This window comes from Artemia franciscana, chromosome 3, assembly GCF_032884065.1.
Source record: "Artemia franciscana chromosome 3, ASM3288406v1, whole genome shotgun sequence".
Taxonomy (NCBI): Eukaryota; Metazoa; Arthropoda; class Branchiopoda; order Anostraca; family Artemiidae; genus Artemia; species Artemia franciscana.
The window spans coordinates 32392353-32536531 of record NC_088865.1 but is presented as its reverse complement, the minus strand read 5'-3'; the positions used below and the strand labels follow the sequence as shown (position 1 = coordinate 32536531).

General features: G+C 35.6%; 3 protein-coding genes across 4 annotated transcripts; 1 reads left to right on the top strand and 2 right to left on the bottom strand.

The window, feature by feature from the left end:
• Positions 1-23041: 23041 nt before the first annotated feature.
• LOC136025176 (connectin-like) lies at positions 23042-60873 on the bottom strand. Its single transcript, XM_065700947.1, has 4 exons — positions 60798-60873; positions 44842-45697; positions 33708-33827; positions 23042-26550 (listed from the first exon to the last, which is right to left on the bottom strand). The coding sequence occupies exons 1-4, from the start codon at positions 60804-60806 to the stop codon at positions 26405-26407; spliced, it is 1131 nt and encodes a 376-aa protein (XP_065557019.1). The 5' UTR covers positions 60807-60873; the 3' UTR covers positions 23042-26404.
• An 11439-nt stretch (positions 60874-72312) lies between these two features.
• On the bottom strand, positions 72313-117394 carry LOC136025175 (uncharacterized). 2 transcript variants are annotated; one of them, XM_065700945.1, is made up of 4 exons: positions 117335-117394; positions 91164-91480; positions 81617-81995; positions 72313-74799 (listed from the first exon to the last, which is right to left on the bottom strand). In XM_065700945.1, the coding sequence occupies exons 2-4, from the start codon at positions 91464-91466 to the stop codon at positions 73574-73576; spliced, it is 1908 nt and encodes a 635-aa protein (XP_065557017.1). In that variant the 5' UTR covers positions 91467-91480; positions 117335-117394; the 3' UTR covers positions 72313-73573. The 2 variants fall into 2 exon arrangements, with proteins under 2 accessions (XP_065557017.1, XP_065557018.1); XM_065700946.1 differs by lacking the exon at positions 117335-117394 and adding an exon at positions 105938-106015.
• Positions 117395-124986: 7592 nt separating this feature from the next.
• LOC136025173 (heat shock protein hsp-16.2-like) lies at positions 124987-143751 on the top strand. The gene is made up of 4 exons (XM_065700944.1): positions 124987-125191; positions 133752-134023; positions 138658-138783; positions 143489-143751. The coding sequence occupies exons 1-4, from the start codon at positions 125185-125187 to the stop codon at positions 143627-143629; spliced, it is 546 nt and encodes a 181-aa protein (XP_065557016.1). The 5' UTR covers positions 124987-125184; the 3' UTR covers positions 143630-143751.
• The last annotated feature ends 428 nt before the right edge of the window (positions 143752-144179 follow it).

Sequence of the window (144179 nt, the reverse complement as noted above, 5' to 3'; positions counted from 1 at the left end):
CATTTGCAACATCTGGAATGAGCTACTAGAATTATAGGTAAAAAAATCAGCAAATAGCCACCTTCAGACATTTTAAATGTTATTCATTGTGCTTCAGAGCTATTCGGTTCTCCAGGGTTGCCAACGGAGGACCTTGTCACCGTTCGACAATGAGAACTAAAAAAAGTCTGGTTTTAGCCCCCTACTGTCCGACAAGCTTAAATTTCGGCATCAGTGCCAAACAGGCTGGAAAGGTTAAGAACTATTTAGTATGGACTGTCCCAGATTAGGAGCACATTTGCGACCTAGGCTTGGTCACTAAAAGAATGGCTTTAATAACGAAAAAATATGCATTACCATAGCAACCAGTCTTTCAGATTTATTCTTTCAGATAACATGGCAAAATAGCATTTTTCAACTGTAGTGACTCAAGCAAGTATAGTGGGAGACTTTGACTGCCGGCTCCGCAAATCTTATCATAAGCACCTTTCGAAACTTGAGCAGTTTTGAACTTAAAAGCGGTGTGAAGTGTCCGCTACCCTTTGGCATACTAATAGGTGATGCGCTCAGGGCTTCCACTCTCGAATCTCAAAATTCGGGGACAAGTTTAAAAAATTCGGGGAGTTTTCGGGGACAAGTCTTCAAGATTCGGGGAATTTTCGGGGGCAAGTTCAAAATGTAATTTTGTTACAAAATTTGGGAGCCAAAATTGGTTATAGCTTCGTTTTCAGGCTCAAGTAGGACTGGATCCGCGTACTAAATCAAGTTTTTAACAGTGTAGGTTCTAGAGTACAGGATTAGAACCCATAGCTAAAAACGATTTTTGCTGGTATTGCAGACAAAACCTCAGAACTATTTTAAATAAATTAATAAATAATAGGCTGAATGACACTCTGGAACTTTGTTGCTTTAGGTTCTATATTATCTTTGCTGCTTTATTCCCGTTGCACGAAAACAAGATTTTCATGTCATTTATTTTCAGAAAGACGACGAAAACAAAGTAGCCTATAGAAAGGCAATAATCTCATACAAAGCAATAACATGTGCAATGATTTCTTGAAATTAACGAAAATTCTTCGGCAAGCAAACATGAACTTATACCAGAAATTTAATTTTAAAAAATCACCTGAAAGCAAGGAACAGAATTAAAACTGAAAACGAATAGAAACGATTACATAGTAAGAGGACTGTCCCCTTCTAAACGCCCATTTATTTATACTGAAATTTTTTAGTACTTAAGCTTCTCATTTTTCAATTGTTTTGGAACTTGTTCTTACAGAATCGGGACTAAATCTGAACTTAAGCGTAAAAAAAAGGGGGCTATTCCCTTCATATATATATTATTTTTTGTTGATTTTAATGTTGCTCCTTGGGCGTACTTTCAGACGGAAAAAATCTTTTATTTTATTTCAAACATTTCTTTTTAGAAATCTCCACGGAAAAATTATTCCTCTCCCCGGAAAAATCGTCTAGAGCTCTAGACAACTCAATACCGTTAAAAATTTATCCCGGACAAATACCATAAAGGTCTTCATGCGTAAGATTCGGTTTACAGAGATAAACTTAAATTTGATGCTAAAAGATACATCAAAAGAATCGAATTTTCACGCTGATTCTAAATATATAAGTTTCAATTAATTTAGTCTTTGTCATCAAAAGTTACGAGCCTGAGAAAATTTGCCCTATTTTGGAAAAAAGGGGGAAACATCCCCTAAAAGTCATAGAATCTTAACGAAAATCACACTATCGCATTCGGCATATCAGAGAACTCTATAGAAAAAATTTCAAGCTCCTATCTAAAAAAATGTGGAATTTCATATTTTTTGCCAGAAGATAAATCACGGGTGCGTGTTTGTTTTGTTGTGTTTGTTGTTTTTTTTTTCTTTTCCCCAGGGGTCATCGTATCGACCAAGTGGTCTTAGAGTGTTGCAAGAGGGCTCATTCTTACGGAAATGAAAAGTTCTAGTGCCCTTTTTAAGTGATAAAAAAATTGGAGGGCAAATAGGCCCCCTCCCACGCTAATTTTTTTCCAAATTCAACAGATTAAAATTTTGAGATAGCCATTTTGTTCCGCATAGTCGAAAACCATAATAACTATGTCTTTGGGAATGACTTACTCCCCCACAATCCCTGGGGGAGGGGCTGCAAGTTACAAACTTTGAACAGTGTTTACATATAGTAATGGTTATTGGGAAGTGTACAGACGTTTTCAGGGGGATTTTTTGGTCTGGGGGAAGTGGTTGATGGGAGAGGGCTTTATGGGAGGATCTTTCCTTTGAGGAATATGTCATGGGGGAAGAAAAATTCAATGAAAAGGGCCCAGGATTTTCTAGCATTACTATAAAAAAACAATGAAAAAATAAACATGAAAAAGTTTTTTTCAAATGAAAGTAAGGAATAGCATTGAAATTTAAAACGAAAAGAGATTATTACGCATATGAGGGGTTCTAAAAATACTTTAGCATAAAGAGCGAGGTATTTAGGAGGAGATAAATACCTCGCTCTTTATGCTAAAATATTTTTAGTAATTTCAACTATTTATTCTACGGCCTTTTTGATTCAGGGGTAATTCTTAAAGAATTGGGACAAAACTTACGATTTAGTGCAAAGAGCGAGGTATTAACGAGGGTACAAACCCCCTCGTACACATAATAAAAATATAAGAATATAAAAGTTGGTTACGTAAGTTAATTCTTAAGTTACGTATATTTTTTACTAATAAAAACGTTCGTTGAAAATTAAAAGTTCTAGTAGCCTTTTTAAGCAACTGAAAAATTGGAGGGCAGCTAGGCCTCCTTCCCCACCCCTTATTTCTCAAAATCGTCTGATCAAAACTAAGAGAAAGCCATTTAGCCAAAAAAAAAATTAATATACTTATTACATTTCAATAATTTATGTGCGGAGAGCCAAAATCAAACATGCATTAATTCAAAAACGTTCAGAAATTAAATAAAAAAACTAGTTTAACTGAAAGTAAGGAGCGACATTAAAACTTAAAACGAACAGAAATTACTCCGTATATGAAATGGGTTGTCCCCTCCGAAGTCCCTCGCTCTTTACGCTAAAGTTTGACTCTTTGCCACAATTCTACTTTTTAAAACAATTAAAAACTTTAGCGTAAAGAGCGAGGGACTGCGGAGGGGACAACCCATTTCATATACGGAGTAATTTCTGTTCGTTTTAAGTTTTAATGTCGCTCCTTACTTTCAGTTAAAAAAACTAGTTTTTTTTTAATTAATATTATATATAAAGTTATATATAACTATATAAAAAGTTATATAGTTATATAATGATCTGCTTGCAAGAACGGTTGAACGATAAAATTTTTTATTTTATATTTTATTTTGGCCTCATTCCACTTACTCCACCTGAAATACTCTCATTAAAGATACTGTTTTTTTCTTGTTTTTTATGATATAGTGGTTCATTTTTCGTTTGTTCTGTATCAATTAGGATTGTTAAATTTTTTTTATATGTCTTGCCCAGTACTCGAACTTGTCTCTCCATTTTGGGAAGTTGTAAATTTTGATTAATCTGAATTTTTGAATAAATGAATCTGAATCTGAATATGAAACATTCACAAAACTAACACAGACAAGCGAAACTGCGAAACAACACAGCTAACATCCTCAATCTTGCGTTTAAAACGTTAAACTTCTAAAATGCACTTCAAAACACTAACGGTGCTAAAACAGAAAAGCTAATCCACGAAACAGCAAAACTAAACATCTTAAATCATATGTTTCAAACGAAAAAACTTCCGAGACACACATGGAAATGCCCCCAAAGCTAACACTGGTAAGCTAAAGTACAAAACATAGAAATAAACAACTTCTTCTTAAATACTCTTTGAAACACCAATTCAGCTAATCCAGACAAGCTAAACCACGAAACAGCAACACTAAACGTCCTAGAACGTATGTTTCAAACGAAAAACTTCCATAACTTGAAATACAGAATAGACAACACAGACAAGCAAGACCACAAAACAGCACAAGTAAACATCCTATATTATATCTTTCAAACAAAACTTCCAAAATATTCTCTAATGTATCAACAAGGCTAACACAGGCAAGGTAAACTAAGCAACCACACAAGAAAACCTCTTAAATCTTACGTTTCAAACGAGAAACTTCCAAAATACACATGGAAACACTAACAACGCCAAAACAGACAAGCGCAGCCACAAAACAGCGAAACCAAACATCCTGAATCATATGTTTAAATCGGAAAACCTCCAAAACACATTAGAAAATACCACTAAATCTAACACTAACAAGTTAAAGTCTGAAACCTTAGAACTAAACAACTTCTTCCAAAATACTCTTTGAAACACCAACAAAGCTAACACAGACAAGCTAAACAACGTAAGAGTACAACTAAACATCCTAAAGTATGCTTTTTATTCTGTTTAGGTTATTTTTTGGAAAATAGTTGAACGTCTCTGGTTGAAACAATAGAATGAGAAAAGAAACAAAGGAATTCCAAAGTAAAACATACCAGATTGAAACCAAAAAAAATGGGGAAAACAACGGGGTGAGAAAAAATGTGTAGGAGCTGTTCTAATGGTCTTTGAATTGATACAGAAATTGGTGAAATTGGAAGTGTGGGATGGGAGGGAGGCAAAAGCTGGTGATCTGGAACTGACAGATTCGCAATCAGAATAGGAGCCAGGATCGGAGCGGGCATAGTGGGAAATGCTTGAACCGGGATAGAATCCTGTAGAACTGAGTGCTGTTGAACCACGTGAATTTTCCATTAAATTTACATGATCGATTCTAGCGTATACAGTTGTTTTGTACTAAAATATCTAAGAATGGTTTACGTGTGACAATTCGGACAGAGAATACCACGAGCCAGCCATTGAGTGTTGCAGTCTGGGACTTGCCTTAGAGTATTATGATTTAATAACAAAAAATGCTATATTCTCACTTTTCGAACACAAAATATTTATTTGGATGTTCAAACGTACCAAAACGCTTAAGTGATGATGACGCGTAGAATATTACCCTTTCTTAGCTGTATAATGTTGATTTTACTGCCCTAAGAATAAAAGTTTGTAAATTTTATTTATTGATAAAAGTTTTATGTACACTAAAAGTCTTCATCTTTTAGATTTCTTGTACCAGGATGAATCTTCAATATATTTCCCGGGCAAACTTTATGCATCTTGTTGTCTATGTACATAGGTAAGCCCGCCCAAGATTGCCTCTAATGTAAAGACCGAAAAGATAATATAAAAGATAGAATTTGTTCCGTATATGAAAGTGTATCCTATTCTAGTCATAATGACACTTTTGGATTTATTTCAGCTCTGCTGGCGTATTTAAATTCCAATAGAGTAAAAGACTCTACTACTAAGAAAATATGCTAAGAATAATCCTCCATACTCCATGACAATAGCCTCTAGACCAATACTTAAGAAGCAGGTATGCGTCAAATATAATTTTGCAAAATTGATTTTCACCCCGTGTATGAATTATCCTGGCGATAGGAAACATACAATCCTTAGCAATATCGATCTAGAAACTGTAATGACAATTCTCCAAGTAGGGACACAACTTTTCTCATAGAATTTATTTCTCGGAGCGTAACTTTAGGAATAATCCACTGGTCCAGGTGGTTAACACGTCGTCCCAAAGGGAAAATTTCTAGTTTGACGTTCCATTTCTACAACGGACAAAAATCTTTGATGTCGGATAATAAGGATTCCCCGAGGAAAAAACTCTGGAAGAAAAAGTCTCGAAATAAATATTTTGAAACGAAAAAAATCTTGAAGGAAAAATAAAATAAAATCTTCAAGAAAAAGAAATATCTCAAAGAAAAAAGTATCGAAGAAAAAAGAAATAACGAGGAAAAAGAAAAATCTGGATGATAAGAAAATCAAGAGAAAAAATCGCCTTAAAGGGAACAAAGCTTTGAAGAAAATAAAAATATCTCCTGAAGTATTAAGTAACACCCACGTGTGCGCTTTCATTACGAAGCATTTGCAGGTCCACCGTCCTTGCGTAACACTCACTTGACACTGTCCTCAATTACAACTAATAGTTTCCCACTTGGCTGGTGGGCTCTTAGCTCTTACGAGCCACTTGAGATTATGTAATCCTCTTTTCAAACTGGGGGCTATCCACGGGCCCTGAGCTCTAACAAGCCACGCAAGATTACGACATCCTCAAGAATTTTAAAGAGTGATGCAACTCCTATTGCGCAACAGCCAGGCGTATTTAATCAATACCAATGACCTGAAGGCTCCCCACTGGTGGGCACTGAAGGTTTTTCCGCCTACCCCCTTAGGTTTCTAAGTAATTACATAACAGTCAAGGATATAACATTCTCTTTTACGTACAAACACCAGCATCTTGAGGAAGAAGTTTGCATTTATTGAGCAAGTAAAAAATTACGTAACAAACACCTTCATCTTGAAGAAGTTTTTAAAAAAAGTACCAGGATCGGTATTTAAAGGGTTCAATCCAAAAACAGGATATTACTAGTCACCGACGAGGGACGAATGTCCAAACTCCTCTCTAGGCCCTCCCTCTTGGGGTGTCCTGGTGTGGTGATGTTTCTTTTGCTGACTACCCAGCCTAAGCTCTCTGACTTCCTCTCTCTAAGCTCTCTCTTCTTCCTCTGGTTAGGTTCCTTTCTTTGCCAGGGCTTTTCCTAGCACTCATCGTTCTGATTTTTGATTGGGTTTGCTCCCCGATTCAGGCTTACTCTGTTCTGGTGAGAGCCGCAACTTTTGTTGTCCGCGCTTGTCTCAGCCTCCAGATCCTTTGAGGACTCCCCCATTTCTGGCCCCAGGCTCTGGGAGCCCATGAATGTCAACAAAAATTTACAGTCACTTTTTAGTAACTCCCTCTTGTCCACGCTCATGGCCCCCACAGATGGAGATTCTTCATCCGTGATTTTAGCTTCAAATTTCTTATTTCCCATCATATGTGTATTATTCCTCTTGACTTTGCCTTCTCACCACTAATTCAGGGCCCGTAATCGCAACGAAGCATTTCCAGACTCGCATCAGGGCTTAGTCTCGGGGGAGCCCCTTACACACACCTTCAACCATCCTCACTAGTTTGCCATCCAATGCTTATTGTGTGCACGCAAGTTTGTCCACCGTTTGACGGGGCAGCCTCCCTAGAGAGGAGGTCAAGCCACGCCCTGCAAGCCTGGACCTCTCTCTAAGCAGTGGAATCGGACAAGGAAAATCAAGGTTTGTCCCCTGTACTTTTTACCTTATTCTTCCTCCAGGACTGAATTGTAATTTAGACCCCTTCGTGATATACGTCCACCTCCATCATTCTATTCCTCAGTAGTGTTCCTCACTCATCGCCTCAATGGCCAATAAAGGGCTGAGGAGTACCTAAATTTGGGGGGGGGGTTACTTAACGTAGCTGTATCATGCCCTCAAGGTTATGACGGTGGGACTGGTCCCGTATGATGACGCCGGTCCAAAGATGCACGTGGCCGAGATGCAGGAGTGACTAGCTTTTGTCCAAAACGCATACTATCCCCACATTACTGATATATCCACCCTTTGTTTTCGACTCTCTGTCCCCCTTCACCATTCCAGATTACAGGCTTAGGAGTGTCTCTGTCACACCTCTTCGTCAATAATCCCAGCCCAAGCACACCTCAAAACTCGGATGCCCTCACCCTAGCACCCACTTTTGCTAGGTATATTAAAACTTAAAGAATTAGTTTACACTAATTATTAGAATAACTGTAAGTCACAAATTCAAGCATATTTAGAATGACGATAAAATCCAATTTCCTTGATGCAGATATAGTTATCAAAATTCCTTTTTTTAGAGTTTCGTTTGCTGTTGGTATGAGCCACTCCTTAGTTATTAGTCATTTTCCCGACTTTTTTTTACATCTGACATAGTATTTTTTTTTACTTTTGTGTTCCTTTGTTTTGTTCTGACGAAAATTTTCACTGACACACACCGGTTGGACATTTTGAGGAGTTTGCAACTAACACGTTCAACCAGCAGAGAAGAAATAAAATTGAAGCATTGATTCTAAAACAGCCGCCCAAAAGTTAACCTCAACAGCCGAAGCCGACCAAAGGTTTGTTCATCAATATAAATGTAAATTCTTAATGCTTAGCAGACCAACCCGGCTCAATTATTTTAAGAAATGAAAAATAAATATGAAAAGTGTTTTCAACTGACAGTAAGGAGCAAAATTAAAACTTAACGAACAGAACTTTTTACGCATATGATGGGCTTATCTCCCCCTAATACCTCGCTCTTTACGCTGACGTATTTTTAGTAATTTCAATTATTTAGTCTACTGCTTTTGTGATTCAGGGGTCATTCTTAAGAAATTAGGACAAAATTTAAGCTTTAGTTTAAAGGCTGACTGAGAAGGGGTGAACCCCCTCATATACGTAATAAAAACATGAGAATACAGAAGTTCGTTACGTAAGCTAATTTATAAGTTACGTACATCTTTTATTAATAAAATTAATCGTAAAAAAATTAAAAGTTCTAGTTACCCTTTTAAGTAACCAAAAAATCTTAGGGCAACTAGGCCTCTGCCCTCACTCCTTTTTTTCTCAAAATCATTCGATCAAAACTATGAGAAAGCCATTTAGCCAATGAAATAAAGATGCAAATTTCATTTTAATTATTCATTTGCGGAGAGCCAAAATCAAAACATGCATTGATTCAAAAACATTAAAAAACTAAATAAAAAAAAAATTTTAACGGAAAGAAAGGTGCGTCATTAAAACTGAAAACGAACAGAATTTATTTCGTATGTGAAAGGGGCTGATTCCTCATCAACGCCCCGCTATTTACGCTAAAGTTTTTTTTACTGTTTAAAAAGTAGAGTTAAGAGAAAGAGTCAAATTTTAGCTTAAAGAGCGGGGCGTTGATGAGAAAGCAGCCCCTTTCACATACGAAGTAATTTTTATTCGTTTTCAGTTTTATTGTTGCTCTTTACTTTCCGTTAAAGAAACTTGTTTTTTTATTTAATTAAAATATGCAACGGGTACTTTATTGAAAAGAAAGATAACTTGCGGTCGTAGATTTAGTGAGCAAAAAACCCATTAATCCTAATTATTTGAACGAAAGAGATGAAAGTCCTTCGAAAGTATTTACCAAAAGGTCATCTTATCAAGGGATTTTTCTGGTATTTAATTGTCAGGACAAGAAATTAGATAATGGACATTTTGCAATATGTTTTAAGAGGAAAATAGGATTAATGCCTGCTCAGACAAATTTCACTTTTTTCTAGATAATGTTTTTCAAGATAACTTATTGTGATGACGAATGTTTGGCTAAGGTTGTGTGCCGTGCTTTTCATGAAGTTGGGGTCAATGCTCCTTACTTTCAGTTAAAAAAACTTGCTTTTTAAATTGAATTTCTGATTGTTCTTAAATGATACCAGGAAATACGGCTCTCTCTCCATGAACTATTCTAGTACTTATATATTATACGCCACTGACTCAAGTCAATGCTGTGTAAAACTTGAGAAAAAACGGGTTTCTTGTGCTTTCTCAAGAAAACCCTTCGTTATACACCATGTATGTTCAAGCCATCATGGCAATATGTGGCTGATCCTTAACATCCATATGATACCTATTATCATTCTTAAGACATTCTCAGACATTTTCCTAATAAAAATTATGCTTTAAATCCATCGGTTCATGTTTTATCAAACCACTCCCAACACGAGCCCCCCCATGGTAATTAACGCCATCTTGGCAAACTATAAATTGAAAACGGTACCCTCTGGCACCCTCATCATTTCTAAGACATTTTCAAAATATTTTCATGATAAAAATCATGCTTTAAATCCATCGGTTCTTGTTTTCCCAAGCAATGCCTCGTGGTACACCATGTCAATTCACGCCACCGTGGCACAGTAAATCTAACTTTTGGCATCCCTTTGACACTCAATACATGGCATATGGCACCCTTTGGCGTGCACTATGACATATAAAGTAATTTTCTCACATTTTTCGACAAAAATATCCGTTTAAACGAGAATCGATCTTTAAAACTTGGAAGAAAATTCCCAATAGCGTTTATTTTGATAACTAGAGGCAGTTGACGCAAGAACGACAGATTATGTATGGCACACTGTATCCTCTGGCACTCTCATGGCTCTTAAGGCATTTTTCCGATATTTTCAGGATGAAAATCATGCTGTAAATCCATCGGTTCGTGTTTTCACAGACGCACTATGGCTGGCCCATGGTATCCTTGTGAGACTCAACGCCCTGCATACGGCCCCTTCTGGTGTGCATTATCACACATAAGGAATTTTCAGCCATTTTCTGGCAAAAGTATTCGTTTACACTAGAATCGATCCTTTAAATTTAAATAGAAATTTCCAATGCGTTTCTTGTGATGACTCGTGGCAGTTGAAGCCAGAGTTGCAAAAAAGTTGCACACAAGAGACACACACACGGTAAGAGAGAGAGAGAGAGAGAGAGAGAGACGAAAAACACACACAAACACACAAAGTCATCCACCAAAACACACAAGACAAACATAAAGACGACCAGGCAAACACTCACACATTCAGAGACAGGCAAACACACAGTCAGACACACAGACATGATGAAAGAATGAGAAAAAAACGCACAAAAACACACAGTCAAACACAAAGACACACAAAGACAAATAAAGAGACAGACAAACAAACACTGAGACCCAAACAGAGACACACGAACACACAGTTAGACACAGAGGCCACGGTGAGAGAGAGATAAGAAAATACAAACACAGAGATTCAGAAGCACAGACACACACAGAAAAAACAACAGAAACAGACAAACACACACTCAGACACACACTAAGACAGACAAACACATAGTCAGACACACAGGCACAGTGGGAGAGAGACAGAAAATGCACAAAAAGACAAATACTTAATCATAAAGACACTTATACAGGCAAACACATAGTCAGACGCACAGGCACGGAGCGGGAGAGAGACAAGAATACACACAAACAGCATTAGACAGACAAACACACTAAGAAACACAGAGATGGAGAAATACCCTTGGACACACACAGAGACAGGCAAACACATAGTCACACGCACAAAGACAAACACAAATAAAGGTAAACACACACTCAGACACAAACACCTACACTTGAGGCACGGTGGGAGATACATGAAACACACAAAACACAGAGAGTCAGACCCACAAACACACAAAGACAAACACAGAGATAGATAAACACACACTCGGTCACACATAGATATAGGCAAACACACAGTCAGACACTCAGTTAGGGCAAGAGAGAGACAGCAAAAACACACACTGAGTCAGACACACAAAGATAATCACCCGATAATCATATCCTCATATGGGTGTTTTTATTACAAGCTAGTAGGTTAAATTAACCTAACCTAACCTTTGCTTTGTAGGTTAAGTTACGTTATGTTAGATGGCATGCCGAATATTTTGGCTGCAGGTACCCGGGATGAGACATGTTTGTTGCGCGTGTCTGTCTGCCCGTCTCTGCATTTGTCTTTGAGTATTTTTGTGTCTGAATTTATGTGTTCTTGCCTTTCTTTCACTGTGCCAGTGTATCCGATTTTATGTATGTCCTTGTCTCTGTGTGTCTGAGCGGGTATTTGCCAGACTCTGTGTCTATCTTTGCGTATTTTTCTTCTCTGACTTTGTGTGTTTGTGTGTGTTTTTGCCTGTCTTTCACCGTGCCTGTGTGTCTGATTGTGGATTTTTCCTTGTCTGTTTTTGTCTGATTGTTTACTTTTCATTGTCTGTTTGTTTCTGAGTGTGTGTTTGCCTGTATCTGTATTTATCTTTGTGTGTTTGCCTGTATCTGTATTTATCTTTGTGTGTTTGCCTGTATCTGTATTTATCTTTGTGTATTTTTAGTTTGACTCTGTGAGCTTTTGGCTGTTTCTGTCTCTTTTTCACCATGTCCGTGTGTCTGACTATGTCTTTGTGTATCTCTGTGTGTCTCTGAATGTTTGGTTGCCTGTCTCTGGGTTTGTCTTTGTTTTTGTGTGTCTGACTGTGTGAGCTTTTATCTCTCTCTGATCGTGCCCGTGTGTCTGATTATGTGTTTGCCTTTCTCGATGCTTGTCTTTGTGTGTTTTTATGTCTTACTCTGTGTTTGTGCTGCATTTTTGTCTCTTTTTCACCGTACCTGTGTGTCTGACCATTTGTTTGCCTGTCTCTGTGTCTGTCTTAGGGTGTGTTTGCCTATCTCTGTGCTTGTACTTTTCTATCTGACTCTTTGTTTTTGTGTGTGTTTTTTTTTCTTTCTCTCACTGTGGCTTTGGTTCCAAAAATGTGTCCACCAGTCTCTTCGTGTGTCTGAGTGTCGGATTTCCTGTCTATGCGTTTGTTTTTATGTGTCTGACTGTACGTTTGTACTTTTTTGTCTCTCTATCACAGTGTCTGTGTGTCTGAGGGTGTTTGCCTGTCTCTCTGCTTGTCTTTGTGTGTTTACGTGTCTTAATGTGTTTGTTTGTGTCTATTTTCTGTCTCTCTCTCTCTTTCACTGTGCTAGTGTGTCTGACAGTGTGTTTGTCTTTATCTATATGTGTCTGAGTGTGTGTTTACTTGTCTTTCTATGTGTCTGAGTGTGTTTTTGCCTGTCTCTATGTTTGTCTTTGTGTGTCTGACTCTTTGTGTTGGTTTGTGTTTTTTGTCCGTCTCTCATCGTGAGTGATTGTCAGACTGTCTGTTTGCCTGTGTATGTGCGTGTCTGAGTGTGGGTTTGTATGTCTCTGTGCTTGTCATTTTGTGTCTGTGTGTCTGATTCTGTGCTTGCCTGTCTCTGTATGTAAGTCTGAGTGTGTTTGTCTGTCTCTGTGTTTGTCTTTGTGTTTTTGTGCGTCTAACTGTGCGCTTTTTTGTATGTATCTTGTCTCTTTCTGACCGTGCCTGTGCATCTAAATATAAGTTTGCATTTTCTGTGTATATCTGAATTTGGTTTTGAAAATCTCTGTGCTTGTCTTTATGTGTTTGAATCAGTGTGTTTGAGTGTGTTTTTCTTACTCTCACTATGTTTCTGCGTCTGACTGTATGTTTGCCTGTCTTTGTGTTTATCTGTCTATGTTTTTTTATGCTTCTGTGTCTGACTGTGTGTTTTTGTGTGTTTTTTTCTCTCTCTCTCACCATGTTTGTGTGTCTGACTGTCTCTTTGCCTGTCAGTGTTCTTTTGAGAGTGTGTTTGTTGTCTCTTTGTTTGTCTTTTTCTGTTTTGTTTGTCTAACTCAGTGTTTTTAATTGTTTTTTTTGTCTATCTCTCACTGGGACTGCATATGTGAATTTGTGTTTACCTCTCTGTATGCGTGTGTCTGAGTGTGTATTTGGCTGTCCCTGTTCTTATCTTTCTATATTTCTGACTCTGTGTTTGTGTGTGTTTTTACATATAACTATGCTGAAAAATGGCTATATCAAAATTTTTATCGGACGATTTTGAGAAAAAAAAGGGCGTTAAAGGGAGTCTAGCTACCCTCCAATCGTTTTAGTCAGTTTAATAGGCCACAAGAACTTTTAATTTTCGCCTGAGTTAGCCTTATCCCAATATTCTAGGTTGACTGGGTCAATACGATCACACCTGGGGAAGAAATCACAACAAGCAAATATACATCTCTGATCTTTCTCCTTGCAAAAATACAAAATTTCACTTTTTCAGCTTGAAACCCTTTTAGTTTGGTTTTCGGATACGCTTCATCCAGGGGCGTCATTAGGGATTAGGCTAAGAGAACAATCATCAAATAATGAGGAGAAAAACATTATACATACCATGTCCCTTGACTATCTGGATATGAGCCCATCTTCCACCCCCAATAGAAATGTTGGATACACATCTCTGGTTGGAACTGATGGTGTGATTTTCATTAAGATTCTATGACTTTTGGGGGTGTTTCTAATTTTTTTGAACATCAAGCAAATTCTCTCAGGCCGGTAGCCTTTGATGGGTAAGACTAAACGTAATGAAAAATATAATCGAAATAAGCAGGCCTATTCTTTTGTTACATCTGTTGCCACCAAAATTTATTTTTTATAGTTTCGATTACTCTTCGGCCGGATCGTTCTTTACATATAGTTTGCTATCACAAACTGTTTGATCTATCGTTTATCCTTGTGTTTTGTATAGGCTCGCATTTTGGTTGTCTCCATTTTATCAATTATTCTTAGAAAATTATACTATTTATACTTTTTGATTTAATCACAAAGTTTGGTCCAATCTATGGCTCCTGGGTGACGAAACGTGGGTAGGTTGGTCCATTCTTGGCTTAGATTGCTTATCAACCAAACGTTTTTGTGTTCCTTTTGACAAAGACCATACTTGTAACAGCCTCGCATATTAATCAGCCTATTAGTTAACAGATTTTATTTCTATTATTTTCCTAGCAAAAATAAAATTATCCGCCTTTAATCGTTTTCGCGGTAGAGATATAATAGTATTAATAATAGTGTTGGAAATAATATATATATATATATATATATATATATATATATATATATATATATATATATATATATATATATATATATATGTGTACATATATATATATATTTACATATAACGAAAAGAGAAATCACCAATGCAACAGCACAAACACATTAAAAAAAAAGGGAGACAGAAAGAGAAAAGGAAGACTGTTTTTCTAAATTAGTGATTAATATAGACCAGCACTTAAATGAGGCCTTAACCCTACTCATCCATACAATCACATAGGTCAAACAGCTTAGCCATACACAATCAACCATAAAGAATAATCCATGGACAGGTAGTCATGTCGTCAATAAGTATAAGTCGTCATTTAACAAACAATAAAAACATTAAATACAAATAATTCAGAGGCAACAACCCAACACAAGGGCTCATCAGGAGAATACACTTGCCTATAAGGTTTGGGCACTTTAAATTCTCTACCCAGTCAAGTGTTATGCATACCACAGAATACATATGGTCTCCCCGTGTCAGGTATCATCCCAAAAATACATGCCTATAAAAAAAACTAGCAAATGTAAAACAATCAAGTAACACCAAACAAGGATACATACAGAACTAATCAATTATTCTCAGTGCCGTGTGGCGATTTTTGAAAAATCTGCTCAATTAGATGTACAATTCGCAAGATAGATGGAGCTGCATCAACTTTTCGTGAACCTAACTAAAAATCTCCTTAAGTATTTCCAGATAATTCTTTTGGTATTTATTTAGAAGTTCGTTATAATGAAAACTACATTTTTTAAATTGCCAAGTAAATTTATTTGCAGAAAAACCTCTTAATGTCAATTTTTGGCTTAAGATTTTACATCTATTTTTAAAATCAATATAATTACTACAAATCCTTGCATATCGAAGTAACTGTGAGAAAAATGCCGAATATGTGATATTTGATGGAATGGGAATTTAATCACTTCAAAATCAAAATCATCCGTTTTATTATACATTTTGAAACTTAATTTATTATTATCAGAAATATTAATATTTAAATCTAAGAAATGATCTTCAAGACCAGTGCCATGACTAGGTTCAAGAGTAAGCTCTGATGGATATATATTTTCAAAAATATCAATGAAATCCTTACAATTTAAGACCAAAATATCATCTAAATATCTTTTATTATTTGACAAAACATGTTTTAAATTATTGGGATTATTCTTATCCATCATATAATTATATTCTAGTTAACTTAAGAATAAGTCAGTTATAAAAGGGCTGGCATTCCCCCCCCCCATGGGAATTCCCACGATTTGCTTGTACAAATTACCATTGAATCTTATATAAGTATTATATAAAACAAATTCTAATAAATCAACAATCATATCCAAGCTGTAACATCTCAAATTAACTGTAGCCTTAAAGCAATTTGTCCATATAGCTTTTTTATTACAAGTGTCTATTTTTAAGAACCTCTTACTAGATTAGAGGAAAGATTTTTTGATAACGGTTTTTGAATTATCTAACACTACATTAAGTGATAAATTAGTATGCATGGTAGAAAAATTGAAAGACTCAATTCTTTTAGCTGAAACCATTGTTAAAGAATCTATCACTTGCAGTGAATTATTAACACTCCAACATGGATTAAAATTCAAAAAATTTTTAATACCAGAACAATAGGTTCTAAGTTTATTTATAATTTCCTTTAAAATTAAAGAGAGGTCAGTAGCAGCAATGCGGGTTAATAATAAAATTTTTAAAATGTTTTTCTTCAGTTTTTTCGATTAAATTCTCATCCTCTATAGTTACCTTTTCGTAAACATTAGTTGTGCATAACTCCCTTTTTAAAATATCACAATACAGCTTCTAACAAATTATGGCAAAATTATTATTAGCTTTATCCACCGGCACAATTGCAAATTCATTCTGTAGATTATCAGTTGCTTGTTTTATCTTAGCATTATAAAATAATTATTTAGTGTTACTATTTTTTAAGTTAGAATATATTTTATTTCGTATTCAACTAATAATTAAATTCTTCCAACTTTGAAAACTCTCTTTATTTTTATTCTCTTTCTTACACCACTTATCAATAAATAAATCAAAATCATTTTCCAAGCTAGCAAGAACACTTCATGGTTTCAGATGATTTGATAGACGGAAATTAGCCCCTTTATTCATTAAAATTTGAAGATCATCTTGTTTTATTATTGCCAAGTCCCCTGTTATAACATGTTTGTAAGTGGGATTTACGAATGGGCCAAGTTGCTTACAGTTACAAACCGGGTTCCAATTTATATAACTATCTAATCTTTTAAGTATTAAATTATAATTAAAAATCATTTGCCCAATAGTTTTTGAAAATTTATAAGTTAAGACGGGACTATCATTATAATTCAAATTACTAGGAAGGGCCTGTTTCATATCCCGCCGATTTAAAATTTCCGGCAAATTAATGTCTTCAATCTGCTTACAAGTAAAATTAATAGGTAAATATAATCTGTTGTCCTTATTACCAATCTTATCAAACTTTTTCTTTTTTGAAATAAATTTCGTTTTAGTTAGAATGCAAATTGTATCACATATTACTTTAAATTATATTAAAGAGCTATATTATTCTTAACAATCCAGAAAAGTTTGATTAAATTCCTCTTGGATAAATAATTTAGACATTTTATTACAGAAATCATATCCCTAAATTCAAGTAGCTGGCATAGATTTATAGAAAGCTTATGTAAATCTAATTCATTTTTTCTATTATTTTTCCTGTGTCCTCTTGATCGTTTTTTACGTTTAGTGGGACAAGTAAAAGAAGGATGGTCCACAAAACCATCAATACATTTAACAACAACATGAGACATGTCACTATATCTTGCTACACGATCAATTTAGCCAAAACGGATACGCTGTACCAAGAGTATGGATCCAGAAATCCTCCTGTTTACGTAGTCTATTATTCTTCTTTTCTTTATTTAAAATTTCTAACTTTAAATTTTCTAAAATTGTGACAGTTATATCTGATATGGAACACGTACCATTATTACAATGTTGAACTAGATAGTTATTAGTTTTTTCTTTATTAACTGTTATATATATATATATATATATATATATATATATATATATATATATATATATATATATATATATATATATATATATATATATATATATATGTATGTATATATATATATTTTAACAAAGTGGAAGAATAAAACCATTAGACAATAATTAAATACGATGAAATGATGTCACTTTCTTCTTTTATACAGAAATATTCTTTCCTTACAAACGATCAGCAGTCACCTTGCTTGTTCGCAATGAATTTGATATAACTTTTTGATTTAAAGTCCACTAAAAATGCTTTTTCTAAAAAATCCATTTTCTAATAGCCTTCAGCAAATTTTCTTAAGTCTTGGTAATGTGAAGTGGAGGAAAAAGAACTTACCACGGTTCAATAAGGGAGTGTAATATTGCTAGTTCTGGACTTAAAAGATGTTTTGTTTGACCATTCTTTTTTTATATACCGATGTTCTGTCGCACGGCTATCGCATAAACAGAAAAATTAACAAAGCCTTTGTAAACCCACTTTGAAGACCCATCCATATGGACATGATCTTTAAATCATCGCAAGATTGCCAATTGATATATATATATATATATATATATATATATATATATATATATATATATATATATATATATATATATATATATATATATATATATATATATATATATATATATATATATATATTATATATTATATATATATATATATATATATATATATATATATATATATATATATATATATATATATATATATATATATATATATATATATATATATATATATATATTTATATATATATATATATATATATATATATATATATATATATATATATATATATATATATATATATATATATATATATAAATAAGTTGTCTGTGGATGTGTCGGTCTGTCTGTCGGGTGACGTCATGTTTGTGTGCTGACTGACGTCATGTTTTCACGGTGTCGACTGACACCGGGCCATAGGGAATATAAATGACGACCGGGACACTCAAAGAGGAAGCGACCGGGACATAAGGAATGTTCGATTAGCAATCATCATCAACAAAGCACCGGGACACAAATGACGACCGGGACACAGGGAGTATAAATGACGACCAGGATATAAGTAAAAAAAAACTAAAAAAACTAAAAAAAAAGGTAAAAATCTATATATATATATAAATAAGTTGTCTGTGTGTGTGTGTGTCTGTCGAGTGACGTCATGTTCGTGTGTCGACTGACGTCATGTTTTCGACTGACGAAATTACAGACCGGGACATCGGGACACAAATGACGACTGGGACACCGGGACATAGGGAATATAAATGACGACCGGGACACTCAAAGAAAAAGCGACCGGGACACAAGGGATGTTCGATAAGCAATCACCATCAACAAAGCACCGGGACACAAATGACGACCGGGACACAGGGAGAATAAATGACGACCAGGACATAAGTAAAAAAAAACTAAAAAAACTAAAAAAAGGTAAAAATCTATTTATATAAAAATAAGTTGTCTGTGTGTGTGTGTGTCTGTCAAGTGACGTCATGTTCGTGTGTCGACTGACGTCATGTTTTCGACTGACGAAATTACAGACCGGGACATAGGGACACAAATGACGACCGGGACACCGGCACATAGGGAATATAAATGACGACCGGGACACTCAAAGAGAAAGCGACCGGGATACAAGGAATGTTCGATTAGCAATCACCATCAACAAAGCACCGGGACACAAATGACGACCGGGACACAGGGAGTATAAATGACGACCAGGACGTAAGTAAAAAAAAATTAAAAAACTAAAAAAAGGTAAAAACTACAAAAAATAAAAAGAAAAAAACTAAAAACTAATAAAAAAGCTAAAAAACTAAAAAAACTAAAAAAGAAAAAAAATTAAAAAAGGAAAAAAACTGAAAAATAAAGGAGAAAACCAAAACTAAAAAAAAACAACTAAAAAGGTAAAAACTACAAAAAAAATAAAAAGAAAAAAGAAAAAAACTAAAAAAACTAAAAAAAGTAAAAACCAAAACAAACTAAAAAGAAAAAAAGGGGAAAAACCCAAAAATTTATTTCATCATATACCAATTCAAAAACGAATGTTTATACAGACCGGGACACCGGGACACAAATGACGACCGGGACACAGGGAATATAAATGACGACCGGGACACAGGGACGCAACTACAATGGGGACGCTGGGGGGCACAGGGGGATATATAAATGACGACTGGGACACAGGGAATGTTCGATTAGCAATCACCATCAACAAAGCTCAAGGGCAATCATTAGAATCATGAGGTATAACTAAAAAAACTAAAAAAAGGTAAAAAACTAAGAACTAAAAAAAGACCAATTCAAAAACGAATGTATAGACCGGGACACCGGGACACAAATGACGACCGGGACACAAGGAATATAAATGACGACCGGGACACTCAAAGAGAAATTACAGACTGGGATACCGGGACACAAATGACGACCGGGACACAGGGAATATAAATGACGACCGGGATACAGGGACACAACTACAACGGGGACGCCGGGGGGCACAGCGGGATATATAAATGACGACGGCGACACAGGGAATGGTCGATTAACAATCACCATCAACAAAGTTTAAGGGCAATCACTAGAATCATGAGGTATAGATCTGAATACGGATTGTTTTCCCATGCACAATTATATATATATATATATATATATATATATATATATATATATATATATATATATATATATATATATATATATATATATATATATATATATATATATATATATATATATATATATATATATATATATATATATATGATTGTGTTTAGAATAGCTGCCAGGATTGAATGAGTTTCTTTCATTAAAGCTGAATAAGCAACTGGTATAAACTGTTTCTTGTTTCCATTATGGAGCAATACAGCCATATTTGGGAGAACCAATGTAAAGACCCCGTTTTTATGGTTCATGCTCGATATAAAAAAAAACACAAACTGAACTTCTGGTTCTATAAAACTCTGAATAAAGCCAATTTAATTTTTCAAAATATGTAACACTTGTTCCACCTGCCAAAATACTCCCCAATTACCTACTAGAACCGAATAGTTCCACCTTTTGTTTCAATAGGCCTATATTCCACATCAAATCATTGAGTTTGGATTGAACAATAAATCAGGGTTTGCTCCAAGTTCTAGGTCTAAAATTAAGATCAAAACTGGTAATCCCAGCTGGATTCGATTTCAGATGAATCTTCAGTGTCACTTACCCCTTCCATGTCAATATTGTTTGAATTCAACGGTGGAGATGGTACCAATGCCCTTATGCAGTGAGGAACAGGTTAGATTGCAGACAGTATATTAGGACGTTCAGTTTCTCAATTTTTGTGCTTGTTAGAAAAAAAGTAACAGTCTTCAAAATATATTGGAGGATCCCACCGCAGTATAAGGACAGTAAAAGCCATAAAGCTTCAGTTGCCTTTCATCCACTGAACAAGAGCTACATTACAAATTTCACAACACACTCGAGGACCCCAACTTTTATCTGGGTCACCAAGTTTGTATCAAAAATCCAATAAGTGAGTTTTATTTGTCACTTCTTTTGAGAATAAGTTAAATAAAAAAAACTAGTTTTTTTAACTGAAAGTAAGGAGCGACATTAAAACTTAAAACGAACAGAAATTACTCCGTATATGAAATGGGTTGTCCCCTCCGCAGTCCCACGCTCTTTAAGCTAAAGTTTGACTCTTTGCCACAATTCTACTTTTTAAAACAACTAAAAACTTCAGCGTAAAGAGCGTGGGACTGCGGAGGGGACAACCCATTTCATATACGGAGTAATTTCTGTTCGTTTTAAGTTTTAATGTCGCTCCTTACTTTCAGTTAAAAAAACTAGTTTTTTTTATTTAATTTCTGAACGTTTTTGAATTAATGCATGTTTGATTTTGGCTCTCCGCACATAAATTATTGAAATGAAATTAGTATATTAATTTTTTTTTTGGCTAAATGGCTTTCTCTTAGTTTTGATCAGACGATTTTGAGAAATAAGGGGTGGGGAAGGAGGCCTAGCTGCCCTCCAATTTTTCGGTTACTTAAAAAGGCTACTAGAACTTTTAATATTCAACGAACGTTTTTATTAGTAAAAAATATACGTAACTTAAGAATTAACTTACGTAACAAACTTTTATATTCTTATATTTTTATTATGTGTACGAGGGGGTTTGTACCCTCGTTAATACCTCGCTCTTTACACTAAATCGTAAGTTTTGTTCCAATTCTTTAAGAATGACCCCTGAATCAAATAGGCCGTAGAATAAATAGTTGAAATCACTAAAAATATTTTAGCATAAAGAGTGAGGTATTTATCTCCTCCTAAATACCTCGCTCGTTATGCTAAAGTATTTTTAGAACCCTTCATATGCGTAATAATCTCTGTTTGTTTTAAATTTCAATGCTATTCCTTACTTTCATTTGAAAAAACGTTTTCATGTTTATTTTTTTATTGTTTTTTTTTTATAGTAATGCTAGAAAATCCTGCGCCCTTTTCATTGAATTTTTTTCCCCCATGGCATATTTCTCCAAGGAAAGATCCTCCCACATAGCCCCCTCCCTCAACACTACCCCCAAAACCAAAAAAATCCCCCTAAAAACGTCTGTACACTTCCCAATAACCATTATTATATGTAAACACTGGTTGAAGTTTGTAACTTGCAACCCCTCCCCCAGGGATTGTGGGGGATTAAGTCATCCTCAAAGACATGGTTATTAGATTCTTCAACTATGCCAAACAAAATGGCTATCTCAAAATTTTAATCCGGTCACTTTGGGAAAAATGAGTATGGGAGGAGGCCTAGTTGCCCTCCAATTTTTTGTTCACTTAAAAAGGGCACTAGAACTTTTCATTTCCGTTAGAATGAGCCCTCTTGCGACATTCTAGGACCACTTGGTCGATACGATGACCCCTGGGGAAAAAAAAAAAAAAAAACAAAAAAAAACAAACAAATAAACACGCACCCGTGATTTGTCTTCTGGCAAAAAATGCAAAATTCCACATTTTTGTAGATAGGAGCTTGAAACTTCTATAGAAGGGTTCTCTGATACGCTGAATCTGATGGTGTCATTTTCGTTAAGATCCTACGACTTTTAGGGGGTGTTTCCCCCTATTTTCCTAAATAAGGCAAATTTTCTCAGGCTCGTAACTTTTGATGGCTAAGACTAAACTTGATGAAACTTATATATTTAAAATCAGCATTAAAATGCGATTCTTTTGATGTAGCTATTTATATCAAAATTCAATTTTTTAGAGTATTGGTTACTATTGAGCCGGATCGCTCCTTACTACAGTTCGTTACCACGAACTGTTTGAAAATGTCTGCCAAGTGATTTCAATATAAAACGTCGACAAATGTAAACAAAATTATCAGGCGTAGTTTTGCAACATTTATGCTGAGGACTTACCACATCCGGCATGAACTATTAAAGCATACAAATAAGTAGAAAAGGCCGGGTTGCAGGGTCACCGGGAGAGGCTGACATGGGTATTTGGCTTAAAAATCATGAAAATTGGACGAATGCATTTGTTGTTATATGAGACTCAGACGTGTTGTGACTTATTTACTTGCATTTTTTTATAAATAACAACATGAATTAATTATAAACAATACAAATTATAAACAATAAACAAAACAATAATTTGGTTGTTGTTAGAAAACCCCTGTAGGACAGTAATTATTTTCCATTAAATATGTTTGTAAGTTAGCGGGTACCTCCGTAAAAAGTAAAGTTGTGCAATCCAATTTGCCTAAAAAGCCGTAAAGAAGACAAGACCTTAAACTTTTTTTTCTAGAGAATCATCTTAAGAAAAGGAACATTATAGGCTATATAAATCTAAAAGAGGAAATAGCTTAAAAATAGGAAAATTTTCGTTTTTCAACCTATTCCGACTAATTTTCAGCATATATTACAATCCAAAAAAGGTTAAAAGCCAATTTCAAAAATTTCATTTGGTAGATAAATGAAGCTGAATCTTAGCTATCCAAATAGCAAAATCGTCATCTTATATTGAAAATATCGAAAAACTGGATTGCACAAAAATAAATATCAACTTCTATAGTTGTCATTTTGTTATCGTCCATTGATAAAAATGCATACTCGGTGAAAATTTTGACCCTAATATAAACTATAGACTATGAGACCTTATTTTAGCAATAGTCCACTTCTACCTATCATTACCTAATTTACACAAACACTTTTTCAATGCTTTTTAAAAAACTAAAAACGGGCAAAGATTAATTTAAAAATTTAAGTTTTTTTAAGGGAAGTCAAGAGAGCAGTTTAAACTTAAAACAAACAAAAATTATTGCTTCACTGCCTATATAATATATATCAACAGAACTAGTAAAAACAGCCAACTGATGATTTTTCCTTATGTGTGTAGAAATATAGAAAATTAGCACTTCACTCAAAATACAGAAACAATATACGAGTTTTGATACTGTAAAAGCAAACCTATTAAAGACACTTTTTACAGTAAAAAAATAAACCGCTTTAGGATTGTTGCTTTGTTGGGTTTTTTTTTTCGGTTTAGTTTAGTAACACTTCAAAATAATGAGCCCAGTCCAGTGATTGTCTCTTGTTTGGGTCAAAAATTACATTTCATGATTATCTTTTACATTAGTCCTAAGTGAAGGCATCTTGATAGTATTTTGACCATAGACTAGCTTTAGAATTTATATCATAACTTGAATTTCTCTGATGTATAGAGAGAAATAACCGGGTTTCCAAATTTCTTATTACGGTTTATTTGTTCTTCATTTCGAGTAATGCTAAAGTGTGTTTTTTTATAGTTCAAAATTGTGTATAATACTATTGTTATTATAGCTGGTTAGAGCAAGATGTTACCTTATAAACAAGTCCAGTATTTTTTTATGCTCTCAAATGAATATGAAGCTATTAAAATAATATTTATTTTTATGCTTAAGTTTCTAAGATAATTCTAATTTTATACTGAAAGATACTGATATCACAGCTGGTATAAAACTATGAAAAGCATTAAATACTAGTTTGTTCTTGTCAGGCTATTCCTAAATCAATATTTAAGTTTTTTTTAATTTTCTTTTGTGTTTTCAGTAAAGCACTAGTTTCCTATAAACCCACAAATATATTGAAATATAATCATTAACCAATTTGTACTAGTCTTATCTTATTTTTTTATCTTGTTCTTTTTAATTTTCAACTTCACTGTTTACTTCCCTCAGAAACACATTGTTTTCTTCTAATTAATTTGTTTCAGTTCCAAATGATTTACTTGTTAAAGATTCTGCCTACTTTTAGTTAACTATTTATCAGTAAGAACAAGATGCCATATCTAAACTCAATTTCAATGTAACTTAAATTTCACCATTTCAGCAAACATTTTGAAATGAAAAAACACTCTTTCAAACAAATTAATGGAAATAATTAGTTTAATATTATATATCTTAACTTTATAGTTAATATCTAAAAACTATTTTTAAATGCTCGATGAGATCAATTCACAAGAACTCTACTAATAAAAATTGAAAATATTCATCAAAACGATTGTTTGCTTGTATAAATAAGTTGCATAAATAATTGAGACAAATAATATTTAAAGTAATTACTTCTTAGAACTCTTATAGTATAACTCGTCCCAGAATTGCCGTATTTTAATATTATTTCAAATTTATGCTCTAAGTTGTTCCTAAGATTTAGCAGATACGCCCTTTTGACAAGCTGCCTGCACATAGTCATTTGATTTAAGTCAACTTCCCTTTCCTTGTTCCCTAAAGTAGTTTTGACCATCTTTATACAAATAGTTTGTTTCGATTTAGCTCCACACTCCCCTCAGTATTGCCTGAAAACTTCAGTTGAATCCAGTTAGCCTTTTTGGAAGCCAAGGATCAAACAATGCCCCTTTCCCAAAAACAAATATTACATAAACAATTAGCAAATTGCATAACTTTTGGTCCTTGCTCTAAGATTAGTGGGTACTACTGCATTCCCAAGGGCATAGTAATTGCCCCTTTCAACTATGCAGGACAAAATTGCTGTCTCAAAATGCTGATAGAATTTTTCCATGTAGAAAATAATGGTATAGGGGGCGCTCTTCTAATAACTTTTAACTCTTAAGATGTGTATTCGAGCATTAAGTTTCATTCGAATGAACCTCCTCTAACACGACAACTTCTTTTATACGATGTGCTTTGGTGAAAAAAGTAATAGAGAGATTCTACTTAGGCAGCTCTTTACTGAGGCAGCGCTGTTGCACTGCCTATTAATATGATGTTATTTGCATCTTCAGAATTACGTTCCTAAAACAAATTAAGATATCTACAAATTCAGTAGTATATAGTTATCATGAAGTTATTCTACATGTAAAACCATTTTAAGAATCAACAATAGAATTTTAAAACACAATTATACACAAAGTGGCAAAAAGAGCTTGCAAAATATCTCTATAAATCTCTAAAATACCTCATATGTGCACTTGTCTGAACTGAATATATTTATTGATTTCTATGAAATTCCGTTTTGGTTCTCTTGGAAATTCAAATAACATAGAATTAGCGTCAAAATGTTTCAGAGTACAACTACTTTGCTGGAAAACTATACAATCTATATTAAAATGCAAATAGTCATTGAAAATTGTTCCCCCTCCATTCAACACCTACACGAATAATGGTAACACGCATCTCAATACTACGGCCAGTCTTTTTGCTATATCAGCAGGACTTTCTTTTTTCAACAAAAGTGAACCAGTTTTACTTTGATAATATAGTGTGACACCAGTAAATCAATTCAATTCTACCGACGGAAGAATTGACTCTACCATGATTTCATTTCCATTGAATATTTTAAAAATTTTCTCCATTTACATAAGGTTCCCTTCAAATAATAAATTTTGATATGGGTTAAGATTTAATTAGTATAAAAATAAAGTTTACTTAAGCAGGACATAAAGGTATAAGGTAATCAGAAGGAAGTTGAGTAATTGCAGCTCCACCAGCACAACTACCTCCAATCAGGGAAGTTTGTAGACTAATATCTGCTACTAGCCAGTTTATATCGCAGCAACAAACAATTTTATTGCCTGTAATACAAAGTAAGATTCATTATTAAGGGTACAAAATAAAGTTGAAAAAAGCTGCATAAATGCTATGGCCATAAATGACCTCTTAGTAAAAATCAAGTTATAATATCTGATTCGATGACTTCATTCATAGCATAAATTTAGCTATTTCTAGGAAAATCTATCAGTCTTTTTTTTAAGCAAGCAGTTATATAAGCAAAAAAAAGAGCCTAGAGGAAAACCCCAAAAGGGAAAATCTATAGTTATTATAAATTATAATTCGCTGGAGTAAGAGGAAATTTTTGGCCAACTACCTGTACCATCAAACTTGATAAGACCAAGGGAACAATCCAAAAACCACAAACTCTTAATGGGTGAAAACCCATTGGCTTCCTACCAATGATTTCTTATATTTTTTTAGAAACAAAAAAAAAAATTTTGGTTGGTAATGCTCAGCCAAGCTTAAGAAAGTACATATTCAATTAGCTTACTAGCGGTGAACATAGCCAAAGTGTTCGAGAAGTATCCGGGAGTTTGAGGGCAACTATTCTTAAAAACTGTTTCAGAGTCAAATATGAAATCGGACTCATCCAAGATGAGTCCGGAGATCATCGGAGATTTCTTCGGAGATGAAATCGACAATGCACAAGAAGACAAGCAACAGTGAGAATCCATACGTAAAAGCCTGCCATGTGTCGTGTGCTAATATATATATATATATATATATATATATATATATATATATATATATATATATATATGTATATATATATATATATATATATTTATATATATATATATATATATATATATATATATATATATATATATATATATATATATGTATATATATATATATATATATATATATATATATATATATATATATATATATATATATATATATAAAGGAATCATAGATAGATAAAAATATAAGAGGGCTCGTCGCCTCCACAATACTTTCTCTTTACGCTAAAGTGTTTTTAGTAATAACAATTATTTATTCTACAGCCTTTGTGATTCAGGGGGTCACTCTTAAAGAAACAGGACAAAATTCAAGCATTAATTTAAAGAGTGAGGTACTGACGAGGGAGAGAACCCCCCTCATATACGTGATAGAACTATACAAACATAGAAGTTCGTTATGTAAGTTAATTTATAGGTTACGTATATTTATTACTATTAAAACTATTCGTAGAAAAAATAAAAGTTCTAGTTGCATTTTTAAGTAACTGAAAATTAGACTATTTACCATCTATTATGAAAAAAAGTAAAAACGCCTAAATAAAAGAAAAAAAAGAAAAATACATAGTAAGAAAAGAATGAAAAAAAGCAAAAAAGTATAAAACAAGAAAAAAAAGAAAAAAATAACAAATAAAAAAAGGAATATATATATATATATATATATATATATATATATATATATATATATATATATATATATATATATATATATATATATATATATATATATATATATATATATATATATATTCGCCGCTGTAAAATTCTCAGATACTTCCTTACTGTTTTGGTTATTTTCACCACTAGTAAGCTAATTGCTTACTGGTTTTGAATTTCAGACTTGTTTGAGCCATTTGCTAAAATTAATTTTATTTTTCAAAAAATATAAGAAGTCATTGGTGAAGTTAAGATTTAGGTTGTTTCACTTAATCTCTATGTTGGAATGTCTAACACTCTGCTAGACAATCAATATGCTGAGAATAAGAGGTTAAAGATTTTAAGTTTGTCTTGAACATATACTAACATTTCATAAGTGGAATTTTCCTTCCATGAATATTAAATTCAATATTGACTTCATCAAAGACAATTTTATTTTTTAGATTGAAATGGCTTAAAATAATAAATTTTATTAACACAGCACATTTTGGCAGAAAGCCAACCGAACTGTTAGTTGACCCTCTTCCTATTAACATGTCTACTCTTCGAAGTTCGATGAAGCTGTTTAGAATAGACCTAAGAAGAAGTTGATTAGTGCAGGTATGGTCGAAATAAGGTCTAGATGATCGAAATAGCCACTAAGACTGAATTAACTTCTGAGAGTTCTTTTTTGTGGCCACGCCGCTTATGCAATTGGAGCCTTCCAGTATTACCCGTTGAACGACACCTTCCTGAAATTCCCTTGAAGGTTTTCTCTATGACCTTCATCCAAGGAGGCAGGTCATGAAACAAATTGACGGAAAATTCACCAACGTGAAAATAGTCCAGTTTTCATTAACTGATAGTTAGCATGAGCTGACAGGAGGAGTCGCCTCAAAACATCCTGTCAAGCACATTATCAAGTAATTTATATGTGTGCTGTTTGGATTATACCAAACAGTTCATGGTAACGAACTGTGTAGTAAGGAGTGACCCGGCTCAATAGTAACCGAAACTCTTAAAAATGGAATTTTTTGGCATTTTGATGCCAATAGTTACATCAAAAGAATTGCATTTTAATTCTGGTTTTAAATATACAAGTTTCATCAAAATTAGTCTTACCCATCAAAAGTTACGAATTCTGGTTTTAAATATATAAGTTTCATCAAGATTAGTCTTACCCATCAAAAGTTACGACCCTGAGAAAATTTGCCTCATTTTCAAAAATAGGGGGTAACACCCCCTAAAGGTAATACAATCTTAACAAAAAATCACACCATCCGATTCAGCGTGTCAGAGAACCTAATTGTATAAGTTTCAAGCACCTATCTATAAAAATGTGAAATTTTGCATTATTTGCCAGAATAAAGATCACGGATTCGTGTTTATTTATTTATTTTTTTTGTTTTTTGTTTTGTGTTGTTTAGTTTTTTTCCCAGGAGTGATCGTACCGACCCATTGGTCCTAGAATGTCGCGAGTGGGCTCATGTTAATGGAAATTAAAAGTTATAGTGCCCTTTTTAAGTGACCAAAAAAACTGGAGGGCACCTAGGCCCCCTACGCTAATTATTTTCCCAAAATCAGCGGATCAAAATTCTGAGATAGCCATTTTATTCACCACAGTTGAAAAACCTTATAACTATGTCTTTGAGGGTGACTTACTCCCCCCACGGTCCCCATGGGAGGGGCTATAAGTTACAAACTTTGACCAGTCAAACAGTTCGTGGTAACAAACTGCTGTAAGGAGCGACCCGGCTCAATAGTAACTGAAACTCTAAAAATGGAATTTTGATACAAATAGTTATCAAAAGAATCGCACTTTAATGCTGATTTTAAATGTATTAGTTTCCTCAAGATCAGTTATACCTATCAAAAGTTACGAACCTATAAACAAATTTGCCTCATTTTAGAAAATGGAAGGCAAAACCCCCTAAAAGTCAAGCAGTCATAACGAAAATCACACCATGAGATTCAGCACATCAGAGAACCATATTGTAGAAGTTCCAAGCGCCTATCTACAAAAATGTGTTATTTCACATTTTTTTTTTTGCCAGAAGACAGATCCCAGGGGTGGTCGTTTTCCCCAGTGGTGGTCGTATCGACTGAGCGGTCCTAGACTGTCGCGGGCTCGTTTTAACGGAAGTTCAAATTTCTAGTCCCCTTTTTAAGTGACCAAAGAAATTGAAGGGCACCTAGGCCACCTCCCAAGCTCATTTTTTCCCAAAAGGCATCAGATCAAAATTCTGACAAAGCCATTTTATTCACCATAGTCGAAAAACCTAATAACTATTTCTTTTGGGACGACTTACTCCCCCGCAGTCCCCGTTGGAGGGGCTGCAAGTTACAAACTTTGACCTGTGTTTACATATAGCAATGGTTACTGGGAAGTGTACAGACGTTTTCAGGGGGATTGTTTTGGATTAGGGGGGCAGCTGAGGGGGTTACGTGGAAGTATATTCCCACGGAGGAACTTCTCATGGGGGAAGATAATTTAAGCGAAGGGGGGTGCAAGATTTTCTAGCATTATTTGAAAAAGCAATGAAAAAATAAATATGAAAAGTTTTTTCTACTGAAAATAAGGAGCAGCATTAAAACTTAAAACGAACAAAAATTATTACGCATATGAGGGGTTTACCTCCTCGTTATACCTCACTCTTTATTCTACGGCCTTTTTGATTCAGGGGTCATTTCTAAGGATTAGGGACATTTAAGCTTTAGTGTAAAGAGCGAGGTATTGACGACGGTTGAACCCCCTTATATAGGCGATAAAAACATACGAATATAGAAATTCGTTACGTAAGTTAATTCGTAAGTTACGTATAATTTTCTTACTTTTTTAAAAATTAGAGTTAAGAGAGAGAGTCAAACTTTAGCGTAAAGAGCGGGGCGTTGAGGAGGTAAAGCCCTTTTCATATACGGAGTTATTTCTGTTCGTTTTAAGTTTTAATGTTGCTCCTTACTTTTATTTTAAAAAATATGTTTTTTTTTATTTAATGCTTACATATAGTAATGGTTATTTGGAAGTGTACGGACGTTTTCAGGGGGATTTTAAGGTGGGGGGGAAGCTGAGAAGAGGGAAATATGTCGGAAGAACTTTCCTTGGAGGAATTTGTCGTGGGGAAGAAAGTATTCATGAAGGGAGTGCAGGATTTTCTAGCATTACTAAAAACACAATGAAAAAAAGTTTTTTCAACTGAAAGTAAGGAAAAGCATTAAAATTTCAAACGAACAGAAATTATTACGCATAGGTGATGGGCTCACTTTCTCCTAACATCCCCGCTCTTTACGCCTTTAAAGTATTTTTAGTAATTTCAACTATTTTTTATACGGCTTTTGTGATTCAGGGGTCATTCTTAAGAAATAGGGACAAAATTTAAGCTTTAGCATAAAGAGTGAGGTACTGACAAGGGGTGAACCCCCCATACACGCAATAAAAACATGAGAATATAGAAGTTTGTTAAGAAAGCTAATTTGTAAGTTAAGTATATCTTTTACTAATAAAAACATTCGTAAAAAATTAAAAGTTCTAGTTGCCTTTTTAAGTAACAAAAAAATTGGAGGGCAACTAGACCTCCGCCCCCGCTCCTTTTTTTCCCAAAATCATTCGCTCAAAACTACGAGAAAGCCATTTACCCAAAAACAATAAATATACAAATTTTGTTTTAATTATTCACCTGCGGAGAGCCAAAATCAAAACATGCATTGATTCTAAAACGTTCAGAAATTAAATGAAAAAAATAAGTTTTAATAACGGAAATTAAGGAGCGGCACTAAAACTTAAAACAAACAGAAATTACTTCGTATATGAAAGTGGCTACTTCCCCATCAACACCCCGCTCTTTATGCTAGAGCTTTTTACTATTTTAAAAAGTAGAGTTAAAAGACAGAGTCAAACTTATTTTATTTATTTTTTTACTATTTTAAAAAGTGGAGTTAAGAAAAAGGTTGAAACTTTAGCGTAAAGAGCAGCTCTTGATGAGGAAGCAGCCCATTTCATATACGAAGCTATTTCTGTTCTTTTAGGTTTTAATGCCACTCCTTACTCCCCGATAAAAAAAAACTTGTTTTTTTATTTAATCTCAACTATAGGATCAGAGAGTTCGTGGTAACAAACTGCAGAAAGGAGTGACCTGGCTCAATAGTAACCAAATCTCTAAAAAAAAGTTTTGATACCCATAGTTACATGAAAATAATCGCTTTTGAATGTGGATTTTAAATTTTCAAGTTTCGTCAAGTTTAGTTTTACCCATCAAAAGTTAAGAGCCTGAGAAAATTTGGCTTGGTTTAGAAAATAGAGGGAAACACCCCCCACAAGTAATAAAATCTTAACGAAAAATAGACCATCATATTCAATATATCAGAGAACCCTACTGTAGAAGTTTAAGATCTTATCTACAAAATGTGGAATTTTGTCTTTTTTCGCCAGAAGACCGATCACGGATGCGTGTTTATTTGTTTGTTTTTTGTTATTTTTTTCCAGGGATGATCGTATCAATCCAGTGGTATTAGAATTTCATGAGAGGGCTTATTCTAATGGAAATTAAAATTTCTAGTGCCCTTTTTAAGTGACCAAAAATTGGAGTGCACCTAAGCCTCCTTCCACCCTCATTTTTTTCCAAAGTCACCGGATCAAGATATTAAGATAGCCGTTTTGTTCATCATATTTGAAAAACCTAATAACTATGTCCTTGGGGACGACTTAATCCCCGAGAGTCTTTCTGGGAGGGGGTGCAAGTTACAAACTTTGACCATTGCTTACATATAGTAATGATTATTGGGAAGTCTACAGACGTTTTCAAGGGAACTTTTTCGCATTGGAGTGGGTCTGGGGGAAGGGATTACGTGGGAGGATCTTTCTTCATGGAGGAATTTATCATGAGGGAAGAGAATCTCCATGAATGGGCGCAGTATTTCCTAGCATTAGTTTTTAGAAAAACAACGAGAAAATAAATAACAAAAAAGTTTTTTCAACTGGAAGTAAGGAGCAGCATTAAAACTTAAAACGTACAGAAAATATTAAATATATAAGGGGGTTTTTCGCCTCCACAATACTTTGCTCTTTACGCTAAAGTATTTTTAGTAATTTCAACTATTTATTCTAAGGCCTTTGTGATTCAGGGGTCACTCTTAAAAAATTGGGACAAAATTCAAGCTTTGATGTAAAGAGTGAGGTATTGACGAAGGGAAGAACACCCTCTTATATGTAATAAGAAATATACAAACATAAAATTTCGATATGTAAGTTAATTCGTAAGTTACGTATATTTATTACTAATAAAACCGTTCGTAAAAGAAACAAAAGTTTTAGTTGCATTTTTAAGTAGCCGAAAAAGGGAGGCCAACTAGGCCTCCTCCCTCACCTCTTTTTTATTCGAAATTGTCCGATGAAAACTTTGAGAAAGCCATTTAGCCAAAAAAAAAAATATGTGCAAATTTCGTTTTAATTATTCATATGCGATAAGCCAAAATAAAAACATGCATTAATTCACAAAAGTTCAGGAATTAAACAAAAAAACAAGTTTTTTTTAACCGCAAGTAAGGAGCGACATTAAAACTTAAAACGAACATAAATTATTCCGTATATGGAAGGGGTTTTCACCTCCTGAACGTCTCGCTCTTTACACTAAAGTTTTTCGTCGTTATAAAAAGTAGAACTGTGGCAAAGAGTCAAACTTAAGCGTAAAGAGTGAGGCGTTGAGGAGGAGACAACCCCTTTCATATATAGAACAATTTCTGTTCGTTTTAAGTTTTAATGTCGCTCCTTACTTGCAACTAAAAAACATTTTTATTTACTTTACCTGTTAGATCCATTTTTCCTGTACCTCCTAACATAGTTTCTAATATGCTTCTGAATGAGTTTTCAGGGAGTGTTGTAAGGGCGTTATTCTGCAATATAACGTTTGTGTCAGAACGAAGACCTGCAAAATGGGAAAAGAAAACTTATATAAAGTGTCAAAGAAAGCCCAAGTAATACATTACAGTGATGGATAAAGTGTGTGTAAATATCTGAAACAAAATCTTAAATTCTTCCAAAGTAAAACTCCTGGAAATTATATGATTACTTTTGGAAATATAACCATCAGCAAAATTATAACAAAAATACGAATAGTGAGGAAATAGGTAGTTAGAATGGACCCAAAGGTGCTACTCTTTTCTTCTTCATCGTTAACCACAAAGAAGCTTAACAGCGATTCCCTCAAGGCAAGACGTAAGTATCATTGATAATTGATCTATTCCACACACCTGGTTGTTATGTAAGAGTTTGGGGGATGTTTTCTCTCTATGATTTCTGTTTCTTTGAGATGTTTTCCCCTCAGGCCTTCTTCAAGACGCTAGTCAAGTGGGGAGCCTAACCGGCAATTCCCTCAAGTCAAGACGTAGGTATCATTGACTTTTGATCTATTTCACACACCTGGTTGTTATGTAAGAGTCTATGGGATGTTTTTTTCTCTATGATTTCTGTTTCTTCGAGATGTTTTCCCCTCAGGGCCGTCTTCAAGACGCTAGTCAAGTGGGGAACCAAACAGATGTAACTGAAGATGACGCATTGCACTCACGTAGGTGTTACGTAATAGTTTAGGGGATAGTATTGTTTACTTATGGAAATTCAATAGCACTTGTTATTGTTATTCTTCAAGATGTGTTTTTTCGAGAGGTTTTTCTTCTTCGAGGTTTTTTCTTCGAGATATTTTTTTCTTCGTGACGTTTTTTTTCTCCGATACGTTTTATTTCAAGACTTTTTTGTCCTTCGTGACTTTTTTCTTCAAGATTTTTTCTTCGATATGTTTTTTCGAGACATTTTTTCTTCGTAACGTTTTTTTTCTTCAAAACAATTTTTTTAAACATTTTTATTTCTTATTTGATACGTGTTATTTTTCTTCGAGACGTTTCCTCGAGATGGTTCCCCAAACCACTTACAGAAAACATGTTCAAACGGGGTGTTAACAGGTGATACTTTCTATAGGTCAGTAAAGGGATAAGGACAATTAAAGTCTATTGTTATTCATGATTTGACTTGAGCTAGACAAGGAAGGACAGGATAGATTAGGTATAGAAGCTAGTGAGGTGTTTTGTAAGCACAATTGCACAAATGATTTCACTAGGCAGTTACTGATTCCATAATTAAAACTGAATGACAATGATTCACCTTATAGTTTCTTTGGAAGGTATTTCTGAAGTACCTGTTTTATTCCCATATTTTTATTTAGTTTTTTTTTCCAAACTTCATTTAAAGCGCAGGAGAGGTTACTTCGGTTTGAAACAGCGAGTTCTACTTCTACTGACAAAAATTACCAAAAACAACTAAACTTCCTTCGCCATTTTTCATCCCCTGTACCTATTGCATGCAAACATGGCCTCATAGTTCTACAAAGGACACTCCATCATAACTTTAAAAACGCAAGAAAACCACCAAATCTGAAAAAAAACCTACAAAAACTCAAACGTAGAAATCGGGCAACAATAAATGATCCGGTTCCTTCGTAATCCTGAAAAGAACAATCCACCAATAACTATAAAAATGCAAGAAACCGCCGTTGAAAGGACAAAACATCAATAACTATAAGAACGCAAGAAAAGCAAACTGAGCAAAAATAAATGACACCCTTTCATCCTAATCCTGGAAAGTGTCCATTATTAAATACAAAAATGCAAAAAAACGAATCCAAAAAAGAACAGCTTCAAAAAACACAAACCTAGTAAAGGAGCAACAATAAATGACCCCCTTTCGTCGTAATCCTAGAAAAGGCAAACCATCAATAACTATAAAAACGTACGAAAACCACAATAAAAAACTCATACCTAGAAACTGAGCAACAATAAATGACCCGCTATCGTCGCAATCCTGGAAAGGACAATCCATCAATAACTATGAAACGCAAAAAAACCTCTTGGAAGGATTATCGATCAATATCTATAAAACCACAAAAAAAAAACAAGTTGAACTTAAAAGTGAACGTGGAACTTTTCATTTATTCTTTAATAGTAATTTCATAATTTCAATAGTAATTTATTCATTCATATTACCACTTGTTGTATGTTTTCGCTATGATTGTTTATTTAATTTTTGTTCGTTTTGGGTTTAATTTATTCTTTAAAAGTAATTTCTTGTAGTCTCTAGTTTGAATTTTACCGTTATTTGTATCTTCTGATCTTAAGTTTAATAAGGCCTTTACTTTTCTATTAAAAACTTCTCTTTCGAAAAGAGTTTTTATATTAATCCTCGAAAAGGACAATCCATAAATAACTATAGAAACGTGCGAAAAGCACCAAATCCAAAAAAAAAACAAAAAAAAAACAAAGACCAAGAAACTGGACAACAATAAATGACCCCCTTTCGTCACAATTCTTGAAAGGAAAATCCATCAGTAACAATAAAAACGCAAGGAAACCACCAAGTCTGACAAAACAACAAACAGTGACCTAGAAACTGAGCAACAATAAAGGATCCCTTTTGTCTTGATCCTGTAAAGGACAATCCATTAATAACTATAAAAACGCAAGAAAGCTGGCAAATCAAAGAAAAAAACTAGGAGGCACACACTTAGAAACTGAACATCAGTAAATGAGCCCCTTTCGTCGTAATCCTGGAGATTTTTGCAATCCAAGACAGTTGACGTTACTGCTGCAATATATGGCTAGTCTCTGGCTCCCTCTGGCACATATTACACTTCTTACTATTTTCGGATATTTTTGATAAGAATTATGCTTCAACTCCAATGATTTGTTTTCATAAGCCGTCCCCATCAGAATAATTCATGGCAATTCCAGGCCAGTGGCTGCCCTGTGGTACCCTAGGCTCTTTTCATGGAGACAACCTTTTTTGCATTAGCTGGGACTAGACCACCCTTATTGCATGGAACATATTTCATAGAGACAGACAGCAGATGGTCAGACACTCAGAAAAAACAAAGAGAAAGAGAAAAAACACATTTATAAACACAGAGATATGCAAACAGACGGTCAGACACTCAGGAACAGAAAGACAGAAACACACCAAAAAATACGGAAACAAGCACTGAGAGAGAGAGAGAGAAAGAGAGAGAAAGAAAGAGAGAGACAGAGAAATAAATACACATAAACACATGGAGACAGATAAAGAGACTGGAAAACATGCGGTCACGCACAAAGACACACATGGAGAGATAGAGAGAGAGAGAGAGAGAGAGAGAGAGAGAGAGAGAGAGAGAGAGAGAGAGAGAGGAGAGAGAGAGAGAGAGAGAGAGATGAGGGAGAGAGAGAGAGAAACACAAATAAGAGGATCCAGAAAAATTATGTCAGGGAGCGAGGGGGGATAGTTGCTCTCCGTCATGTTTGGCTCTTAGAGGGAACAAGAACTCTCCTGTTCAAATCAAATGAGCTTCTAAACTTCACACGACCACACCTCCCATAAAAACCGGATATGGTTTTTGGGCATAGGTTACAACCCTTACTCCCAGACTCTGGGGAATTGGGTCCTTCCCAAAGGCCTTATTAAATTAACTTTCGACGATTTTTGAAGAAATGGCAATCTAAAATTTTATCGGATTCATTTATGGAAAATAAAATCTAGGAGGGGTGACTATCCCCAGATCACTTTGACTCTTAAAAAAGGAACTAGAATATCTAATTTCAAATCCAAAGAGCCCACTCAGGAGTTTATGCGACCATCCTTTCCATAAAATTTTTATATGCCCTCAGGGCAAAACTTATAAGCCTTGCGTTGAGGGCTGTTGGGGAGCCCCACGATGTAATTGAGGATGATGAATTACGCACACGTGGGTGTTACGTAATAGTTTCGGGGATATTATTGTTTACTTACGGAAATTTAAACGCACATGTTATTATTTTCTCTTCGAGACGTTTTTTTCTTCGAGACTCTTTCAGTTTTATGATATATTTTTTCTTAATACGTTTTTTTTTCTTGGCTTTTTTCTTCAAGATTTTTTCTTCGAGAAGTATTTTTGAGACGTTTTTTCTTTGAGAAATTTTTTCTCTTCAACAGTTTTTTCTTCAAGACATTTTTTTCTTCAACACGTTTTTTTTCAAGTTGTGTGTTCCTTGTTGGAGACGTTACCTCAAGTCATTCCCAAAACCACTTACACAAGACATGTTCCTCTGCAATACAGGTGAAGGAATCGAACGTAAGACCAAAGATTTCTAACGGAACGAGGTACTAGTCTATTGAAGCAATAAGGTGTCAGTTTTAATATGTTCTCGTAAATAAATTCTATGCAATGTATTGTTTCCAATATGAATGCAAGCAACCTGGTGTGAAGTGTCACTGTATCGTGACAAGTTCATGTGCAATTGTTAAGCCGTGAGATAAATGTTTCCAGGAATTTCTTGGCCCTACTGCAAGAGTTGGCTTTTCAAATGGACTTAGCGATATACATTAATAAGCAAGTCAGCATGGAAATCCAAGAAGGATGCTAACAGATGATACTTTCCAGTGGTGATTAAAGGGAAAAGAATTTCAAAATTCATTGTTATTAATTCCTTGACAAGAGCTAGACAAGGACAAGTTAGGTTAGATATTGAAGTCAGTGAAGTCGTTACGCAAGCATCAACAAGCGAATGATGTTACTAGGCAGTAACCGATCCCGTGTTTAAAACTGAATGACAATTATTCACCTTATCGTTTCTTTGGAAGGAATTTCTGAGGATTCTGTTTTATTCCCTGTATTTTTCTTTATTTTTTTCTCAAACTCCAATTAAAGCGCAGGAGAGGTTAGTTCAGCTTGAAAGAGTGAGTTCTACTTCTGCTGGCAACAATAATCAAAAGTAACTAAGCCTTTCTCGCCATTTTTCACCACCACTACCTATTACAGGTAAACATGGCTTCGTAATTTTGGAAAGGACACTTCATGAATAATTATAAAAACGCAAGAAAATCACAAAATCCAAGAAAAAAAACTAGAAAATGAACAAAAATAAATGGCCTCCTTTTGCCGTTACCCAGGAAAGAATAATCCACCAATAGCTTTAAAAACACAAGAAAACCACAAAATTCAAAAATAACACGACAAACACAGAACTAGGAGCTGAAAAACAATAAATGACCCCCTTTTGTCGTAATCCTGGAAAGAAAAATTCATAAATAACTATAAAAACGCAAGAAAACACCTGGAAAGGACAATTCATCAATAGCTATAAAAAGCAAGAAAATCAAACTGAGCAACATTAAATAATACTGGAATAATCCTGGAAAGGACGATCCATCAATAACTATAAAAATATAAGAAAACCACCAAAACCCCAAAAAAAGCAACAGAAAAAGTAAATAACAACAGTAAATGACCCACTTTTGTTATAATCATAGGCAGCGTAATAGCGCTACCTACATTAAGAAGGATTTGGGCACAGTGTGGTTTTTTTCTTAGGGCACTTTCTATCAAAGAACTGGTCGTAGAAACTTCCAAAAGGTCTCATTAAATTGGAAATTTACACGGCTAGCCCCCATTTTAGCAGTCAAAAGTGATTGAAGGGCAGCTAACACCCTCCCGCCCCCATCCTTCCCCCAACACATCTAACAAAATTTTTGAGATAGCATTTTGTTATCATAATTGAAAGGTCTGGAAATTATGTCTTTGAGGATTATAGCCCCCTGCACCGGCCCTCAGAGCAAGGGTTGTAAGTTATGCCCTTGGGGTATATACGGTTTACATAGGAATCCTTATTGTATAAACTTTTGAGGGGGCTCACAGGATTGGTAATTAGAAGTCTTAGTGCCTCTTTTACGATTAAAAGTGATCGGAGGGTGGTTACATCCCCCACAAACCTCGTATTTTCTTCAAATTCTTGTGATGGAAATTTTGAGAACATCATTTGTTGTACTAGAAACTTTGAAAAAGGTCCATTCGATTGGAAGTTGAAGTGCCAATTTTAATAGTCGAAAGTGATTGGAGGGCAACAAATCCCTCTTTTGAACTCGCTATTTTCCCAAAGATACTAAATAAAAACTTGGAGATAGCTATATTGTTCAGTGTAGTTAAAATGTCCGGAAATTATGTCACTGAAGACCTCAAGGCAAAGCGTTGTAACTTATACCCTTTGGGCATATAAGGTTTTCTTATAGAAATGATGGTCGCATAAACTTCTGAGGGGGCTTAGTGGGTTGGTAATTAGATTACTCTAAAACCATATTTAAGATCCAAAATGATCGGATACAACCCCCCTCCCGCACACACACATTCAAACACACCGTATTTTTTCAAATTGCACCTTGTGGAAATCTTTAGATGACCGTTTGTTGTCAAAAAAAACTTAAAACAATACTCATTCGTTTGGAAATTGAAAGAACCTTTTAATAGTAAAAAGTGATTAGAGGGCAACAAGCCCCCCCCCCCCACATTTCACAAGCCCATGAATTTCCAATACATATTTAATCAAAATTTTAATATATCCATTTTATTCAGCATAGTTGAACGGTCTGACAGCTATGTCTTTGGATCAATTAAAAAGAGTATAAAATTCTGAGTGATCGTTGTCCAGTTAGGATTGAATAAAACTGGACGATAATATGACGCAACTAATAGGCATAACAATCACCTGCATCTTAAAGAAACTTAATAACACTTGAGTTTTGAGGGAAACGCCGTTAAACGTAATCGTGATCTTAAACCATTAAGGAAAGAAAGAGCAGTTGCTATGGTTGCTTTTGAAACTGGAACCTCATCACTACTGAAAAATCCCCCTTTGGAGAATTTCCCTCGGGAAAAACGAAAAATTGGAAAGTTATGCTTTGTATTTTTTTTTTTTAATTGGCTTTGGTCCAAACTAAAAAATATGAATATAGATTCAGAGGCAGAGGGGAGGATTAACCTTAAAGTTAAAGAAAATCAGTCTACAGAATATGGGTCTATTGAATATTCTTCTTTTGCTAAAATATTTTCTAATGTGATTCGTTGCTAATTGGTAATCTTGAGTTTAGTAAAAGCTATATATCCTGAAACAATGGAAAAGTTAGTTTTATTATCACTAACTAAAATAAGAAAAAAAAAATAGAACCAATAAAGAAACTAAAAAAAGAGTAAGCAAAAAAAAATCAAGATTTGTCATTTTGAGGCCAGTCAAAAAAAAAGTCTACTAAGTCTTAAAAATCCAAAGTTTGATTATTTCGATTGTATTTGGGACCCAAAGAAATTATTTTCGCACGAAAAATAGCCTCTTCAGACACACAGATTAGATATATAACAGTCTTAATCACAGCTATCATTTTTAATTATTTTCTGCTTTAACATTTTTAAAATTAAACAATTTTTGTAAGATGCATCAATTTAATAATCCCTTAAAAGTATTTTAACTGTAAAAGGAAGAAAAAGCTGCTGGGCTAAGGCTGCTTGACATTGAAGTTGGATGTGTCAAAAAAAGCTATTTTGTTTATGAAAAAAATGTCTACTTTCGTGTTTCTTTGCTTAATTTCTCTAACAAAATAAATGTGAACACAATTTGAATTTAGTCGGCTTGTAGAAAAGTTTGTATGGAATATGAATTCTAATTGATGAGATGATGTTTTTGATTCTAATCATGGAGTGCGAATCATGAAATCTGAAGTGCATGAAGTGCAAAATAACCGTTCAAGTAGGAATTAATCTTTTTATTAGACTGTGACAAAATCTCAGGATAGTTCCATTACATACACAGTGATCTTTATCAGCAGATAAATTTTCTGGGGGGGAGGATTTTACACAAGGGTATTTTGTGTAAGGGCAAGGAAGCGTGGTAGAAAGAGTAGACTAAGATGTAGTGAATAAACCTTTATTTTTGAATATCCATGCTGCTAGGGATTTTTTTTTTCAATTCCTTTTGGTCCAAAATTAAATAAATCAAAAATATTTCACTAATTAAGGGCTATCGGTTGGTTTGCCGATTAGACTTTAAGGATTTGGAATTATACGAAAAAGATTATAGCTGGTGTAAACATTATATTTACCCTGATTTCACATACATCATATATAAAAGGTGTAAAGAATAAGTGCATATATGGAAATGTTCAATGTACTTCTAAACTACTTGTCCAAAAGTTATGAATCATTGTAAATATGCTGTAATTAAAACTTTAAGAAACAAGGACTGATTCTTTTTCTAAAAATTTAGAAAGAAAAAATCGTAATTTTTTTTATTAATTGACGTAAACAATTTCTGAGCGTGTACCCCACTCATTCAAGTCCCGAGCTGTACCAAATTGAAGCAAATGCAATTTTTGATGATCAAAGACCCTAGCTCCTCACGATCTCTCCAGAGTAAAACTAGGACAATCAAGGTGGCCATAAAGCGGTTTTTTTACCTAGAAAAAGAGTTCTTAAAACAGGTCTTTTAAAGGTATTTTGAAAGCGAGTTATTTCTCATTTTCCGTTCCAAAGTTAATATAAGGTTTGTGCTATATACGAAAGAAGATTCGATACCATTTCAATGATTAAAATTTAAAACAAATCAATTTATCCGTTAGAATTGATAGTTCCAAGTAATTCTAAGGAAACTTTTCCTAAAACCGACTGAATTAAAATTGTATTTATTTTTATTTTAGAAATTAAGGACAGAAACAATAAGGCAAACATTTTTGTCATGAAGAATATAGCTTTTTTGACACATTCCAGTATTATGCAAAGGAGCTGTACATCAATAGCTTTTCTTCCGTTTATAGTTAAAATATTTTTAGGGGGTTATTAAATTGATAAGTCTTATAAAATTGATTATGTTTAAAAGATGTTAAGACACTAAATAACTATAAAAAAAATTCTGGAGAACTAGCCTGCCATACAGCTAATCTAAATATTCTTAGAAGATATTTTTTCCTGTGAAAATTATTTCTTTTGGTCTCTGATACAAAAGAAATAATCAAACTTTGAATACATTTTGACTTAGTAGCATTATTTGTTTGGCTCACTTTGAAATAATGAATCTCATTTTCCTTTTTTCATATACTCTTTTTCATTTTATTTCAATGTTCTATTTTTACTTTATTTCTTTTTATAGTCATTGGCATTAAATCTTAACTTTTCCGTTGCTACGAGATATACAGTTTTACTAAAGATTTTTCAAGATTACTAATTAGATAAGAAACACATTAGAAAAAAAATTAGAAAAAGGATATTTCCCAATAACGTAGATTCATTTTTTTAACTTTAAACTTCTGTAGGGAAATCCTCTCCTTAGCCCTGGCACCTATATTAATAGTTTTAAGTTTAGACCAAACAAATTTTAAAAAACTGAAAGCATAACTTCCCAAAATGATTTTTTGTTTAAAATTGTAGTGATAGTTCGCAGACTGGTAGTTTTCACTCCAGTTTTTCTATAATTTGCCAAAATGTAATCTTTTCAGAAAGGTTTCGACCAAATATAGGACATGTACTACACAAGTAATGAAAATGGCCATTTCTTATGTTACAAAACAGATAATTTCTTATAAAATTTTCTTCTCACATGGTTCTAGTGTAAATGCAGCAAACAGTAATTTAAATGGTAAGAATAGCAGCACTGTTTAAACTAAATTAGAATACAATAAATAGTCTTATAAAAAAAATTGCGTTGGATTGTTGGAAGTTGGGAACACAATGGCACAATAATAATCAAAACTCTAAAAAACTAAAACTGTTGTATCAATAGACATATCAAAAGATTTAGCTTTTTGGATTTTTCCAATATGTAAGACTCATTGAGTTTAGTACTACCTATCAAACGCTACGAGCCTGAGAAAAACCTATCTGATTTTTTAAAAACAGGAAACACCCCTCCCACCGAAAATTAAATTAATCACAGCTAAAAGCACACCATCAGATTGAGCATATTAGAGAGCCATAATATATAGGTTTCAAGCTCCCATCCGCAAAAATGGGGAATTTTGTATTTTTTTTGCCAGAAGAAAGATCACGAATATGTGTTCAATATTTTTTACCAGGGGTGATTGCACCGAACTAATGGTCCTAAAAGACTGGGAAACCATATTGGGAGCTCATTAAAAATGGAAGTTAAAAGTTCTAGTGTTCTTTTAAGTAAAAAAAAAGATTGTAGGGTAGCTAGCCCCTTCCCACGCCCATTTTCCCCCCAAAGTACTCTCAGTAAAATTTCTATACATCTAGTTTGTCTTGTGTCGGTGATCCAATAAATAGGGCACTGAGAGTCCATGACTCTCCCCCCATAGCCCTTGAGGATAGGTCTTTAAGTTATGAAATTTGCGCATTTTGTGTTTAGCATTTGTTATTGGGAAGCAAGCAACCATTTTTCGGTTAGCGGAGGAAAATTTTTGGCTGGGGGAGTTTTCCTCGGGGAGAATTTTCCATGGAAAGGGAACATTTCATGGGCTTTTCAGGGGAATTTTTTCATTGGGGTAATTCTTAAGAAAACATCGTGAAAATATGTTTCTTCGTCTTACTTTCTCTTTACCAACTTAATTTTAAGTAGAGATGCTAAGGGCAATTGTCTGGGGTAAATTTTTACCCAGATTGAATTTTCTAGAGGATATTTCCTTTGGGAGCAATTTTTCCGTGGATGGATTGCCCCCTCTTCTGTACCTCAATCTTTATGATAAAGTTGGAATGTTTTCCAATTCTTTAAGAGCAATTCCTGAAACACAATGGTCGTTAATTAGAAAAATAAGAATCTTTTTTTAAAATATCGAAGAACTTTAGCGTAAAGAGCAAGGGATTAAGGTGGAAGGGCACCCTTACATACGCAATAATTTCTGTTTGTTTTGAGTTTTTATATAGCTACATAGTTTCAGTTAAAAAAATTTGTTCGTTTAATTTTAATAAAGAAATGAAGTTCCTTTCAGTTTTATGTAATTGTGAATGGAAGATAACTTCATTTATCGGGACATTGAAGGATATAGAAACAGAGAGAGAGAGAGAGAGAGAGAGAGAGAGAGAGAGAGAGGGGGGGGGGGGAGAGAGAAAGAGAGAGAGAGAGAGAGAGAGAGAGAGGCAAAGGGAGATGAAGAAAGTATGTAAAGCTTACTAAAAAATGCACCCGGCTCAATTGAAGATATGCCACAGGCACTCAAGTCGATACTTTGAATATTTCTTTGCTCGCCAAAGGAAAACGTGCCTGTCTTAATGCTTCCCAGGGGGTTGCCTCTAAAATTGATTACTTCAATCAGCTGCAGTTCTTTAAACGGTAATTCCGGGCTAATTGATGTTAGTAAAGACTGCTCAACGGAGACGCTGACCAAATTAGGAAAGAATCGTAATTTAGGAAATTCTGTCTCTATCATATTATAATCTAGATTCAAAATTTCTAGATTGGATAAGGCAAGACCTCCCAAATCGGTAATATTTCTTAGCTTGTTATTGTTTAGCCTGAGTTCCCTTAAAAAAGGAAATTCATTTAAGCTTTTGAATGGAAAACGCTCCAGTTCCGGCTCATATTTAATTTCTAAGATTTCTAGTTTTGGTCTTGTGAAAGTGAAAGCATTTGGATCAATATCATTAATTCGGTTGTTATACCACGTTATTTGCTTTGGTTGTTTATCAGCAAATATGTTTTCAGGAATTATTCTCGCAGTTGAGTTCGATATCGTAATTTTTTCTGCCAGATATGTTGGAAATGTTCGGTTGAAATATGAAACAATCTCGTCTGCATTAGACACTGTGTTACAGATGAATGATGGCAAGTAAATATCGTCATTATGAGAGCATGAACAACTTATTGGTTGATTATCAATGTAGAGTGGACGAGGACAGTATGGATAGTTGTCATCTCTAGGTACATCTTTATTATATGGAATTCCATTAACAAGTTCATATTTTACAGTCAACTGCTCTGCACCATCTGCAGCAAGAATTGATAGGAAGAAAAACACTTCGCGTAATACCTGAAAGAGAATTTCCTACTAAATAAACATTGTCATTATTGATCTTCAAATTAATTTCACTAAAAAGATTTTAAAAATTTTAGTAGCTCGGGTAAAACTCTTAGAGCAACTTCTGTTGCACGATTAAAATTTGCATTTTCATAAAATAGATTCATCAAATTGTAAATATAATTATAATAACTAAAGAAGGAATGACATAGCGGTTTTCAATAGTTACTGAAAATTAAAAACGCGAGATTTTTTACATGCGGCTTATTAAAGACCTTCAGAAGTTAATTTGACCAAGTCCATGTTTCTTCTTTCTGTTTTGGTACTAAATCAACAAGATTGACTCTCAAAGTTCTACAATTACAAGAGTAATACCTAGTTGTAGAGATGAATACCTAAAAATTATAAAATATTTTGCCACTAAAGAGATTTTTTTAAAGCTTCTTCAAAAAGAGCAGTCTCCAATAAATATTAGTTTTTTTTTATGCTCAAGAATTCGAGTAAACCTGAGAATTCTGGAGAATTTCCTTGAGATTACAGATGCTTCAAATGTAAACTAGCTGATATTGATTCTATTTCTTTTACCCGATGTTTATCTTATGGACTTGATATCGCATTGCTTAACTATGACCGAACCGCCCGAACAGAATTCCAATAAAAGAGCTAAACGTGGTATCAGAAGAAAAGAATCAGAGGAATTACCTCCAATTAGTAGAGAAATTTCCTGATAGGATATCTCCCAGTATATTATTTTACTTAGCATTAGCAGCATGGAGGTTCAAGGTTCTGCTCTGCGCCGACATCTCTCATTTTTTTTTTTTTTTTATTTATGCATTCTATAGTTGATGAATAGTCTTAACAGAAGTCATTAATCAAAAATTACATTTAATTATCGAAGACATTTTCTTGAAAATCACTGCTGGCGTAGAAGTCTAAACCAAGATTCTCTGGTGATTAGCTAAAGTTTCCAATAACACCACCAGTTGATCATAATTCTACCGATCACGAGCGGCTGCTTTATTTTTTCACGTATAAACGTGTTAGGGATCTTATCAGTCCACTAGGTACTAATAATGGGCCAAAGACAGATATTCTCACAACCCTGGATTCGTTAGTCTAACTGTGCTGAAAGCCGTCAACTCCTGCAGCTTTGCCATTCTTAAGCTTTTGCAACACTGTCTTCACATCAAGCAAGCTTGTGGGTTCTTCGCTTATGTTAAGTGGGGAAAATGTTAACTTAGCCGGAGGATATACAGGGTTTGTAAGCCGAAAGTTCAGAACCTCATTAAAATATATGTTCCGTCTCTTATTGATGTCTTCCTTTTTTGAAAGCAGTTGGCCAGCCTTACTTTTTATCGCAGTAGCCGACTTTCTGAAATCTTTAGTTATTTCCTTTAAGATACAATAGACTGTCTAGCTGTCACCCTTGCTTGCAGCTGCTTCTGCTTTAACTGCCTTTTTCTCAAGAAAGAGCCGTTTGTCCCTTCCTTTAGACCTCTTCACGGCCTTGTGATCTTCCTTGCATTTGAATTTCAAAAGATCTTTCTACTCGACAGTGGACTCACTCTAATACGATTCTAACATGATTTTACCCTCTTTTCGGTCGTTCATGAGTTTCCAAGATTTGTCCCTGATTCACAGCTCACTTATCTTTTTCGCTCACGTAATGATTTCTTTAGCGGCACTCCACACACATTTCAAACGAAATCTCCATCTCTCGTTGACAGATGCAGTTGTGTCTTAAGTCGAAAGACATACAAACCTATTAGCCAGATTTACACAGTATTGTTGTCGAAGCATCTTGTCCTGGAGCTTCCAGACGTCAAAAGACATGATAGTGTTTTTGCATATTATCATAGTCTTCAGCCTAAGCTTGAAACTGACAATCAGCATTTGGTGATCGGAGTCTGAATCTACACACAGTAAGTTCGAACATCCTCCAACGATCATGTAAATTACTTTTCCACTATTATGTGGCCTATCCGGCTTCTTGTAGCAACGTGATTTAAAGTCCAAGTACATTTGTTTATTTCACGGGAGACTATGAGCCACCTTCTATTAGGCTATGGCTAGCACACATACAAAACAGAGACATTCCGTTTTCATTGATAACAGACCATGTTGGCTCAGAAAACCAGGCTCAAAACTGTCATCACTACCAACTTTTGCATTAAAGTCATCACACACTACTAATACATCGCGCTCAGGTACTGTATTGACTAGTTCGCGCAAATCACTATAGAAACTGCTCTTGATGTCCAGGCCAGCACTGTTTGTGAAGGCATATGCTGCAACAACGGTAAGTTTGAACAGGGAGCTTTCAAAACGGCCTTAAGCGTTCTATCATTCTTAGGTGCAAATTTTAACATCGAATTTCTTGCTTCTTTATTGACGACTAGGACAACTCTGGTTTTGCGTCTCTTCTCTTTACCTGAGAAGTATACTTCGTTATTGTCGGCATATATTGAATCTAAGCCTGTCACCCTGGCTTCAGAAAGAGCTGCTATTTCAATCTTATATCTTATATGATGTATTATATAATTCCCTCTAGTAGACCCGATTAAGTGTTTGAGGTTTAACAGTCATGAAATTCCAAAACACAAAATTAAAAGGTTTATTTGCAATCAAAAACCGTGTCTAAGGATGGTCAGTAGTCGATTCCTGAGAAGTCAAATTAGATCAAAGAATTTATGCTGTCGTTTTGAAAATCCTCCAAAATTTTACAGGGACAGGAATTAGCCTATCGCCCAATCTTCCTCCTTGCCTTGGGACAGGCTGCTCCCCAGGCCCCGGGAGGCAAAGATCCTAACAGGCGGAGATAAAAGTTGAACACGTCAAAAAAGACAGTGAAGAAACAAAGACACTCATGGTTAGGAACCTTGTATCACATTTTGTGTGGCAAAAATGTCCATGTAAAATGTAAGGCTTATACAGGAATAGTATCAACTTTGTTGCCATTTATACTAACAACACACATGACTTTTGGCTTGAAAGTTCCACTTTTCTCAGATTCTATACCCAGCATAGGACCTGGTTCAAACAAAGTTTTAGAATTAGATCAAGTAAAAGTATTTCCACTTGGCGAAACACCAATGTAACCCAAGTATGACTTACAAAATATGGGTCAGTTGTCACGGTCCGTTGCATATCCAAACTTGCCACTTGGAGGAAAAGTTGCTATGATTTGGGAAAGCTGAAAGTTGCTGGAGATGATTTCCGTTGCAGGAGCGAATTTACTAGTGCAGCTCAAAAGCAATAGCAGTGAAACACTTGAATTGTCAATAAGGAAAAGCAATCTTTGGAAGTATTTAAGACATATTTCCTTAGAAAAAAATATGAGGGTTGATCCTTAACAGGAAGCATTTGCAAAGTACACCATGGACCTGGAAAATGGAAATCTTCCCAAAAATCACATCCGTGAGTTCGACTTACTGGAAGATATAATTTCCAGTGGTAATTTAATTGAGGAGGATTTTGGAGAATATCTGGCAAGTAAGAACTTCAATATAATGAAGGATTACATTATTTCAGCTTTCATCAACAAAGAAGTCAGTAAAATAAATACGAAAACTGTCGATCTCCTCCAGGGAAAACACAAATCTTATGAAAGTTATGATTCTGTAAAAGACAAAGCGAAAGGAGGAATTAAACTTACTCCAGAATTCTTCAATTCAATTGATACCGCAAATTTACCACACTATGTCTTATTTCCCAGTCTTCAAATAGATTTCGTACCGTGAACAACTCAATAATAACATTTTTCTGGATTTTAACAAAGCTGATTTTGCAATCTCTGAACAAACGAAGATCTCTTACGAAACCTGTCTGACTAGTTTTTTAGCAAGAAATTAGACACTTCATTTAGCCATCAAGCAGTAAGAATATAATTAGGAATTCCGATATTTATAGGAAATCACGCTCTGATAGAGGTGGCGAGACTAATTATTCATTAGAATAACTAATTATTCAGTGGCGAAGAATTCCGATATTTAGAATTCCGATAGAAGCCCCCCTTGCGAACGATTGCGTTACGATAAAAGTGAGAGGAGAAAAGTAAGCAGAAGGGCGGGGGAGAGCTGTTTGCAAGAGCCGTGGTACCCGCCGGGCTTGTCCCTTAAATTGCGGGGACAAGGTAGGCAGCCTCCAACGCTTCCCTTACTTCTCTCGCAAGTGAACCTTCAATCTAGAGAAAATGGGAATTGGCAATTGGCGCGAAAATGAACTTTTCTACAATCCTATCCTGTGCTTTGTACAGAAAAATCTTGCAAAAGGAGTTTCGCCCGATACGATAAAAGAGTACTTGGCCGATTTCTTCGAGTCTTCTTCTCTTGGTGAGACCCGTAAATTGCTTTTTTTAAATCTTTTTCCGAATGAAGTCCCATCGAAGCGCGTAGGAGCCAATGCTGCATTAAACTGTGCTTCGGACATTATTTCTTCGCTTGTAAAGTGCGATTCCCAGAACATAAAGCTTCCGGACTTTGTTATCAAATGTCCCAGCAAAGTGCCAATGATCCCTGTCGATGCCTTCAGTACCCTCAGTGCCAAGGGGAATTCTTGCCTTGAACAGCTGCGTGATATTGCGTCAAAGGTTACAGAGGGACAGTGTACGCTTGTAGCCCCCACTCAAAATACGAAAAAACCATCCTACGCTGTCGTTGTAAGAAACCCACCCCCGGAGCTCAGCGACCCTATCCTTCGTATGAAGAAGCTCGAAACGTTGGATGGTCACGACGGAATCATAAGTCTAAAATCTAAGCCACATAGCAAAAGCTGGGTTGTGATGGTACGCGATAAGCGCTCAGCCGACTCGCTTGCTGAAGCTGTTACTAGCTCCATCCCTAACGTTGGAGCCAGAGTGATTGATAAAAAGCCTTTAGCTGTGGTCCGGGATATACCCCATAATTATTCAAGAGCTGATTTGGAGGCCTCAGTGGAAGGACTTATTAGTGCTAGTCAAATCGGCGACTCTCGTACTTTTCGCCTCGAGTTCGTCGACAAAACCGCTCTGAATGCGGTTCTGGAGTCGGGAATCCGTATTGGATATGAAATTTTTCGCGCTAAGCCCTTTCAATCCATTCCGCGTCGATGCTTTCGCTGTCAAAGTACTGATCACCTGATTGGAGCTTGTCCCAGCTCACCAGCACATCCCAAGTGTTCCAGATGTTCTGGCCCTCATGTGAATTCCAAGGAAAACCCTTGCCAAGCCTCACCAAAATGTGCAAATTGCACTATGGAACACGTAAGTTTTAGCCTGAAATGCAAAGTTCTCCGATCGGCTCTCAACAACGCTAATAAATGAATGCTCAAACTCCGTTTAGCTTTGTTTCCCTTAATATTAATGGTACAAAAGACAAGGATCTACTGATAAGTGAGCTACTTGAAAATGATATTGTGTTTCTACAGGAGCACCTTCTCTCTAAAGTGAATGTTGATAGCCTAAAGCGTTCTCGGACCCATTATACCTTCTTGAGAGCCGCCCAAAAAACCCGTGGAAGACCATCAGGAGGTCTGGCCATCTATTTCAGACACAAGACTCAGCCGATATTATTGCAAAGCGACGCTAACATCTTAGCGATAAAATGTGGTGATACCGCATTTATAAACATTTATTTCCCCTGTAATAAAAAGACTGTGCAGTCATTGTCTAGTTTTTCACAAGCATGTAATCGCCTACGAACACTACTTAGCGACCTTTCAAAACAAAATACCAAATGGGTTCTCGCCGGTGACATGAACACTGACTTATTATCTAATTCCGACCGATCTGAAATCTTTCTCGAATCACTACCTGGAGGATTCCATCTTGCTGATAAAGATCTTCTATTTACTTATATTCACAATCGTGGTGGTCTTACTTCCAACCTTGATCATGTAATTGTGTCAGATTCAACTCTACTTTCATCAATAGTTCATGTGGAAGACTCTAAAATCGACGACGATCATTTACCAATCACGTGCCAACTATCTTGCTCCATGGCGACCTCTGTGCAACGTAACTCTCCCAAGTGGTTCTCAAAGTTAAATTGGGAAAATACCAATGTTCCACTTTATGTATTGACATTGTCCCAGTTATTATCATCTATTAAAGTGCCTTTCCACTTATTGCAAACATCTGTATCTGCAACTTCAACGCGGATAGATATCAACTCGTATTATCAGCAAATAGTGTTCTGTCTAAAGTCTGCCGCTAAAACAGCTGTACCCTCCGAGTGCGTGCGAACGGGTACTCGCAATCCCTTTTGGAAAGTTGATCCTAAAGTGAAGATAGCTAAACAAAAAGCTAAGTTCTGGCTCCGTATGTGGATAGCCTGTAATCGTCCTTCTTCTGGTTCAGTACATCAAATAAAACAGAAAACCAAACGAGAGTACAAATATTCCCTGCGCAGAGCGAGACTGAATGCCTGGGATGGTCCTTGTGACAAGAAATCCTGGGATCGTGTTATAAACAGTGTTAAGTGTTCACCTCCAATTAATTCGTCTCTTCGGCTATGTGACTTCGTTTCTTATTATAAAAATATTTTGCTTTCGTTTAATATTAATCTCCAAAATCATTTTACAAAGCTTGTAAACTCAATCCTCCCAATTCGTATCAACCAATCTCAAGTGTTGTCGGTGGAATCTGGTGTTATACTCCGAGCTCTTATGCAAGTGAATAAGTCTGAGTCTCTTGATAGTGATGGTCTTTGCTTCAAGTTTTTTGCTTATGATTGTCCTGAACTGCTGAAGCATTTGCAATTATTGTTTCAGATGTGTTTGGCACAGTCCGTCGTGCCAGATAGTTTTTTGTCCGGTTGTATATCTCCCATAGTCAAGAGGGGTAAGGACCCCAGTGCTTGCTCTAATTATCGTCCTATCACTGTGTCTTGTTTTGTTAGTAAGCTATTTGAATATGTACTGCTACCGGCCATTAACTCCAAGTGCAATTTTACTCCCTTCCAGCTTGGTTTTAGAAAAGGTATGGGCTGTTTTCAAGCTCACCATATTGTGGGTAGGCTAATGAAACAAGCTGTTGCTCAAAAAAGTCCCCTGTATTGTTTGACTGTTGACATATCTAGTGCTTTTGATAATGTAATTCATTCAAATGCTTTGTTTTCTCTAGCAGCCTCGGGTGTTAACCTTTCTATTGTTTCCGTGCTTAAGTATTGGTATGCTAATTCTTCAGTTAGGGTGAAGTGGAATGGTACGGTAGGGGAGTATATTTCTGTTAAAAAAGGCGTTAGGCAAGGTGCCGTGTTATCCCCGAGCATTTTTAAATGTGTTTTAGCTTCGTGTCTCCAACGTCTTCAACCGTCAATTTTTTACAATGATAATTTAGGCATTAGTCACGTTGCATATGCTGATGATGTTCTGCTTCTTAGCCGGACAAAAAATAGTCTAATTACCAACTTCTACCGGCTTTCAGCCGCACTATCCACAGTAGGCCTTTCAGTTAATGCCTCCAAATGTGAGTTTTTGTGTTTTGGGAGTCCTCCACCAGCATCACCTCTTTGCTTGGGTTCTTTAACTATACCATGTTCAGCAAGTATTAAATGGTTGGGTCTCTCTTTTTCCACGTCACTTTCGTCTACTTGCTCCGCTATTACGTCCAGCGTGCTGAAAAGTATGCGGGTTGGATACGCGAAAATTTCACCAAATCGTGGTCGGTATAACCGAAATGGACTATGCCGTCTTTATTCTAGTTTTTGTGCCCCTGCTGTTTTTTATCTTTCTGGTTTTGCTTTCCTCCTTCGCAAGAAGGATACAAAGAAAATACGCTCAGGATATTTTAAGTATTGCAAGTATTTGCTGCGTCTGCCTCGGTGGTATCGGAATCATACAGTCGTCTCTAAATTTGACATCGTTGATGCGCCCTCGCGACTGAAACATTTATCTAAAGATATATGTTTTAAAACTCGGCAAATGGTCGGTGTTTTTGACCCTCTTTGGCCATTTTTTGATTGGAGGTAATTTATTTATGTTGTATGTCGTTATGCTGCTATGATATTTATGTTGTTATGTTTTTTGTCTTGTTTTTTCTTTTTTTGTGTGTTTACTCCACAGTTTAATGTACTTTGTGGGTTATAAATAAATTATTATTATTATTATTATTTATAAATAAGGAAAAGTACAAAAGTTATACTTTTGCGAAGATGTGCAATGGAACCCGCCTTATTGTCATGAATTATGCAACAACATAATTAAGGTGAATATAATCACTGGGGAAAAATCAGGAAACAGACTTCACATTTCCCGAGTTATGCTCCATTTTAGTAAAGGTCAACTTGGATGTACAGTTCAACAACATTAATTTTCATTTCGACCTGCATTTGCCAAGGCAGGACATAAGTTGCAAGGCCAAACTTTTGAATTTTATTGGCGTCGACCTCCGTACTTCTATTTTTAATCATAGTCCGTTGTACTAGGCATTTTCTCATGTTATGACACAGCGTAGCTTAAAAGTTCTGCCACGACCTGAAAACAAACGACGAAGATATAATGCTGTGTGGCAACTGCCACACAGTCCTGACAACTGCCCTGACAACTGACAACAAAACATCTTATAGTTAGAATTATATTCCTTCTTTAAACTTAATTAAACTTCTCCCATGTGACTTTGAAGTTTTGTTTCATTTGGCAGAAAATGACCAATCATACCTTGTGCTATGGTGGTTCAATAAGACATATAAATAATGTCAGTATAAAATCAACTTAGTAGCATATGTTTTATTTGCAAATCAAAATTTCCATACAGCCTACAAGAAGCACCACACACAAGGAAAGTACTACATTTAGTTTAAAAAGTAAACAAAGGTAATACAAAAAAAGTACTCATAAAAACGAAACACAAAGGGCATATTCGTACCACTGGTGAAGGGGAGGCACTTTTATTATAGTTCAATGTGTAAAAACTATGAGATGCTTCCTTTTTTTAGTATAACGTCATAGACTGTGCTTAATAAGGAAGAATGAAGCATATGCAACGTCAATATACTAAGAAACACGGCATGTTTCTCTTATTGCTTTAGCAGCCTGTAAACAGCGTTTACTCTTTCTTACTTGGTTTACTACTCAACTCCTTGGTTTACTCCACTTGGCTTAAATAGGACTTGTTCATCTATATATTTTATGAAACAAAACTAGTTTTTCAGTTAGTTCTTGTAATTTTTAAACTTAAAAAAAATAAAGGAGGCTCTTTCTGCTTTAATGCACTCGCAAACAAAACAATTTTGATTTGTCACTTGGATGCTCATGGATGAAAACATGAAAAAGAATTTTCATCGAAGACATAATTTTTTGAGTTTTGACATTCTTTGTCAAAATGAAGAAATATTTTGCAAGGTTATTTATTCTTTAATCCAGTAATTAGATCTATAAGACTATAATGTTTTTTAAAGTTACAGGCACTGCTCTTATAGCTCATTATCTGCCACTCAGCCCCACACAGCCCAAGGAACAAAATCAAAATAGTTAAATATTGTATTTTCTTTCGTTTGATTGTTTTTTTATTGTTATTTACCTTAGATATTGTTTTTTTTTTTGCATAATAAGAATTACAGAAAGAAAATACTTAAAAATTCCCACCCAAAGGAAATTGATCTTCAGCCCTTTTAACAAAGATAAGAAAGAGTTTCTTGAATACATAAAATAAAATCTGTGATAAAGCTGAAGCAGGAATAGCCCATTATTGTTTTCTGTAGTCCTTCTTCCTTTCTATTATATACAACCACTCAAAATGACAGTTTTAATGGGTAACTGTTATTTCTTCCAAAAATATAAAACATCTTAAAATATTTCCTAAATGATATATTATATACTTTGAAAATCCTGGATGTATTTTATTATTCATCAAATATTGTATCAACTTTAAAAAGTAAATAAGTTTCAATCAAAGGGTCCTACCAACATGGCGGTTGAATTGCATGTTATTGAGCTGTATTTTATCTCAACCGCGTAGGTTTGAAGATTTTGGGGGTTCAGTTGTGTGATAATGGGATGTATGAATTTGATTTCTGTGCTATTGAACTGTATTTTAGCACGGTTAATCTAAATTAATTTTAGGGGTTAGCTCAAGCAAATCTCAAAATTTTTAATTTTGTATCACTGAAACCGGAAAAAAAATTCTTTACAACATTTACAAAATCGATCGAGGCGAAAATGACCGTTATTCGTCTTTTCCTCTAAAATTACGCTTTTTTTAAAATAACTTAAGTTGCATGTATAGAACGCTGGTAATAGGTAAATCTGGGACGTAGATCACGAATCAAATTTGTTTTTGTTTTGAATACTCATGCTCAGTTCTGCCCTTCCCATAAATCAAGCATCGACTTAGATCAGAGAATAACATTACGCGAAGTTGAATCCACACAAAAAAAAATTGGACTACTAAAGCCGAGAAGTCGTGTTCACGTCAATTTACGGAAACAGTGAAATTTCGCTGCTGCTGAAGTAGGAGGTAGATCTTGGGGATGGACAAAAGTTCCAGACGTTGCTACTTTCTGCTTAAAGACTCGGTGTCGGTAACTGTCAAGATTATCAGTAGATTTTCCACCTACAACATAGAAAGTTCAGCCTCTTCCGCTGTTTTAATCTCTTCTTTCGAAGCATCTATTCGAGAAAACGTTGAAGAATTTTCCTATGCTCTTTGTTGTCTCTCAGCCGTTTAAGCACAATCCCTTTCCCAAGTCCATGTAGACAGGAACTTGTGTCGCAGCCAAAAATTACGTGAGCAAAAGAAAGTAGTGTTTGCAGGTTTCAGTCCGAATCTTCTCAACAATGGTTTCGACCTTAGGGTGCTCAGGACTACAATGATAAAGTAACAACACCAACAAATCGGTATCGTCACCGATAACTATAGTATCCTAACACTCAACCACCGTAAATACAATAAACAAGTCAACATCAGGTATAGCTTGGTTGGTTCTCAGGCCTTTGACTCGGAAATAATATGAAAATACATTGACGAAACGGGCTTTATTATTTTTGCACTAAAGTAATTTCTCTTTTTTGTTGGTCAGTCTCATTTCTGGGTTAAACAGTACTTCCCATCCAGTGACGCGGTTTTGCTTAAGATGAGTCATGTCTTGTGTCGAAGCAGTGACGTCGTAGCAATCAAAGACAATAATGGCGTCTGGATGTTTAGTCAAAACCAGGGGTGGATCCAGGGGTTGCTATGCTATACCTAATAGCATAGCAACAGTTCACCCGGTAAATTTTAGCAAGTTCTCACCTCCCTGTTCGATTTAAACATTGTAAGTGGGTAGGGTTGCACAACGCAACCGGATCTGATGTGTCAAAACAAACATTTCGTTCCAGTGTATAATGAAATTTGAATGTGTATGTGTCACGAGGATTTTTCGTCGTTTAAACGATATTGATGTCAGGAAAACGCGGACAAAAGACGCTTGACAGCTTTGTCATTTCAATGTCTCATAGAATGGATAGTGTAACTGTAACTGCAAGTAGCTCTTCAATTAGTTCTGTTGGAAGTGGCGAACAAGGGCAAATTCCTAACACTTTGCAATCTTCTGTTAACCCTGTTAGCGTTCAGAATGATCATTTAACAACACCCCCGCCCCCTACCCTGTTTCCGGAAAATTATATTGGGATCCACATCAGCACAATACATGCCATTGACTACCGAATAAAATGCGAGCTTCTGGAGAGGCCATGGAAACTCCGATTGGATTCCAAATGCCATATTCTGTTTATTTAAAGCGCAGGAAAGACGAAAAAAGGTACTTGAATGATTCTCATTTGCAGAGTTTCCACTGGCTTGTATATTCTGCTGCCCAGAAAGGCCTTTTTTGCAAATACTGCCCTCTTTTTGTAACTGGGGCTAGCAGGGCTCAAAAATGATAGGTTCCCCTACAAAAATTGGCCAGAAAGCCTGTCACAAAATTTGCTAAGTTACTGGGAAAAGATGAAGACCTGACAGTACATGATACTTCCCAGTACCATCATGACACAGTAGAGGCCGGAAAGTCGTTTCTAAGAGCCTGCCGTTCTCCGCACGAATCTCTAAATAATTGCGTCAACGAAGAGCAGATGAAGTGAGTAACCGAAAACCACGAGAGGCTTAATCCGATTCTGGAATCAATCATATTTCTAGGAAGGCAGAATTTTCCACTGAAGGGGCCATCGGGATAATTGCAGCTTAAACTTGGATGACATGCCGCTTTCCAATGAAGGAAACTTCCGAGAACCTCTACGTTATCGTGCTGAAAGTGGTGACATTAAATTAAAAAAACAACTTAAAACAACAGGAAAAAATGCTACCTACATCAGCAAAACAACTCAAAACCAGTTGATTGACTGTTGTGCGAAAGAAGTTATAGGTGTTATTCTAGAAAGAGTAAAGTCAGCAAGGTATTACAGCATCATTTTTGATGAGACAACAGATGTGTCACATTCATCGCAACTTAGTTTAGCTCTCAGCTATGCCTTAGATAACCATAGACGTGAGGACATCATAGGTTTTTTTGACATTCGTCATGCCACCTTTGAACCTCCCATTACAGACAAAGAGCCGATTGTCAACAGAAAAGTGGTTGACTAGCTAGCTCCGAGCCTTTTCGAAAAATGGGTTCGAATTTACTCGACTGTACTGGAATTGCGACGGATGGGTGTGCAATGATGGTATCAAATTGGTGCTGTAGTTGAAATTCAGAAAAAAGCTAAAAATGCGTCTCGTTATCCCTGCTTTAACCATGCCCTGAACCTTTCTTTGTCAAGAAGCTCAGCTGTTTTGAGCATCAGAAATCCCACAGGCATTATAAAAGAAGTTGTTGCATTTTTTTAATGCATCTGCGAAGAGAAATTACGTCTTGAATTAGATTCTAAAAGCTCAGCTCACGGGGATTGGCGAGACGAGGTGGATCAAGCATCACGAGTCACCTATGCAGTTTGTGTCCGAAATTCCAAAAATCATCCAGGCTTTGGAACACTTAGTCACTGGAGTGAATCAGTGACCGTTTCGAAGGCAAAGACGCTTGTCACAGCGTTACATAGTGCGGAGTTCGTGGTTTCCCTTCAGCCTCTACACAGTATTTGCGCTCTGACCTTGCCTCTTAGTCGGCTATTCCAGAAGAAGACTTTGGACTAGGGTTTTGGACTTTGCTGCCGATGGCCACGTTTCCGATCTTTTGGATTTCCTTGTAAAGCACAGGGAAACGTGTGACGAAAAGTTCGCATTAGTATTCGAGCAAGTAAAAGAATTGTCAGATAAAATCCAATTGGCTGTTGAAGTTCCAGTGATTACACAAAGACAGGTTTATCGAAATTATCCTCCTCCTATTACGCCTGAAGAATATTATCGACGTGTTGTTTTTATACCTATGCTCAACTCAGTCAGAAGTGACTTAAAGAGCCGATTCTCAACAGACACGCTGAACTCTTTCTGGTTAACCGTACTGCTGCCATCAAATATTGTGAATTGTACTGATGATTTGCTGCAATCTTCCGTCAAAGAGATCTCTAGCATGTATGGTCAACTTCTTGGCTTAACCGTGCCGTCTACCAGGAAAACACTTATTTTGGTAGAGGTGCATGGGTGGAGAAATAGATGGCTTTGAGTTAAGAGAGAAGGAGGTAATTTTCCTAGTTCAGTGGAAGAAACGGCCAAGGAATATGACAGACACCTATATCCTTATGTCAGCCCACTTCTTGACATTTTTATATCTCTTCAGGTGAGTGTGGCATCTGTCGAGCTTAGCTTCTCAACTTTACGCAAACTGAAAACCTGGCTCAGAGCATAGATGGGGCAAACTAGACTCAGCGGTTTGGCCCTCCTTAATGTGCATCGCAACATCGATATCAGCATTGACAGAGTAATCGAGAGGTTTGCGAACAGTGGAGCCAGGAAGCTTGAATTTTGTTTGTAAACAGTTGTCAGTTGATCGTACAGTTTTGAAGTACAGTTGAAGTACAGTTTTTGTAATCATTATTGTAATATATGAAAACCACATTTTCGTTAAACAAGAGACCACCAGGGAAACTTAAAACGTGAAAAATAAGCTTTTGTCAACAGTCAGCTTTGTGGTCAACAAAAAGGACACTACTCCCACTCTTTTCGGTAAGAATCGCTCCCTCCCCCCCCCCCCCTAGAACGAAAGGCTGGATCCGCCCCTGGTCGAAACGTAGTTCCAGTATCGGTCTAACGTCTCCAAATATGTTTCTTTATTCACCCAGAGAATCCTGTGAAGCAAAGCGTCCATACCTAACACGTAAGTAGAAGTCAGACAAACCTTTTCTCCATTAGTATCAATTTCAAGAAGTCGCTTGATAAATTTTGCCAGCTTTGGTTTATTTGATTTTCTAAATGTTCCTCAATTCCATCTTGCGTCGCCTTTGTACGATTATCGCACGCTCAAAAACCCAAATAAACAAGACCTGGCAATTTCTGACTATTTACAAGACAAAGATCGTGGACACGACTTTTTATACGTGTAAATTAAGTTGTTTTTAAAAAGTCGTCATTTTAGAGGAAAGACGAAAAATGGTCAATTTCGCCTCTTCCAATTTTGGCCAACTTTGTATGCATTGTAGAGAATTTTATTTCCGGTTCGAATGGTGCCAAAATCAAAACTTCTGCCTTCTTTTTAGATTAAACCTTGGATTGACTGTGCTATTTAGATAAAGTAATGTTGTGGTAGGACTGTATAGGATAGACTTGCACGTGGTATAATTTGTTTTAGATTAATTTATGCCAAGTTAAGTTCTGAGGATACTTAATTTTTAAAAATACCAGATTAATTGGCTTTCATCATCAGTTGTCACGATACCCTAGGATGTCGTTTTATACAATCGAGCAAGGTATAAAGAAAGGTTGTTTAATATATTATGCTACAGAAATGGTCTGCCTGTAGAAGTTTAAATCTTTTGCATATAATATTGCTCTAACGATAGAATTTAATATTTATAATTAAAATTAATGAAAGAACAAAATGCGAAACTTTGGGCATTGATATAGTGCTACTATCCGATAAAGTCTAAGACGCTGCTCTAAATTTACATTTGTAGGCTTACACATCATTGAAATTATTGACTTCCCAAGGTTATAAGTAATTTAGAAAAATCTGGACAATATACAGAACTATCCTACAATTACAAAAACAAAAGCTAATTTATTACTCACAGTTTTCATGATAAATTAGATCCTGCGAAAACTTCTAATTTAAGTAAACTTTGCCATTTTATATGGAATTTTTAAAATCTTATCGATAATCTATCAATCACGGAGATAATTACACCACCGTTTAAATTCAAGCGCAAAGGTCTCCCTGACCTTTAAAAAGGAAAACATCGACGCTTTCAGTAATAGGCTCTTTGGCCCATGGCTTTGGCGTTAGGTCTTCGATAAGACTATCCAAGAGCCCAAGGATTAGTTATCTGACAATCAAGAATACTTTTTATGGCTAGTTCTCCAATGTGAAGAGAGATCCTTATAAAATACCCGGAATATCTAGCCTCTTTGCCATTATATTAAATAAAAAAAACAATTTTTTTTTAATTAAAAGTAAGGAGCAACATCAAAATTTAAAACGAATAGAAATTATTAATTATACGAGGGGGCCTACCCCCTTCTTAATACTTTGCTCTTTACGCTAAAGTTTTTCTGAACTTTAAAAAAAACAACTTATTATTCTAATTTAACGGCCCATGTGTTTCAAGAGTCATTATTAAAGAATCGGGACAAAAAGTCCATCTTTAGCGTCAAGAGTGAGGTATTGAGACGGGGGCAGCCCCTTCATAAAATTAATAATTTCAGTTTGTTCTAAGCTTTGATGTTGCTCCTTACTTTCAGTTGAAAAAACGTAATTTTCAAATTAAAAATTGTATTAAAAATTAAAACTTAATTTAATTTCTTATCGTTTTTAAGTAGTGCAGGGAAATCGTGCTTCCCGTCCATGAAAAATTCCTTCTCTCCAAGGGAAATGCCTCCACGAAGAGTTAGTCCCACGTAAAATCCCCCCCTCCCGCCAGGAAAATTACTCCTAGACAATTCCATTCTAGCTGAAAATAACCCCCAAAAAATTTTCTTGCGGACGGTTCCAGGTGAAAAAATTTTCTTAGCGTACTTTCATTTGGAAAAGACTGTCACTTGAAAATATTGTTTTTAAAATCATTTCGAAAACCCCCTCCTCCGTGGAAAAGTTTTTCTGCATATACCCCGTCATCTTATAAAAATTTTCTCCCGCAGAATATTCCGTCTGGAGAATATATTCCATGAAAAATTTCCCCGTGGTTAATTCCTCCCCTGAAAACCCCCCTCATACGGAAAGATACTCTAGACAACTCCAACCAAGTAAAAAATTTCCCAGAGACCATTCCCCTTAATATCTTCAAATGTAAAATTGAGTCGACAAAGAGAAAGTAAGACTAACAAAAAGAAATCTGTATAGGAATTCACCCCCAGAAACTTTCTTTCTTATGTAAAAGTCTCTCCGTGGAAAATCCACCCAGCAAAAAATTTACCCCTCCCCCTCCTCCAACAGAAAAATATATCCATACTTCCCAATAATAAATACTATACGTAAACAATGGGCAAATTGTTTGATTTAAATACCTTTCGCCAGGAGCTGTGGGGGCTCATGTTATCTCCAAAAGCATAGTTATTGGACCTTTCAGCTATGCTAAACAAAATGGCTCTCTCAAATTTTTAATGGGACAAATTTGAGAAAAAGGGTGGTGGAACGGGGTCTAGTTACCCTCCAATTTTTTTCACTTAAAAAGGACACAAGAGCTTTTAATTTTCATTTGAGTGAGCCGTTCCCCGATATTTTAGGACTATTGGCTCGATGGGATCACCCCTGGGGGAAAAAAGAAAAAAAAAACAAATTAATACGCATCCGTGATTTTTCTTCTGCCAAAAAATACAAAATTCCAAATTTTTTAAGATGGGAGCTTGAAACTTCTACAAAAGGGTTGTCGAATATACTGAATCTGATGATGTGATTTTCGTTAAGATCTCTTGACTTTTAGGGGATGTTCCCTCTTTTTTTGAAAATCAGGCAAACTTTCTCAGGCGCGTAGCTTTTGATAGGTAACACTATACTTGTTGAATATTATATATTTGGAATTTACATAACAAGCCAATCGTTTTGATATATCTATTGATATCAATATTCCGTTTTTTGGAGTTTCAGTTACAATTGAGTCGTGTCGCTCCTTACAAACTGTTTGTAACAATTGGCGTTACCATGAACTGTTTGATCAAAATATTTATCATTATACTTATCATATGACAGAAATTGCACGAAAGACAGAGCATCAGGACGCTGACCTTAATTCATTTTTTCTCCATGGTCGATGGAATTACAATTTCATGTTATCACAATCTAAATTTAAGTGCTGTGGCTTTAATTTTAGATATATAGAAACTGATAAATAATAATAATTATAAAAATATAATGACAAAGCACAAGCCACTATTGTTTTTTTTTGTGTTTTTTTGCACACGAGCTCATACTTAGAGGTATTAAATTTTCATGATTTATTCCTCTCCCTCAAAAGTGGAAGAAAAGGTGTGGCCACCCAGAAGGGGTACTGTAATCACAAGAACTCATCAACTTTATCTTTGGAAAGGATTGAGGTACCAATTTGATTTTTTTTGTGGGGCGGGGGGGATTCAAGCTGCAAAAAATTTAATATAAACAACAAAATATTAACAGTAAAAAAAATAAGGCCGGTATTCGACCCTATCCAAGAAATTAAATTTCTAAATCGCATGTTTGTATAAAGGTATGACAAATGAATCCGCAACTAATGCACAAAACGTCCGTAGGCCAGAAGTGTACCCAACAGTAATGAAATCTTTAGTTGAAATGCCAAAGGCCAGGCGACTAAACCACTGTGAAATAATTAAAGTCACGAAAAAACTGAACAACCCTATTAAAAATAAAACTGAAAAATTTACTGTAGAGAAAAAAATTCTGACTAGAAATGGAAAACTGATATTTCAGTTTTCAACCAAAAAAGAAGCCGAAGAAAAAATGACAGGTTTAGGTAAAAAATGAATCATATGAAGAAAACTAAGATAAAAGAAATTTGAAGAAAATTACTTTGGATGATTTTTTCTGACGTTCCTAAAATAAGCATGATGGAATACCTATTTGAGAAAATACTCTGCAAAATGTCATGAATCTTTTAAGACATTATAAATATTGTTATATGGCCACGCAGTGAAAATTGTAGATCATCTCAGGTTGAATTTTTTTGCAGAGATCCTCATTCAGTCAGTGTTTATCAAGGGTGCCGGCGGAAAATTTTCCAGTGGAGGGAGGGGCAAACGCCAAAATATAGGTGTTGGTTGGGTGACAGGGAATGTATTTCAGAAAAAAAATTCGTAGTAATATGATTATTTTTAAATTCTTATAGGAAAAAACTGAAATAAAAAGAGCGATTAAACTGAACGCAGAACAAAATACAGTAAATTTTAAACGACAAGGATTCCTGGCAAATCAATTTATTTCATCAAAAATATATTTAATTATTATGCATTTAATCTTAAAAAAAAATCAAACTCAAACCAAGATTATAGAAATATTTATTCCTTCCGTAGATTATAACAGATATAGGACTAGCCTTTATAAAATTTTCTACGTCTTAGAATAGTTTAAAGAAGGAGTAGACATACTCAAAAACCATCCTGCCTGCATAGGCACCACGTTCTGATTTTATAACAGCCATATAAAAATGTACCTCTTTGAAAACATACTTAAATCCTTTCTCAGACTTAAATCCCTTATATATTCAGATATTATAAAATAGAATAGAGAAAGAAAAACAAAATTTAAACTTACTACCCAGCTGTCAAATTGACCCTCTTTGTTGCGAGCCTGCTCAATAGTAATCGAAATTCTAAAAAACGGAATTTTGATACCAACATATACATTAAATGAGTCTGATTTTTATGCTGATTTTAAATACATAAGTTTCATCTCATTTAGTCTTACCCATCAAAAGTTAATAGCCTGAGAAAATTTGCTCTATTTTGGAAAAAAAGAGGAAACACCCCCTAAGAGTCATGGAATCTTAATGGAAATCACACCATCAGATTCAGCGTATCAGAGAAACCTACTATAGAGGTTTCAAGCTCCTATCTGCAAATATATGGAATTTTGTATTTTTTCCCAGAAGAAAGATCACGGAGGCGTGTTTATTGGTTTATCTGTTTGTTTGTTTTTTTCCAGGGGTGAACGTATCGATCCATTGGTCCTAGAATGTCGTGAGAGAACTCATCCTAACGGGAATTAAAATTTGTAGTGCCCTTTTTAAGTGACCAAAAAAATTGTAGGGCAACTAGGCCCCCTCCCACGCTCATTTTTCCCAAAGTCATTGGATCAAAATTTCAAGATAGTTTTCATTGCCTCCCACTCAACTTTGCCTGAAATTTTGAATCGGTAGCCATTACCAGTGATACCGCTAGTTTTGAGATATTACGGTAATCAATTTTCAATAACATGGCAAATCATAGAGCTTTACCATAAATAGGTTTTAAGTCCCATTAGGGACTTAAACAAAAATAAGAAGCTTCAGTCTCCCAACTCCCTCTCCTAAAAATTGTAATTTAAAATCTTCTAATCCCTCTGTACACATTTTTCTTATAAATTTCCTTCAGAAAATAAAAATCAGTTTTAAGTGGTAATTTACCATCTTTCTAAGCCCAATACCTAGTGTCGTTACATCAAATCTAAAACATGCAATAAATGAATATAAATTACCTATGTTTTTCTTCTAACAAATCATTTCGATGCATCAAAACAAACAAATACAATGATGATAAAAAAAACTAACAATATCCTTACCTTAATAACAATGAACGGTTATTTAAAAAAAAAAACTCGTACATATTTACCTAGCTTTATGAATTGTCCTTTGTCAGTAATAGTGTTTCGTCTTATTTACACCCAATGACACTTAATTCTGTTTGATTTGACCCTTTTTAGTCATTTTTTCCGCTAATTCTGAGATATTACCGGAAATCAATTTTTAATATCGCAGATGCGATATGCGACGTCGCATATCGCATCTAGATGCGTTTATTTCGTATCTACTATTCATTCAATGCAGTCGCATTTCGCTAGCTCTGATAATTAGTAACGTGTGATTATTGGCACGAGTATTTTGGATGCTGGGATATTTGGATATTTTTTAAGAATACGGTGAAGAAATCAATTAGCAGGTCCTGCGTTTCACTGGGCCTCCTGTCAGAATATGATTGCCACTGCTGACGTGGGCCTGCCCCACTAACAGGAACGAGTTTTTTGACAACTGTTGTAAATTACTTTTGAGAAATTTGAGCTACAGATAATGGCTAAATTTAGAATTCATGATCTGGCGCTAGCAAAGTCTCGAGGATTCCCCGATTGGCCAGTTCGTAATATTGAGGTTTTGGATTCAAAGACTGCGAACTCAAAGTCAAAAGTCTTTAAGTATCTGGTTTTTTGCTACGGGTCACATGACACCCAGTTTGTTCTCGAGTCACAGCTTATGCAGTTTGAGGCAAATAAGGCTGAAGCTATGAAATCTACTAGTAAGGGTTTAAAGGGAGCATTTGAGAATTTCATTCGTCAACCGAATATTTATATAGAACTTTGCAAAGAGAAGCTAAAAACTCAAATTCCAATTCCTGGGCAACAAACTATAGCGGGATCGTCGGCTATTATTACTCGCATTTCCGTGACAGAGCAGAAAATCCAAAGTGTAATGGAAAATCTTGCTAAAAAAAGACGAGAAGCTGGATGAAAAACTAGTGGCTACTGCTGCTGGTAGGCAGTCTCTATTCATTGACACTTTGAATGCCATTAAATTAAGAAAAACAAGTTTTTTTTACTGAAAGTAAGGAGCAACATTAAAACTTAACACGAACAGAAATTATTACATATAAGAGGGAGTTCGTCCCCTTTCAATACCTTGCTATTTACGCTAAAACATTTTTATTAATTTCAAAAGAGCTATTTATCCTAATTAAATTGCCTTTGTGATTCAGAGGTCATTCTTAATGAATTGGAACAAAATTTGAACTTTTGCGTAAAGAGCGACGCATTGACGAGGGGGTGAACCTCCTCACATATGTAATAAAATTATACGAATATAGAAGTTTGTTACGTAAGTTAATTCATAAGTTACGTATACTCATTATTAATAAAAACGTTCGTAAATAAAAATTGAAAGCTTTAGTGCCCCTTTTAAGTAAAAAAAAAATTGGAGGGCAACTAGGCACCCTCCCACGCCCCTTTCTCTCAAAATCATCCGATCATAATTTTGAGAAGGCTATTTAGCCAAAAAAGTAAAATTAAAAAGCAAATTTTGTTTTAATTATTCATACACGGTGAGCCAAAATCGAAACCTGCATTAATTCAAAATCGCTCAGAAATTAAATTCAAAAAAATAAGTTTTTTAACTGAAAGGAAGGAGCAACATTAAAACTTAGAACAAACAGAAATTATTCCGTTTATGAAAGAGGTTATCCCCCTCCTCAAGGTCCCTCCCTTTACGCTAAAGTTTTTTATTGTTTTAAAAAGTAGAATTGTGGCAAACAGTCAAACTTTAGCGTAAAGAGCGAGGGATTGCGGAGGGGACAACCCATTTCATATACGGAGTAATTTCTGTTCGTTTTAAGTTTTAATGTCGGTCCTTACTTTCAGTTAAAAAAACTAGTTTTTCTTATTTAATTTCTGAACGTTTTTGAATTAATGCATGTTTGTTTTTGGCTCTCCGCACATAAATTATTGAAATGAAATTTGTGTATTAATTTTTTTTGGCTAAATAGCTTTCTCTTAGTTTTGATCAGACGATTTTGAGAAATAAGGGGTGGGGAAGGAGGCCTAGCTGCCCTCCAATTTTTCGGTTACTTAAAAAGGCTACTAGAAATTTTAATTTTTAACAAACGTTTTTATTAGTAAAAAATATGCGTAACTTAAGAATTAACTTACGTAACCAACTTTTATATTCTTATATTTTTATTATGTGTACGAGGGGGTTTGTACCCTCGTTAATACCTCGCCCTTTACACTAAATCGTAAGTTTTGTCCCAATTCTTTAAGAATGACCCCTGAATCAAAAAGGCCGTAGAATAAATAGTTAGAATTACTAAAAATACTTTAGCATAAACAGCGAGGTATTTATCTCCTCTTAAATACCTCGCTCTTTATGCTAAAGTATTTTTAGAACCCCTAATATGCGTAATAATCTCTGTTCGTTTTAAATTTCAATGCTATTCCTTACTTTTAATTGAAAAAACGTTTTCATGTTTATTTTTTCATTGTTTTTTTATAGTAATGCTAGAAAATCCTGCGCCCTTTTCATTGAATTTTTCTTCCTCCATGACATATTCCTCCAAGGAAAGATCCTCCCACATTGCCCCCTCCCATCAACCCCACCCCCAAACCAAAATAATCCCCCTGAAAACGTCTGTACACTTCCCAATAACCATTACTATATGTAAACACTGGTCAAAGTTTGTAAGTTGCAGCCCCTCCCCCAGGGATTGTTGGGGAGTAAGTCATTCCTAAGGACATAGTTATTATGGTTTTTGACTATGCGGAACAAAATGGCAATCTCGAAATTTTAATCCGTTGACTTTTGGAAAAAAATGAGCATGGGAGGGGGCCTAGGTGCCCTCCAATATTTTTGATCACTTAAAAAGGGCACTAGAACTTTTCATTTCAGTAAGAATGAGCCCTTTTGTGACACTCTAGGACCAATTGGTCGATACGATTACCCCTGGAAAAAAAAAACAAAAAAAAACAAATAAACACGCACCCGTGATTTGTCTTCTGGCAAAAAAAATACGAAATTCCGTATTTTTTTAGATAGGAGCTTGAAATTTTTGTCATAGGGTTTTCTGATACGCCGAATGCGGTGGTGCGATTTTCGTAAAGATTCTATGACTTTTAGGGGATGTTTCCCCCTATTTTCCAAAATAAGGCAAATTTTCTCAGGCTCGTAACTTTTGATGACAAAAACTAAATTAATTGAAACTTATATATTTAGAATCAGCGTAAAAATTTGATTCTCTTAATATATCTTTTAGCATCAAAATTCTGTTTTTTAGAGTTTCGTTTACTATTGAGCCCGCTCCTTACTACAGTTCGTTACCACGAACTGTTTGATAAAAGCTCAGAGTTCAACTATCGTCAGTGAGTTTCATTCAGCATTGATTGTTGAGTCTGAACCGAAATTCCTAGCCCTCAGTAACGAGCTAAAATTTCTAAGAATCAAATAATATTTCTTGAGGAGAGAGTTAAGAATGCAGAGCAGAAACTAGATATGTATGATCAGGACTTAATGCTAGACAGTCTTCTTTTCAACGGTATCAAATTGCCTCCAAGTAGTGACTTAAAGTCTGTAATCAGGGGTATGATTCGCAATAAAATGAAAATATCTAGAGTATCTGATGGTGATATTGTGGAAGTGGCAAGATTTAAACTAAACAGTTCTACAACTCGTCAAGATGCCACAGCTCCGATCAGGTCGAAATAATGGCGAAAAATTCAGGTCGAAATAAATGGCCCAGAAAGTTTTTAAGCTTAAGTCGAAGCTGGTGCGCACTGGTATATTTGTATCTGAAAATTTAACAAAGCAGAGACGGGACATTCTGAACCTAGCAAGTGAAAAATACGGTAATAAACTAGTGTGGTTTGATCAATGTCGCGTTTATATACGCCTTGCGAGTGATGCTTTCCCCCGTCGCCTATGGTCGTTGCAAGATGTCGCTTAGATTGTGTTTATTTATTTTTATTTTTAGTTTTTTTTTAAGTATTATCATTCTTATTTATTTACTAATTTTTTTCAAAAGGAATCAGTACAGTTTATATTGTTCTTATTTCTTGATAATTAGTTTTGTCATTACACCAGAAGGATCGGTTGGATGAATTAGAAAATAATGCTTTAGATTATAATGGTATTGAGCGTTCGATCTTTTTGAATTTATGTCCATCACCAGAGGATCCGGTATTTTGCGCGCTTTTCACTGTGTCTCATGCTTTTGGATACTATTTGGCAAGTTATTTAAAAGCAAATTATTTTGTTAAGTAATTTTTTTGATATGTCTGATAGACTGAAACGGTTTGAGAGATACTCTACCGAGTTGAGTAAAATATTAAATTCAATAAATATAGGTGACGATCTAGCCCAAGACCCTCTTGTTGATAATTTACCCCATAATAGGTATCTTTTACCTGAAGAAATTATTCCTGTCAATAATGGCCTTTTTAGACCTTTGAGTTGGAATTGTTGTGGGGTGCTTTCTAGCCTAGATGTTTTATCTACGTTCCTTCCTGGTAATGGAATAGGAGTTATGGGGCTTTGTGAGACTTTTTTGAATGTAAATACCCCGAATGCGGCAAATATTCAAGGATACCAAATACTTCAAAAAAATAGATTAAATAATCAGAAAGGAGGACTTGCATTCTACATCCACACTTCTTTGCATTTTGATGAAATCAAAGATATTGACTCTCTATATGAGGAAATACTGTTCGAATTTCTGATTATCGAAGTAACCATAGCATCTGAAAAGGTTCTTTTATGCTTGTTTTACCGCCCTCCTAGCTCTAGCACCAAGAAATATTTGGATAAATTTGAAGAATTTGCTAAGATGGTCAGTTCCAAGAAAAGAAAAATCATTCTCATGGGAGACTTTAGCATTGACACTTCTTCAGTAAGTCATGACTCAAGTACTTCTGTACCTTCGAGTACTCTGGCTACAGACTTCCTTACTACATCATTGGCTGCTGGCTTTGTTCTATCCGTCTGGATTCCAACTCGGGTTACAAATCAAAATGCATCTGTTAATTATAATCAACTTGTAACTTTCCCTGTTGGGTAGTGTGACGTAAAACTTACAGATGTGTCTGATCATTTTATTCTTATGAGCGAGTTTCTCCGGTATTCCCGTGAAAAGGGTCAAGTGAAAAAATCTAGAAGGATGGGTCAAGGCTCGGTTAAGCTATTAAACGCCAAGTTACTTTGTACTGATTGGTCGCAATGCTTGGAGTCAGATGACGTTGAATTTGTATCCAGGTCGTTTACTGAAACATTTCAGAATGCTTTCAATGAAACTTGCCCTCTTGTGAAGAAAAAGTGTAAAAAGTACCAGGTGCCCGTAAAGCCATGGATAACAAGAGACTTGCTTAAGAGTATTGAGGAAAAAAATCAACTTCACGCTGAATACATAAATTTTCCCACATAAATAATGAAACTACATTCAAATCATATAAAAACCATCTTACAAGACTGATAAGATGGGCGAAGAAGATTCATTTTGAGAAACTATTTCTCGAAGCTGAAGGATCTCCAAAAAAGACCTGGACAATAATTAACGAGTGTCTTAACAAAAGCAAAAGTCAAGGACTGCCCGAATCAATGAATGTATCGGATGGGTCAACAGTGAATGGTAAGCAAAAGGTAGCCGAGGAAATGAACCAGTACTTTGCTAGGATTGAAGAGGCCACCGTAAACAGTAATTTCAATGACTGCTTGGATGTCGAATCTGGATTTCGCGACTTTCTACCACATCCCGTCGATTTTTCCATATTTCTCTCTCCCGTAACTGAAGTGGAACTTAAGAATCTGGTAAAAATCATGAAGAACGGACATTCTGATTTAACCGATTGCTCATCTACTTATCTACTGACACACATTTTTGGATGCTATGCTTAAGTGCTGGTTCATCTGGTCAATCTATGGTTCAAACACGGATCTTTCCCTGAAGTGATGAAAACTGATCAAGTTATTCCCCTACATAAAGGAGGAAACAAGCAAGATCCATCCAATTATCGACCTATTTCCATTTTGTCCGCTTTTAGCAGACTTGTTGAAAAGTGTATATATAACAGGCTGTACAGTTTTTTGAAGAAAATAAATTTTTTCAGCCCATTTCAATTTGGATTCAGGTATTCATACTCTGCATAACATGCAATATTGATGCTAACCCAGTTTTTGAAGGATTCCATGGATAAAAGTCTGCTACCTGCAACAATATTTGTTGACATAAAAAGAGCTTTTGACACTATTTCTCATAAAATTCTACGACCTAGGCTACATAATTGCGGTGTTAGAGGACAAGCGAGTCTCCTAATTGAATCTTACCTCAAGGACAGAATATAAATATTGGATGCAAATGGCTGCATTTCAGATGAAGAAAACCTGTTTAATGCTGTGGGGATTCCCCATGGGTCCATACTTGGACCACTGTTATTTCTTATCTATGTAAACGATCTCCCTCTAAGCCTAACCTGCCATACGACTGACATAGGTCTCTGTTTACTGTTTGCTGATGATACAGCCAACTCTACATGCGACATAGATCATCAATCTCTAGAACCAAATCTCGAATTATCACTGAGAAAGATGCGTCAATGGTTCCATTGTAACACATTGGTTGTCAACACTCCAAAGACCCTTGTTATGGTTTTTTCAAGAACTTCTACTGCAGTACCAGTGTTACAAGAGGTTGAAGTCACATTTGGAGTTCGAGTATTATAAATAAATCGAGTGCAAACAACTCGGTATCTTGGAGTCATTGTTGATCAGAATTTAAGCTGGAAAGCTCATATCACTAGCCTAAGGCTTAAGTTAGGAAGGAACGTAAATGTAATGCATCGTCTTATATTTTTCCTTCCTTTTTATGCTTTAAAATCAATCTATTTTTCTCTTGGTTTTTCGTATATTCATTATTGTTCGATTATTTATTTGAGTACGTTTCAGTCACATATTTCTCCTATTGTGAAGTTACAAAATAATGCAATGAGAATCCTTAAGATGTTATTTTACTCCCAAGTTTCTCTTCCTGGTAAATCTCCAGCTAAGAGTCTTTACAGTTATTTTAATATCATTCTGGTTAGACAAATTTTAGCTTTTCAATGTATACTTTTCCGTGTCCGTTATCTAAAGGATCTGCAACCAGATTGTTTTAAATCATTTTTTCCAGGCCCTCCCTTAGTCCGACCATATAATACTCGTTGCCCTTTAAGTAAGCTTCCTGTGCCTTTCAGTCTCCGAACGTTCTAGATTTTCGCTTAAAAATGTTATTACAAATTATTGGAACACATATGAATCTATTAACATTATCTATCGCTATTAACATTAAAAACTAAAATCAAAGCTCTGCTAATTAGTAAATATTAATTTGTGAGTAGCTCCCGGCCCTTCAGCCATCGGATAAATATTGACAATAATTTCAATAAATGTTTTTCGGCATTTATTTTTTGGTGTGAGATAGAGTGAGAAGTGTGGTGACATCCGTTTCTTCTGGGTTTGTTTGTTTACACTGTTTGCATTGTCGCCCGGCTTTCGAGCCAGTCTCCCTGCCGGAGATGTTATGTGAATAGTTTTAAATATGTATAGCTAAAGATTAATAAAGAACTAAGAACTAACTAATAACGTGAGAAATCATAGTGTCGTTCGATTTACCGCCCGGCTTTACCATAAATAGGTTTCAAGTCTCATTAGGGACTTCAACAAGAATAAAAAGCTTTAGTCTCCCAACTCTCTCTCTCCTAAGCACATAATTTAAAATCTACTAATCCCTCTGTACATATTTTTATTATAAAATTCCTTCAGAAAGTAAAAATCAGTTTTTAAGAGGTAATCTAGCATCTTTCTAGAACCAATAACTTCTGTCGTCACATTCATATCTTAAACATGCACTAAATGAATATAAATTACCTGTGTTTTTCTTCGAACAAATCATTTCGAAGCATCAAAACAAACAAATACAATGATGGTAAAGAAAAACTAACAATATCCTTGCCTTAAAAGTAATGAATGGTTACTTAAAAAACTCGTACATATTTACCCAGCCTTATGAATTGTCCTTTGTCAATAACAGTGTTTCATCTTATTTACACCCAATGACACTTTGAACTTTGTTCAATTTGACCCTTTTAATCATTTTTTTCACAGTTATTGAAGGTTCAAGATATACATAGGTAATACTTGTTCGCTACTTTTTACTATAACAATTTCTCCTCTTCCTTCTCTGTCCCTTCTCAGACTTCTCGAATCATACCCGTCAGGTATTTCATTTATTTGTGTGTCCTTAACAAAAGAGCCAAGTAGAACGTAGCAAAGTATCAGTCTTTTAGAAGTTCCAATATAATTTATTGATGCCTCTGGGAATTCACAAAAGTGAAAACCAGTTCCATAAATCCCTTTTCTTACTTTCCGTGAGTCGAAGCCGTTATTGAGGATCGATTCCACGTTCTGACTGAAGGAAGATCCGTGGAACATTAATTGTGGTTCTGCCTTTCCATATTTCATTTCAAAGTCTTTTTGTAGTTTAAGAAAACGTCGAATTAGAGTTCTGTTGATACAAAATATCACGGAATCCAACTGTAAATTTCTATATGATTTCCTTTGAGACTGAATGCGCACGAATTGAGATTCACCAATTAAATAATGTAGATCATGGTCATTTGCATGATTACAATATCGATTTGATTTTAGAAAATACTTTTCAACATTTTTTATGATGGGCTTATTATCATCAGGCAACAGCTCTTTTAGTCCTTGGAGTGTTAAACCCCCGAGACAGTACCTAATAACATGCTTAGGCAGTGCTTGACGAATGTCTTCAAGAATGTATGCCTCATAACAATCATTTTTCACATAAGCTGAGTCATAACCTTCACTTCTAACATCAGAAATATATTCATCGGTTATAACTGTTTTGCCCATAAGCACTTCAAATAAAACTATTGTATATTTGCCTTTATGGCACAGTTTGTGAACACACTTATCTGGTTTTATGGGTAGAGCCAAAGGTTTACTTCCCAATACTTGCGTACCATGCAACGTTAATGCGTCTGCTTGATTAGAATTAGTTGAATAAAATAAGTTTGCTGTCTTAACAGGGTCAAACATATCTATTTTTGACTCATTCCATTTTATTACTGTCTGATGATTATGAATTGTTTCAATTGATATGCAGACTGGATTCCATTTGTGGACTTGGTGGATATACCTTGTCAGCTGATCTTCAATCCGTTTGTATTTTTCTGAGTCTTTGGTAACGAACTCACGCCATGGTGATTGAAAGTTGAGAGATTGCAGCTCATTTATTATCTTTGTAGCATCATTAACTACAAGTGACTTGGTGCAGGAGTCATTTTCGGACCAGAGAACGTCTCCTAAAAATAAATGGTTAGATTCGTTGCGGGAAAGTAATAAAAAGAGCATATAATTGCCTTCCATCTTCGAAATGTTACCTTGATTAACCCAAAATTTTATATAAATTCAAGCGAAATATTCTAAAACCTACTTTTTTTCTTTGTTTAAATTCAAGTTTTTCTTTATTATTGAAATTATGCGTAACAATTGTGTAATATTCCAGTGTTGGTATAAGACAAAAGGCTTCATTCCGCAAGATTTTCAATATAATCTATTCTCTTTTCAAATTACTTTTGAGAAATTACCCATTCAAAAACAGAACCTTAACAATAAGTTTCAAATTTCTTGTTTTAAATTCTATTTAATATTTTATTCTAATTTTATTATCAGCCATTAGTAATGGTGGTAGATGGTGCTATTGCATTAAAATTACTAGAAATTATATGGAAATGAAAAATAAGAAATAGAAATATGGCCAAATTCTGTAGCGCTTAACCAAGCTCGTTGAACTAATATTACAACCGGTAGTTTATTGAGCGTCCACTTTCAGTTCCTTTCGGTGGAAAAATAAATAAGTTTACTTTTTGTTATCCCTGCTACCAGCTTTAAGTCTTGACATAATAAGCCTAGACTAAGCTCCAGATTCAAATTTCTTTATACATATATATTAAACCATCAACTTCAAACATACATTAATTATAGATTATACGCCACAGAAATATCCCAAATTTACGTTAGATCTCTTGAGGAATTATATAAAAAAACTAGTTTTTTTTTAACTGAAAGTAAGGAGCGACATTAAAACTTAAAACGAACAGAAATTACTACGTGTGTGAAAGGGGCTGTTCCCTTCTCAACGGTTCGCTCTTTACACTAAAGTTGATTCTTTCTCTCAATTCTGCTTTATTAAACAGTAAAAACTTTAGTGTGAAGAGCGGGGGTTGAGAAGGGAACAGCCCCTTTCATACACGTAGTAGTTTCTGTTCGTTTTAAGTTTTAATGTCGCTCCTTACTTACAGTTAAAAAACTAGTTTTTTTTATTTAATTTCTGAACGTTTTTGAATTTATGCATGTTTGATTTTGGCCCTCCGCAGACAAATATTAAAATGAAATTTGCATATTATATTTTTTTTGGCTAAATAACTTTCTCTTATTTTTATTCAGACGATTTTGAGAAAAAAGGGGTGGAGGAGGAGGCCTAGTTGCCCACCAATTTTTCGGTTACTTAAAAAGGCAACTAGAACTTTTAATTTTTAACGAACGTTTTTATTAGTGAAAAATATACTTAACTTAAGAATTAACTTACGTAACAAACTTCTGTGTTCTTATATTTTTATTATGTATATGAGGAGGTTTGTCCCCTCCTTAATACCTCGCTCTTTACACTAAGCTTAAATTTGGTCCCAATTCTTTAAGAAAAATTCATTGAATTTCTCTTCCCCCATGACATATTCCTCTAAGGAGAGATCCTCTCACATAGCCCCCTCGCTCAATCCCCCCCCAAAAAAAATCCCCCTGAAAACGTCTGTCACTTCCCAATAACCATTACTGTACGTAAACACTGGTCAAAGTTTGTAACATGCAGCCCCTCCCCCGGGGACTGTGGGGGAGTAATTCATCCCCAAAGACATAGTTATTATGGTTTTTGACCATGCGGAACAAAATGGCTATCTAAAAATTTTGATCCGTTGACTTTGGGAAAAAAGTAGCGTCGGAGGGGGCCTAGGTGCCCTCCAATTTTTTTGGTCACTTAAAAAGGGCACTAGAACTTTTCAATTCCGTTAGCATGAGCCCTCTTCCGACACTCTAGGACCACTTGGTCGATAAGATGACCCCTGGGGAAAAGAAAAAAAAAACAAAAAAAACAACAAATAAACACGCACCCGTGATCTGTCTTCTGGCAAAAAAATACGAAATTCCACATTTTTGTAGATGGGAGCTTGAAATTTTCGCTGTAGGGTTCTCTGATACGCTGAATGCTATGGTGTGATTTAGATTAATTTTAAGATTCATTTAATCGTTAAGATTCTATGACAATTTAGGGGGTATTTCTTCCTATTTTCCAAATAAGGCAAATTTTCGTAACTTTTGATGAAAATGACTAAATTTGATGAAACTTATATATTTAAAATCATCATGAAAATCCGATTCTTTTGATGTATCTTTTAGCATCAAAATTTCGTTCCTTAGAGTTTCGTTTACTATTGAGCCAGGTCGCTCCTTACTACAGTTCGTTACCACGAACTGTTTGATATAGCACGTCTTTTTTAATACTTCTTCGTATTCAGTCTAATCCCATTCATGAAACTTTGAAGCCAAAAGTAATACAGCGATTTCAAATCCACTGAATAGTTTACTTCTCTCGATTTTTGTGTAACATGAATTCAACAAAAGGGAAAGAGCCATGTTAAAACTTAAGACAAGTAGAAATAAAGTCTTATAATAATCGGACAGTTCGTGGTATCGAATTGCTAGTAAGGAGCGATTCAGTCCAATAGTAACCGAAACTTTAAGAAAAGAAACTTTGATAACAATTTCTTATTAAAGGGATTGGCTTTTTATGCTAATTCCAAACATATAAAAATCATCAAGTTTAATAATAACCATCAGTAGCTATAAATCTAAGAATATTTACCTGCTTCTCGAAAATGGGGGGACATCACTAAAATTCAAGCGATTTTAATATAAATTACACCATCTAATTCAGTTACAACCCTATTGTATTGGTTTTAGCCAGCCACCTTAAACAAGAGCTAAGAGCTCATAATGCACTTGTGACGAGGCAAGAAGAGCTAAGAGCCAAGAGATCATATGGTATGAGCTCTAACAAAATTCTATGAATCAATAGATTGATTTAAAAAGGAAAATAAGAGGCTTAATGCCGGTCAGGATTTAAAATAAGAGCTCTGAGTCACGATGTCTTTCTAAATATCAAAGTTCATTAAGATCCGATCACCCACTCGTAAGTTATAAATACCTAATTTTTTCTAATTTTTCCTCTCCCTTTAGCCCCCCCAGATGGTCGAATCTGGTTAAACGACTTTATCAAGTCAAATTGTGCAGCTCCCTGACAAGCGTACCAATTTTCATCGTCCTAGCACGTCCAGAAGCACCAAACTCGCCAAGTCACTGAACCCCTCCCCCCAACTACCCCAAAGAGAGCGAATCCAGTACGATTCTGTCAATCACGTATCAAGGACATTTGTTTATTCTATCCACCAAGCTTCATCCCGGTTCCTCCACTCCAAGTATTTTTCCAAGATTCCCCCCTCCAATTCCCCCAATGTCAAAAGATCTGGTAGGGATTTGAAACAAGAGTTCTGAGACATGAATTCCTTCTAAAAATCAAATTTCATTAAGATCCGATCATCTATTCGTAAGATAAAAAATACCCCAATTTCACGTTTTCCAAGAATTTCGGTTTCCCCCTCCAACTCCCCCAATGTCACAGGATCTGGTCGGAATTTAAAATTAGAACTTTAAAGCACAAGATCCTTCTAAATATCAAATTTCATTAAGATCTGGTCACCCTTTCGCAAGTTACAAATACCTCAATTTTAAAATTACCCCCCCCTCCCAATTCCACCAAAGAGAGCAGATCCGGTCCGGCTATGTCAGTCACATATCTTAGACAGGTTTCTATTCTTCCCATCCAGTTTCATCCTGATCTCACCGGTTTAATTATTTTCTAAGATTTCCGGTCCCCCCTACTGCCCCCCCCCCCCAATTACGGTTGATCCGGTTGAGATTTAAAATAAGAGATTTGAGTTACAAGGTCCTTCTAAATATGAAGTTTCATGAAGATCCGATCACTTCTTCGTAAGTTAAAATGCGTAATTGTTTCTTATTTTTCAGAAATAACCCCCTCCCCAATAGAGCGGATCCGTTCCAATTATGTAAATCACGTATGTAAGACTTCTGCTTATTTCCCCACCAATTTTCATCCCGATCCCTCCAATCTAAGCGTTTTCCATGATTTTAGGTTCACCCACCCCAAACTTCCCCCAATGTCACCAGATCCGGTCAGGATTTAAAATAAGAGCTTCGAGACACGATATCCTTCTAAATATCAAATTTCATTGAGATCCGATCACCCGTTCGTAAGTTAAAAATACCTCATTTTTTCTATTTTTTCGGAATTAACCCTCCCCAACTACCCCAAAGAGAGCGGATCCGTTCCGGTTATGTCAATCATCTATCTAGGACTTGTGTTTATTTTTCCCACCAAGTTTCATCCCGATCCCTCTACTCTAAGTGTTTTCTAGGTTTTAGGTTCCCCCTCCCAACTCCCCCCCCCCCTCCAATGTCACCAGATCTGGTCAGGATATAAAATGAGAGCTCTAAGACATGACATCCTTCTAAAAATCAAATTTTATTGAGATCCGATCACCCGTTCGTAAGTTAAAAATACCTCATTTTTTCTAATTTTTCAGAATTACCCCCCCCCAACTACCCCAAAGAGAGCGGATCCGTTCCGATTATGTCAATCATGTATCTGGGACTTTCTTTGAGACTGGGACTTTAAGTGTTTTCCAAGATTTTAGGTTTTCCCCCCTCCAACTCCCCCCTATGTCATCAGATCCGTTCGGGATTTAAAACAAGAACTCTGAGACACAATATCATTCCAAACCTCAAATTTTATTATGATCCCATTACCCACTCATAAGTTCAAAATACTTAATTTTTTCTATTTTTTCCGAATTAACCGGCCCCCCACTCCTTCCCCCTAGATGGTCAAATCGGGAAAACGACTATTTCTAATTTAATCTGGTCTGGTCCCTGATACGCTCGCCAAATTTCATCGTCCTAGCTTACCTGGAAGTGCCTAAAGTAGCAAAATTGGGACCGACAGACAGACAAACAGACAGGCCGACAGATCAACAGAATTTGCGATTGCTATATGTCACTTGGTTAATACCAAGTGCCATAAAAACTCTGGGAGGTCGGCAATGTCACTGGACCACAGAGCCCAAAAATACTCATCAGTGCATTTATTAGAGAGGCTTTGTCAGTTTTTATTCGTCACCTCGAACGAACTAAAGATTGATGGTGGAAAAGTACACACCTCGAACGACAGAACCTTGTTCAAGTAAGAACCACTGGCGCTAGCCAATTTGGCTTGACTTTGGAAGACTAGAGCTTGTTTGACCATTTCTCTCTCGCTATCAATCACCACATATGACTTCTCAGCCAAAGATTTTACCTTCTTCGATGGTATCTCCTTCAAAAAGCAATTCGTACACCTGTTTTGCCTTTTCAGAAGATTCTGGTAGCATGGCATTGCCATAAAACACTCTCTGCTATTCAGTTTTGATGATAAAAGGTTCGCATAAAGGACTACCTCCAACAGACCATGACTTCGCAAAGCACGAGAGACAGCTTTGTCTTGTAATATACTTCACCCAGTGTCAGGCACGTATACTTGACTCATGATTTCCATAAGTCCTGAGTTAGCCATAAGGAAGGCAGTGGCTCCTAGAAAAATCGTGCGCGTGTGAACTCCACCTAGAACAACAATAGCATTTCTTAAGGCACTTGTGGCAAGCTCTTCATCGACGATACGACTTTTCTTCCAGTAAAGCGGCTGGTCAAAGGTAATGACAAGAGATTTCCCAGCTCGACTAGCGCGCACGTTAGCTTTATTCTTTGTCTTTTTTTTTCGGAAGTAAATAAAACAGCAGAAACCTTTCATATAGCCTTGAACCCAGTCGTGTAGCAATTACTATGGTAGATGGCCCCACCGATTAGATCAGCTAAAGAATGGCACCAAGGAACAGAAACCATAAACTGGAGGGGGGAGGGGAATCTAAAATACTAGCTTGAAATTAAACTGTTCGAGACTCATATTCTAAGGTGCCATTTCTTTGTTGATTTGCTGATAAGGTTGATTTGACTAGGTTGACTAGGTTGATATGGTGCCCTCTCGCAAAATTCTAGGACCACCGGGTCGATACGATCACCCCTGAAAAAAAAAAATAAACACACATCCGTGATCTGCCTTCTGGCAAAAAATACAACATTCCACATTTTCGTACATAGGAGCTTGAAACTTCTACAGTGTGGTTTTCTGATACGTTGAATCTGATGGTGTGATTTTTGTTAAGATTCTATGACTTTTATGGGGTGTTTCCCCTATTTTCTAAAATAAGGCACATTTTCTACGGCTCGTAACTTTTGATGGTTAAGACCAAACTTGATTAAACTTATATATTTAAAATCAACATTAAAATACAATTCTTTTGATGTAGCTATTGCTATCAAAATTCCATTTTTTAGAGTTTTGGTTAGTATTCTTCGCTCCTTATCCGGTTCGTTGCCACGAACTGTTTGATTTAGTGATTAATTTGTGCTTCAAACGTGGATAAGTTAAATTTCAAGAATTCGGTCTGAAAATCCTATATGGAAACCTGATTGCTTACTAAATATCTTCACCTAGTACTGTGGCCTCAGATCATTCATAAAATTCACCACAAATATTGAAAGACTTGTGTTCTTCTATTTCCACGATTTAAAAAAATATGCCTTCAAACTTGATCCTCATCGATCAATTGTAAAAGTAGTGCTTGAAGGTTGAATATAGCCCAACTTATAAAATAAAAACAGGACATATTATTAGCTCCAATCATGTGTAACTTTATATTTTTATTGGTTTATTTTATTAATCTAGTATGATTTGGGCATTAGACTTTGATTAAAATATATAGTTAAAAATAAGCTAAGTAAAATAGGCTTTCCCCTTTTGAGGATGGCTCTGTCTTGACTTGAGGTATCCGTTTACTTATTTTTTTTTGTCTGTTCTTTTATTTGTAATTTTTTTTAGTTTTGTTAGTTTTATACCTGAAGTATATCGAAGCTGTCGACACGTCTTACAAAGATTAGTATTACAATCCCTCTTCACCAAAAAGTTGCAAGGATGGCCGATCGTAAGCTGATCAGTGTTTTTCCATAAGGACAAATGTGTAGATGGTAAACAACTTCTAACAACAAAGTGGCCACAAGGAAGTAGCTTTAGTTCGATGTTAAATTGCTTAGGCTGGTCCTCTGCTGATTGATAGCCAGAACTTTCTGTTTTCACACTGTTTTCTTTCTTATAATAGCCATTCTTATCTGATCCAGATTCCAATTCAGTGTCCTCGAAATGGTTTAAATCGCTAGACGAGGACAGTGAGTGCTTTGAAAACTTCGTAACGCGTGGTCCTTCGGCTGGTGTGTCAATCTAAAATAAATCTTAAGTGTATATCTAAAGTGATCAGAAGACGAACTTGTATAAAGATCGAACAAAAAATGAAAAGCAGAACAGAAACTATTCTGTATATGAAAGGGGCTGTCCCCTCCTCAATGCCCCGCCCTTTACGCTAAAGTGTTTTATTGCTTTACAATATAGAGTTGTGAGAAGGAGTCAAACTTTAGCGTAAAGAGCAGGGCACAGAGGAGGGGACAGCCCCTTTCACATACGGAATAATTTCTGTTCGTTTTAAGTTTTAATGTAGCTCCTTACTTTCTGTTAAAAAAAACTTGTTTTTTTATTTAGTTTCAGAACGTTTCTGAATTAATGCAGGTTTTGATTTTGGCTCAATGAGGGGGTTCGGCCCCTCGTCAATACCTCACTCTCTTCACTAAAGTTTTATTTTGTTCCAATTCTTTAAGGATAGCCACTGAATCACAAAGGCCGTTTAATTAGAATAAATAGTTCTTTTGAAATCGCTAAAAATACTTAGCATAAAGAGTGAAGTATTGAGGACGGGACAAAGCCCCTCATGTATGTAAAATTTCTGTTCGTTCTAAGTCTTAATGTCGCTCCTTACTTTCAGTTGATAAAACTTGTTTTTTCTATTCTTGTTGTGAATGTTTTTAAATTAATGCAGGTTTTGATTTTGACTCACCGTACATGAATAATTAAAAGGAAGTTTGCATATTAATCTTACTTTTTTTGGCTAAGCAGATTTCTCAAAGGTCTGATCCAACGATTTTGAGAAAAAAGGGGCGGGGGAGGGGTCCTAGTTGCCCACCAATTTTTTTGGTTACTTAAAAAGTCCACTAGAACTTTTAATTTTATTTTAAGAATGTTTTTTATTAGTAATAGATATACGTAACTTACAAGAATAACTTGCGCAATAAACTTCTATATGTGTTCATTTTTTTATGTATATGAGGGGTTTTGCCCCCTCGTCAATATCTCCCTCTTTACACTAAAGTTCGAATTTTGTTCCAATTCTTTAAGAATAACAACTGAATCACAAAGGCCGTTTTATTAGAATAAATAGCCCTTTTGAAATCACTAAAAATACTTTAGCGTAAAAAGCAAGGTATTGAGGAGGGGACGAACCCCGTCATATACATGATAATTTCTCTTCGCTTTAAGTTTTAATGTTACTCCATACTTTCAGTTGAAAAAAGTAGTATTTTTTATTTAATTTCTCATTGTTTTTAAATAATACTGGAGAATCCAGTATCGCTATGGTATTCTCTTCATGGAAGTATTATTATTATTGAATATTATTCATGGAAATCCTCTTCCTCATAATAAATTCCGCCATGGAAAGATCCTCTCACGTAACCCCCTCCCTATTACCACAAAAATCCCGCTGAAAACTTCTGTATACGTCCCAACAACCAATACTATATTTAAACAATGGGCAAATTTCATACCTTGCAGCCCTTTCCCCGGGGACTGTGGGGGATTAAATCGTCTTAAAAGACATAGTTATTAAATTCTTTGACTATTTTGAACAAAATGGCTATCTTGAAATTTTGATCCGATGACTTTGGGGATAAAATGAGCGTGGCAGGGCACCTAGTTGCCCATCAAATTTTGGGTCACTTAAAAAGGGCACTAGAACTTCTAATTGCTGTTAGAATGAGCCCTCTCATGGCATTCTAGTACCACTGGATCGTTACGATCACCGCCGGAAAAAAACAGATAAACAAATAAACACGCATCCGTGATCTTTCTTGTGGACAAAAACACAAAATTCCACATTTTTACAGATAGGAGCCTGAAACTCTTACAAAAAGGTTCTCTGATACGCTGAATCTGGTGGTTTGATTTTCATTCAGATTTTATGACTTTTAGAGGGGGGTGTTTCTCCTTTTTTTCAAAAATAAGGCAAATTTTCTAAGGCTCGTAACTTTTGATAGGTAAGACTAAATTTATATATTTAGAATCACTGTAAAAATCTGATTCATTTGATGTATATATTGGTACTAAATTGCGTTTTTTAGAGTCTAGGTTACTATTTAGCCGGCTCGCTCCTTAGTACAGTTTGTTACCACGAACTGTTTGATTGTTATCAGTTTTATCATGCTGCACTAGAAGACTGAGCTTTACTCGAGAAGGGAACTATAGACATAAAAACGACATTCAGTGTAACCCCCCTCAGGAAATGTATACTTCCTAGACCTTGATTTACACAGGAAAAACTTTTGTGGAATTTTTATACGATTAGTTGTTTTTTTTAACGAAGATACAAAGGGGAAGGTCATTTTCAAACTCTAGGAGTCAATTCTTGCTTTCAATTGGTATACCTTCCAATTTTTAATTAATTTAAGTTCAAAAATAGTTTAGTATATCCAGATTTTCAAAGTGGTATAGGCACGATATTCAAGGACTGGAATAAGGTATTAAGTTGAAACTGTCAGGGAAAGGTGATTGGTATGCAAAAATTCATTAAAACACACCACATGCAAGCAGGTTCTCAAAAAGATGTAATAGAAACATCACATGTTATCACAAACATCACGTCTGAGGGTGTAAATTTAAAACTCTCAGGACTAGCGTACTGCTACTACCAATACTACTGTTGCTATTGGACTAAATCCAAAGAGTTTAAGTGCATCCAGGTTTTCAAAATGACAGAGATGTAATATCTCAGACACTGAATACAGTGTTAAGTTGAAACTTTCAGGGAAAGTAGAGGCGTATGTAAAACTAAATGAAAAGGTACTATGTGCATGCTGGCTGTCAAAAATGCGGATCAACAATATCTCAGGAAACGGCTGAGGGTTTAAGTTGAAGCTTTCAGGACTACTGCTACAACTACAGCTCATATTACTATTATGGCTCAGTCAAAAAAGCTTAAGTAGATAGATAGATAGATAGATACTTTATTTCTTCGTTTAACCAAAAACAGCTATTTCACAGAGAAAAAAACAACAACAAAAAAATACGTACACACTACCTAAAAGAAGAAAAAAAAACACACCCGACCAAAAACAAAACATACACACTAACTAAAATAACTATAAGTCAAGTCTCTTCGTGCAGGATAAAAATATGTTTCCAATAGTCTGAACTGTTTTGTTTCTAATTATCAGCTATAAAGCAAACGATACACTTATTTCATATTAACTTAATTCGAACTCTATTACTATACGTGCTCTACAATAAACAGGGCAAACAAATAAAAGATGACTATTTGCTCCCATTAAACCGCACAATCACAATGGAGAATCACCTTTCCCAATCCTACTTTTTTACAAATGAAGCAATCTGCTATGCCCTGTAATAAGCTGTGATAATCTGCTATTTGGATAAATGTTTGATGCAGAAACAAAGTTATCTTTATTTTCAAAAAAGTTAGCCGGTCATGTGCTAACAGAATTTTTAAACACATAAACCCAGTTTGCATACAAAAAAACTCATTTATAGATTTACCGTCTATATGAAAGGGCGGAGATGCACTAAATCATTAAAGGAAGGGCTCAATGGTCAGTATAATGGCTACGATGTGCCGAATAACTAATTCCATTCAAAGTAGGACTCAAAACCATAGGCCAATTTTGAAGTCAACCATTTTTTCCGTTTCTTAACACACTTGATTCCAATGCTATGAAATCCATTGGAAGCACTCCTGCGAGAACAGTTGCCACATGCGTTTGAGCATGTTGAAATATTTAGAAATTATGATAGAATAGAAATGATCATTTGTAGAAAAACAAGCAAAAAAATTAAACACTACTTGATGCCCTTTTTATGCTCTTTCTAAAAATAATAGTCGTTGTTTTTGTCTCCGTTCCAATTGCCATACTTGTAAAACGGTCAACCATAAAAATTATAACATAACCGGCACTGTTTTGTGGGATTTACCATAACATTCTACTCGTTGGTATTGCAAGCGTTTACATTAATATTGAAACCTTTAAAATAACATGGGTAGGGCAGGGGTTATGCTGTATGTTTTGTGTGCACACTGGAAGCACTCCTGCGAGAACGGTTACCACATACGTTTGAGCTGTGTTAAAAGATTTGGAAATTATGATCATAGTAATCATAGAGATCATTAATTTTTTATTCATACATATTCATACATAGATTATTCATTATTATTCATACATAGAGATCATAGAATTTTTTTTCGCTGAATTTTTTTTTCTCAGTGCAGAGATCCAAAGCATAAGTAGATCCAGATTGTCAAAATTCTCAAGAAACAGAATCTCAGCAATTGAATAGTGCATTAAGTAGAAACTTTCAGGGAACGCTTATGTTGCTATAGAACTAAATCAAAAGGCACCACGCACTTGCTGGTTGTCAAAAAGACGCATTAGTAATATCTCAGGAACAACCCCGGATAAAAATTGAAACTCTCAGGGATAAGTTTTTACTACTGGTACTACTACTACTGAACAAAATCAAAACGATTTAAGTACATCTGGTTTGTCAAGTTGGAAGCCTATGGAAACAATGTCTCAGACACGGAAACAATGTCTCAGACACTCAGAATACGGAATTATATTTTATTTTTCACGGAAAATCCAGGGGATGTGAACCCAAATCAAGAGGTATTATGTGTATCCATATTTTCAAAAGAATGTATGTGTAATTTTGTCAGAACAGCTACAGGGATTATGTTATGTTGGGCTATGTTTTTTGGCTTGCCACCTGTGCATGGAGAAACATAATTAAACGGCTAGCAAATGGAACCTAAACAAGCCTAATCACTGTATAAGTGAACGTAAAACTAAAAATTTACTCAAGTGAAAGATAAGATCTTGGATTAGAAAATTAGGTTATTTGCTTATAAGCAGCAAACTGATATTCAACAAACTATTTGGTTAAATAAAGTGACGTCTTAAAGCGGATATGCTTGATGGTATATGGTTAATCATTATGTTTTGATAGCAAATGCATAATTATTTTAGCTTCAATATTAGTGTTTTGTCATCACTTCCTTAGATTCCAAAATTCTCCTTCCTGTTTTGCTTATCTTAAATTCTTAAATACTCCTTGAACAGAGAAAAAAATGGACCAAACCTACATTAAAAAGTACTTGGAAATACGTTGGTGTAATGCCAAATGAATTACTAAGTACTTTATTAAGCCTAACGGCTTCGGTGCGCGTGTCCTTGGGTTTGTAATAAAGTTTAAAAAAAATATAAATGTAGTTATATGAAGTTGTTCGAAAAATATGAAGTGAATTAAAATAATGCTGGTTGTACCACATATGGCACACCGTCTTTTCGAATGTTCGATTTGTGTGGCAAGATGTATGCGGCGGTGCAGGTTGGTTCTAAATTAAACTACAAGAATGAAGTTGTTGGAAGTTATGAAGTGAATTAAAATAATGCTGGTTGTAATATGGCACACCGTCTTTTGAAATGTTCATTTTGTGTGGCAAGATGTATGCGGCGGTACAGGTTGGTTCTAAATTAAACTACAAGAATGAAGTTGTTGGAAGTTATGAAGTGAATTAAAATAATGCTGGTTGTACCACATATGGCACACCGTCTTTTGAAATGTTCATTTTGTGTGGCAAGATGTATATGGCTGTGCAGATTGGTTCTAAATTAAACTACAAGAATGAAGTTGTTGGAAGTTATGAAGTGAATTAAAATAATGCTGGTTGTACCACATATGGCACACCATCTTTTGGAATGTTCGTTTTGTGTGGCAAGATGTATGCGGCGGTGCAGGTTGGTTCTAAATTAAACTACAAGAATGAAGTTGTTGGAAGTTATGAAGTGAATTAAAATAATGCTGGTTGTACCATATATGGCACACCGTCTTTTGGAATGTTCATTTTGTGTGGCAAGATGTATGCGGCGGTGCAGGTTGGTTCTAAATTAAACTACAAGAATGAAGTTGTTGGAAGTTATGAAGTGAATTAAAATAATGCTGGTTGTACCACATATGGCACACCGTCTTTTGAAATGTTCATTTTGTGTGGCAAGATGTATGCGGCGGTGCAGGTTGGTTCTAAATTAAACTACAAGAATGAAGTTGTTGGAAGTTATGAAGTGAATTAAAATAATGCTGGTTGTACCACATATGGCACACCGTCTTTTGAAATGTTCATTTTGTGTGGCAAGATGTATGCGGCGGTACAGGTTGGTTCTAAATTAAACTACAAGAATGAAGTTGTTGGAAGTTATGAAGTGAAATAAAATAATGCTGGTTGTACCACATATGGCACACCGTCTTTTGAAATGTTCATTTTGTGTGGCAAGATGTATGTGGCTGTGCAGGTTGGTTCTAAATTAAACTACAAGAATGAAGTTGTTGGAAGTTATGAAATGAATTAAAATAATGCTGGTTGTACCACATATGGCACACCATCTTTTGGAATGTTCGTTTTGTGTGGCAAGATGTATGCGGCGGTGCAGGTTGGTTCTAAATTAAACTACAAGAATGAAGTTGTTGGAAGTTATGAAGTGAATTAAAATAATGCTGGTTGTACCACATACGGCACACCGTCTTTTGGAATGTTCATTTTGTGTGGCAAGATGTATGCGGCGGTGCAGGTTGGTTCTAAATTAAACTACAAGAATGAAGTTGTTGGAAGTTATGAAGTGAATTAAAATAATGCTGGTTGTACCACATATGGCACACCGTCTTTTGAAATGTTCATTTTGTGTGGCAAGATGTATGCGGCGGTGCAGGTTGGTTCTAAATTAAACTACAAGAATGAAGTTGTTGGAAGTTATGAAGTGAATTAAAATAATGCTGGTTGTACCACATATGGCACACCGTCTTTTGAAATGTTCATTTTGTGTGGCAAGATGTATGTGGCTGTGCAGGTTGGTTCTAAATTAAACTACAAGAATGAAGTTGTTGGAAGTTATGAAGTGAATTAAAATAATGCTGGTTGTACCACATATGGCACACCATCTTTTGGAATGTTCGTTTTGTGTGGCAAGATGTATGCGGCAGTGCAGGTTGGTTCTAATTTAAACTACAAGAATGAAGTTGTTGGAAGTTATGAAGTGAATTAAAATAATGCTGGTTGTACCACATATGGCACACCGTCTTTTGGAATGTTCATTTTGTGTGGCAAGATGTATGCGGAGGTGCAGGTTGGTTCTAAATTAAACTACAAGAATGAAGTTGTTGGAAGTTATGAAGTGAATTAAAATAATGCTGGTTGTACCACATATGGCACACCGTCTTTTGGAATGTTCGTTTTGTGTGGCAGGTTGGTTCTAAATTAAACTACAAGAATGAAGTTGTTGGAAGTTATGAAGTGAATTAAAATAATGCTGGTTGTACCACATATGGCACACCGTCTTTTGAAATGTTCATTTTGTGTGGCAAGATGTATATGGCTGTGCAGGTTGGTTCTAAATTAAACTACAAGAATGAAGTTGTTGGAAGTTATGAAGTGAATTAAAATAATGCTGGTTGTACCACATATGGCACACCGTCTTTTGGAATGTTCATTTTGTGTGGCAAGATGTATGCGGCGGTGCAGGTTGGTTCTAAATTAAACTACAAGAATGAAGTTGTTGGAAGTTATGAAGTGAATTAAAATAATGCTGGTTGTACCACATATGGCACACCGTCTTTTGAAATGTTCATTTTGTGTGGCAAGATGTATGCAGCGGTGCAGGTTGGTTCTAAATTAAACTACAAGAATGAAGTTGTTGGAAGTTATGAAGTGAATTAAAATAATGCTGGTTGTACCACATATGGCACACCGTCTTTTGAAATGTTCATTTTGTGTGGCAAGATGTATATGGCTGTGCAGGTTGGTTCTAAATTAAACTACAAGAATGAAGTTGTTGGAAGTTATGAAGTGAATTAAAATAATGCTGGTTGTACCACATATGGCACACCATCTTTTGGAATGTTCGTTTTGTGTGGCAAGATGTATGCGGCGGTGCAGGTTGGTTCTAAATTAAACTACAAGAATGAAGTTGTTGGAAGTTATGAAGTGAATTAAAATAATGCTGGTTGTACCACATATGGCACACCGTCTTTTGGAATGTTCATTTTGTGTGGCAAGATGTATGCGGCGGTGCAGGTTGGTTCTAAATTAAACTACAAGAATGAAGTTGTTGGAAGTTATGAAGTGAATTAAAATAATGCTGGTTGTACCACATATGGCACACCGTCTTTTGAAATGTTCATTTTGTGTGGCAAGATGTATGCGGCGGTGCAGGTTGGTTCTAAATTAAACCACAAGAAAAACTAATTAATTAGTTGATCTAATGAATTAATTTATCTGTGAAAGGTAATCTTAGATATCTTCTCAAAATCGTTATTAGAGGATGAAAGCACGCCTTTTCATTATTAAAAAAGTCTGTCAAACTGGAACAAATTTTTAGTTTTGATTAATATACCCGCTTAATGAAATAAATTGGTGAAACTTCAAGGAGTCATATGGCTAGAGCCATTCCTACAATTTCGTCTTGTGTTTCTTATTTCTTACTCATAAGAGGAAGCTCAAGAATGTTCAGCGGAAGTTCACCTAATGACGCTTGATGACCAGACAACGTCAAAGTATAATGTTACTTTATATTTCTTGACAATGAAATGGTTTAAGCAGAGGCGCCATTTGGGGGGGTCAGGGGTGGGCAAATGCCCACCCCAGATTTAGCAGGGGGCCCAAGCTTCCACCACAAAGGGCCCTTTGCCGGCCATAATAATCCTTTATGTCCAACATAATCCATTCTGTCCAATTGATTTGAAATTACTGCACGCCTATTAACCAAAGAGCGTAATTACTTGACGACCCTTGCGGTAATTCCGCTATTCGCTATTAATCATTGTAAACTTTGAAAGTAGGTAAGATACATAATAAAATTCTCGAGTTCTGTCAAATGCCCATTTCCTAGATGATTACGTGACACGAATTGAGTCGGGGGGGGGGGGTAAGATGGAGTTCATGCCCACCCCAAGATTTGATCCAAATGGCGCCTCTGGGTTTAATACCAATCTATTTATTTAAAGTCTGTGCTAAGCAAAAAGCACTTTATATAACCTGTATTCTAATTATAAAAACTACCCTATAATTAGCTTAAAGTCCGATCATTTGTGGATTGGCTGGGGATCCGCGATAATCAGAATATCGTCATTTTTCAAAATATTATAAAATCTAATTTTGATCTTAACAATTTCAAAATGCATGAGATCTTATGATAAATCAGTAGTAATAAAAACACTAATTACCTGTTTGTAAGTTGTGATAGCAATGGTGCTACCATTATTTAATACCAGATGAAAAATCTCTTCACATTCTAGTCCGTAGTTTTTCGAGTTTGTGTTTTCGATGGTGGTTCCAGCGGCTATTTCTATTTTCTCTTCTAATTCTGGTGTTTTTGGTGGAATAGCATCCCTTGAAATGGTTTTATTAGAGACACTACGACGAAATGGTTGACTGAAACGGAAGTTCTTAGAATCGAAACTAGTTCTTCTGCCTAGGCTAGGTGTACGAGCACCAGGATTCGGACAAATGGATGGTGATCGCTTCATTATTCAATAAAAACCTGAAATTTTAATCATTATGTGTTTAAAACTCTATGTTTGCAAATCTGTGAATCAAATTCACCTTTTTTCAAAGCCAATAAATGTTCTATTGAGCCTTTAAAATATCACTTTTTTTACTTTATAAAAGATTACTTCAGGTCGAAAAGGGGTAGATTCTCTCTGCAAAAGGAAATGAAATTGATTGCTGAAGGGGCAACTAAGAAGAATTTGAATTAATTTTAACTTTTGCTTTTAATTTTTTTCAGTACTAGTCATTATGGTATTTGATCAAAATGAAACAAACAGGAGCCAAAGAATGTCAATAGATGTCATTGAGATTTTATGAAATGCATCTGAAATTGCTGCTTTTGCCAAGCGCACTTTCTATGTCGACTCAAGACTCCACATTACGGAGCCAATAATGGCATCTCTGAAGCTGAAATTTTTGTCTCCAAGAAAAAAAGTTTGACAAAATCCCCCTGATATCTCTTTTTTTTGCGATACTTATATTTTTTGCATGATTTAACAAATTTCTAATACCTCCTCCCCCCAATGTACCCTAGCGCACTTGATTGTTACTTGGAATAAACCTGAAAAAGCTATAGATCTATTTTAACAGCCCCCCCTCCCCCACAATAAAAAGAAAAAATAGGATGTATAGGATAGGTTGGCTAGGCATCTTAATTTCTGTATTAATTTCGATCAATTGTAGCGTAAAACTAATAAGATTTAAGGCCAAGATAGCCACCATAAAAGGAGAATCAGAGCGCCATCTAAAATTTATAGTGGAATCGTTAAGCATTAATTCACCATATTCCAGTCCAGCATCACCATGTGGGCTAATTCTTTTAGATTCCCTTTGGCTATCAGGATTATTGTCTTTCATTCATGAGCATACCTGGGATAAAATGAAGAGAAAGGATAAGGAACCATTCCTCCGTTCTTAGTCAAAAGAGTTGAAAGTTGAAAAATGGTTTCTGAATAATAAGTATGTCACCGGTTTAGTTTGAAGTGGAGAGCTTGTGTCTCTATAGAGAACTCCTTGCCATCTTTAAATAATATTAATTTAAAAAACTTTTTCCACAAGGCAAGTTTTTCAAAGAAAAGTAAAGAGCTCCATTATCAGCATTGATCTAGCTCTCAAAGGGATTACACCCTTTTGAACTTCTGAATTGTTTAAACTTGATTCTTTAACCTTGAATTAATTCAGTGATTACAGAAGTCGTGCAATCTGATACTTCAATTTTTTGCAGTCAGATTTTTGGCGTTTTAAATTGAGAAAATTGGATACGATGGCCAAGTGCGGAGTGTGGAAAAAATCGGATATTATTTGTGGATGGTGTTCTGAATGTCAGAGTACGATGATTAATAATCAGCAGGTCTCCAAGGTCAATCGGGCCACCGACCAATAAGGTGATTGCCACTGCCATCCGTGGACCTGCCCACATAAAGATAAGTTTCTTTTCGTCTCTATCTTATGCTAATCAAATTTTAATTTTATTGATTTTTTTTAGAATAGAATAGAATAGGTTTTATTTGCACAATCTCTCGTAGTCATAAAACTAAATGGCGCTTGTGCTTACAAAAAAAGGAAATCAAACGACGAAAAAATCAGAAGACGAATAGGATTAAATCAACAATTGTTATAGTTTGATACAAAGAAAGGGATGAATGAGTTGGAAAAACGATTTGTGCGTGAAGGAGGTGCTGCTAATCTGCCAATGTTCTTCTACCTAATGCTTCTATATTTCACTAAAACTGATGGTAGTATCGATCTGTGTTTATCACTTTTGAGAAGATATTGGCCAAATTCAAGGATCAAACTGAAACGACGCTCTTGAAGAGAGGGACTTTGTAAAGTGGATAATGCTAACTTATATTCAGTAAAAGCATCGCACAATATTACTTTGACTGCTCTTTTTTGTATTGGCTCAAGCTGGTCACTTAGGTAAATAGTGTTATTGACTTGTGGGCCCCATACGGGACATGCATACTTTAAAATTGGTCGGATGTAAGTGAGATAGGCTATCCTTAGTTGTGCCACTGAGAAACCAAATCGATGCATTAGTATAAGTGTCCGTATCGCACTATTGGCCTTTTTGATAATTGTATCGACATGAAGGCTGAAAGAGCAGTTGATGCTAAACTTGACATCAAGCACTACTGCTGAAGATTCACTAGGATAAGGAGGAGGAGGGCACACAAAGTCTTTCTTCAGGGGATTAAAGCGAATGATTTTAGTCTTTCCTTCGTTGATTTTGAGGCTGTTCGCAGTACATTCATCTTTAAAGTTATTCATTATTTCGTTAAAGAATTGGGGAACAGCTTCAGACTTCTCAATGTAAAAAATTGACCACTAAAAGAAGAATATGTTTCTGCGCACCCATGGTGCGTAGTCTACCATGGTCGGCAGTCTAGGAGGAGAAGGTCGACTTTAGCACTTCCTCGGTCGAGCCACTTGACAATGAGATGGTACATCCGTACTAAACAAACAGTTGTGTTGCTGCCTCTTAATATCCATACTGATACGGGTCTAGATGTGCAGAGACTTGTGACATAAATTTGCGGTAAATAAACGTTTCTGCCACTTTAGAAAGGTTCGGAGTTATTGACATAGGCCGGAGTTAATCACAAGATTTTGGACACCTTACTTTTGGAATAACGCGGACATATGCTCTTTTCCACGCATTAGGGAATACTTGCTGACGGAAACATTAGTTGATTATAGAAGAGAGTGGCTTAGCAAAAAAATGGCGAATTTGCGTAAGAGCTTTACTGGAAGCTCACCTGGGTAGGTCGCAATGTTCGCTTTCAGTCTTAGGAGTTCCTTATAAAGAGTGAGTTCAGAGAATTCACATACGTCATCAATCTCTGCACAAGCAATGATAGTATCAATTTCTAATTTGGTGATTGATGGAAATGTGGTACAAATGTCAACAAAAAAAGTATTGACTGCATTAGCTGAGGTCAAGGTACCGTCCTCTTTGAGCAGCCTTAGATCTCTGAGTGTTGTCTTACCGGTAAGTCTTTTTACTGAGGAATGCCATTTGTGGGGGTCTACTGTGAGTAAGGGAGTAATTTTATCCCTCACATACTGCCTCTTGGCACGCTTGTTCAGTTTAACGATATGATTACGTAACTTGGCTGAAGCGACGGTATCACCAGCGATATGAAGGCGACAACGGGTTTTTATTAAATTCTTTAGATCATTGGTTATCCACGGTTTATCAGTGTCACTCACAGTAATGACTTTTACGGGGAAACAAGTCTGAAACTGCTCCTGAAGCAGAGTATTCAGCTTATTGACTTTGATATTAATATCCTGTTCAGAGTAAATGTCCTCAAACTGATAATTACCGATCCAGCGACCAAATGTAGATATCGAGTCCTCAGTAAGTGGTCGTACTGTATATTTGACTGGTTTTGGCTTCGAAATTGCCAAACTAGCTTCCCAGAAGATGATAAAGTGATCAGAATTCAGAAGGGGTCCTTGGGATCTCGGTGCGTAATAAAAGTCTTTCAGGTATGTAAAAATCAAGCCAAGTGTGTTGCCACTTTGATAGGTAGGTATTGTAACGGCTTGTCGCAAGTCTAAAATATTTGAAACCCATTGCCTATTAGTTTGATTAAAGTCTCCGGCAATAACAAAGCCAGGAAAGACATGCTTGCGGCGTATTTTGTCTACGAAAAACTGGATGTGTTCAATCAAATCTTTCCTGTTTTCAGCACATTCAGGATAATAGACCGAAACAACAATTAAAATCTTTTTGATAGACGTGCAGGTTTGCATTCTGTTCATAATATTTCGTGGTCGGAGTCAATAGGCTCACTTAACAGCTTTGAGAGTAGGTCATTACGAACATAAAGTCCAACGCCTCCTCCTCGACGATTCAAGCCACGATCGCAACGCGTATTAAAGTAGCTTGTGTAACCTTTGATGCGCGCCGATTTGTCAGAAGTGTCCCAACATTCGCTTGTTATTATTATTGAGGCGTTGTTCTGCCTGTTGCCGTCATGGATCCAGCTAACGTTAAAATCGGAGATTTGTTCCTCGCCAAGTTTTTGAGTTGTCCCCTTTGGCCTTTTCGAATCCTAGAAGTTATGAAGACAAATAATAGAGATAGCAAATTTGTTGTTTTTTGCTACGGCAAAAAATACGACCGTCAGGTTCTATCCGTCGGGAGTTTACTTAGTTTTGATGGCAACAAGGAAGCATCAACAAAAAAAAACTAAGGGTGTTAATCATGTATTTGCAGAGCTAAAAAATCGTCCTGATGCTTTACAACAGTTTCTGAAAAAAGGGAAAGATTCGGTAAGAGATAGTCTACTCTCAGATCCCGCTGCTGGTCTTCGTATACTAGTAATGGCTACAGAGAATGAACTTGCGGCTACAAAACAAAATCTATCTCAAGAAATCGAGATAAAAATTAACGAAAAGCCGAAAAAATGCTGAAGTAAAAAAGCTGAAGTAACTTCTGACGGGTAAGACTAATCTTGATTAAATTTATATATTTAAAATCAGCATTCTTTTGCGATCAATGAGATTCTTTTGATGTAACTATTGGCATCAAAATTCCATGTTTTAGAGTTTTGGTTACTATTGGGCCGGGTCGCTTTTTACTACAGTTCGTTACCACGAACTGTTTGAAACTAATAATGTCTGATCATTACCTATTTAGTCTACAGGATTATTTATCAAGAGGTATTGCCGGCGATGATGGTATACCAATTGTTGAGCTAAGGCCTATGAGGGAGATTGATTAGATTCAGTTGCCTTACATTCATGATATCAATGAAAAGAATCTCCGACTATATTTTTGGAATGTCCACGAGATTACAAGCTACCTGGATATTTTGGAATTAATTGAACAATTTTCTTCTTCTTTTAATATTATAGGAGTAAGTGAAACATTTTTTAGTTCAAACCAGTCTCAGTCTCTCTCACTGTATTCATTTCTAGGTTTTTATCTTCGTGTTAAGAACCGAGTGGTGATGAGTCATGGTCGTGTCAGATCCCTTGTAAAGAATGGGTTGAAGTATAACAAAATGAACGATCTTAGTATATGGATTGAGGGTAAATTTGAAGTTTTTTCAATTGAAATTGAATTGGATGGGAGAAAAATATAATTTGCATGGTGTATAAGCCACCCAGTACTCACCTGGATGATTTTGTGGGAGGTATTAGTCATCGGATTTCAATGGTACTTTCTGAAGCAAGTTATTTTGCTATGGGTGATCTTAATTGTAACCTGCTTGATTTGTTTAATCATAATTCTGTTTTTTTCTTAATTCTTATGATGTCGAATGATCTATGCCCGGTTGTGAGTGTACCCACGAGGATCATTGGACAGAGTGCAACCCTAATTGATAATATTCTTGTCCGTTCTGCCGATTTCAAGCTTTGTTATGCTGGTTTTGTGGCTTTTCCTGGTTCTGACCATCTTCCATTGGTGAGCGTTATGAAGTATCAGTTGTACAGATAGAAAATAAAGACAAGGTTAAAGAAAAAAGGGAATCGTCAAAAGCTTATGGAGGTGGTTAGTTTTATCGATTGGACCCCAGTGTTTTCTGAAGAAGAATCCCCTACGAAAGCACTTGATAATCTAATGTCTGTTATTCTACCCACTTTTGATTATATGTGTCCTATTAAGGTAATGAAAGTGAAGAAACAGTAACCCCGTAAGAAATGGATAACGAGTAAAATACTCGAAGAAAGAAATATAAGGATTAAGCTTTATCAAAGATATCTAGATGATAAAAGTGATGGTTCGTATGAATTGTTCAAAAAAAGCGCAATTTAGTTAATAAATTACGTCGCAAAGCTACGGCCGAATATGATGATAGAAAGTTTTCAAATAGCAAAGGAAATATGAAAGAAACATGGAAACTGATAAATTAATGACCAGTGGAAGTGCTGAAATTGGAGGGATGAAGTACAACTTGAAGGGTTCACCCCTGATGATCAGTCTAGAATTGCTAATAAGTTCGAAATTTTTTCCTCTAATATTGGTATTAAATTGTAAAATAGTTTAAAACGTCAACAGGTTCAAAAATACATGATATGTGATAATAGAGGTGAGAGTTTTGAATTAGCCTTTGATCCGTGTACAAGTAATGAACTGCTTAAAATAATAAAATCTCTTAAATCAGATTCTGCAGGAGTGGACAGCTTATCTCTTTGAGGGTTTAAGGTAATAATGCATTATATTCTACTGTATCTGCTTTTCATTATAAGCCTTTCACTTGAAAAATGCGTTTTCCCTGATCAGCTAAAAGTTGCAAAATGGATGCCATTTCATAAAGGTAGCCCTATAAAAAGGAAATTGAGAATTGAAGACCGACTTAGATCCATCCATTATTTTCGGAATTATTATAAAAGGTTGTTCATAAACTTCTATATAGTTTCCTACTAGCTAATGGTTTGCTGAGCGAGACCCAATTAGGATTTTGCAAAGGGCACTCGACGACGAATGCTTTGCAACAAGTTATGGAATCAATTAACAGCGGTATGGACAGAAGTGAAAGTCTTCTGTCTGTGTTTATAGATGTTCGTAAAGCCTTCGATATGGTTGATTTTTAAACGCTACTAAATCGGATGGAGTCGTTAGGTGTCCGTGGAAAGTGCATAAAGTGGTTTGAAGTATATCTCACAGGGAGATCCGTCAAACTAGTGTGGAATGATGTGCGCTCAACAGCATTTCTAGTGACTTGTCGAGTACCACAAAAATCGAGTGTTAGGTCGGCTGCTTTACTTCATCTATGTTGATCTCATGCGTCTTTATTTGAAAGATCGTTCTTATCTCGTTTGCTGATGATACCGTTTTAACTGTGTTTGCCTCATCTGTGAAGGATCTGATAAGAAAAGCGAATCTTGCATTGGAAAGGCTGGAGATTTTCACTTCAATAAGTCTATTGTGTGTAAATGTTTTCAAGACATTTTTAATGACGGTCTGTAGAGTTAGTATACCACTGGATGTGTCTGGCCAGGTAACTTTATGTGGTAATCCAGTTCAGCAAGTTGATCATCTCCGCTACCTTGGTGCTTATCTTCTTTGTCATCTGGCATGAAAATGTCACAGTGACGCAATTTCTTCAAAAATTGCCCGTGGGGTAGGCATACTTTCTCCCTCAAAGAACACTTTTAACTATATATTGTTCGTTGGTTTATACATATATCTCCTACGGTTGCCTTCTATAAAGCAGTAATTTCTTATGCAATTATAGGATAGTGCAAGTTCTACAAAATAAAGCTGTTAGAACTATTGGTAGGTATGTCCAGGATATACATGATGCATGTGCATCATTTAGGTCCCTGAAGCTTCTTAATGTAGGCCAGATAAAAGATCACCAAGCTGGAGTGTTTGTGTTTCCGTGTATGAATGGTTTGCCGCCTGATGTTTTTAAAAAAATTTTACCAAATTAATAGTGACTTATGGAACTAGTGAAATAGTGATAATTATGGAAGTAGGCAAAGTGATAATATAGTTGTTGATTTGCGTCGTGCTACCACGTCTTTGTTTTCAATAAAACAACTAGGTCCATCTGTATGGATTGAATTCCCGCTGAGCATTAAGGCGGCGGATGAATTTTAAGATTATTTTTTGGGGGAATTTGTTGAATTTTATCATGGCTGGTAGTTTGGTTAGGGGAAGAAGAGGAGCTGAAGAGGTAAGGGAGTGCAGGGGCTAAGTTGGGTTGGGAGCAGGGTAGGGAATAGGAGGGGTTTGAGTATTGACGAGTGATGGAGACTAGATTTGTAATTTTTATTGTATATTTTGATTTATCTATTATTATTTTTAAGTCGGTGTTTACTTATTTATCGGCGTTTATTAATTTATTTATTTTTAGTTTATTTATAACAGTTTTAATGAATAGTTGAGTTTTAAGTAAACAGTCGAGTTAATAGATAAGTAGTTACATGGACTTTCGCGTGACCACAAGCCCTCATAGGTTTTCTGTAACGCCAAAGTGTTGTTAACTTATTTATTTGTTTGTTAATGTGGATTAATAAACTTGTGAACTTAAACTTAAACTTATGAAGATTAAGCCAAGAATGAGCACAAATAAAGTCAAATAATCTTCCTAGCATAAAAGTACCACAAATCACTATGTATAAATAAATGAAACTGAAAACGAACAGAAATTACAATAAATAACCGAGTCAAACTCAAAACGAGAAAAAATCAACATGATTCGGGCTGATAGCCCCCATGCCTTCTCAAGACCAGGACATAATTTGTGCTTTATTGGAAAAAAAATTGCCGTGGATTGTCAGTTTAATTGACATTTACTGACATTTCTTCCACAAGATTTTGATAATTTCTTATTTATAAAAGTAGGAAAGGTAAAAAAAAATTCAAACGTATTTTGTTTTCAATGAAGCGCAGGTTGTGTTCTGGTCTTGAGAAGGCATTGGGGTTATCAGCCCCATTCATGCTAATTTCGCTCGTTTTGAGTGTCACTCGGCTATTTATTGTAGTTTTTACTTGTTTTGAGTTTCGTTTATTTATTGATAGTGATTTGTGTTAGTTTTACGCTTGGAAGTTTATTTGACTTTGTTTTTGCTCTTTTTTGGCTTAATGGAGATCTTTAATTTTCTTTGAGAAACTTATCTTGTGGAAAAAGTCTTTTAAATTAATTTCTTTTCTTTTTCTATTGACATTGTCTTTTTCATGGGAGAAATAATACTGCATATATTTTCAGTGTTTTTTCTTCTTTTTTTTTATGAGAATTCATAGTATGGGTTGCTATTTATATGTTGGAGAAACTTTTTCATCAATTTTTATTCCTGACACAAGCATTTTTTTTTAATTTAATTTTATAGCTTCTGAAGTTGACCTGAAAAATAAAAGTTAATATAATTCCCAAAAGATTCTATATAAGCTCTTGGAAAACCTGAACTCAAATACATTATATTTATTTATCTAAATTTTAAGAGCAGAAGTAGTAATAGTAGTAGCCCAAAAAGCATCAACTTAATACCCCCAGTCGTTCTCGACATATTGCTGAGGAGTCCTATGCAACCGTAAACACAATACCTTTTGATTTATTTTAAAGTAACATTTAGTTTTAAAGCATAATGGTCAATTACGTAATTGTGGGGGGTTGACATACCTAATATCCCTAGAGACATAAGTTGCTGGACCGTTCTATTATGATGAACAAAATGGTTGTATCATAATTTTGACTGGATGCGTTTGAAAAATGAATGGGCTTGAGAGAAGGACTGCTTAACATCCAATCTGTTCTTACTCTCAAAAAGGGCACCAGACACTAGCGCAGTAATTTGAGTGCAAGGGGGGGGGGGGTAATTCCCCTCTTCATACATCTAGTAAAGGCACTTTAAACAAGTAAAAAAAAGTGAAAACATTTTAAATGTAATTTGTTTTAAGTAAAGTGCAAATCATGTTCTGGTCTTGAGAAGGCATGGGGTGTATCAGCCCTAATCATGTTAATTTTTGCTCCTTTGAGTTTGACTCGGTCATTTATTGTATGATTTAAATAAACAAAATACGTCTAAACTTTTTTAACTTTTTTGACTTTAATAGATAAAAAATTATTAAGACTTTAAGAATATATATCACTATATGTATACTAACTGACAATCCACACCAACTTTTTATAGTAAATTCCAATTTATGTTCTGGTCTTGAAAAGGTATGAGGTTGTCAAAGTCATAATTCGTAGGCCTATCAACTACCCTGAATAAATTTATTATCTCAAAATCTTAATTAGATGTGTTTTAGGAATTCATGGGCGGGGTGGCGGGGGCTTGTTACCCTCCAATCACTTTTGACTAATAAAAAGGGCACTGGCCTTTTCAATTTCCAATCGAATGGGCCTTTTCAAAGTTTCTACGACAACAAATGGGTATCTCAAAATTTCTATTAGATGCATTTCGGGAAAATACGAGATGTTGGGGGGGGAGTGGGCGTGAGGGGGTTATCTACCCTCCGATCACTCCGAATCTTAAAAAGTGCACTAAACTTCTTATTAAAAATCCAATGAGTCCTCTCCGAAGTCTATGCGATCACTCTTTTTACATATGCCTTATGCGCCCCCAGGACATAACATACAATCCTTACCCTGAAGGCTGTGCAAGGGGGGGGGGTCATCCTCAAAGACATACTTAACGAACTTTTCAATTACTTTGAACGAAAAGAATATTTCAAAATTTTGATTAGATGTATTGGGGAAAAGGGTGCGCGTGGCAGGGGGTTTAGTTGCCCTCCAATCACTTTTGACTATTAAAAAAGCACACTTAGCCTTCAATTTCCAATCAAATGAACTGTTTTCGAAACTTTTACGAAAACAAATGCCCATCTCAAAATTCCTGTGTGATGCATTTCGGGAAAATGTGAGGTGTGGTGGTGGTGGGTGGGGTATCCACCCTCTGATCAGTCTGTACCCTAAAAAGAGCACTAGAACTTCTGACCACCAATCCAAAGATCCCCCTCCGAAGTTTATACGATCGCCCTTTCTATATATGCCTTATATGCACCCAGGGCATGACTTGCAACCACTGCTCTGACGGCTCGTGGGGAGGGAGGTTGTCATCATCAAAGACATAATTTCCGGAACTCTCATTTACTTTTAACAAAATGGCTATCTGAAAATGTTGATTGAATATGTTTGTAGAAATGGTGGGGGTGGGAGGGGGATTATATACTCTCCAATCACTTTCGACTATTGAAAAGGGCAATTTCCAGTCGGATGACCTCTGTTCGAAATTTATAAGAAAACAAATGGGCATTATGCATTTCGGGAAAATACGAGGTATGGGGGGTATCTACCCTCCGATCACTCTGAATCTTAAACAGGGCACTACAATTTCTGATTACAAATCCAATGAGCCCCCTCCAAAGCTTATACGATCACTCTTTCTATATATGCTTTATATGCCCCAAGGACATAACTTAAAACCCTTACCCTGAGAGCTCTGGGGAGGGAGGGGGGTTGTAATTCTCAAAGACATAATTCCCCTACCTTTCAATTGCTTTGAACAAAATGGCAATCTCAAAATTTTGACTGAATGTGTTTGTAGAAATGGTGGGGGTGGGAGGGGGGCTATTTTCCCTTTCAGTCACTTTCTACAATTAAATATGGCACTAACCCTTTCAATTTCCAATCGATGGAACTCTTTCCAAATGATCATCTCAAAATTTCTATTCAATGCATTTCGTGAAAATACTAGGTGCGTGGGGGGGAGGGGAGGTTCCACCCTTCGATCAGTCTGAACCTAAAAATGGCACTAAAACTTCTGATTAGCAATCCAATGAGCCCCCCGAAGTTTAAAAGATCACCCTTTCTATATATTCTTTATGTGCCCCAGGGCAAAACTTACAACCCTTGCCCATAGGGCTGTTGGGAGTTTTCATCCCCAAGTACGTTCTTTCCGGACCTTTCAACTACTTAGAACAAAATGGCTGTCTCAAAATTTTGAAAGAATGTGTTTGGGAAAATGATGGGCGAGGGAGGGGGGTTAGTTGCCCTCTGATCTCCTTCGACTATTTAAGAGAGCACTATCCCCTTCAATTTGCTATCAATAGAGCTCTTTTCAAAGCTTCTACGACACTCCTATGAAACGAAGTACCCTAGACTAAAAAACAAGAGCTAAGAGCTCATATGGCACTTATGACGAGGTCGGAAGAGCCAAGAGCCAAGAGCTTATATAGTATGAGCTCTAGCAAAATTCTAAGAATCAATAGATTGCTTTAGAAGGAAAATCAGAGGCTTAATGCTGGTTGGGATTTAAAATAAGTGCTCTGAGTCACGAGGTCCTTCTAAATATCAAAATTCATTAAGATCCGATCACCCACTCGCAAGTTAAAAATACCTCAGTTTTTCAAATTTTTCCTCTCCCTTCAACCCCCCAGATGTTCTAACCGGGAAAACGACTTTAGCAAGTCAATTTGTACAGCTCCCTGACACGCCTACGAATTTTTATTGTCCTAGCACGTCCATAAGCACCAAACTCGCTAAAGAACTGAACCCCACCATCTAACTCCCCCAAAGAGAGCGGATCCAGTTCGGTTACGTTAGTCACATTTCTACGACATTTGTAAGCATTTTCCAAGATTTCTGGTTTTCCCCTTCAGCTCTCCCAATGTCAACAGATCCTGTCGGGATTTGAAATAAGAGCTTTGAGACACGAGTTCCTTCTAAATATCAAATTTCATTAAGATCCGGTCACCCGTTCTTAAGTTAAAAATACCTCAATATTTCTAACTTTTCCAGATCAACAACCCCCAGCTCCCTTAAAGAGAACAAATCCGAACGAATTATGTTAATCTCGTATCAATAACTTGTGCTTATTCTTCCCATCAAGTTTTATCCCTATATTTCCACTCTAAGCACTTTCCAAGATTTCCGGTTTCCAAGATTTCTGGTTTCCAAGATTTCTATTTCCCCCTCCAACCCTCCATGTCTCCGGATCCGATTTGAATTGAAATGGAGCATCTGAGACATAAGATTCTTCTATATATCAAATTTCATTAAGATCCGATCACCCATTCGTAAGATACCTCAATTTCACGTTTTCCAAGAACTCCGGCTTCCCCCTCCAACTCCTTCAGTGTCACCGGATCTCGTCAGTATTTAAAATGAGAGTTTTAAAGCACAAGATCCTTCTAGATATCAAATTTCAATAAGATCTGATCACCCGTTCGTAAGTTACAAATACTTCATTTTTTTAATTTTTCCGAATTACCCCCCCACCCCCAGCTCCACCAAAGAGAGCGGATCCGGTCCAGTTATGTCAGTCACCTATCTTGGACTTTTGCTTATTCTTCCCACCAAGTTTCATCCCGATCTCTCCGCTTTAAGCGTTTTCCAAGATTTTCACCATTCCCCCTAATGACACTGGACCCGATCGGGATAAACAATAAGAATCTAAGTTTCGAGGTCCTTCTGAATATGAAATTTCATTAAGATATGATCACTCTTTTGCAAGTTAAAAATACCTCATTTTTCCAACTTTTAGAATTAACCTCCCCCCTAACTCCCCCAAAGAGGGCAGATCCGTTCCGGTTATATCAATCCCGTATCTAGAACTTGTGCTTATTTTTCTCACCAAGTTTCATCCCGATCCCTCCACTCTAAGCATTTTCCAAGAGTTTAGGTTCCGCCCCCCCCCCTAACATCACATTCACCGGATAAGGTTAAAATTTAATATAAGAGCTCTGAGACATGATAGCCTTCCAAACATCAAATTTCACTAAGATCCGATCACTCCTTCGTAAGTTAAAAATACCTCATGTTTCTAGTTTTTCAGAATTAACCCTCCCCCCCTACTTCCCCAAAGAGAGCGGATCCGACCCGGTTATGTCAATCACGTATCTAGGACTTATGCTTATATTTCTCACCAAGTTTCATCCCGATCCTCCACTCTAAGCGCTTTCCAAGATTTTAGGTTCCCCTCCTCAATTCCCCCCAATATCACCAGATCCAGTCGGGGTTTAAAATAAGAGCTCTGAGACACGATATCCTTCCAAATTTCAAATTTCATTAAGATCCTATCACTCCTTCGTAAGTTAAAAATACCTCATTTTTTCTATTTTTCCGAATATATTTTAATACCAAGTGCCATAAAATATATATATATATATATATATATATATATATATATATATATATATATATATATATATATATATATATATATGTATATATATATATACATATATATATATATATATATATATATATATATATATATATATATATATATATATATATATATATATATATATATATATATATATATATATATATATATATATATATATATATGTGCCCATATCGGTCATTACATAGGCAGCGCTATTGCGCTGCCTATGATTCACAAAAGAATGTATGATGGAAATTTTAAAAAAAGGTAAATGTCACAGAAGACAAAAATTCGTTACGAGAGGAGAGGGATTTCCCAAGATTTCAGGCAGTTATCACTTACATTCATACGAATTTTTTTGCCAAAAAAAGAAGAAAAAAATATAACAATTGATCATGCTTCTTACAACAGTCAGATCAGTTTTATAGTTTAAATAACCGTGCCTAGTGAAATATACCAAAACGATTTGTCTAAAGACCCCCTTCCCACACACACACACACACACACTGAAGAGTCCACAAAAAAAGTCTAAAATGGACGTATTTTAATGTTTTGGTCCGTCTTTTTAAATAGTGTCCACTGAACATCTAAGCTAGTCTTCTTACAGTCTCAGCTCCGACCCGTGCAATGTCAGGTATGGGTTTTTTTCACCTCTAAAACAAGTCGGTTTTTCTACGTGACCTATTCTTTTATGAAAATTTCAGTTCCAGAGGTTGTAATTCTTTCTTTCAAATAGGGGACTCTCTTTAATTTACCACCAAACTGACCATCCTCTCGAGTTGTCTCAAAGCTTTCACTCAAATATTTGCCCACTGTGCTTATTTTCCTCGTTACTTTATTCAACAATCCATGTAAGTAATCAACAAACCATTAATATACTGATCAACAATTTTTCTAGAACCCAATATTAGTAAATATATCCTATATTCTCAAATTATGAATTCAGACTGTCAATTTTTTGGGAATGGAGAGTTATCTATTTCTTGCGTGTTTCCGAACCTGAAGTAAGCGGTTTTTTCTATTCGATAACTCTTTCAAACTATGAATACAAAAGTGTGCAAAAATACAGTACAAGATATGGTTCTATAGCTATAAATAAGGAAATTCACAAAGAGAAATAGAAAATTGGGAAATATCCGTGGCTACTGTGGTAACAATGTTTTGCCTCCTTGAAACCCATGAAACAAGCTCTGACTAAATTTCAGGCATTTTTAAATTTCTCACAAAGCATTGAACTAGATAAAAACAAGAGGATAAAGTGTGAATATTATTCATTCTGATGATCGATGGCTTTTGAAAGGTCTATTCATCAACTTCACTACTACCCAGTCAGTCACTAGTTATAGCCTTTTTTGCCATTTTCACTTATATTTATGCTGTTACTGTAAGTCCTTTTGAAGCTGATTGTCTTTAAATTTATTTTCAAATTACGCACCCAGTCAAAATGATTGTGAAAACATACCAGTTTAATGTTTTATGAAACAAAATTTACTATATTTACTATATTACTGTATTTACTATATTAAATATTACTTTTGAGTCTTAGATTTTCCGCATTTTGTAGCTATGGTTGGCTGTAAAGAGTGTCGGTTCTTCTTTCATGAATAATTAATACGAAATTTGCATATTAATGTTGCTTTTTTTAAACTAATAATGACCTTAAAATAACCTAAGTTTGATTTTTGTTTCAGTCGTTTAAGAGCGACTCTTGAATCATAAAGGTTATTTAATTAGAATAATATTCTCTTGAAACTTTAGCCTTTTGAAACTTTAGCGCAAGAGCAAGCTACTGAGGAGAGGCAATCCATCTCATATTTGTAATATTTTCTTTTTGTCAAACATTACAAATATATTCTAATTATATTTAATTACTGACTGTTTATTATTTAATTGCTGACTGTTTTTTTAAATAATTTCAAGAAATCCAGCTGTCCCTCTATGAAAAATTCCCTTCTCCCGCGAAAAATGTTCTCACATTGGAAGATTCTCCCCCGTAACGTAACGTAAATTAGCAATATTTGCGGAACTAATTTTCTAGGGCATAGAACAGTCGATTTTTATGAAAATTATAGTCACAAGTTGACCAATTCCCAAATGACTGAAATGAATGAAAGAAAAGATCTTTAGGAGACATACGTAATAATTTTTGTTCGTTTTAAGTTTTAATGCTATTCCTTACTTTAAACTGAAAAAAAACTTGTTTTTCTTTTTTATTTAATATCAACCACAAGCCGAACACTTACAATATCTTTGGTTTATCAAACAGTTCGTGGTAACGAACTGTAGTAAGGAGCGACCCGGCTCAATAGTAAACGAAACTCTAAAAAACGGAATTTTGATGCTAAAATATACATCAAAAGAATCAGATTTTCATGCGGATTTTAAATATATAAGTTTCATCAAATTTAGTCTTTGTCATCAAAAGTTACGAGCCTGAAAAAATTTGCTTTATTTTAGAAAATAGGGGAAAACACCCCCTAAAAGTCACAGAATCTTAACAAAAATCACACCATCGCATTCGGCATATCAGAGAACCTTATAGCAAAACTTTCAAGCTCCTATCAAAAATGTGGAATTTCGTATTTTTTGCCAGAAGACAAATCACGGGTGCGTATTTATTCGTTTGTTTGTTTTTATGGCACTTGGTATTAACCAAGTGACATATAGCAATCGCCAATTCTTTCGGTCTGTCTGTCTGTCGGTCCCGGTTTTGCTACTTTAGGCACTTCCAGGTAGCTAGGACGATGAAACTTGGCAAGCGTATCAGGGACTGGACCAGATTAAATTAGAAATAGTCGTTTTCCCGATTTGACCATCTGGGGGGGGGGGAGTGGGGGGCCGGTTAATTCGCAAAAAATAGAAAAAATTAAGTTTTTTTAACTTATGAATGGGTGATTGGATCTTAATGAAATTTGATGTTTGGAATGATATTGTGTCTCAGAGCTCTTATTTAAAATCCCAACCGGATCTGATGACATTGGGGGGAGTTGGAGGGGGGAAACCTAAAGTCCCGGTTTTGCTACTTTAGGCACTTCAAGGTAAGCTAGGACGATGAAATTTGGCAAGCGTATCAGGGACCGGACCAGATTAAACTAGAAATAGTCGTTTTCCCGATTTGACCATCTGGGGGGGGGGAGAGTGGGGGGCCGGTTAATTCGGAAAAAATAGAAAAAAAGTATTTTTAACTTATGAGCGGGTAATTGGATCTTAATGAAATTTGATGTTTGGAATGATATTGTGTCTCAGAGCTCTTATTTTAAATCCCGACCGGATCTGATAACACTGGGGGGAGTTGGAGGGGGGAACCTAAAATCTTGGAAAACACTTAGAGTGGAGGGATCGGGATGAAAATTGATGGGAAAAATAAGCGCAAGTCCCAGATACATGATTGACATAATCGGAAATGATTCGCTCTCTTTGGGGTAGTTGGGGGGGGGAGTAATTCTTAAAAATTAGAAAAAATGAGGTATTTTCAACTTACGAACGGGTGATCGCATCTCAATGAAATTTGATGTTTAGAAGGATATCGTGTCTTAGAGCTCTTATTTTAAATCCCGACCGGATCTGGTGACGGTGGCGGGGAGTTGGGAGGGGGAAACCTAAAACTTGGAAAACACTTAGAGTGGAGGGATGGGGATGAAACATGGTGGGAAAAATAAACACAAGTCCTAGATAGATGATTGACATAAACGGAACGGATCCACTCTCTTTGGGGAAGTTGGGGGGGGGGGGTAGTTCTGAAAAATTAAAAAAATGAGGTATTTTTAACTTACGAACGGGTGATCGGATCTCAATGAAATTTGATATTTAGAAAGATATCGTGGCTCAGAGCTCTTATTTTAAACCCGACCGGATCTGGTGACATTGGGGGTGAGTTGGGAGGGGGAAACCTAAAACTTGGAAAACACTTAGAGTGGAGGGATCGGGATGAAACTTGGTGGGAAAAAAGCACGAGTACTAGATACATGATTGACATAACCAGAACGGATCCGCTCTCTTTGGGGTAGTTGGGGGGGGGTTAATTCTGAAAAATTAGAAAAAATGAGGTATTTTTAACTTACGAACGGGTGATTGGATCTCCATGAAATTTGATATTTAGAAGGATATCGTGTCTCAAAGCTCTTATTTTAAATCCTGAGCGGATCTGGTGACATCGGGGGAAGTTCGGGGTGGGAAACCTAAAATGATGGAAAACGCTTAGATTGGAGGGATTGGGATGAAACTTGGCTGGAAAAATAAGCAAAAGTCTTGCATAAGTGATTTAGATAATTGGAATGGATCCGCTCAATTGGGAGGAGGGGTAATTCTGAAAAATAAGAAAAAATGGCGTATTTTTAACTTACGAAGGAGTGATCGGATCTTCATGAAACTTCATATTTAGAAGGACCTCGTAACTCAGATATCTTATTTTAAATTTCAACCGGATCAAGCGTAATTGGGGGGGGGGCAGTTGGGGGGACCGGAAATCTTAGAAAATACTTAAAGCGGTGAGATCAGGATGAAACTGGATGGGAAGAATAGAAACCTGTCTAAGATACGTGATTGACATAAATGGACCGGATCTGCTCGCTTTGGTGGAATTGGGGGGGGGGGGGTAATTTTGAAAATTGAGGTATTTGTAACTTACGAAAGGGTGACCAGATCTTAATGAAATTTGATATTTAGAAGGATCTTGTTCTTTAAAGTTGTAATTTCAAATTCCGACCAGATCCTGTGACATTCGGGGGAGCTGGAGGGGGAAACCGGATTTCTTGGGAAACATGAAAATTGGGGTATTTTTATCTTACGAATAGATAATCGGATCGTAATGAAATTTGATTTTTAGAAGGAATTCATGTCTCAGAGCTCTTATTTCAAATCCCGACTAGATCTTTTGACATTGGGGGGAGTTGGAGTGGGAAATCTTGGAAAATCACTTGGAGTGGAGGAATCGGGATGAAGCTTGGTGGATAGAATAAAGAAATGTCCTTGATACGTGATTGACAGAATCATACTTGATTCGCTCTCTTTGGGGGAGTTGGGGGGAGGGTTCAGTGATTTGGCGAGTTTGGTGCTTCCTGACGTGCTAGGGCGATGAAAATTGGTAGGCGTGTCAGGGAGCTGCACAATTTGACTTGATAAAGTTGTTTTCCCAGATTTGACCATCTGGGGGGCAAAAGGGAGAGGAAAAATTAGAAAAAATTAGGGATTTATAACTTACGAGTGGGTGATCAGATCTTAATGAATTTTGATATTTAGAAGGACTTTGTGACTCAGAGCTCTTATTTTAAATCTTGACCGGCATTAAGCCTCTTTTTTTCCTTTTTAAATCAATCTTTTGATTCATAGAATTTTGTTAGAGCTCATACCATATGATATCTTGGCTCTTAGCTCTTCTCGCCTCGTCACAAGTGCCATATGAGCTCTTAGCTCTTGTTTTTTGTTTTTTTTTCTCTTCCCCAGGGGTCATCGTATCGACCAAGTGGTCCTAGAATGTCGCGAGAGGGCTCATTCTAACAGAAATGAAAAGTTCCCTTGACCTTTTTAAGTGACCAAAAAAATTGGAGGGCACCCAGGCCCCCTCCCACGCTCATTTTTTCTCCAAAGTCAACAGATCAAAATTTTGAGATAGCCATTTTGTTCCGCATAGTCAAAAACCATAATAACTGTGTCTTTGGGAATGACTTATTCCCCCACAGTCCCTGGGGGAGGGGCTGGAAGTTACAAACTTCGACCAGTGTTTACATATAATAATGGTTATTGGGAAGTGTACAGTCGTCTTCAGGGGATTTTTTTTTGGTTTTGGGGGTGGGGTCGAGGGGAGGGGGCTATGTGTGAGGATCTTTCCTTGGAGGAATATGTCATGGGGGAACAGAAATTCAATTAAAAGGGCGCATGATTTTCTAAAACTACTATAAAAAAAATAATGAAAAAATAAACATGGGAGTTTTTTCAATTGAAAGTAAAGAGTAACATTGAAACTTAAAACGAACAGACTACGCTTATGAGGGGTTCAAAAAGTACTTTAGCATAAAGAGCGAGGTATTTAGGAGGAAATAAATACCTCGCTCTTTATGCTATAGTATTTTTAGTAATTTCAACTATTTATTCTACGGCCTTTCTGATTCAGGGGTCATTCTTAAAGAATTGGGACAAAACTTACGATTTAGTGTAAAGAACAAGGTATTAACGAGGGTACAAACACCCTCATATACCTAATAAAAATTAAAGAATATAAGAGTTTGTTACGTCAGCTAATTCTTAAGTTACGTATATTTTTTACTAATAAAAATATTCGTTAAAAATTAAAATTTATAGTTGCCTTTTTATGTAACCGAAAAATTGCATGACAACTAGGCCTCCTTCCCCATCCCTTATTTCTCAAAACCGTCTGATCAAAACTAAGAGAAAGCCATTTAGCCAAAAAAGGAATTAATACGCGAATTTCATTTTAATAATTTATGTGTGGAGAGCCAAAATCAAACATGCATTAATTCAAAAACGTTCAGAAATTACATAAAAAAAACTAGTTTTTTGAACTGAAAGTAAGGAGCGACATTAAAACTTATAACGAACAGAAATTACTCCGTATATGAAATGGGTTGTCCCCTCCACAATCCCTCGCTCTTTACGCTAAAGTTTGACTCTTTGCCACAATTTTGCTTTTTAAAACGATTAAAAGCTTTAGCGTAAAGAGCAAGGGATTGCGGAGGGGACAACCCATTTCATATACGGAGTAATTTCTGTTCGTTTTAAGTTTTAATGTCGCTTCTTACTTTCAGTTAAAAAAACTAGTTTTTTTATGTAATCTACTACTACTACTACTAATAACTCACTGCAGCACCAAGCCGCCTGAGGCCAACACAGCTACGCACGCTCCTCCTCCAACCTAATCTATTTAAAGCCTCCCTCTTTACACCCTCCCAGGAAGTTCCCATTTCCTTTAAATCCTTATTTATGACATCCTCCCAACCCAGACAAGGACGACCTGCTTTCCGTGTAGCCCCAGACGGTTGGCCAAAAAGGAAAATCTTCGGTAATCTGTCATCCTTCATCCGTAGAACGTGGCCTAGCCATCTCAACCTTTCTTTCATAATAGCCCCAGAAAGCGGGATTGAACCACACTTTTCGTACAACCTACTGTTTGAAATACGGTCAGTCAGCCGGGTACCCAGAACAATCCGTAGGCAATTTCTCTGGAAAACATCTAGTAAATTTTCATCTGCTTTTCGGAGTGTCCATGCTTCAGAGCCATATTTGACCACTGTCATCACTGTAGCTTCCAATATTCTAATCTTGGTTTGTAGGCTTATCTTTCTATTCTTCCAAACTTTTTTTAACTGTGAAAAAACACCCTGAGCTTTAGCTATTCTACTTTTAACATCTTCACTGCTCCTACCATCTTTACTAATAATACTACCAAGGTAACTGAAGCTCCCAACCTGATCAATCTTTTCGTTACCTAAGGTCACCTGTTCATCTTCACTTATTCCTAACCTTAGTGACTTAGTCTTCTTAACATTAATTTTCAAGCCTATTTTAGCACCCTGAACTCGTAAAACCTCTAAAAATTCATTCATTTTGCTCACACTTTCATCTAATATGCTTAAATCATCAGCATAATCTAAGTCCAGGAGCGTTCTTCCTCCCCATTTGATTCCATGGTCTCCAATTGCCTTTCCTGTGCTCCTTAAGACGAAGTCCATCAAAATGATCCATATAAAGGGGGATAGAACACAACCCTGCTTAACTCCTGATTTAATACAAAACCAGTTGCTAACCTCATTTCCTACCTTAACCGCAGCAGTATTATTCTCGTACATAGCGCAAATCACTTTAATGTATTTTTCTGGTATACCATATAACGATAAGACCTTTGTTAACGCTGTTCTATCAACAGAATCGAAAGCTTGCTCATAATCGATAAAACTAAGGACCAAAGGTGTTTGACAACGAAGGGACTTCTCAATTATTAACCTAAGAGTGAAAACATGGTCGACACATCCTCTACCTTTTCTAAAACCGCATTGTTCTTCCCTTAAAACTTTGTCTACAGCATGTCTCAGTCTAAAAAGTATCACATTACTCAGTAATTTGCTACCTACAGAGACCAGACTAATGCCTCGATAATTCCGACATTCACTCTTGTCACCTTTCTTATACAGTGGTTTAATTAAGGTTTTCCTAAAATCATTGGGTACTTCCCCTTTTTCAAAAATCATGTTCATAATCTTCAGTAGCTTATTCCTAACCTCAGAGCCACCATATTTAAGGAACTCATTAATCATACTATCAGCACCTGGGGCCTTATTATTTTTTAATCCTTCTAGTACTGTCGCTAATTCTTCCTCACTAAACAAATCTTCCTTCACATCCAAGGTATCAATTCACATCAAGGTATCATAAGCTGCTTAAGGTAAAATTAAATGACAAGATTGGCCAGAAAATAACGCAAACAAATCATTGCTTATATCGGCCATTATTTTACAGATTTCGAACATTAGCGTAAAGAGCGAGGTATTGGCGAGGGGTGAACTCTTCATATTCGTTATATGAGGGGTTTGCCCCATCTCAATATCTCGCTCTTTACGCTAAACTTCGAATTTTGTTCCGATTCTTTAAGAGTAACCCCTGAATCACAAAGGCCGTTTAATTAGAATAGATAGATCTTTTGAAATTATCAAAAATACTTTAGCGTAAAAAGCGAGGTATTGACGAGGGAACAAGCTCCCTCATATACGCAATAATTTCCTTTCGTTAGAAGTTTCAATGTCACTCCTTACTTTCAGCAGAAAAAACTTCTTTTCTTTTTAATTTAATTTCGGATTGTTTTTTAAATAATTCTGGGACATCCAGCACCCCCTTCATAGAAATTATCTTTCCCCATGAAAAATTCCTCCATGAAAAGATCCTCGCGCGTAACCCAATCCCTCCCCCAACAGAAAAAAAATCCCCCTCGAAACTGTGTACTTACCAATAGCCAATACTATAGGTAAACAATGGGCAACACTTTAGGGAAAAAATGAGCATGAGAAGGGGCCTAGTTGCCCTTCAATTTTTTTGGTCACTTTAACAGGAGACTAGAACTTTTAATTTCGTTTCGAATGAGCCCTCTCACCTTATTTTAGGAACACCAGGTCGATACGATCACCCCAGGGAAAAAACAAATAAACACGCATCCGTGATCTTTTTTATGGCAAAAAAAAATACAAATTCCTCATTTTTGCAGTTAGGAGCTTGAAACCTCTATAGTAGGGTTCACTGATACGCTGAATCTGATGGTGGGATTTTCGTTAATATTTTATGACTTTAGGGGGTGTTTTCCCCTTTTTCCAAAATAAGGCAAATTTCTCAGGCTCGTAACTTTTGATGGTGGGTAAACTTGCTGAAGCTTATATATATATAATCAGCATAAAAATTCGATTCTTTTGATGTATCTATTGTTATAAAAATTCTGTTTTTTAGAGTCTCGGTTACTATTGAGCCGGGTCGCTACTTACTTACAGTTCGTTACCACGAACTGTTTGATTTCAGGCTGATTAATGTAAGAGTAAACAGACTAGTTAGCATGGTTGAGTACTGGGAGAAACTAGCAAAAATCTAGGCTGCTAAGGCAGCACACCAAAAGCACTTGAGAGATTGGAGAAAAGGTTCTTGGGTTATCCCAATAAGATATATTTTAGGAAGCTGTGCAGAATCTAAGTGGTGGAATGACAGAAAATGCTCAGTGCTAGAAAAAAAGGGGGTATTTAAACAAGAAAGGTTTATTTTAAAGAGCCAGAAAATTTAGGAATGGTATTGCGAGACAATAGGATCCCCGTCCCTCTCTTCGTATGAAGGAATTAAACAAGAATGGGATGAAGAACTTTATTTTAAGACAAGGGTTAAGAAGGAGAAGCTAAGGACAATAATATTGGGAGGGGGAATTTTTTTTACCACTTGGTGATAAAAAAAAGTTTTTGAAAGGGTAAATTCGAATATATGTCCTTGTTTATGTCCAATGTGTGAAGATGAGGAGTATGATTTAGTTTATTTTTGAATTTTTGTAAGGAATTAAGTGGGCTAATGAATGAAATTTTTTCTGAGGTGGTATATATAGGAGAAAAGGGTGGATTTTATATTAAGAGGCAGAAGTTCTACGAAGACTAATAAATTTCGAAAGTTGGTGGGCTCAGGTATGGTAGGTAAAGACCATTTTCTGAAATTTATTTATAAATTAGTTTCGATTCAAGAGTTTGTCTTTTTTATAAATCAATATTGTTGTATTTACGTATCAAGGCTAGCCCATAAGGGGTTGTAGTTTTGATGAATATCATATCATATTGTGCCATATTAAAGTGAACCTGCACATCAAACACAAGAAAAATGTGAGGAATAGCGAGGAGTAGTTCCTGAAGGCCATGGGATAAAAAAACAGAAAAAAGCTACTCATTACCTGTTTGCGGGTTTAGTATGTTCTTTTTTTTATCTTTTAATAAAAATAATACGAATATTCAAAAGCATTTATCGACATGATACAATAGCTACTAGAAACTGATGGGATATCACATCTGATATCCCATCATATAAAAAATGCAAAATCCCACATTTTTGTAGATAGGAGCTCGAAACTTCTACATTAGGGTTCTCTGATATGCTGAATCTGATGGTGTGATTTTCATCAAGATTTATGACTTTTAGGGGGTGTTTTTCTAAAACAGGCAAATTTTCTCAGGCTCATAACTTTTGATGGATAAGACTAAACTTGATAAAACTTACATATTTAAAATCAGCATCAAAATGCAATTCTTCTGATGTAACTATTGGTATCAAAATTCTGGTTTTTAGAGTTTCGGTTACTATTGAGCCGCGTCACTCCTTACTTACAGTTCGTTACCATGAAATGTTAGATTCAGACATTGTTACCATGAAAGTGGAATTAGACACATTGGATTTGTTAAAATCCTTAAGGAGTGAAGGAATGTATATAAGACATCGTGAAAGGGTTTTTCACCAGAATGTTTTTCAACTCGACCATAAGAAATTCAGAGGATCATTTGATTTTGAGGAGGATCTTTCGATTTTGAGTAGCCCTGGCAGTTCTTTCATTTTTTACAGAGGGCTCCCTTATAAGATAGAACGAAAAAAAATGTATTATAGATTTTTTAATATATTTATATCCAAATTAACGTACTCTGACCATCTTGAGAGTAGCAAAGACTTCGAAAAAAGGAATTATTATCCGAAGCTTAGGGACAGAGAATTTTAAACTTCTCATATAAGGAATCTAGGTATATTAAATATAATTGCGACGTAAAGTTTATGATTTTACAGTTAGTCTTTTTCTAAAATAAGCGTTTTCGCCATTGTGCCACTGCTATCCGGCACACTCAATGTTCGGTGCTAAGAGGTTTTAAGCTCGAGATTTCCTTTCTTTTTAGAAGGGTTTTATTAGGGTAATTAAGGCAAAGGTACTCATGACAAGAAATAGAAACACTAAGGGGGAAGATATCATCGGTAAAATTAAAAACGGAAATATTTCGAAAAACGCGAATGCATGTGGGAAAAATGGAATAAGGAAACAAAGAAAAGCAAAGATTGGAAATAAACGGAGTTGATGTATGTTTCAAAACAAAGTGATGACAATAAAGAGAGTAAGAGAGGTTGCATCATAGAGATCTTGTAATATATTACATGTTATATTTCATTTGTGGTATGTAATGTTATGCGGTACTTGTGTATTATTCAGAACACACTCAATAAAGGAAGTTAGGTTCTCTCGTGAAACAAACTACAATGCAGGTAGATTTTAATTAAATACTTTATACAGAGAGGTGGTTTAGGTTATGTTAAGTTAGGTATTTGATATAATGTACCCCCTAATTTGCAAATATATAGCCCAAACTTTTGTAAAGCTAATGAAATGAAACAAAATATGATGAAAATGTAATACTTTTCAGGAAAATTCTAAGATTACAACTTATAATTGCCTCTTTTTCAGTCTTTGGCAAATCCCAAATCTTCATTTCAAAATCCATGTTCAGACACTATTTTCTATCACTATTCGTAGCAAACTAAATTGAGTTTTGTCTTTGTGGCTATGAAACCGGTTTTTCTCATAAAATGTACCTGCATCGTAGTTTGTTTCACGAAAGAGCCTAACTTCACTTATTGAGTGTGTTCTGAATAACACACAAATACCTGTTATACTTGAAACAAAAATAACACATCGAATATACAACTTAAAAGAGAACGGCAATAGTAAGCTTAAAAATGAAATTAATTTACATAATAAAAACTATCCAACCTTTTCAATCTGAATATTCTCCACTACTATCATGAATGTATGAACATCACTGCTTCGATCGGCAAAGTGGTAAGCATATTTCCATCTTTGGCTTACCGAAGAAAGTAGTCACGCTATTGCATGTTTATAAGAATGTTTCTCACCTGCACTGCATGACATTCTAAATTACCTTTTTAATTGAGAAATTAGGGACTATGGTTTTCTTTGAACTGTGAATATGTCTTGCTAGATGTTTCATGACTCTGTTTTCGTTCCGCTAGCAAAATTAAAGCTGAAATAATTAATTGAATTCAAATTGTGACACGTAAACTGTCAAAAGAAAAGAAAAAAGAAAATAAGTTGTTCATACATTGTTATTTAGCTGAAAAAAAATCGACCAGGAATAACTTTAGATGATGTCCAGCTCATTCCTCTCAGAAAAATTCCCCCGAAAATCTTCCCCGGGAAATATTCTCAATGGACAATCCGCCCCACCAGAAATTATTTTTCTCGTGTAAAACTGAGCAGCCAAAGGGAAAATAATACAAATATAAAAAAAATAAAGGAAAGAAATGATTTGCCTATACGGTGTAAAATATCCAATTGTATTTTTTGTATTTTATTTCTTTTAACTCCCTTTTTTGTGTTTTTAGGGATTAGGGGGTCGATATGTCTTTGCAGGAAAAGATAAAGGCTAAAAAAATAACTAAAAATACAAATTTAGTGGCAGCTGTCGATCGGGTGCCCTATGATGGAAGTGTACAGAGATCGAGGCTGGGACTAAGATGTATTAGTAATTAAGTAATACTATACATTTATCTTGATCCTTGTGTGAACTTTCAGTTTATTGAATTGGTTTAGAAATTACTTTAAATACATAGATTACTTAAATTACATAGATTACTTAAAATACAGAACAGGCGATATTAAAGAACAATTAAAAAACCGTCCAATTAATGCACCTCTGACCTATGAAAATCCCGTTCAAGTTTCTTTGATCTTCGAAAAAAAAATTTGTTTGTATGTTTCTGACTTAGTGAAAAACGGCCCCTGTGCACCTATTTCAGGCTCTTGGAAAACTCTGTCATTCACGCCAATGTGTCTCCAGCTTTTGACAAGAAAAATCGTTCACTTGTCTGACATTTGATAAAAAATTTGTTTTGCATGTTTTTCTCAATTTAAAAGCTTCTGTTTTGCTCGTTTTTTAAAACTTGAAAAAAAATCCCTTTCACATCTTTTAACTTGAAAAAAGTTCCATTCATTTGTCTCTGATCTTTGAAAAATGATATGTTTTAAATATTTTTTAACTTTAAAAAAAAATAATACTGTTAGTGTGCCCCTTACTTTTGGAAAATCATAATATCTTTTGAGTCAACTAGATTATACATACTAGCTTCTAGCCCTGATCTAAAGCGTCAAATCGCTTTTCCTTCAAACAGGATAATTAGTGCCTCTCTGACCAAAATTGCACAGGAAAGTAAACAAGAGCTAAGAGCTCATATGGCACTTGTGACGAGGCGAGAAGAGCTAAGAGCCAAGAGATCATATGGTATGAGCTCTAACAAAATTCTATGAATCAATCGATTGATTTAAAAAGGAAAATAAGAGGCTTAATGCCGGTCAAGAGTTAAAATAAGAGCTCTGAGTCACAAAGTCCTTCTAAATATCAAAATTCATTTAAGATCCGATCACCCACTCGTAAGTTATAAATACCTAATTTTTTCTAATTTTTCCTCTCTCTTTCGCCCCCCAGATGGTCGAATCTGGGAAAACGACTTTATCAAGTCAAATTGTGCAGCTCCCTGACACGCCTACCAATTTTCATCGCCCTAGCACGTCCAGAAGCACCGAACTCGCCAAATCACTGAACCCCTCCCCCCAACTCCCCCAAAGAGAGCGAATCCAGTACGATTCTGTCAATCACGTATCAAGGACATTTGTTTATTCTATCCACAAAGCCTCATCCCGATTCCTACACTCCAAGTGTTTTTCCAAGATTTCCCCCTCCAAATCCCCACAATGTCAAAAGACCTGGTCGTGATTTGAAATAAGAGCTCTGAGACATGAATTCCTTCTAAAAATCAAATTTGATTACGATCCAATCATCTATTCGTAAGATATAAATACCCCAATTTTCATGTTTTCCAAGAATTCCGGTTCCCCCCTCAACTCCCCCGAATGTCACAGGATCTGGTCGGAATTTGAAATTAGAACTTTAAAGCACAAGATCCTTCTAAATATCAAATTTCATTAAGATCTGGTCACCCTTTCGTAAGTTACAAATACCTCAATTTTCAAAATTACCCCCCCCCCCAAATTCCACCAAAGAGAGCAGATCCGGTCCAGTTATGTCAGTCACGTATCTTAGACAGGTTTCTATTCATCCCATCCAGCTTCATCCTGATCTCACCGCTTTAAGTATTTTCTAAGATTTCCGGTCCCCCCAACTGCCCCCCCCCCAATTACGCTTGATCCGGTTGAGATTTAAAATAAGATATCGGAGTTACAAGGTCCTTCTAAATATGAAGTTTCATGAAGATCCGATCACTCCTTCGTAAGTTAAAAATACGTCATTTTTCTTATTTTTCAGAATTACCCCCCCCCCTCCCGCAATTGAGCGGATCCGTTCCACTTATGTAAATCACATATGCAAGACTTCTGCTTATTTTTCCAACCAAATTTCATCCCAATCCCTCCAATCTAAGCGTTTTCCATCATTTTAGGTTTCCCCACCCCAAACTTCCCCCAATGTCACCAGATCCGGTCAGGATTTAAAATAAGAGCTTTGAGACACGATATCCTTCTAAATATCAAATTTCATGGAGATCCAATCACCCGTTCGTAAGTTAAAAATACCTCATTTTTTCTAATTTTTCGGAATTATCCCCCCCCCCCCAACTACCCCAAAGAGAGCGGATCCGTTCTGGTTATGTCAATCAAGTATCTAGGACTCGTGTTTTTTTCTCACCAAGTTTCATCCCGATCCCTCCACTCTAAGTGTTTTCCAAGTTTTAGGTTTCCCCTCCCAACTCCCCCCCCCCAATGTCACCAGATCCGATCGGGTTTAAAATAAGAGCTCTGAGCCACGATATCCTTCTAAATATCAAATTTCATTGAGATCCGATCACCCGTTCGTAAGTTAAAAATACCTCATTTTTTTTTCAGAAATACCCCCCTCAACTACCCCAAAGAGAGCGGATCCATTCCGTTTATGTCAATCATCTATCTAGGACTTGTGTTTATTTTTCCCACCATGTTTCATCCCGATCCCTCCACTCTAAGTGTTTTCCAAGCTTTAGGTTTCCCCCTCCCAACTCGCCGCCCCCATCACCAGATCCGGTCGGGATTTAAAATAAGAGTTCTAAGACACGATATCCTTCTAAACATCAAATTTAATTGAGATCCGATCACCCGTTCGTAAGTTGAAAATGCCTCATTTTTCTAATTTTTAAGAATTACTCCCCCTCCCCCCCAACTACCCCAAAGAGAGCGAATCAGTTCCGATTATGTCAATCATGTATCCGGGACTTGTGCTTATTTTTCCCATCAAGTTTCATCCCGATCCCTCCACTCTAAGTGTTTTCCAAGATTTTAGGTTTCCCCCCTCCAACTCCCCCCAATGTCATCAGACCCGGTCGGGATTTAAAATAAGAGCTCTGAGACACAATATCATTCCAAACATCAAATTTCATTAAGATCCAATCACCCGCTCATAAGTTAAAAATACTTAATTTTTTATATTTTTCCGAATTAACCGGCCCCCACTCCCCCCCAGATGGTCAAATCGGGAAAACGATTCCTAATTTAATCTGGTCCGGTCCCTGATACGCTTGCCAAATTTCATCGTCCTAACTTACCTGGAAGTGCCTAAAGTAGCAAAACCGGGACTTTAGGTTTTCCCCCTCCAACTCCCCCCAGTGTCATCAGATCCGGTCGGGATTTAAAATAAGAGCTCTGAGACACAATATCATTCCAAACATCAAATTTCATTAAGATCCAATCACCCACTCATAAGTTAAAAATACTTCATTTTTTCTATTTTTTTGCGAATTAACCGGGCCCCCACTCCCCCTCCCCCCCCCCCCCCAGATGGTCAAATCGAGAAAACGACTATTTCTAATTTAATCTGGTCCGGTCCCTGATACGCTTGCCAAATTTCATCGTCCTAGCTTACCTGGAAGTGCCTAAAGTAGCAAAACCGGGACCGACAGACAGACAGACCGACAGAATTGGCGATTGCTATATCTCACTTGGTTAATACCAAGTGCCATAAAAATTGCTATCATTTACTACAGTTTTTCATTTTATATAGACGGTGAAGAGTAAACTGGTTCCAAACAGGACGTTTTTGTTAATGTTTAATATTGATCTAATGTAATGTCTTTTGAGTCAACTAGATTCTGGATACAGCTTCAAGCCCTTTTTTAAAGAATCAAATTGCATTTCTTTGAAAAAGAGAATAATCAAATTAAGTTCTTAATATTAACTGGCAGAGTTCCAAATAAGAAGTAAACTGACCCCAAACAGGAGTTTCTTAACAACGTTTAATTTTGGTATTACGCAATATCTTTTGAGTTAGGTAGATTCTGAATACCAGCTTCAACTCCTAATGTAAAGAACCAAATATTTTTTTTTTAAACAAGACAATTACGATATGTCTACCCGAAATTACACTGGGAACAAAAAATTACTATCATGTTCTACAGTTTTATATTGTTACGAGATGGTAAACTATAAACTGATACCAAACAGGGATTTCTTAGGAATGTTCAATTTGATCCTACTTAATGTCTTTTGAGTCAACTAAATTCTTTATACTAGCTTCAAGCCCTAGTCTAAAGCGCCAAATTGCTTTTCTTTCAAACAGGACAATTTTGGTGTTTCAGTACGAAATTGCACCGAAAAGAAAAGAAAATTGCCATCATTTGCTACAGTTATCCATTTTTACATAGACGGTGAACAGGAAACTGATTCCAAACAGGTTCTTCTTAGAAATGTTTAATTTTTATCTTACGTATTATCTTTTTATTAAACAAGATTTTGCATACCAGCTTCAAGTCCTGATCTAAGTCACCAATTTGGTTTTTCCTTCGAACATGAGAATTAAGTGTGCTTGTCTGAAATTCTACTGGAAGCAATGAATTGCCATCATTTACCACATCGCCTTTTTGACAATCCTTCGGCACATGATGTCTTTTGATTTAGTTCAAAATGCCCTTTATCACTCTTTGACAGTTTCAAGTTCCTCCACTTAGCTGTTCCTGTTAGCTGATGCTTAACTTTGACAACCTAGACACAAATAGCGTCTTTTTAGTTTAATCCAATAACACTCTTAACATTTCCTGAAAGTCTGAAATCAGTATTTTTTAGATCTTCGTGAGATTTTGTGGATACGCCTTTATGGCATAATGGATACATATAGTACCTTTTGACTTAGTTCCATGCCCCCGCCGCAAAACATCCATCAGCTTAATACCTCTAGTAATTCCTTAGATATTGCAGATACATTTTTTTTACAACTTGGATGCAGAAAGTGTCTTTTGATGTAGCTCAGCAGCCTCATCTATATCTCTTGAAAGTTTCAACCTAATACCTTTAGCCCTTAATGAGAGTCAAAAAACATCTTGCTAAATTCTAAAAACAACCTACTATCATTCAAAAAGCCCGAATGGCTCCTTGGAATTAGTCCTAGTGAATTAGTCCTACTTCTGTTTGCACTAATTTCTGTATATTTTATTTTGACTTAGTTATTTATAACAATTTCGGTTTGTTTCGGGTCTTGTTTTATTGATTCCTAATGGTTTTTGCTCATTTTAAATTTATTTTCAGCTAATGTCTTAAAACATTTCTGAATTTGTGGCAAAGAAATAAGATAAAAGTAGGCTGTCAAGAATCAATGCAATCAGATTTGTTTTTATGTTGAGGTTCCCTTGTTTTTCAAACTTTAACTAAAGGGCCTTCAGTGTCTGAAATTTAAACCAGATCAGCATGCAAAAAACCATATTTTTAGTAATAGTTAATCCAATCAAATTTTCTTCAAAATTGTTTGTTGCATTTGATGTAAGTTACTTTGACCCTCCCCCCCCATGTCAAAATTTAGGACCTTCTTAATGCCTATTTCATATTTTCCCTCGAACTTTTGGCTGGATCCCTTAAATCGTAAAATATGCCTTTCGCTAGTTCAGATATTGCAGACTATCTTAGGTTTTGCATGTACGCCTTTTGGAAAATCTGGATGCACGTAGTGTTTCTTATTTTTATTCCAACGCCCCCAACAACATTCCCTGAAAGTTTTAGTTTAATGCACTAATTGTTCCTGAAATATTAAAAAATATGCTCTTTTGAAGAACTGGATCCGTATAGTTTCTTTAAATTTATGTCTACCCCCCCCCCACGTCATCCCTTTAAAATATCTGCTTAACCTTAGCCGCTTTGAAACATTGAAGAAGCACCATTTTGACAACTTGGATGCATATAGTGCCTTTCGATATACTTTAACATCCCTCTCAACATTTCCTGGAAGTTTCAACTTAATACCCTTGTTTATTCCTGACACATTGCAGGTACGCCCTTTTGGCAACATGAATGCACGTAGTGTCTTTTGATTTAGTTCAGGATTCCCAGAAATTTTCAACTTAACACTCTTTGCCGTTGCTGAACTACTGCAGACACGCCCTTTTGACAACATGGATGCTCACAGTATCTTTGATTTAGTTTAACATACCCTAAAAAAGTTTCAACTTGATATCTATGACCATTCCTGCAATATCGCAGATGCTCCCTTTTTCCATCCTGGATGCATATACCGTCTTTGGATTTAGTTAAAAAAAACCATCAGCATTGCCTGAAGGTTTCGAAATAATACACTTAGTCGTTTGCCAGACATATTTCAACCCAATTTCCTAAGCCGTTCATGAGATAATACAAATACCCCCTTATGACAACCCTGAATAAACTGTGTCTATAGGCCTACGTATAGTTCAATATCTCCTCACTCAAGATTACCTTGAAGTTTCAACATAATATCCTAAGCCAATCATGAGAGAGCGGATATGCACTTTTGAAAACCTGCACGGTAGTAGTGTATTTGATTATTTTTTTTTTTTTTGACATTTCTGAAACTTTTACGTTAATACCATTAGCCTTTTGGACACCCAGAATCAAACATGTCCAGTAAATTCTATGTGTAAGCAATTGGCAACTTATACAGCTCTCTTCTTGCCCCAGTGGCTGCGGGGAACCATGTCGTTCCTGTCTACATAGTTATTGTACATTCGACTATTTCGGACAGTGGATATCTCAAAATTTTTATTAGATGTTTTTGAGGGCTGAGATAGGGGCAGGCAGCGATAAAAGGTGTGGGAGGGGAGCTTAATACCCTCTGATTACTGTTGACTTTTAAAAATGGCTCTAAAGCTTAACTTCCCATAGAATCAGTCCCCTCCAAAGATGCATTTCTGTTATCATAATTTTTGCAAAAAGTTAAGTTTTCCCAGAAAAACTGCCATAGTTTTTCAGTGTTTCAAAATTTTGACTCTTTGTACAATTCAGGTCTTTTTGGGGATAATGGATTTGCCCCCACTTTAGGTACTCTAGAAAGGGAGTTAGAGGCCGTCTCTTAGCCACACTCAATAACTTTATTCTAGCGCCCGTAAACCTGAACAATGGAGGTAGTCTCATCCAATTTGTTGACCTAGCAGAAAATTGTTTAGGAGTGCATACTTGGTCACTTCAACGCAATATAAACGTTGCTTAGAGAAATTTGCCTGCAAGAAACTTTTATTGCGACGCATAAGAGATCAAATAAAAGAACAGAAATCTTCGTATCAAATAATTGTTATAAAAAAAAGTCAAAGAAAGGATATACTGAAATGTCAGGTGAGTGCTGTTTTAATTACCTGATGGATGCTGGAATGTTAATTTCCAAGAAAGTGATAAGAAAATAGTTAGATTCTTATAAATTTGTTTGTCTCTGCTGCATAGCACAATTCGTTGCCATATCTTTAACTCATGGACAACCAACGTCGTTCGATGGCCAACATTGATTGGTAAAATTCTAGTTGATTGACTTCTTGCTATCTCGGAAAGGATTTAGGTTAGGAAATGAAACTTTCAAGAATGGGTCTAAAGGCTAAAATATGTCCCGGGAAGGTATTTTAAAGTACCCACATCCACTCCTTCTCCCTCTAGAGGGCCCTGAAAATTGCCTACATGACAGGTTACATGACCTATTGAAATTTTGACAAAACAACATTTTACCTTAATTTTCGGTAAAATTCAAGTCCATTGACTTCTTGCTATCTTGGAAAGTTGTTGGGCTAGTGAATTGAAACTTTCAGGGATGTGTCTACAGGCTAAAGTATATCCCGGGAAGTTATTTTTAGGTCCCTAACTATACCCCTTCCCCCTCTTCTATATAACGCAGCTTTTTGTGCATTACAGCTTATATTTTGGTCAAATTTGATCCTATATTACTATTAAAAGTGTAGGTAAAATTCTAGTTAATTGACTTCTTGATATCTCGGAAACGGTTTAGGTTAGGAAAATGGAACTTTCAGGGACGGGTCTCCAGGCTAAAGTATGTTCCGGGAAGGTATTTAAAAGTACCTACCTCCATTCCTTCTCCCTCTAGAGGGCCCTGAAATTTGCCTACATGACAGGTGAAATTGAAATTTTGACAAAACAACATTTTACCTTAATTTTCAGTTACCAGTTGCCCTTCCTCTGCCTTTAGTTCTGAAAATGCAATTCCTGTTATTTGAGTAGAATTTTGAGCCACATCAATGTTTTTTTTTTCAAAATTTATATCTTTAAAACCTTATAAAATAGAATTGAGCAAAGTTATGAAGCTGAAAACACTTTCGTTGTACATCAATTAAGCAGAAGGTGTATTTTGCAAGGTTTCATTTTTATAACACACATATTTTTAAAGGTCATCGAAGGTCAGGGCCCTCTAGAGGGAGAAGGAGTGGAGGTAGTTGCTTCAGAATACCTTGCCGGGACATACTTTAGCCTGTAGATTCATCCCTGAAAGTATCATTTTCCTAACCTAAACCCTTTCCGAGATAGCAAGAAGTCAATTAACTGGAATTTTACCAACCTTATAGCTATGTCTTTGGGGACAACCTACTCCCCCACAGTCCCCGTGGTAGGGGCCACAAGTTACAAACTTTAACCAGTGCTTACATATAGTAATGGTTATTTGGAAGTGTACAGACGTTTTCAGGGGGATTTTTAGGTTGTGGGGGGGGGGGGAGTTGATAAGAGGGGAATATATTGGGGGAACTTTCCTTGGAGGAATTTGTCATGGGGGAAGAAAATTTTCATGAAGGGAGCGCAGGATTATCTAGCGTTGCTTAAAAAAAAACAAAGAAAAAATAAATATGAATGTTTTTTCAACTGAAAGTAAGGAGAAGCATTAAAACTTAAAACGAACAGAAATTGTTACGCATATGATGGGCTCACCTCCTCCTAATACCTCGCTCTTTACGCTAAAGTATTTTTAATAATTTCAACTATTTATTCTACGGCTTTTGTGATTCATGGGTCATTCTTAAGAAATTGGGACAAATTTTAAGCTTTAGGGTAAAGAGCGAGGTACTGACAAGGGGATGAACCCCTTCATATATGTAGTAAAAACATGAGAATACAGAAGTTCGTTACGTAAGCTAATTTGTAAGTTATGTATATCTTTTACTAATAAAAAAGGTTGTAAAAAATTAGAAGTTCTAGTTACCTTTTTAAGTAACCAAAAAATCGGAGGGCAACTAGACCTCCTCCCCCGCTCCTTTTTTCTCAAAATCATTTGATCAAAACTATGAGAAAGCCTTTTAGCCAAAAAAATGAATATGCAAATTTCGTTTTAATTATTCATCTGTGGAGAGCCAAAATCAAAACATGGATTGATTCAAAAACGTTCAGAAATTAAATAAAAAAAAACAAGTTTTTTTTTAACGGAAAGTAAGGAGCGACATTAAAACTTTAAAACAGAAATTACTTCGTATATGAAAGGGGCTGCTTCGTCATCTAAGCCCCGCTCTTTACGCTAAAGTTTTTTATTGTTTAAAAAAGTAGAGTTAAGAGAAAGAGTCAATCTTTATCGTAAAGAGTGGGGCGTTGATGAGGAAGCAGCCCCTTGCATATACGAAGTAATTTCTGTTTGTTTTAAGTTTTGATGTGGCTCCTTACTCTCCGTTAAAAAAACTTGTTTTTTTATTTAATTAAGGTTAAGAATGATAGCACTTCGGAAGCAGACATGCTAGAACACAAGGAGACACCTTAAATTGTTAATTTTATGCTCTGTTCCTGGTTTGGTTCCTGTTTTGATAATTCAGTCCCAGCCACTCTCTGACAGTTTCATGTATCCTTAGGCTTTGTAGGAAAAAATAACTTAATAATCAATGAAAACTGAATCAAAACAAATGAAAATGGAAAAGAAACAAGGAGGTATGATTGTTTGGTGTTTGGTGCGTATCGTAAAGTAAAAATTTCATCATTTTTATGTAGTTTAGGAGTATATGAAACCATCAGTTGGAGGAATTGTCAAAACACAAACCAAATTATAAAAATGAGTATAAAATTAACAGTCTAAATATGTCTCTCTTTTTGTTCTAGTATGTCCCCTTCTGCATTCTTACCCTTTACCCTATTATTTTATCAGATTAAAGGTAAGGGCGGTATAAACTCTTAAGACAAAGAGAAATTCTTTCGTAAATGAGGGGGAGGGGCTGCCCACCTTCTCAAATTCTCTTTATTTAAGATAAAGTTTTGTATTGATTTATTAAGGCATTTGTGACATGAACAAATGTAGTTAATAGGTCACTACAAGTGTTATGTTCCTATGGTCTATTAAAACATTTGAACTGAAAATTTTTCAGGCTTTCCCATTCTTAAGGGACTAAGAAACACTGTGTATATGTACCTACCAATCACGCTTATGGTTGAGCACTTGGTCTTAAACCATTGTGGCCAAAATTCTAGCCTTAGCATATAGAGTATGAGCTTGAGGAGACATGCAGTCCCATTCATTTACAGATTTATTTATGTCCATTTTGTGTTTTAAAGGTGTTCCTTACTTCTACTTGAAAAAAAACTAGTTTTTTTCTGCTTGCCCTCAATGCTGCATCCAGATATGATTCTAAGATATGAGGAGAGCTACTGCTCCCTAGAACCCCACTAATTAGGCTAACATTGGAGTTTAAGTTCTGCAGAACAATTTTTCAAGAAAAAAGGCTGGTATAAGCCAATAAATGGGCAGTTGACAAGGAAACATGTTAAGAAAACAGTTCTTACTTTATAATATCCTGAAACATTGTCATGAACACGTTTTGGCTGCAATATCAACATATAACCCCTACCCCCCCCCCTAATGTATGAATATGCAGCATAGACTATATTTTACATGCATTTTGCCGTACGTCACTTTTGTTTTCAGCCGTTTAGCTGTAAACTGTATCAACAGTGATGAAATCAAGAAACAGAAAAACACGGGAAATACATATTTTCGGCTATATATATATATATATATATATATATATATATATATATATATATATATATATATATATATATATATATATATATATATATATATATATATATATATATATATATATATATATATATATATATATATATATATATATATATATATATATATATATATATATATATATATATATATATATATAATATATATATATATATATATATATATATATATATATATATATATATATATATATATATATATATATATATACTAGCTGGTGGGGTGGTGCTTTGCGCCACCCCAACACATAGTTGGAGGGGGCGCTTCGCAACCCCCCAAGCCCCCCCCCCACGCGTAAGTCGTTACGCGCCATATTAGTTACGCGCCATTGTAGTTGTGTCCCTGTGTCCCACCTGTGAATATAGATAGATATATATATGTTTTTAACTACGTAAAACTTGCGATTATACAACATTCTTCGATATCCCATTGTCTGTGCATATAAATAGATTGTCAGGTTTACCGACTCTTGAACATGCAACATAAAATTGTCCATGGGAAAAACAATCCGTATTCAGATCTGTACCTCATTATTCTAATGATTGCCCTTGAGCTTTGTTGATGGTGATTGCTAATCGAACATTCCCTGTGTCCCCGTCGTCATTTATATATCCCCCTGTGCCCCCGGCATCCCCGTTGTATTTGTGTCCCTGTGTCCCGGTCGTCCTTTATATTCCCAGTATCCCGGTCGTCATTTGTGTCCCAGTGTCCCAGTCTGTAATTTCTCTTTGAGCGTCGCGGTCGTCATTTATATTCCCTGTGTCCCGTTGTCCCGGTCGTTATTTGTGTCCCGGTGTCCCGGTCTGTAATTTATCTTTGAGTGTCCCGGTCGTCATTTATATCTCCTGGTCGATATTTGTGTCCCAGTGTCCCAGTCTGTAATTTCTCTTTCAGTGTCCCGGTCGTCATTTATATTCCCTGTGTCCCAATTTTTAGTTTTCTTTTTCTCCTTTATTTTTCAGTTTTTTCCTTTTTTTAGTTTTTTTCTTTTTCAGTTTTTAGTTTTAGTTTTTTTATTAGTTTTTAGTTTTTTTTTTCTTTTTAGTTTTTTTGTAGTTTATACCTTTTTTTAGTTTTTTTTTAGTTTTTTCTTTTTTAGTTTTTTACTTTTTTTTAGTTTTTTTTAGTTTTTTTAGTATTTTCTTTTTAGTTTTTATGACACTTGGTATTAACCAAGTGACATATAGCAATCGCCAATTCTGCCGGTCTGTTGGTCTGTCTGTTGGTCTGTCGGTCCCGGTTTTGCTACTTTAGGCACTTCCAGGTAAGCTAGGACGATGAAATTTGGCAGGCGTATCAGGGACATGACCAGCCTAAATTAGAAATTTCCCAATTTGTTTTCCCAGTTTTCCCGTTTTCCCAAATTGACCATCTGGGGGGGAGTGGGGGGCCGGTTAAATCGTAAAAAATAGAAAAAACGAAGTATTTTTAACTTATGAGCGGGATCTTAATGAAATTTGATGGGATCTTAATGAAATGTATTGTTTGGAATGATATTGTGTCTCAGAGCTCTTATTTTAAATCCCGGCCGGATCTGATGACATTGGGGGGAGTTGGAGGGGGGAACCTAAAATCTTGGAAAACACTTAGAGTGGAGGGATCGGGACGAAACTTGATGGGAAAAATAAGCACAAGTCCCATATACATGATTGACATAATCGGAACGGATCCGCTCTCTTTGGGGTAGTTGGAAGGGGGGGGGGTAATTCTGAAAAATTGGGAAAAATGAGGTATTTTTAACTTACGAACGGGTGATCGGATCTCAATGAAATTTGATGTTTAGAAGGATATCGTGTCTTAGAGCTCTTATTTTAAAGCTTGACCGGATCTGGTGACATTGGAGGGGGGAGTTGGGAGGGGGAAACCTAAAACTTGGAAAACACTTAGAGTGGAGGGATCGGGATGAAACTTGGTGGGAAAAATAAGCACAAGTCCTGGATACATGATTGACATAAACGGAACGGATCCGCTCTCTTTGGGGTAGTTGGGGGAGGGGTTAATTCTGAAAAATTAGAAAAAATGAGGTATTTTTAACTTACGAACGGGTGATCGGATCTCAATGAAATTTGATATTTAGAAGGATATCGTGTCTCAAAGCAATTATTTTAAATCCTGACCGGATCTGGTGACATTGGGGGAAGTTTGGGGGGAACCTAAAATCATGGAAAACGCTTAGATTGGAGGGATCGGGATGAAACTTGGTGGGGAAAATAATCAAAAGTCTTACATACGTGATTTACATAATTGGAACGGACCCGCTCTATTGGGGGGGGGGGTGATTCTGAAAAATAAGAAAAAATGACGTATTTTTAACTTACGAAGGAGTGATCGGATCTTCATGAAACTTCATATTTTGAAGGACATCGTTACTCAGATCTCTTATTTTAAATCTCAACCGGATCAAGCGTAATTGGGGGGGGGGCAGTTGGGGTCCGGAAATCTTAGAAAATACTTAAAGCGGTGAGATCAGGATGAAACTGGATGGGAAGAATAGAAACCTGTCCAAGATACGCGACTGACATAACCGGACCGGATCTGCTCTCTTTGGAGGAATTGGGAGGGGTGGGGGGTAATTTTGAAAATTAAGGTGTTTGTAACTTACGAAAGGGTGACCAGATCTTAATGAAATTTGATATTTAGAAGGATCTTGTGCTTTCAAGTTCTAATTTTAAATTCCGACCAGATCCTGTGACATTGGGGGGAGTTGGAGGGGGAAACCAGAATTTTTGGAAAACATGAAAATTGGAGTATTTTTTATCTTACGAATAGATGATTGGATCTTAATGAAGTTTGATTTTTAGAAGGAATTCATGTCTCAGAGCTCTTATTTCAAATCCCGACCAGATCTTTTGACGTTGGGGGGAGTTGGAAGGGGAAATCTTGGAAAAACACTTGGAGTGGAGGAATCGGGATGAAGCTTGGTGGATAAAATAAACAAATGTCCTTAATACGTGATTGACAGAATCGTACTGGATTCGCTCTCTTTGGGGGAGTTGGGGGAGGGGTTCAGTGATTTGGCGAGTTTGGTGCTTCTGAACGTGCTAGGACGATGAAAACTGGTAGGCGTGTCAGGGAGCTGCACAATTTGACTTGATAAAGTCGTTTTCCCAGATTCGACCATCTGGGGGGCTAAAGGGAGAGGAAAAATTAGAAAAAAATTAGGTATTTATAACTTACGAGTGGGTGGGTGATCGGATCTTAATGAATTTTGATATTTAGAAGGACATCGTGACTCAGAGCTCTTATTTTAAATCCAGACCGGCATTAAGCCTCTTATTTTCCTTTTTAAATCAATATATTGATTCATAGAATTTTGTTGGAGCTCATACCATATGATCTCTTGGCTCTTAGCTCTTTTCGCGTCGTCACAAGTGCCATATGAGCTCTTAGCTCTTGTTTTTTTGTAGTTTTTACCTTTTTTAGTGTTTTTTCTTCTTTTGTATTAACGCTAAAGCCAAGGTTTGAACCTGCAACCTCTCGGACCTAGAACCTGGAACATAACGCTTTACCATCTCAGCTACTTCGGCTTGAATACATTCGTTTTTGAATTGGTATATGATGAAATAATTCAGAAGTCATATGCGGACAGACAGACAGACACACAAACAAACGACTTATTTATATATATATATATATATATATATATATATATATATATATATATATATATATATATATATATATATATATGTATGTATGTATGCCCATTAGGGAGGGGGTAAAGTGTATTCTAATGTATATCAAGTATAGTCAAAATGTGGTAACTACAATTATTCTATATATTGTGAAGTAAGAATTGTTTTCTTAATAAGTTCTCTTCTCAACTGTCCCAATTCTAAGCTTATGCCAAAAGGCAGAAATCTCTCGCGTAGAAAATCTTCCCCATCCGAAAAATTTCCGTATATTTCCTAATAACAGATACTAAGTGTAAACAGTGGTCAAGTTCCATAGCTTACAGCACTTTCTATAGAGGCCTTGAGGGGTCGTTTTATCCCCAGAGGTATAGTGATTAGAACTTTCAACTATGCTTAACCAGATGGCTATCTCAATGTTTTGATCGGATGCTTTTTGGAGCAAAAAGACGCGGGAGGAGGTATAATTGCCCTTCGATCATTTTGGCCACTTAAAAAGGGTACTAGAACCTATAGTTTCCGTTTAAATGAGCCCTCTCCTGATCTTCTTTGACCATTTGTTAGATACGATCATCCCTGGGCAAACGGAAAAAAAGAAAAAAACGAACAGACGCGCATCCGTGACCTGTCTTCTTGAAAAAAAAATACAAATTCCCAAAATTTTGTAGGCAGGAGTTTAAAACCTCTAGAGTAGGGTTTTAAAACCTCTTTCTGATATGCTGAATCTGATGGTGTGATTTTTTTTTTTTTTTTTTTTTAATTGCATATCTTTCGGCGGATGTTCCCCCTTTTTCGAAAATCAGGCAAATTTTCTGATTTTCGTAGGTTCTGATGGGTAAAATTCAACTTTACGAATTTTATATGTTAGGAATCAGCATAAAAGGCCAATATTTGTATGTATTAATTTTATCAAATTTCATTTTGTTTTCGAGCTCTGGCTGCTTTTGGGCCGAGTCACTCCTTGTTCAGAGTTCGTTACCACAGATTGTTTGTCAATCAGTCTGTCGTTACCACAAACAGACTGATTGAAAGTCATCTTAGCCATTACATGGTACTCAGCTATTTATGGACCACTTGATGTCCGAATAGGGGATCGAAAAGAATCTTGTAAAAATCTTTTCTTGTAATATTTCCTTCTCTTAAAAGTGGTCTTGGACAATTTTTGTTTTCATCATGTTCGATTTATTCAGTTTCTTTTTGGCTGTATGCAAATTTTTAGTTAGATTGTTACATTCACTTTTCTTTACATGAACAGGTATGAGACTTGCAAGATCGCTTTTGCTTCTCGGGAGACCACAATCCCGTCACCTGTTTTGGGGAAGAAGGACATGGGACCCATTTGAAGATATGCGTATGATAATGAGGGAAATGGAAAATCAGTTCCAAAACATCAATCAAAATGTGTTCAAAGCGTTACCATCGTCCTTTAAAGGGGAGACTGCAGTTCCAGTAATTAGTAGTAAGGGAGATGACAATATGTACAGGCTTGTCCTTGATTTAAGTGGGTTTAAGCCCGAGGACGTCAAGGTAAAGTATGAATTTCAGTAACTACTAGTATCGCTAATCATGCGTCATTCAAACTCGGCGAATAAAACAACGATTTCGATTGGTATTTTTGACCTTATAATGACCTGCATTTCGATCAGATTTAAATATGAAGAGAAATTTAATAATTTGATCAAGGAAGTAAGCCTTTATATTTGAATAACTTGCAGTTTCTTAAAGTGAACCATTTATTTTGTTCGTGTATTTTTTTTTTCAATAGATCTGGCGAATCTTAATAACGTCATTGCTTGTAAACTTGTAGCGGAATTACAATCTGGCCCGTTAGCGGAAGTTCACAATGATTACTTACTTCCCATTGGGCAGTGAAACAACGCTACCAAACAACAAGCAAAAGAAAAACGACCAAGCGACTTTCTGAGTAGTTTTTGGACTAATCCTTTTTTTAATTCGAAATAGCTCCTTTGGAAGCATTGAGAGCCATTGCAAAGGTTATTATGGTTGTAGTTATAACCAAGCCGCAGGCTAGAGCGCAGCGAACCTCAGCCTAAAGTAATCAAATATTAAAAACTGGGTTTTTAAGGACGCTATCTAATTAAAAATATTAACCATTCACTTTTAATTTACAAACCGTATATTTTGTTCAATCAGGTGAATAGTAATTTGTTCGTGTGAAAAGAATGTCTTGAGAATTTGAAGCCTGAAATGCCCCAAATATGGCATCAAATCTTACTAAAAAGTACAATATTAAAATCTTCATCTTCGAAAACCTCTAAAAAAAATTTTTTAATTCCCACATAATTGCAGAAGGTTTCAACAATGCTCGTTCAAGTTTTTGTGATTTTGGCAAATTTGGCCCCTACTCCTGACAAAAGTAATGCTAACGAGCTTAACAATAACGCTCCAAGTGACTACAGATCAGGGGCGTAATTTTCAACGGGGCAAAGGGGACAACGGCCCCTCCCAGACCTCGGTTTGCCCAGTGGTAAAAATAACAGAAAGCTATTTTTTCAGATGGAACCAAGACTTAAAGCGACCAATAATTGTTACTTCTCTGTCCGTGCAAAATATATTTCTAAAACTAAAATCCACCAACCCTCCCCCGTAATGACATATGCTTAATTATACACAACTATACATAATTCTATCAAGCCTCAAATGATTATTAACCGATGAAGCTTATTATTTCTTTAATTTATCTTTATAGCCTCAGGCAGGAATTATACGGAGTATTTGAATAAATCATGTCATTTTTACCAATAGGAACAGAATTCCACACTTCCCATAAAAGCCGTAGAGGTTACACCCTTACCATTTTCTAGCATTGAGCTAAAATCAACAAACTAGAGGGAAATAACACACCCAAAATTTTGCTCCTGCAACATAATTAAAGTGAAGAATCATATCAGGACAAAGATATCAAATACTACTATTGATGGATAAATGAATCCTAAACAGAACAAAAATTAGAATCAATAATTGGATTAATATATCGAAAAAAATATTAAAATGCATTTTGTTACCAGCAAAGCTCAAATGATATGTTGGCCATAATAAGGTTCAGGGAGCGGTAGTTCTACTCTTGTTTGTTATACCTTCTGTTTCTTTTAAGTTTGGCTTGATTATTCTTTCTAAATTTCTGTCCCTTTAGGATTCATTTATGCATCTGATAAACTCTATTGTAGAAGTTTCAAGTCCCTATTTAAAATGCTAAGCTTTGTATTTTCTTTCTGATAAGGATGATCACTGATTCGTGTTTATTTATTTGTTGTTTTTTGTCCTAAATCGTAATCGTATTGAACCAATGGTCCTAGAATATTCAGGAAAGGCTCTTTAGAAAGAATATCGACCTTTTTAAGGAGCGAGGAATATTGGACCACAGTGAATCGGTGTTTTCAACAATTTCATTGCACAAAACGACAGTTTTGGCTCAAATGGCGCTAAATGGCCATCAGGCGAAAATTTCGAATAGCCAATCGATTTAAAATCATAAAGTATATAGCCTATTGACCTTTCCTGTTTTGGAGATAGTAATACTTTTTGGTGGCCTATTCGTTCCTAAAAATGCATGTAGCCCACTTAAAATAAACGGTTAATATACATATCTATGTCGAAGCTTCATCTAATAATCATCATAATAATAATCATTTTTCTTTAATTTAAAGTTTTAAAAAAACCGTTTAAAATTGCTGAAAACTAAGTTCCTAGCAATATTTGCCACACCAAAGAAATTTCCAGGCGGGGCTGATGATGACCTGTCATGCCTTTTCCACCTATTTCCTATTAAACATGGAAATGTAACATTTTAGCTGTATAGACAAACATTCTAATTAATTCCTGCTCCTGCCATCTCTTTCATCATTTGTCTGAAGTCTCAGGAAGAGTACGCTGTATTGTTCATTAAAATAAACTTTTGTAGGAATCTACCCTACCCCCACCTAAACAATGACTCACCCCCTTCGTTCTAACTGATGCGCAATTACAGATCATCAAACGTAGCCTAATTTTATTTCAAATAAAGCGAATCAACTTAGTTGAATCCAGTACTGCCATCGTTTGGCATTTCTTCTTTTGCAACTGGGATGCCTAAAATATAGCCATTCATACTTTCGAATCAATTACTTTATCAGAATTTTTAATTGAGTGCAAATTCGTCGTCTTCGTGGTAAAGTCGTAGTTGGGTGCCTTAAACCACTTAAACTGTCACCCAACCACCACTGCTATTTGGAGTCTACCCCCCCCTTCCCCCTGGAATATTTTCTGATGGCGCCCTTGTATCCAAAGAGCATTATTCAAGATTTCATATGTTAAATTGTGGACACTTGCTATTGTTTTTACTCTCGGTAGTTCTATAATAGTTTTCTCTTGCACAGATACTTCCTCCAAATCTTGATACTTCCAAATACTTTGGAAGTTTTGGTCTTCTAAGTTTCGTGTATATTTGTTTTAACTTTTTCCTGCCTTCTTGCACATTAATGGGACCAAATCCTCTTTTATTGCGCTTTTTTCCCATTATTCAAAAAGTTTTTCAATTTCTTGGATAGAACTTGCTTAATTCCTTGATATATTTCGATTGGTTTTGAACAAAGACGCACGGTATGTTTACCTTAGTTTAATAGTATCATGCGCAAGACACAACGTTTAGTAGTTGAAACACTGAACCGAAAATTAAACAACCCATTCTCAACTTGAGGGTTCCGTAACTCCGAATCGATTGCAGCAAAAAAAAAGAATAAAACAGGGTTTTAATTGAGTAAAATCAACATAAACTGTCTAAACAGATAGTTCGGTTTAAAAACATTTACAAGTTCGTATAAATTTTATTTAAGTTGTTAATATAGTTTTTTTTAACAAAGCCAAGAAAATTTTTGCCCATAAAACCATAAAAAATAGAGAGAGCATACTCAAAAAATTAATCTAACTAAATTATAGCCATTAGTGCCTTGAATTGGATGAACCACAGTTTGAGTTCTCTAATATAACTGTTGTATAAACAAACAAAATTTCTTCAACATTGAAGATATAACCAAGTGACTTTGACAGCTTTCGCCCCATAAGGAATAGACATTAGAATATGTATATCTAACTGACAATGCACGGTTATTTGTTGTTGTTTTTTTTTTAAGTAAAGTGCAAATTATGTTCCGGTCCGAAGAAGAGAAGTGTGTTGTCAGCCGTACCCCAGGCTGTATATTGTAATTTCTGTCAGTTTTGGGTTTCATTTATTTATTAATGTTGGTTTGTGGTAGTTTTACACTTGGAAGATAAGAAAAACAAACTCGTAGAATTTGACAACGCAATCGTCCGTAAAAATTTGAACAATAAGAATTTGTTGATTCCCAAAGCCAACTATCCTTTCAAAGTATAGTTAAACCCTCTTAATCTTTTTGGTGTGATATGTTTTAACTTAATTTTGATAATTCCCTCGGGGGAGATTTTCCGGGGGATGGTAACCACCGGTGGGGGAGGAGGTGTGGGGATAAACGCCTAGAACCGTTGCATACAAAGTAATGCGGTAATTTTTGTTTGTTTGAAGTTCACTCTTTGCTTCGACCAGAAAATTCTGCAGTCAGGGTTGTATCCTGATAACCCAATCAAGAAATTTATCTTCGTACCACCTTTAAGAGGATTTCTTGTGTACTTTACATGATGGATGTCAAAAATTTGCCAACCACTTGGGTTTATCGCATCCTTTTAAGGGGAATCTTGAAAAATAGAAAAAAAATATAATTTTAAGACCAACTAACCCAAGTATTAAGTTCTACAACTTTTTTTTTTTTTCAAAATTGGAAGGTCAGTTTTTTTGGAGAACAAACAAAAAAGAAGATAAGTTTTTTTGTATTAAATAGTTTTTATTTATTTATACTTCTTGTCTAAACGACAAAGATTTTTGTGATAAAATTTGGGATCTATTAGTCTATAAGTAGCATATGGAAAAGCGTTCCAGTTTTATATGAACTGACAAAGCTATGAAATATCGATTAAACAGGCCATTTCATTTAAGCTAAGCACAATAGATGGGGCAAGTGTCAGTGTGCATGTAATTTTCGAATCCTACTCTGTTGACCTTACTTGGCTTAAATCCACTGTCATAAAATGTCCATATTTATTTTTCCAGCTTTAACTGTAAGGAATTGTTGATTTGATTTTAATTTTAGATTGATCTAATGGACAGGAACCTGAGAGTAACTGGAAAGTGCGAGCAGAAAACATCTGATGGCTGTAGAATGTACCATGAAACTCAAAGAGAATACCTTCTCCCCGAAAATGTAAACCTTAATGAGGTTAGTTCATATTTAGACTTACGCAATGAATAGCGTATTTACTGTCTCAATCAGTACAAAAAATCGCGGGTATTATGAATCAACAGCTGCTTTTATTTCCGCTACTACCTAACCCATGTGCTATCTAATTCTGATAATTCAGAACGTGAAAACAACCATGTTCAATGCGACATTGGGGTAATGTTCCAAATAACATTAGAATATCATTATGACAGACAGAGGGGTTGACCAGGAAGGTGGACACGAAACCAGGGAACCTCTAGGTCTGGGAAAAGTGCTCGACGCGGGTGTGTTTAAAATAATGCATTGTTCAAAAGTAACGGAAGACTCAAATAAGATAAGATTAAATCGGATGGGCAGATTGGATCCAACCATGGAATGGGCTTATACTTCTCTTTTATCAAAAGATTTACTTTTCTATGGATTACCAAACAAAAGCAGGAACCTCATCCCAGAAAGTGAAATAGGAGGTAAAAAGGTTGAATGTTTTGTTTAAACTCATGTCTGGGGCTAACCAAAGTTTTCAGGTACAAAAGGTAGCCTAATATTAATTTGCAAGTTTTATTGTTCATATTTTATGAGCAGGTCATAATGCTTAATTGAAAGAAGTTGTTTTTCACGCATATATTAATTAGTACTAGAAACCCAGGCTTCGCCAGGAGTCCAACACTGTAAGCGGTAGGCTTGCATATGTTTGTTTCTGTAATTAGATATTAGCATAATTTCAGCGTTATTCTTTAGTTTTAAGTCATGAGGTGTCAAAACGAAAATTTCAATTGAAGTAAGAAATTCTGACATGAATTCAGTTCCTCGTTTCTGTTTATGCACCAAAGAATCAACCACTTTATAGGATTTGTGTTCTTCTAAAATTCGTTGTGATTGCTCTTGCTTCTCTTCTAACCGCAGGTTTCATTTACATTTCGACGTGATCATCCTTGTCACTGTACTTCTAACCGCAGGTTTCGTTTGTCTATTATTTTCATATCGTTGTGATATATTCGTTGTGATGCTTGTTTTTGCATGCCTTCTAGCCAAAGATCTCGTTTGTGTTTCATTTTCGTAAATCGTTACCTAAGACGTATTTCTATGTCTTTCCCTTTAGCTGTTTGGATTCGTTCAAAATCACGTGGAATTTTAAGTGACGTCAGAGATACAAAAAAAAACTTCTTTCCCAGCTTTTCCGCAGTCGTTATATTTTTGCTTTAATCTCGTTGTAATGTAATGCAGTAACAACCAGAAATGTTCCAGCACTTATGCCCTGTGAAATATCCAAATTACTCACTGGCAGAATCATCGTTTTATTCTTTAGTTTCAAGTCATAGGGTGAAAATCAGCAATTTCAGATCCTGACGTGTATTGAATTCCTCCTAACTGTTTATCCTTTGCAGACGCTTAAATAACACATTCCTTGTTCCGTTGTAATTTCTGAAATATCTTAATTACGCTATTCCATCCTTCCTGTTAAATCTCTCACAAACTCAAACACGCTAAGCTAACACTATCCTTCATTATATTGTAACTTTGCTTTGTCTTCTAACAACTAATTTTTCTCAAACTTATGACCAGTCTAGACCATTTCTTCAGGCCAGTAAATTCCACAGTGCCGATTTTCATAAAAACAATGTGGAGCCGTTTTCAAGAAAAAAAAATTGTAAATATGTACACAAATTCACAAGTTGCTCCATGAAAGAGAGTAGATGTAAGTATGCTGTTCAGTTATATTTTTATCGATAAAATAACTTAGCATATTAAAAATATACTCATTTGAAAATATCCATAATCCTGCTGAAGTGATACAAACTCAAAATTTCTCCAAGTTTCCTAAATTTTTATCACGGCTGAATTTATTATTCACTGTATAGTTGTTAAATGCTATCAAGTTGGATATTAAAAATGTATTTCAGGAAGCCTCCATTTTTTAATTCTCTGCTATAAAATCATTTCGTTCAGCATCATTACTTTTCAAAGACTAAAAATGTCATTGAAAATATCCATACTCATAATCAAATATCATTTACTCATTTGAAAATATCCATAATCAGTCATACAAACTCAAAATTTCTCCCAGTTTCCTAAATTTTTATCACAGCGGAATTTAACATTCACAGTATAGTTGTTAAATGCTATCAAATTGGATATTAAAAATATATTTCAGGAAACCTCCACTTTTTTAATTCTTTGCTATAAAATCATTTGGTGCAGCATCAGTACTTTTCAAAGACTAAAAATGTCCATGTGATAATCGTAGAAATGGAAGTAAAAGTTATAGTTCATACCGGTAAAACTTCAACAAATTGGAAAGCCCTTAATTCAAAAGACTGGCTAATTTATATATTTATAATGGGTAATAACTTGTACTACCAGCTTAACATAAAGAAAAAGTCTTCAGCGAAGTACCAGTGTTGAAGGCCTTCATTTAAGACTTCGCGAACTTTATAAATTTAATCTCAAAATTTTTTATTCAAGCTGTTTGCTTTAGCGAAAAAATCTATATCCAAATGTGTTTTCTTTCGCTGCGGAGTGGCAAATTTCTTTGTGTCAATGCAAAAGCATTGTCATTATTTTAACCAAAATTTGACTTGAGATGGCTAAGCGATTAATTCTTACCGCAAATTTCCTCTTTTTTGTTTTAGTGTTTTCGTTTGAGTAATTAGTATTTAGAAAGAGAAATTGCCCGATATATCTTAAACGAGCAATAATTGTGTATGTTTGTATTTTTTTTTCTCAAACGGCTCCAATTTTTGGAAAAATTGGCATCCTGGCAATAGTCAATACAAAAGCATTGTCATTATATTAACCAAGCTTGACTTGAGATGGCTAAGCGATTAATTCTTACCGCAACTTTCCTCTTTTTTGTTTCAGTGTTTTCGTTTGAGTAATTAGTATTTAGAAAGAAAAATAGCCCAATATATCTTAAACGAGCAATAATTGTGTATGTTTGTATTTTTTTTCTCAAACAGCTCCAATTTTTGGAAAAATTGGCATCCTGGCAATATCTGGTCTAAAAAACAATGCGTTGGTCACGAGCTTGAGAAAATTCGTTAAGAGCCTTAATTTTGGAAAAAAGATCCCATGAGTGACGCCATGTCCATGAATGCGTTTCAAGAGCATGCATACGTCATAATTGTCTCAGTAGTGATTGTATTGTTTTTAGTGTCTATTATGCAGGCATGCGACGACGACAATTACAACAAGTAAAAAATTGAAACTGAAGAACAAAGAAATAAATGGTTCGAAAATAAGTGACAGCAAGAATTAAAACCAGTCATAAACAAAGGTGAAGAAAAAGGAAATATGCGGTCACAAGACATTCGCCAACGAGGAGTGGTGCGAATTAAAAATGAAAGTGAAGAACCAACAAATATGCGTTTAAAAGATATGCCACAGCGAGAACAAAGAATTATGTGGTTAGAACATAAGTGGCAGTAAGAATTACAAGCTGTAGCGAGAAGCGAGAAAACAAGTGAAGAATGAAAGAATCACTAATTTAATAGGATTTACTTTTTTCTAGAACTCATAAATACGGTCACTCGTATGAATTTTTTTTCCAAAATTAAGGCTCTAAACGAATTTGGCACAATCATCACGTTATTCTGTTGTTTTAAGTCATGAGGTGTAAAATTAGCCATTTCAATTGAAATAAGAAATTTTGGCCTGAATGCAATTCCTTTTCCTTCCTAATCCAATCGCTGTTCAAAACTTTCGTTTGCAATTCAATATGACCCTCGCTGTAGTTTGTTCCATGTCTTTTGCTTTAGCTATTATGATTCTTACTTTCACTTGTTTTATAATTACGTTTACTTGTGCTTCATTTTCAATAAGTGACCTCTTAAAAAAATTTTTCCATGCCCTTACAAATGTTGTTACTTAGTGTTTCGGAAACACTGAAATGAAAATATTTTAGTTAAAAAGAAGCATGTAACCGATTTTGAGGCTGGGTTCCTGCAGGGCTAGGTGGCAGGCTGGTATATATTAATTTTAACTATCGCTTGTCTTCTAACTGCAGACAATGTGAGCCTCTTCTTGATGTCATGGCGTCACCATAAGTTCGATGGTAACACTCTGGGAAAATTACAAATTCTTCCTTAAAGATGTAATCTTTTTGGATATTTTTTGTGGCCAGAAATTTCAATATACCATTTTTAAGGAAAACTAAACTTTGTAGCCGATTTCGAGCCCGGGGCCCGATACTTGGCATGCTGCAGGCTTACATATAATTGATTGTCGTTGCAAGCAGCAAACTCCAAATGAGTCACCTTCGTTTTTTACTCATTACCTTTGCTCCACAAAGAAAAGTCATCTAACGTCGAAGGATCCCAGTGATTTGTATTCAACAGTTGCGTAGTTTATGGCATTTTGTAGGGTTGTGCTGGGTTTAGTGCCACATTTTCTTGATGTCAAAGATTCTAATGCCCTTATTTTTATTTCTTATTCACTTTCATTTTTAACACGTTCTGGATTTCAGCGTCTCCTGTCTTCTAGCAGCACAATTCTTTGTTCTTTACTTGCTTTCTCGCTATAGCTTGTAATTCTTACTGCCGCTTATCTTCTAACCACATAGTTCTTTGTTCTCGCTGTGGCATGTTTAATTTTCAGTTTTGAATGCTAAATTGTTGCTACAATATTTTGTTTATAGTTCAACTCTGTTACTTTATTTATAATAAACTAAGTAATCTTTTAATTCACCACAATTTTGTCTTTCTAGTTAAAATCGGCCTTCACTGACAGTGGTTACCTGACTATTGAAGCACCCATGCCAGAAGGAATGAAACCTAAAGAAATCCCTATCAATCGCGGGGCGCAGCAAATTGAAAGTGAATCAAAAGAAAGCAAACGAGAGGACTGATATTCTTAGACTAGACAAACATGGATTAACTGATTTCTTAATTTAGAATACCTGTTTATTGTGATAATTTACTTTGTATTTTGTTTTATATTTAGTATTTTGAAAAATGTATGCAGATTGAACGGTTGTAAATAGTACAAAAGCCTTGTGGGTATAACATACACCTAAAAAAAATATTTTTTTTTTGCAATTCCCTTAAATTTTCACGATTTAAAAATAACGGTGAGAGCTCTGTTTGAAGGTTGCACAAACGCAATGCTATATAATCAGTAGCTAGAAAGAAAGACATGAGGGTTCGCATACACTTTTATGTCCTAACCTTATAAATATACACCCCAAGTATCTGTTTAACGGTCATTTACATTGTTGCAAACTGAATTGTGAACTGTGGATAAGCAGGGTTGTGGAACAATCAATTCAATCAGTTCAATTCTTGAATAATCAATTCATAGCAATAACTTATTAGCTAATAAATCTTAAATGCGACTCGAAGGCCAAGTTTTAGATAGAAGTAGGCCAAAATGTTTTTAAGTAGACAAAAGACTACGAA

Coding starts and splice junctions, on each gene's coding strand:
- LOC136025173 (XM_065700944.1), top strand. Junction 134,024..138,657: donor TTAAGCCCGAGGACGTCAAG/GTAAAGTATGAA, acceptor TTTTAATTTTAG/ATTGATCTAATGGACAGGAA. Junction 138,784..143,488: donor AAAATGTAAACCTTAATGAG/GTTAGTTCATAT, acceptor TTGTCTTTCTAG/TTAAAATCGGCCTTCACTGA.
- LOC136025175 (XM_065700945.1), bottom strand. CDS start 91,466: ATGAAGCGATCACCATCCATTTGTCCGAATCCTGGTGCTCGTACACCT. Junction 81,996..91,163: donor CTATCACAACTTACAAACAG/GTAATTAGTGTT, acceptor GATTTATTTTAG/ATTGACACACCAGCCGAAGG. Junction 74,800..81,616: donor ACAGCTTCGATATACTTCAG/GTATAAAACTAA, acceptor ATTTATTTTTAG/GAGACGTTCTCTGGTCCGAA.
- LOC136025176 (XM_065700947.1), bottom strand. Junction 33,828..44,841: donor TGAGCCGGGTGCATTTTTTA/GTAAGCTTTACA, acceptor CCCATTTTGCAG/GTCTTCGTTCTGACACAAAC. Junction 26,551..33,707: donor AGGAAAAATGGATCTAACAG/GTAAAGTAAATA, acceptor TTTGTATTACAG/GCAATAAAATTGTTTGTTGC.